Source organism: Rhopalosiphum maidis, chromosome 1 (assembly GCF_003676215.2).
Source record: "Rhopalosiphum maidis isolate BTI-1 chromosome 1, ASM367621v3, whole genome shotgun sequence".
Taxonomy (NCBI): domain Eukaryota; kingdom Metazoa; phylum Arthropoda; class Insecta; order Hemiptera; family Aphididae; genus Rhopalosiphum; species Rhopalosiphum maidis.
Genome location: NC_040877.1, coordinates 75292701 through 75408057, shown reverse-complemented (window position 1 = coordinate 75408057; position 115357 = coordinate 75292701). Strand labels below are relative to the sequence as shown.

The window sequence follows — 115357 nt, the reverse complement described above, 5'->3', positions numbered from 1 at the left end:
CTATACATAACGATACCGTATTCATTATTTTTGTTATATTTTAAAAACATTATTCATGGTGACATATAATTTACTTTTACCTATCACTGTTTATACGTTTAATGATATTTTCAAATATTTTACCAAATAGCAATATTACCAATATTAGAAACACAACATGAAATATACTTGATGATATAGACCGTCTACGCTCAGAATACTTTTTCGTATAAAATTATAACCACTGAATTCTAATTCATAACACCCATTATTGTGACTTTCTCGACACCTACTGACAGGAGAGCAGTACCCACAAGCCAACCTTTTTACTAATTTATTACCATTTAATATTGCATGTAAATTAATTCCTTCAGCCTCTCCTCTATAGATAATCTAAATTTACGATACAAAGGTAGAGGTACTACGTATATTTATTTATCTCTCTATACGTTTTTAGTAATACAATTAAGCTATTTTTGATTACGATAAAATGTTTTATGCAATTATGTAAGATGGAAATTATTAATAAGGAAAAAAAAGATTAAGTTGAAATTAGATAGTGAGTAAATCGAACTTTTTTTTCAGTTATTTATTTATGGACTGGTCAAACTTTTCTCCCCTCTGTTAAAAACTAAAATTACGCCATTGGATTTAAATAAATGATTGCACAATGTACAAAAAATACACCATCATATTATGTATAATAATTATCACATACGTTTTCATTGATCTATGCCCTCAAGAATAATTTTTTTTTTATTAAAGTACTTGACAATATTCTCATTTCCCTCTCCCAAACAACCAAATAGATTAGATATTCACTATTTTTATATTATATTTTCATCGGTTTTCTACGATTTATCAAGACAAGCATTTTAAAGCAAATACACACGCATCGCACACACTAACCACTACTGTTGTTTAAGACAAAAATGGTTTTTATCGTCAGGTGTTCGTTGTGTTTTGTATTCATGTCATTGATTATTTAACAAGTAGATTCTTGAACAGACGTAAGATTTTCATTAGTTACAGTACCCTGTACATTTATTTATATGCTAACAAATCATGCCGTCAGAAACCTATACAGTGGATCAAGATGCCTTCAAAAGTAAATTTAACATCAATAAAATACATCAGGTATGACCACAATTTGCTAGAAGTAATCATTTGAAATAAATATTTATATATTAAATAATAAATAATTTTTTTTAATAGATTATAAAGGCTATACGTTATGAATAAATTACCTTTCATTTAAATACCAGCTAATTCAAATTAACAATAAATTAAATTTATGGCCGTTTTTTTAATTTAGTATTAATGTTGATTAATTCTAAATAATATTATCTAAAAGAATATTAAGAAATTTTAAAATGAAACCAATGATATACATTTTCACCATTATATAATTAAATTAATTATATATTTACTCTTATTCAACGACAATTGATGTTTACACTATTAATGCATAAAATACTATTCAAATATTAGTAAATGTGTTTCTCTCTAAAATATTTAAATGATATATATTATTTTCCGCATGTTATTTGTTTTTTAAGAATAAATTTTTCTCAAGAAACAAAATAAGTATAGGTACTAGGCTAGTTATATCCGGTTAAATAAGAGAATTTATAGATTTAAAAACACTTCACTAGATAAACTAAAGCAACCGATCATATTTTGATTAAATAAAACAGAAAGAAAATAGTATAAATCAATACATTATGTTGAGTCAATGTTAAAATATATTATTTTTCTCATACGATTCTATGTTGACAGTTTGACACTTAGTTATATTTTAAGTATTTGTCAATATTACCTATTTATGTAATAATTAATAATACTTGATAAAACAATTGAATATAGTAAATTTAATTATCAATTAAAATGATGTATTTACTTTCGCTAATCACTTATTACCAAGATAATGATATAATACGTGATTGTATTAACAGTATTTATTTTTTTTTAATATAAAAACTGGTAACAAATTGGATCTTGTCTATACTATGATGAAGAAAAGAAGTGGGTTTAATAGAACTTTTAAAAATAATCGGGAAAACGGAAATATTTACACAAAATTGACACGATTTTGTTTAATGTTGTAATTTTAAAACGAATAACTATAGAGACTTGAATTTTACTAATCATTTTTTATTTTAAACATTTTCTACACATAGTACAATTTTCAAAATATCTTAATCATTTTTGCACTATTTATAGATGCATTTTAAATTGTCTACCTTTTAAAAACAAATTTCAATTTATGTGTGATAAATACATAATATTTTTTTTGTAAGTAAAAACTATTAAAAGTTTTTTACAAGGTTCCTCATAAGTAGTTTTTACCACAATTAAAATCTATCAAAAGTACATAATCAAAACTTTTATTGTGAGAATTCAAACTTCAAGGTACTAAAATTATCATAACATTTTTAATTAAAACTCCAAAGTTTTGACGATTTAATACAATATTTCTAAAATCTTTTTTTTTAAATATATAAAATAGTTTATTATAAAGCCACATTAATGCTTTGAAAACAATCAACGTTTAAATATTCATAACATTTAATATTAAATGGTAAAAAAACTATTTACCCAAATATGCCCTTACAATCTAAAAAATATGCTCTTAAATTAAAAATTTCAAAATATGCAAATCACATATTAAGAATTCTGGTTATTTCATTGACAACATTGTAAGTCTTATTTTGTACTTATTTACCATGTAATAAGATCACCTAAGAAAATATATGCAAATTCACGAATGTCTAGTGATCACTAATTGATTAATGTCGTATTCAGAAAACAACTTGAGCGTTCATAAATTAAATTATCGTTAGTATGAAAACTCAGATCGAGTTATTTAAAACACAATTTAATAATGGACATTAAACATATACATAAATTTGATTAGAAGCAAGTACTGTAGATTAAATTGAAGATTCGTGAATAGGAAGAATAAATAAAGATCGATAATAAAAAGTAATAATTGCACTGCAATGCTATGTATACCTTAAAAAAACTAAAACTAAAAATCATTAAAATAAAAAAAAAGTTGTTATTTTCAATAGATATATCGAAGCAAGGTTATTATGCACCAAAGAATTTGTAATAATGAACAATAATATACCAAAGTATTACATTTTATTTTTAGTAGTTATATTATTTATAAAAAAATATTTTTTAGGTTATATTATACAATTTCATAAAATCACACCACCTTTCATTTGTATTCTTTGTTCATCATATACTTGTAGTAGGAATATGTGTATAAATATATAATGGATAATATATTCTATACATATTTTTTTTATAATTAAATTTTAAACATTTTAAAAATAAATTCATTCAAATATATCATTTAATATTTTAATTTTCCACCTTTATATTCAAGAGGACTATCTGAAATCCGTGATAATAATTTTTAATATTTCAATACACAAATACAATGCAATTTTTGTGTACACTATACACATACATACTAATGTACTATACTAACAGTATTCTTCAGACGTCGCCGTCGTATTTGTTCCATTCAATACAACTTAATTTTAATACATTCTTTTTAAATCTAAATATTTTTAATTATTTTAATATTACCATTAAGTTGGTCGCATTTTAAACAACAAGCCTATGTTTTTATATAAATAATACTGAGACAAACATACGGAGTATGTCAGTATGGAGTAGATAGGTGCAGTTATTAGTAGTTATTTGTATCTAATCAGTAATCAATATTCAGTAATTATTTTTTGTGTTTATTATGTTATAATGTTTTAAAAATTCACTTACTTTTATTTATACAAGTAATTACTTTAAAGTACTTAAAACATTGATAACAGCCACATTTGGGCACGCGAGTAATAATTATTAAAATATTCGATATTTATAATAAAATACCTACTCGAAAAAAAAAATATTTTTGATTTTATTTAATTTAGTCACATATAATAACTGTTAACACTTTTAGACATTTATATGAATAGGTATATTCTTTTTTTGCTACCCTGTGATAATTTAATCTGTACAAAAATACGAAAAAGATGTTCTAAACATAAAATAAGTGACTTAAAAACATTTTGACTGGGGTGAATAGGCTACAGAAATGAAATAAGGTTAAGTGAAAAATTAACAAGGAATAGGTTCGACCATATTTTGTGCGGAGTATATACGCAATGTTCATAATAAACAAACGATCGGTTATAAAATGTGAGTATATTAGTGAAGTGTATATATGCTATGTGCGTGATATGTTACAGAAACACGAATTCAGTGAAGAAATTGAGTTGCCATCAATCATAAACGCATCGATCCACTCAGGATTATCGAACTCCACGCTAAATCTGAATAATAGGTGAGAGTACATTGTATTACAGAGAGACAACCCGATAAATATTCTATATATATCGTAATATGTTTAACTCCTGTTTAACCTACATAACGTTATTATTAACATTCTAATGTATTTTTTCAGATCCACTGTCAAATCAGAATGCAAATCCGTATCGGAAGTCAAGTTTGGCCTCTTGCGTATTGTAAGTTTCAGATTGTCGACTTTTTAATATTTATACCTAGAGTTATTAGTATTACAATATACATAGAGTTTTATATATAGATTATACTATTATACTCGCTTTAAGTCGCATACATTTTCTACGGGGAAATAGCTAAATAAATATGTCCCTAAATTGGAAATTTAAATTTGGTACAAATACCTATTTTAGATGATTGGAAAATTAACATTTTGTAACAGATCCAAGGAAATATAATTGCAACTACAGATATTTCTTTTTGAGTTAAAAGATTTAGTCTAAACCTTTAGTTTTGACAAATAATTTATTAAATACTAAATTTTGATTAAAAATTTAAAAAAATTAAATTTAATATTAAGATAATATTGTAATATCAAAGTAATATTTACATTTAATAATAATATAACACATGTTTTCCAATCCTTTTAACCATATCCAAATTATATTATATAATAAACTATTATAATGTGAATTTAATATAAAAGATTTAAGATTTATTTATTTAAATTAACAGTACATAATTAATAAAATGCAATATAATTAAATTTAAATGTTTATTGGATTATATTCAAAGTTTTAGGTTGTGCTGGAGTTAAGAGTTAAAATAATTATATTAATTGTAAAAATGTATACTTAATATAGGAAAAGGAAGAATAATATAATAGTGAGAAGTATTTTAAAGAGATAAAAAAATAAAAATCGTTTGCACCTAAATAAAAATTATAGTTATAAGTTAGTTATTTTAGTAAAGGTAAATACATTTTTGTTAACTTTTATAATAAATTAAATCGTTGGTATTTATTTTATGTTCAAACAAAAAATACAAAATATAAGGATCAGATTGACTAAAACTAGTAATAATATCAATAATATATTTACCATAAATTCTTGTATTATAAGTGTATTTTATATGAACTAATAAATTAATTGCATTTCTATGTTTAAATATAACAGTTAAATACGAATACACAATAATATGTTAGAAACTTATTATTTAAAACATTATTTTCATTTTACATGTATACAAAGAAGTTTTTGAATAAAGTCTTAAATTATTGAATTCAAATTGTAAAAGATAATAGATATATAGTACGAGTATTCAAATAAATAAATTTATTTATGTATATATAATTCGTAACCCTATTAGAAAGATATCAAACTTACTATTATTTGTCATTGAAAATAATGATAATATTGTTATTGTATACTATTATACTAATTTATAAAGCTGAAGGATGTATTATCGAGTTAAAAAGTTATAGTTCAGTTAATTTTATTTAAGACACATAATGAATTACTATTTATTTAAGATTTAACGGATTACAGTTTATTCTATGGTTTACAGTAACTTATTAATTAATTTTATAGTCATGTTAAGTTCGTTTTTTATATTTGTATACTATATTTTATACAAATTATCGTTATTATAAGATAAAAAGAATAATTTTAGATTATTTTAAATAGAGGATACATTTTATGTGGGTGTTTTTAATTGGGATATTTAAATCAAGGAATATTTTAAGCGTAGGATATATTGAATCCCAGCATGTTTTGGGAAATGTATTATATAAATTATAATGCGTATTATTTGGTTGTAGCTATGCCGTTATTGCCATTAATGTTAGAATGTGACTTCAGGTAAACGTACGAACTCGAATATTAACTTAAAAGTAAAAATACTAAGTTAAGTTTATAATATTGAGTAGGTATGTATAACTGTATAAGTATCATTAAAGTCATGATGTTGAAGAGAGGGAAATTATAAAATGCTTTGATGCAGTCATGCAATACGTGCCAATAACCCTATAATTATCTGCTGTGCTATTGTGGCTTATAATATCTATAACCTATAACGCCGTCTTAACGAATTTAAATATAACAGTATAATTCTGTTTTATGAAAACAAATCTATTTTATAGCTTATAAGTAAATTAAGAACGTGATATATCAATAAATAAAGGTAATTATATCGTCTCAGACAATGTAAGTACTTATGTCATACAGCAATTGAATATAATTTATTACATTTTCATATAATATACTCATAAATTAATACTAAGCTGCAAATACTTTTTCTTACTTTCCATGACATGCACCAATAATACATAAACTATGTACAATGGAATCTCAATAAGTCGAAATTTAAGGGAAATTAATTTTTTCGACTTAATAAGGTTTTCGAGTAACGAGGTTTTAGAAAAAAATGTCTACTTAAAAAGTTTTTAATATATACATATATCATAGTTTTTAATTATAATAAAGTTATAGTATCTATAGTTTTTCTTTCGAGTAATTGAGGTTTTCACAGGAGAATGACATTTATTTTGACTTTAAGGTTTTCGACTTATCCAGATTCTATTGTATATTATAGTATTATTATACATTTATACCGAATCGATGTCATTCAGGTTGATAAATATACGTTTCTAATACTAAAAAAAAAGTAATAAGAAAGTGCATTTATTTTCATGTATAAGTGTTTTTTTCATACTAATTCATTATAAAAACCTGATATTTTATTAAAACCAGTCAGATGAAAGGGTAACTATCTTGATAGGATAACCCTACTAGGCCTATTACTATGTTTTAAACATTTAACCCAAAACCTTGTTTAACACATATTATGCATATATCTTTGATATATACAGCGTGGTAATTTTATTTTGGGTGTGTAAGAGTTTTTTTTTAATTTTGATTAACTTCAAAAGTAAAATTATGTAACATTCAAGATATATATAAGATATATTTGACAAATTTCAAAATACCACCTAAACTTTAAATCCTTATATCTCATAAAATGCTCGTCCTAATTGCGGTTTTATGTATCAAAATATTCTGCTGTATTAATATATTTTGAAATAATGAGTGTTATTTAACAAACGAATTGCTTTGTATATAAAAAAAATTTTTAGGTACGATATTGAATATTAAAAAAACTAATAATTTCAGCTTATTGAATATTAGTTACCTACATAATAATTATTTTATTATATATAATGTTTTATTATAAAGATATGCAACTCATATAACTTTTAAGCCCTACCTATTGCTTTATCAAACAATAATTAGTTAATAATTAGTTAAGCTCATATTATAGTATGATTATACAGTTATGTTTTAATATTGCAGTTCCGATACGCAGATATTTGGGATATGATATTGATGATATTGGGTATCATAATGTCTTTGGCTACTGGTGCTAGCTTACCCATTTTGGCAATGATTTTCGGTGATATGACAAATACATTTATCAGACAAACTAATGCGGTAATATCAATAGATAATCTATATCTTAAATACTTTTAATCAAAATATTGAAATTAATTAATTATTATTGACAAAAATTTCGACTGGAAAAGCCAAAATTTCAATCATTCAAGTAAAGAATAATTCTAGTATCTTGATTTACGCCATTGACCAAATTAATTTAAATTTCGACACTTGCAAGCTAATTAAAATTTTTAAGTCACAGTTTTCTTGTGCTTATTGTTTTGTTATTAAAATATACATCCAGAGTAGCAACGGATATTGGGTATTACAGAATATACATATAGAGAAGAGTTTAAAATTAAAATAGTAGTAATTTTATTTTTATTTTACAGCTAAATCCCATTACAGCAACAACACCGGATTATGGCGTCCTCCGCTCGGCTGTATCAAACGAGTAGGTATATCATATTTATGATAAATTGTTTTCTGTTTGTATATTTTATTTAGCTTCTATACTACATTTTTTTTCGAAGGACAACTACACAGTTTGATTCTATTCCACCACTCACTCCCGAAGAGTTTGATAGTTACATGACGCAATTTGCGCTTTACTATTTATACATTGGTATTGCCGTATTGTTATCTGCATACATACAGGTGTTATAAAACGAAAGACCGTATTTGTACAACTGATTAACATAGAATATTTTATGTGTACATGTTATAGACATGGTGCTGGGAGATGGCATGTGAAAGACAAGTTTACAGACTTCGCAATGTGTTTTTCGCGCAGATTATAAGACAAGACATAACTTGGTTCGATACTAATCAGAGCAGTGATCTTACATCAAAACTATTCGAGTATGATACACCTTTGTTATTGGCAGTTTCTATCTCATATTTACTTTATATAGAATCTACTTGATACTAATATAAATTGGTTTAATTTTTAATTGTATACTTAAACAGTGATTTAGAACGAATTCGAGAAGGTATAAGTAGCAAGTTTAGCATGCTCACGCAGTACGTATCTACATTTATTTCTGGTCTGCTAGTTGGTTTCTATATAAGTCCTAAACTAACAGGGATCGTGCTCCTCGTTGGACCTATAATTATAGGAATCATGAGTTATCTGAGTCTGGTGAGATTATTTGTATATTCACAGTGAAATCACACGCCTTATAGTACGAATACAATATGTAGATTTTACGTATCGGTTGAAATTAATTATTTACAGAATGCGTCCAAAGCTTGTCATAGAGAACAAATAAAATACGCAGAAGCCGGATCGATTGCCGAAGAAATATTTACTTCCATTAGAACAGTAGCTGCGTTCGGATTAGAAAAACAAGGAATCTCACGGTGTGTAAACGTTATATGTATTATATATTATATATATATATATATTGTATTTAATATTCTAATCGAGTTGATGTAACATTGGTTTATATAATATGGTGATATTGTGATATTACGAGTAAAATAGTAAATTCTCACAAAACTGAAATCTATAGTTTTAATTATTGAATAATAATTAAATGTTAATGTTTAAAATATATTCACTATTTTTACGAAGAAGATTAAAGAACATTTTACTTATAGGCATACGGATATTTTTACGAATCAACTTACTATGAAAACTTTTTGGTTATTTTTAGTGAAAAAAAAAACACACGTAGACTCTCTTTAGATTATAAATTTAGATAGGTACACCGTATATATATTTTTAAAATTGAGAGCAACATATACTATTAACGTTTAACAGAAATGAGAATATATTTTTTTTCAACACTTTTTGTTAGTTATTGATATGATTAAAGCTACCATTCTATTAAGCTATTTATGTTATCCAAATTGTAGTTAAATTCCCAAATAAATAAGCTGAAATATATTTTTAATTTTATCAAGCCATAAATAATCCATATAATATATATAGTTGTACAGCCTGTAAGTAATTGCAAAAAATAAATCGGGTTACTCGAAATTTGCTATTGGAAGAGTTATACAATAAATTAATATAATTAAATATTACTTTTATGCTTATCTACAGGTATATTGCAGCGTTAAGAAAAGGACGTAACATTGCAACTAAAAGGTATAGGGTTTTCTCTATAGGACTTGGTACCGTATTCATGTTGATGTACATAGGTTATGGAGTTGCGTTTTACTACGGAGCTAATTTGATTTCAATCGGTGAAGCTACACCTGGCACAGTTTTTACTGTAATTATTGTCAACTATTTTAAGAAACTATATTATTAGCTTATAACGGTATAATATAATGCTAAATAGGTTTTCTTTAGCGTGATGGCAGGATCATTTTCTATTGGTAACTCTCTACCGTATTTAAATTCAGTTAGTACAGCCATCGGGGTGGCAAGAAATTTGTACGGTATTATCGACAGAGTTCCAAAAATTGATTCTTATTCAAAAAACGGATTAAAACCGAGAAAGGTTATCGGTAAAATTGAAGTTCAAAACGTAAATTTTAGATATCCATCGAGACCAGCAGTAAAAGTGAGTCAACATGTGTAAATGAATAAAATGATATTCAACAACTATTTTATTATTATATTTCAGGTACTAAATAATTTAAATTTTACAACCAAACCCGGTCAAACAGTTGCATTAGTAGGTTCAAGTGGTGCTGGTAAAAGTACTATTGTAGGTCTACTTTTACGATTCTATGACCCAGAAGCTGGACAAGTAAATCGTTTTGTCCATCACTTTGATTTACTTTTATTTTATATTGCTATTACATTATTTTCAGATTTATTTAGATTCTATTAAATTAACCGACCTTAATGTTCATTGGCTACGAGATCAAATCGGGGTTGTATCTCAAGAACCTATTCTTTTCGGAGTGTCAATAGCTGATAATATTCGATATGGCCGAGAAGATATAACGAATGATGAACTTATTGAAGCCGCTATTCAAGCTAATGCTCACGATTTTATAAAAGAATTGCCAAACGTAACGAGTCTTAAAGCCATAAACATTATGTCATTCATAAAATACATATTATTTAGGGCTATAACACGTATGTTGGCGATAGAGGTTGTCAACTATCTGGTGGACAAAAGCAACGGATCTCAATAGCAAGGGCATTAGTTAGGGATCCAAAAATACTTTTGTTGGATGAAGCAACGTCAGCGTTAGACTCTCAGAGTGAAGGAATTGTTCAAGATGCATTGGATCGAGTAATGAAAGGTAGAACAACTATTATTGTAGCTCATAGACTCTCAACAATTAAGAATGCGGATGTCATACATGCAATGAAGGTACCTATTTAATCAATTAAAATATGTATATTGTATAAAGAGTATTTTTATTTATTTATTTTTAATTAGAACGGTAAAATTTACGAATCTGGAACACATACTGAATTAATGAATAAAAAAGGTTTGTACTATAAATTAGTGGTGACTCAAACCAATACATGTAACAAGGACAAAGAAGAAATAGTTTTGAGGTTAGTAAATAATATTATATACAAAGCATATAAAATATAACAACTAATTGTTAAATTTAAACACAATTTAAAGAGAGGAAGATAAAACTGATGATTATGAAAATTGTGAAGAAATACTTGAAGATTCTTCAATATGTGTAGATGACAATTTAAAAGAAATTGTAAGAAGGTTATAGTTTAAACTAATGCTTATTTATTAATTTCATATACATATTTCATATCAATAATATACTCATTTCAATCATTAGTAACAATAATAAAAAAATATCATTTTCAATTGTTTAAAGACTGATATTCCCGAGGAGTTGCAGAAACTTAACAAAGTTAGAAAAATGAGCATCATACAATTTCATAATAATTGTGTGGTAATATTATAGATACACTTCATTATTATTTGCTTTTTGTGATGTCGAGATTTATTTACTGAACCATATTCATGCGGGTGTGTTAACGAAGTACATTAATAACATAAATGTATAATGATGTATTTTTTGGTTCTAGGAAAAAAATTCCAAATATTGTATGTGGAAATTAATTAAATTTAACTCACCGGAATGGGCGTTTTTATTATTTGGTTGTATCGGTTGTATCATCAACGGTGGTTTAGTTCCTATTTATGCATATTTTTATGGACAAGTGTTTGAGGTGAGAAAATAACTAAAATTAAAAATTATTATTACAAATTATTTACGATAGGGTTTTAACTTAAATGTCATTTGATATTAGTCTTTAACACTGAAAGGCGAACAATTGAAAAGAGAATCACGATTTTGGTCTTTAATGTTTGTCGTACTTGGAATAATGGCTGGTTTGACCATAGTATGTCAAGTATGTATTCCAAATGATTATATTCCAAACGGTTTAGACGTTTAGTCTATGTAAATGATAAATTGAAAGTCGTGTTTATAGACGTGGCTACTAACATTCGCTTCGGAGAAACTAATGATGCGTCTCCGAGCTATGGCATTCACCAATATACTCAGGCAATCTGTTGGATGGTTCGACAATAAAGACTCGAATCCAGGGTGTTTAACCACGAAATTAGCAAGAGATGCTCCAATAGTGAAAGCGGTCTGCTGATATTTACTTAAATCTAAGTTTTAATTTAATATGAATTATGATTACTATTTTTTTTTGTTTATTTAGGCTGGTGGAATGCGTGCCGGTCAAGTGATGTCATCGGCTGTAACGCTCATCATAGCTGTTTGCATAGCAATAATTTATGGATGGAAACTAGCTATAGTGCTTGGCCTCGCTGTCCCATTGATAATATGCGCCGGATACCAACAACAAATGGGTCTCAGAAAAAACCAACGAAGAGACGCGAAATTTATGGATGAAGCGGGAAGAGTAATAAATAATATACGTTTATATTATAAGAATGCACGAATATTTTATAACTGAGATAAAAAAAAATTTAATTTTTAGATTGCAACCGAAAGTGTACAGAACGTGCGTACAGTGCAATCGTTAGGAATAGAGGAAAAGTTTGTTGAGCTCTATCATAAAAGCTTAAGAATTCCAAACAAGTAAAATTAAACCACAGCCTTCGTGATTATTGTACACTATAAATTGAATTAAATTATTTATTAGAGAAGCAAAAAAACAAGCATACGTATATGCGGCTTTATTTGCTCTGTCACAATCGATTACATATGTACTATATTCAGTCGCTTTCAAGTATGGATCATATTTAGTACTTCAAGGAGAAATGACACCTTCCGCTGTATATAGGTATGTTTGGTAAAACTAAATTTTTATGGATTATAAACAATAGATTAATATAAATACTCTCTAAAGGGTTTTTTTCGCACTGTCATTTTCCGCCCATTCCGTCGGTCATACAATGGCGTTCCTACAAGATTATGCTAAAGCGAAACATTCTGCTTCCCTTATATTTCAACTAATTGAAAAACCAACGGAAATTGATAGTCAATCGAACGATGGGGAAAAACCGGTACTTAAACAATTTTGTATTATTATTTTTCTTTTTAATACAACTACCTACATATAAATATTATGGTATGTTTATTTATGTACAATCGTTTTTTAGGAAATAATAGGTAAAATATCATTTAAAGACGTTAGTTTTTCATATCCGTCTAGAAAAACAAAGAAAGTCCTTAATCACATGGATTTCACGGTGGAACCAGGAAAAACATTAGCATTAGTCGGTGAATCAGGTTGTGGAAAAAGTACAGTTATTTCACTTCTTGAGAGATTTTATAATCCTTCTTTCGGTGTCATCGTGAGTCTTATTATTATCCGTCACGTTATAAATAATACAACTGATTAACAGTAATTACAACTTTTATTAATTTTAACTTTTAGGAAGTAGATGACAAAGACATCCGGACAATAAATATCAAACATTTGCGAAATAACATTGGTCTAGTTACTCAGGAACCCGTGTTGTTTGACTGTACCATCAGAGAAAATATCAGTTATGGTGTATCTTGTAATGACGTACCATTTGATGCAATAGTTGAAGCTGCGAAAAAAGCGAATGCGCATAATTTTATCATGAATTTACCACAAGTATGATAACATAAAATACGTTTGATGAATTTAATGTTTTTATAATTATAGCAAGTATATAACAAAATATGAAATTTGTAGGGTTATGACACAATAACTGGTGAGAGAGGTACACAGCTGTCTGGTGGTCAAAAACAAAGAATTGCTATAGCTAGAGCATTGGTAAGAAATCCTAAAATACTTTTGTTAGATGAAGCGACTTCAGCATTGGACACAGAAAGTGAAAAAGTAAGATATTTTATACGAAAAATATTTCATTAATTATAAATTATAATACAACTAAATGTGTAAAGTTATACACAGTCCCTTCGTTTTATGTGTTTCACCTTCAAACTAGGGTGACACAATATGTAACATTTTTCGTATTGAGTTCCTCACTAGCATTCAGTAATATATATTTTTTTCTTAAAATCTTAAGTTTAAAAATTGAAGTTCAAATATACAGCAGACAACAATATTATGTTGATATTTGTATATGTACAAATAAAATAAAAGCCCCAAGTATTGAAATTACGTATTTGTATTGTTAAATTAGTTATTAAAATAAATATTTATTATCATTTTCATCAATTATAATAATATGTATTATGTTTAATATTATATTAATCAAATATTCTATATATTCTTAAATTAAATTGTATTTGAACGTTTAGTACATAATTTAAAAATAGATAAATTATGTATAGTTGATAATAATTACAATTATTTAAAACAGTGTCTAAACATAGAAATTATGGTGTTTAATTTTTAGATTGTTCAAGAAGCTTTAGATGAAGCTAGGAAAGGTAGGACATGTATTACAATCGCTCATCGTTTGTCAACAATCCAATCAGCAGATGACATTGCTGTAGTTTGGCGAGGGCAAATCACCGAACTTGGTTCTCACGAAGAATTACAAAAATTAAAGGGATGTTACTATGAATTAGTGAAACGGCAACAGTTGTAACAATAAAAAATTGTGCCACGAGATGTACAATATTGCGAAAATACAGAAATCAATTTAAAATTGTTTATGTAAAATTGTCCATACTTTTAAATCATCTCTACACTATAATATTATATATAAAAGACATAACATACTGTCTTATATTATAAACATATTTATTAAACGGCAGACCAAATCATATTATATAAATTATTAACAACTAATAATATATTTTGAATTTTGGAAAACTTGCCTTTTTGTTTTGTTATCTTGTATATTTATACCCGTGTATATAGGTATATTTTTTTAACTGCAAGTCGTTTATTTTATATACCATGTGTCATCATAAAAGTATACTATATCAAAATAATTTATTTCTTGCAAATGTCAATCAGATTTTATAAATAATCCATTAATCCCGTTAAAAATGATTGACACGAAAAACATACTAAATCATGTAACCTTGTCTAACGTGCGTAATAGCTACATAGTTCTATACTGCACATTTTTTTTTGTAATTTTAGCTTTTATTCAAAACTTCTTTAATGATAATTTATAATCGTAAAAATTGAACATTTAACTGATTATTTGATTAAGTAATATAATTTTCAACTTTTAAACAAACTTTTTGAGACCATTTTTAGAATGTGAACAATAAATGAAAATTAAACGATAAATTACGATTTTAGTTATTTTTTTATTTTATTGTAATTTGAAAAATATTGACCGTAAGAACAAAAACACTTTTTGCCATTGCGTATATTATATATTATATAATCATTTTCTTTACGTCACAATTAAATGATCGACACATTTGAACTGATAATTTTAAGATATAAATACTGTGAACCTATTCATACCACTGTACGTCGGTTGATATTATATAAATAACATAATATACGTCTGCACGTCTGCAATGTTTTTGGTAAAAATTAATTCAACCTGTATTACTATAGTTATTAATAGTAGACACGAGACAGTATTATGGTAATATAAATATTTAATGAATTATTAATAGCCTCTGAGATTCATATAACAAGTTACATTCAAAATCCATTATACAGCAAAGCGTGTTTTCTGGTTATTTTTTTTCAATAATATATTATATATTTAGAAAAATAATATTCTTTACTGGAATAACTGAATATATATGAAATTAAATATATGTGTATACGAACATATTTTAATAGACAAATAATAATCTTATTTATGATTTGGGAAGTGTAACTATATTATTATAATATATAATTAAAATAAATAAATTTAAGAAATGTGTATTTAACAATTTATTCTTGATCATGAATTTTATTTATTATATTTTTATTAAATGTGTGTTCTACGTATTCTGTTCAGTGTAATTATTGTTTTAAGTGACATTTTTTTTTAATATTTTCTTAATAAATACAAGAATTGGAGTAGAAAATGAAATATTTAACAATTTTTCAAACATTATAACGTACATTTATATTAATACATTGTATTTACCTGCAATATACTATGTTTGTTGCAACGTTACATTACTCCAACCAATACAATAATTTTGTATATGTGTATATTTACAAAGTTCATTACTCAGATATGAATGAAATATAATTTAATAATTTTGTATAGGTACCTATTTGTGTTTTATTTTTAAGGGAAAATATTTATCAGACAAATATACTCGTATACCATACAGTATATGGTTTTATACATAACTATAGGTAGTGGTTTCCATCATACTGTAGCGTTGCTATAGCTAAAATGTTGGCTTTCGTTTGTCATCGCATTGATCCAACAAATATTTTGGTACATCAAACACGACTCGGTACTTGTTACATTGTAATGCATTTGCATTTAGTGAAGCTATCGTAAACATAATATAGTATTATATTAGTCTTCGTTTTACGTTAAACGATGAGTAAATTCCAGGAAAATATTAAACACTTGATCCCAAAACCAAAAACACCCATCGTCAAACCGCCGATGTACCGCTCAATTTACACGGAGTCTATAAGGAGGGCATATAAGTCAAATAATAATTGTCACAAAACTATGGGCTATGCTGAAGTTGAACTCGATCCACCGTCACAGTTTCTAAAAAAACACACCAGAAAAGAGATGAGACCATTTGTTGGTAAGGCTTATATCAATTGCAATTACTGGTACTATGTTATTTTCATTTATCTGGGTTGGAGTCGTAAATTTAATTCTTTCGTATGTATTTTTGATATTTTGTAGAATTTTAGATGAATAAAAATTAAACAAAATGGATGTTGAGTATTGATATGATAATATGCTACACGTAACACGAATGATTAAAAACAAAAATAAATTAATATTATGATAACAATTTGATAAGGGTAGATTTAACCAAGTACATAACTAGGATTAGTGATAATTTAAAATTTTGAATTCTATTGAGTCACCATTGTTTTGAAATACGGATATACTTGGAATATCGCTTTTCAGTTAGATATATTTAAACTTTTTTGACCAAGTGATTTTCCAGAAATAAATAAAACTAAATGCTGTGCTAGAAAATTGATTCAGCGACCATGCGACGGCGCAGCATCAAATGTTTCCAAAAAACTACCAACAAAAACACGGAAAAACATTAGACAAACAAACATTATTGACGTTATAAGGAGGGTGCCACCGCCGCCAAAGCATCGGGTCCAGGACACTAGGAACGGACACATAATTGTTTTGAACGAAGCCGGTTTAGAGCCCACTTATGTGTCTAAGAAGGTATGTTGTTTTTTGTCTTATAATAATATAGTTACTTATAATATTTTAAATATATATGGTTTTAAATAGACAAATAAAATGTTTGATCTAAACAAGTATTACATTAGAAAAGCTTTAGGAGTGATTGTGACGAGGGGGGAAGGTTTAAATCCTCATAAATATTAAACTAGACCCTACAGTTACATCTATATTTTTTTTTAGGATAAAATACATTTTATCTGTGGAAATAAAAATGTATAAAACATAAATGTTAGTTAATTCAGTATAGCTAAAGCTCATAACTATAGTTTATGAAGTTATACCAGATTCCTTAATTATAATTTTAAATAGAATATAATATATTCTTAGTTAATAAGTTAGGACTTTAAAAAAAAAAAATAAAATCAATCGTTTAACTTTCTTTAACTTGTTTAACTATCAACAAATATTTAAATTTTCAAATACGAGAATACAGAAAGACGAATTTCAGCGTTAAATTCGTTGTATTTAATATTTACTTTTTCGACGAATTTTCAAAAACATTTTTAATTTTTTTCATACTTATACGAATCGAAAAACAAACAAAGGATTGATTATCTAACCGAAAATATTTTTTTATTATAATCAAGAGTAATCATTATGCAAGTGAAATATTTTTTTGATGAATTTTATTCCAGGGATTATAAAAAGAACAAAATAATTAAATAAGTTTCTTATTTATTGAAATAGTTTTTACCAAGCACAGATAAATTTATTCTATAACCACATGTACGTTATACAATTTTTATACTTATCGTCATAGTAGTGAAACAATATTAAAATATCAGATACTAAATATAGTTTGTTTTAAGAATTATGGAAAAATACCATCATATATCGTTAAAATGTACAAGGAAAAAGAAATGGCCCAACTGATGGAGACCGAGCGAAAGCGAGCTGTAAAACCGTCATTGCGCTATTTGCCCGAAGCAGAACGTAACGAATTATTGAATGTAAGGGCTCGACCGATTTATTTTAAATACTTAATTTGTATTTTATTCTTCATCTCTGTTTCTTTCGTTCTTATTGTGTGCGTGTGTGTCTGTATAACAAAGTCGACCGTTTTTGTTGACTTTTATATACATGTTTTTTACTCAGGGACTGAAGACTAATTGGGCTGAACTTCACAAAGAGTTTTTACTGTTGCCAATGCTTACTGACACGGTACCAAAAATGAAAAGGAAAACCATGTTGGAAAAGCAACTGAATAACTTGGAGAAAGACATCGACCTATTAGAGAGAAACCCTTCTATCTATGTATGTCAAGATGTATAGGTCTTTGAAAACTTTCAGAATATTCTGCGAGTCAATTAAAAAACACCACAGACAAATATAATTTTTTATTCTTATAATGTCATAATCTCATAAAAATAGGTAAATATTACATTATAAATTATAATCAACCGAATATTTTTTTTTTCAAATCAATGGTAATAATGATGTTGATAGAATTCTATATTTTTCATTTCTTATAACAATTTCTTCCAAAGTAATATTGATTTTCGATAATCTTAATTTTTTTTAATTAAAACCATTAAGTTAGTTGTATGATTAAGTTACAATCCCTGAGAAGCCGGAACCCATTAAATTAATCACGCATACTATGCGTGATAATACAATTTAAATGTAGTTTATATCTATTGAATTGTATGTGAAATCTATAAAATGAAGATTGTTTAGTTTTTATTTATACTTCAAATTATATAACTTAAGTAGACATTGAAATTACACACGATGATACTTTCATTCCACTCAAAAATAGTATTTTGATTTCAGTTAGTGATTTAAAAATGGTCAAATTGTTGTTAAAAACAATGATAAAAAAATTGTAAAAAATATATTATTTACACTGCTTATAGTTAAAAATATAATCATATTTTTTGATTTAAAAAATGCACAATGAATAAAATTAATAATAATAAATATGAAAAAAATATAATATGCTTATTAGTTGACTAGGTATGAATATATTTTGAATTATTTCTAATACTATTACGAAAGCATCTTTTTATGTGTCATTCTTTTTAATTTTTATGAATTTTTGTCGAGATGTATAGTATTGTAAATTATGTTTATAAGTAAAAGTTATATATTCTCCGTCATCGTCTAATAAAATGTACACATATTATAATTTATATTATATAATAAACTTTTATTTTAATAATGCTAACAACGTCTATACATTATTTTTGCACCTTATGTTCTAATTTAAAAATAATGACTGTAGTACCCCAAAATTTAAACTGAAAATTATTTACTGTGGTGTAGTATGATAGATTACCCTTTCATATTTCAATTGCAATTCATATCCATTGTGAAAATCATAACGTTATAAAAAAATCTTAAATTTTCAATGTACCTAAAAAAAATTAGTGTAACTATAAGTCTCTAAGTAGGTTACTAAGATTATAATATGTTAGTAAATTTCGTTTTAAAAAATATAATAATTTTAATTGTTTAGAAAAAGGATAGGATAAATTTGAACGAAGGTATATAGGGTTAAATTAGTTTAGGTTAGAGCTTTTGATTTTTCAAATATATTTAAATGTATTAAATAATTTATAATTATATTTATAGTACGCAAATTAAATAACTATAGCTTCTTATCTAATTAAAAACTTTTTTTTAAAAATCTTTTATTTATTTAATTAAGTGTTTTAAAATTATTATATTAAAGAGTTTTCAATAGGTTAGTATTGATAGGTTCTGATTAATAAATGATAATTATGTTATTTCTATAATTTACTATTTTAGTGTAAAAATCTATAACAAAGACTTATTAAAAATGTATTGTAATTTTAAGTCTACGATAATCTTTTTAATTTTAAGACAACAAACCACATTGTATAAAACACGAAATTTTTACGGGTGTTTTTTCAAAAGTTCACGGACATTTCTATCTAGTATCTATACTTTTAGTGATGTACAAGTGATTATTATTTATTTCAATTTCTTTCATTTCAGACTTCATAAATTGTATGAAATCTAAACATAATAATAATATCAAAGAATGTCAAGCCGTTAAATGCACTGAATGTGAATTATTTTATATGTAATAGTTAAATAGTAGATACCTAATAATTGTAGACTTTCTAGTTATTTATAGGGGTTAAAATAGGACTTAGACGAATACTATAACTCAAATACTCAATGTTTGTTAGTTATATCATGGGTCATGGCTAAAATATTACATAGTAATAAACTATGACCTAAACTTTTATAGAACATGTATAGTAAGTTGAATGTAGTACATTTTTGTAATTATTAGTTTATTGCCTCAAACTCACTGATCTACATTCGTATGCATCCGACAATCCCAGGTACCTATCCGGTTGATGTATAGACCTATGTATAGACAGTTTTTTCTATGCCACCGTTAGCACTCTGGGTACTAATTTATTTCGTTTATTCACAAAGTGAGTGATCCAATGTATACAATGTAATATGGTTTTATATAGTAAATAAAAGTTATTTTAATCTATATATGGATATGCATGTATAAATATTATAATGTTATAAAAAATGGTAAATGTAATTTTCATCAATAATGCAAAAAGTGTTTAATGTTTTAACCATTAAGTATTAGTATATACTTTTGACTAGTAGATCAGCTTAGTATGGATAAATTCAGAATTGTTACTATCATAGTTCCGGTCATGCCTACTTACCTGCTAGGTATGTATCTAAATTTTCGGTTTCTCAAAGTGTTCCCTACCTGGTGATCTACCACCGATATTAGTTAATAATTTAATAAATTATTTGTACCTAGTCGTTATCTACAATTATTAAATTGTTTGTTTATGATTCTTAACAGATAATGCTGTGCTAGAAGTCGCATGTGACATGCTGAGTGGTTATAAGCCTGGTAAACATCTTTATTAATAAGTAAGTTCGATCAACAGCATAATGCTTCTGTTATTGTGTGGTCCTCAGGTACAGTTTAAAATAAATTATTAATTGTATACGTTTTCTTGGAATTGTTGTTCAATATATGTAAATAAACCACGATCTACTTAACTGTTTAAGTCCATTTTAAACGTGCTTAAATACCAATACTTAAGAATCGCATGGAGGATACTGGTGGTACATCTTTAAGTGATATTGTTAATGGTCATATTGATGCATCAACGTTTCTGTATAGATTTGAATTCTGAATTCTGGTAGTAAGTTCAAGAGCATTGGAACTATTCCAAATTGGTACTCTTATAGTAAAAACAAATTACCTATCCACTAAGAAAAGCCATTTTTCAAGAATCTCAATAATAGTTTTTTGTAAAATCTTATTTTAATTAAAAAAGTAAGTAAGTGGGTACCGCTCTGCTGTAAATAAGTTGTTGAGTAGATCAGTATTATATGGGTGTGTTAAATTTGAATTCAATGATATACCACTGTATACCGCAAAGTCCCCTCTTCGACGGTCGCTAAAGTTCGACGCGTTCCTTAAGACAAAGTTATGTTATATTAACGTTAGAGATCAGGGTTATCTTATTTAAGTCAATTATTCGATTCTTGATATATATAAATATATAGATATATCGCATATTGATAAAATACAAATAAAATACAAATACAAGACAGATAATATATAATAATTTGTAAAGATTATCAGGGTTACCGAACTGGATATGGTGTGGTATATGAGCTAATGGCCGTGCAGTTCGTTACGAATTATTCTCCGTATTTCTGTTCGTGTCACATTCTCCCGTCAAGCACGCATCGGTCATTTTTAAATACCACAGCGCATGCTGGGAAACCTTAAGTCAGCAGTCGGCCCCGCATGCAGTTATTCCTCACACTCAGTATATTAGCCGTGCCCTAACTAAGAATATAGCAACGTACCACATTGCGGACACTTTGTACTATTGTATACAAAAAGTATATATATTGTAAATATAAATTATATACCTAAGTAGTAACTAGTAAGTATACATAATGCCAATTACTAAAATGTAAAAACTAAATAAAAAGTCAATATTACAAAGTTAAAAAATACAGTATATTAACAAGTCAAAATAAGTTTTTTAATTTTTTTTACTACTAGGTATATTATAAAAATTAAATTAAAAATGTGTACAATATAATAAATATAAATAAATAATAATATTGAAAAAATCGTTAAACACTACATGTAATTTTTAATATAGCCAATACAGGTAGGGAATTCAAAAATTCAAAATGTATTATTTTCTTTTTTTTGATGAAAGTTACATAAATTTAATAGTTTATTATTGTCACCAGCGTTGGATTTTTATCTCTTATGAATTCTCAAGGAGAGTTTCGTTTCGAACAGATGCTATAACGACTTGTCTACATTTTATATATGCTTTATGTATATAATAGTAAAAAATGTTCGCGTTCTGCTATCTTTATTTTTACCCGGTGTATAAAATGTCTGCGGTTTGCACTTTTAATGATCGACCGTACAAAGTGACCTAGAACCGGTCATGATATATGCGTGCAATAATACAGGTAAGACATCAGTCCACTTTTTAACCACTGTAACGATTGGTGCTATCAAATCTATTATTACCTCGTGTTGCCCTTCTGCTTGTCTCTGACCTGTAAGCTGATCGTTCTTTTTGATTCCTAAAGCTAAAAATAGTAGTGAAATTACTTTTGCCATTATCAGATATTACTATTTTTGATGGACCATTTGTGAACAAAATTGTGTTGTTGATTTAGCGTCTGCGTTTTTGAACGATTTAACAAGGTAAAAATTTGTTTCTTGATATATATATAGAAATTAATATAAATTTACACTCTTTTAAGCCCAGCATAGGTCCTATATAATCGATATAAATGTCTTGGAAAGAAACACCATATTTTGTGATTTTATTTGATTGTAACGTGCAAACTGGTGACTATTTATCTGGTTTACGCTGTAGCAGATGTACTATATACTTTATGTAGGTACAGTAGGTACACCTAATGGCGCACTAGACATTTTTTGATATGAAATTGTTCAATTACTTCATTAGCTCGTAAGCTCGTTGGTAATGCTATCACCAAATTTTGGCGTACCTTTTATAAACATCTTTACAATACACTAGCCTATCATCTTTGTTGTTAACGTACGATTTTGCCTTCCTAACACATTTTGTTTCTGATGACTCGGTATCTTTAATTGCTTTAGTTAAAGTTTGCAACAAATTGTCATGCGTTTGCTACAAATGAACGTTACGAAAAAGTATATTTGTAAATTAAATAAATTAATTAATACTAAAACCTTATTTACAATGCGAGATATTCTATGTATTTTATTTTTTAATTATAAACTTCAAGAAATTTTTTTTCAAAGTAAATTTAAAAAAAGTTATGACTTTTTAAATAATATATGTATTATTAGTAACCAGAAATGTTATTATCTTTGTATCAATTAATTTCAGCGTCTATATCGATAATACTGTGTTAGAAATTCATGTTTGATTATGCGTATATTATTATATACATACTTACGTGGGTATATTATGTTCAAGAGCTTCAAAATGTCAACACAGCAATAACGCTGAGAAGACGAAAGTTTTTTGTTGAAAGTCTGTTCAAAAGATATAGGTATATCGCATGCACTATTCACAGATACAAGTACTTATAACATAATATATTTATTGTATTTTACTTATATTAATCATACCATTATGACCATGCATGCAATGTGGTATGCAAAAAAGGAAAATATTAAAAACTCATTTGTAATGTTTTATGAACTAATAAAATTTAATACATTTTCAGAGATTCAAGTACAATAAGTACATAGAATTATTATATAAAGTAATGTAATTATATATTAACGGTAACATATATATTATTATGTATCTATGTGTATTTATTATATTATTATCTGTTACAAATTCATAATAATGACTATATAGTTGATGAGATTCACAAACAGAACTATGAAAAAAAAAATAGAAAAAATTCAATATAATGTATTGTATTTTTTTTTTTGTTTTTATTTGTTTTTTTTTAAGTTTTTATTTGACGACTAATCCACGTCAAAAATTAAAATAAAATTTACTCTTTAAAATGCTTACTAACGGATTCAATTCCATTTCTACAGTACATATTTATAGATTTAAGGTATATAGGGTGAGATATATACCGGTAAAATGGCACGCGCGCATTTGTCCAAACAACGGCATAAATGATGTGATGCGGACTCCAGATGATCGTTGTTATACATAATGACATATTATTATGATTGGCTATATTTTTATATTCATAATTATTATTTAATAATATCGTAATGCTATGCAGTGGAATATAGTAACTAATCTAGTAACGGCAATACGCGTTTTCCTTTTATAATACCTAAACTATACATATACTTTAACTATGTCGGCAATGTCTATACGAGTTTTAGTGAGTATATAATAATATATTATTTTTGTTATTGTTATTATTATGACGTATGTAAGTGTATTTGGGAGTGCGTGTGTGTGCGTGCGCGTGCAGAGTCGCCGTCTATTCCAAATTGGTCGTTGGCACCTTGCTGGGGCGTTTCACGAAACTACTAAAAGCACTACGATCGATCTCGTCGAAGTTCTTTTTGATGAACCTGTCGAATCCACTGCGGTCAATCTCGTCGAAGTTCTTTTTGATGAACCGGTCGAATCCACTGCGGTCGATTTCGTCGAAGTTTCTTTTTTGGCCTCCGAAAGATACACCACTGAAAACAACAGATATACAATATAGAGTGGATTGTACATATTTCATACAATCAATTGTGCAGCATAAAGAATTTTGAGTAGGACGGGTAGGTGGGACTATATAATTATTATGAGTGTACAAACAAGATATGTATAGAGTATATGTATATAGGTGGGGGTAAAATACATGTGCAATATTCGTAACCATATCAAACAATTATTAGTGGAACATTTTATGCAAATATGATATGTGATATGATTGTATATGTATAGATATCACATATATATATTATTTATATAGACGTTGTCACTATACAATATTTTTATGTTATCATCATAAAATAAAATATTATTATATTTATAGTATATAAAGATACAAGATAATAGTGTTCTCTGCTCAGAGGCCAGAACCTATGTAAAAATAAAACTAATTAAATATAATTCCTTTACACTCTTCCGTTTGAAAACGTCTCGGTTTCAAATTGTATGAACAAAGAAGAAAAAAACCCAAACAATTAACAAAAAAAGCGAGTTTCCATGCTAAAATTATCGTTCCTAAATCATACCATTTATGTGATTAGGTTTAAGTGTATAAATAATGTACGTCATAATATCGTGAGCGTGAAAAAAACCATAGGATTTTCGTCTGATGCTTAAAAACCACATAGTTATAAATTGTAATAGAAAACCAATCGGGAAAAGCACTGATCGCACAAAAAAATAAATGCAAAATGTTCAAAGAAAAGATATGGTAGCAGATTATAACTTGTCGTTATCGTGTTTTTGCAACAAAACGCTGAGAAATTATTGTCTGTAAACAGAACAACACAATATCTACTATCAATTGACTAATGACTATTGAACAAATAACACTGAATTATCAAACAATATTGCACGATAATATTACAACATGTATGATTCAAATATTATATCTATAAGAAATGCAGATATATTTTTAATCGACGTGTATGTTTTTTTGTTTTATTTATATAATTTTTATTAAAAATCAATAATCGATTATACTATACTATTTACATAGAATATCTATGTCTCGTGATGAACGGATCGTTTTACCTTGACATGAGTCAAAGTGCAGATACTGTAGTAAAAAAAAAATAAAAAGATCCAATTTAGAAAAAGTCAGCGTCTTTTCCTGAGATATTCGTCAAGTTCTTTTACCAGTATGTATTCAAATTGCAGGTATTGTTGTGATTGATTATAAAAATTTATAAATAGCAATAGTATTATGCACTATAATAAGTTTAACTCATACTATGAAGTGTGGAAAAGCTCCCTCTCCCACTATGCAAAGAAAATTATCTGAATCCCAACTCTCATAAAATCACATTTATAAAATACATTACCTGAGAGTGTCAAACCGTTTGTTCTGCCCAAAACCTATGCCATCCAACGAATTAATATGACGGTTTTGCCTTGCGAAGTACTCAGCACGGTTTCTCAACATTTCCAAGTCTCTAAGAAGATTTTCTCCTTCTGGAAAACAAATAAATTATCAATATCATAATAACTAATAAACAAAACAAAAACGTCAACATTCTAGCCTTTTTCTATCTATCTATGCTGACAATTATACATCACATAGGGATTAAGACCATCGGTTGACGTTTACAGTTCCTTTACATACCTACATATAAATATATTTCTATATTATATTTATGTATTATACATATATATTAATCATATTAATAGATGTCAGAAGTGTAGAGTCTAACGATCACCATTATTACTTAATAGTACTTAATATTAAGGACGGCTGAAATTTGACTTCATTACGTAATGCGATACATAAAAGAGAACACATTAAGATGTAAAAGTATAATAGAATATATTATGGGAAAACGATAGGTCATAGTGGATAGGACTGGTGGAGGAGTAGAAAGAGATTAATACAGATGCCAATATAAAGGCATCAGATTAAAAATGTTAAACAATCTTACCTATTGTACGCAGAAATGTAGTATTATAAGTGACTTGTATGTATGTAATATATATAAATGAGGTGGATTACTATTATATAAACATTAAGCATTCCTATATAATATATAAATAATGCAGTTGAACTAAAGCAATATCGATTAGAAGTGTTGAAGTGTACTACACCGTGTACAGTAGTGGTTTTGACAAAACTACTAAATCCTAATTATTATTCAAAACATCTATTAGAAGGTATCAATACAAAATTATAATCATCTTTAGATAAAAATTCAAAACAAAATATTACTTATTCATAATTTAAAAAAATGCTCTAAAATATTAATCATTTTTATACTATGGTTACGAATTTATAGTTTATCACTTTGAAAGAGTTACTCAATAAACCTTTATTAAACGGGAAATTTAAATTATATAAATATATTTTTTAAACGGTTGATTCGGTTGAATTATATAACTATAAATCAAGTTCAAATTTTTCCGCGAAAGAAATAATAATAATAACAATATTTCAGCATATTGTACGAAATAGAAAGCATTAAGTGAGAAACACTGTAATTTTTTAAATAATACAAATAAAAGTTATTTAATTAATTATTTTTTTAACAGTTATCATTGTTAAATAATTATAATTTTTAATTTTATAATATAATTAGCTTTTAGACTTGATTTTTATGATTTAATGATTTTAACATAACCTGTAATTGCTGTAAAAAACCATAATAATAATTAGATTGAAATGCATTTATTTAACTGATTTCTAGCGATCTTCGTGAAGGTACAATACTGTGTAATAATATTAATTATTCCTACGCTATCGCAGCACAGCTATTATATTTTTCTAATGGAATGGTCGTAAATGCAAAAGCTTGTTATTTTAAACATGATACATGCTAATCATCGTGGACAAAAATAAAACCACCGGCGTATTCGTTTCGAGTGTACTATATTATAATATATAATACGTTGTATATAGGTTGGTATAATATATATAGATTATATTGAATAACGTCGAACCTGTGCGAACACAGTTTGGAAGAAATAATGGATAGACGCGCAAATATACGAGAAACTATTTGTAATAATAATCATAAAATCGATTAAAATTCCTGTATATTTTATATACGCCATGAACTCGGATAAAAATATTGAAGAAAACGAAAATAATATAAGAAGGTACGATAATATTCTTCTGTGCATCTATAATAATATAATTAATAATATTATATCATATATTATGCTGGGCCATGCAGGGTATGCATTACTATACTAAAATCAAATTTCCGTCGTCCTAAACACACAATATGAGTGAGCGTGGGCCAAATATTAATAATAATAACAACAATAATATTGTATATATTATGTTATAACTGTTCTATGGTAATATCACAGAATATCACAGTATAATATTATAGATATATATTCAATTATATCAATAATAATATAGTGTTTACTTGTCTGTCGGATTCGCTGCGAGACCTTTGCATGCTGGCCAGATGACGAATCCGAAAAAGCAACACATCGTTGTCGGCGGCCTCCGTCTCGCCGATGTTCAACAATTTTCAGTCATAATATACTCAGTGCAATGTGTATTATGTATTATATCAAGCCGATATACCTAATAATAATAAGAATAATTCATACGCATGCGTCACATGCTACATTAACAGTTTCAATGTCTCGTGCAAATATATATATATATATACAATATACATAGATACGTATGTGCTTTATTACTAAAGTGCATTGCATATTTAATGTATTATAATACTTACCGCAAATAGTGGTTCACCATTACTGCACCGAGTACCTAAATAAGTCTCATAATCATTGTACTATGCGAATTGCGAATTGTAAGCGTCACAACCAAAAGGGGTTAGGGGTGGGGCCCGTATAGAGTGCACGTCATCTTCGGTACATTTTTAATTTGTTCATAGGTTACTCGTATCTATAATACACCTGCTATATTATATTGAATATAATATCGTATAATGTGTATATACTATGTACATTTAGAGGTGTGGGAAATTGTTTTTGAGATTGTACAACAACATACGTAAGTACCTATATCTTATAATATTCTTTTTACCGAAGATTGCCGAAACATCGTGTTTTGAAAAAAAAAAAAGATTAGATATTTTCCGCTTAAATTTATGGACATTGTAAATATATTTTGGACTACATTTATGTTACACCGACTTTGTATTAAAATAATTAATTTATAACTCAAATCATACTATTAATGTATAATGTAATATGATGTATGAATAAAATCTTTGATTTTTTTTAAATACCTATTTTAAGTACCTTTCATGCTATGATTTATGTGAGTTATACACAACGAATTTATAATATAATCAGTATAATGAATTAAAAAAATATATATTTATGATATAGGTTAGCAGGTACCTACGTCATACAGAAAACCAGCAACATTTTTTAAAGTTTATGATTTTCAGTATGCATATAGTATTATATTGAATTTATGACCCTGCGAAATTGATAAGTAGTTAGCGTATGCACAATAGCCGGCCGAGTTGATACAAAATCGATCCTTTATAATTCCCTCCCATATGCTCTAAAATAATTAATTCCAAGAGCACTAACAGTCACTATATTGCTGTAATTTGTACACTAATTATTTACTTGTGCATAAGACACACGATTGTCCCTGTAACTCTATTGGTGTGACACACATTAAATATTAATACCACTGATTACGTGCCATGCATAAACAATTACAGTTACTGGCGAGTGGTGACAGATAGTATAAGTATAATATAATTAGTATATAATAACAATATATTATATATAGAAATAACTTTCAGTTCCCTTCAACCAATTCATTTAGTAATTCATCGAAGTGTCAGGACTAAATTGAGAACGGGCGTAATAACTTTTTTTGCTCCTTTTACCCTACCCTTACATACAATGCCCTCCAACATAGCTTGCTGTATTATTATACTCGACCTCCGCGAGACGTTACAACAGCATTTGGCTTTCACCGTTAAAACTTTTTCCTATCCAAAAAAAAAAAAAAAAATACTCACTATCCGTCTACAGTAGACTCTACACCTTTTTCAACGTCATAATACAATAATAATTAAAGTGAGAGGCATTACACAAAAATATTTATGAAACGGTTTAAACGACATTTGGCATGATACTGAGCAGTAATAATGGACGTTATTGCTAGCAATAAAATTCACCATGGCTGAATTAAAAACGATAACATTTTAGTGTTACTATTTTGCCACGATCACTAAATTTTGTCCTTCCTGAAATTTTAAACTATTATTACATATTGTGTATTATATATATTATGTAGTAAGTACATAGGTACACAATTCAGAATATTATATGAGAGTGTGACAATTGGTTTTTGTAGTTCTGTAACATTTTATAATGATTATATTTTTATTTCGTTATAATAATAATTTTAAATCATCACAAACGTCTACAATTGAGCGATTCATGCAGTTTCGCAAAACTATAACAGAAAATAAACCTTGTGTGAATTTCCAATTTAAAAATTCGAAATCAATATTTCATTTAAAGATGAACGTTATTTTTATTAGATTCCTAAAAAAAGCAATACTGTCGTTGAACACTCAAAAAGGTATGACCCCTAATAAATATATAGTTAAATATCAAATGTATAAGGATCTCACCGAGGCCACCAGAAAAATATTATCTCAACAATGATTAGAATATTTAGTTTGTTTTTTTTTGTGACTAAATAACTCTAAAACAATAAACATTAAACAATACAATATATACGATTTATTACATATTCAAAATGTAACAATATGATTCTTTTAATGGCGTTTTATTAGCAAGGTCGTTCATAACTACGTTCGTGTTTATTTTTGTTATTTCGTAGAAAGATAGAAGTTTGATTAAAATGTATTTTATATATATATATATGAATAATTAAATTTATCGCGAATTTTTTATTCTTATGTAAATACCTAGTAGGTAAATTAAAAAAAAAACAATATTAGCAAGTAGTTATTTTTATAATATTATACTTGATTCATTTCGCTATCTGACTTTAATTTCGTTTATAGATTGTTATAATGAATTTACTGATGAAGCGATGAATAAAAATACCTATGAAAAAAAATTGGGAATTTGCTTGTCTGTTCAAGTGTCATTATCAGTTGTCATTAAGTTGCAAGTCCCTGTTAAATGTAATGGATGTGTTAAATTTGAATTCAATGATTAACCATTGTATTTGTATACACAAAACAATTCATGCGTGGAAATTGTAAGTAAGCTTCTATTATATTATTATTAGTTAAATTCTATTTGTCTTTTTTTAATATATACGTACACACAAAATAGTTTGATTGAATCCTTGCTATTATAGCTTGAAATTGATTTAAATATTTAGAAAACGTTTTTGTGTACTTATCATGAAAAATGATTGTAAAAGAAAAAGAAACAGTGGAATGTTTTACGATTAATGTGTATAGTTTTAAAACCAAATAACTCAAATTGTTCGAATATCACATTTCAATGAAATTTGAACATTGAAGCTCGTGTATGTTTTAAATATTTTTCAAGGAAAACTTACAAGAAACCATATACCAAATTTTTGAGCTTTTGACTTGGTAATAATAATTAAATCAATACATATTTCTTTTGCTCCCTCCAAAATACAAACTAGATCAAATTTTTTACTATGGACCACCCTCGAAGTTGAAAATTTATTTTACCCTAAAAAGTGTTATCAGAGTCACAAATAATAAAAATAAAATAGCGTAAAACAAATATTTAAGTATAAAAAACAAGAATAAACGAATACTTCGTAAAGGCTTATTTAAGATTTTTATTTTTATTTTTATATTTAATATTTTAAATGTGTCTTACATAGACCAATCTTAATAATTGATTAAATTATTATTTTTTCAGGTATAAATTCGATTTGGCGTATAATCGTTTTTGTAATTTTACGAACTTAAACCCTACTTATTTATAATCAATGCTTATACATAACTTACGAATTACAATATTATGATGAAAATTTATAGTTTAATAAAACTGTCAATTTGTTTACATCTACACGACGGTAGTTTTTAATCTTTTATGAATAGTCTTCGATATAAAAGATTACGTGATGGCACTATTAAAACATCTCCCCACAGAGATTCGCGAGAACAGCGCACACGAAAACGTTCAAAAACAAATAAAAATATAATAATGTATAAAATACAGACGGAAAGACGAACGAATGATTTTTCCGGTGGCCTCCTTGTATAATAAATAAATAAATAAACACGTGGATTATTCAATTCGTTTTTTTCAGCACTCAATCACTTTAATATAATATATTTTAATACCAAACATTTCTATCGCATAATAATGTCATTCCATATTTACGATCGGTGCCTACGTGCCCATAATGAGTATAAATAGATTTGGATTATATAGGTTAATATACGCATAGTTAGGAACCAATAATATGTATGTGTGTGTGCGCTCTGAAAAATATTGTTTAATCGCGTGTGCGCGCGAGGACGACAGCGGTTAAAAGGAGGAGGCCTCGGCCGACGAACCGCAGCTCGGACAACTACCGTCATCGGCCTCGTCATCTCTCACGTAGTCGCCGGCTTTCGAGTCGTAGGCGTCGCGGTCGTCGTCGCTGTCGTATTGCGCGTCGTCGGTTTCCGACCACCGGTTTAGCGTCAGCGGAGACTTGGAGGGCTGCTGTTGCGTTTGTCCAGGAGCCGACTGCAGCTGTCCGCGGCGGGACAACGAACCGCCCGTGACCACAGCGGTGAGACCGCCGTTGAACCAATCCGGGTGGCTACGTTTGGCCACCATTACGTGACCGCCGTTCAACCGGTCCAGACTATCCCGTTTGGCCGCCATTACGTGACCGCCGTTCAACCGGTCCAGGCTATCCCGTTTGGCCACCATTACGTGGCCGCCGTTCAACCGGTCCAGACTATCCCGTTTGGCCACCATGACGTGGCCGCTGTTCAACCGGTCCAGGCTACCCCGCTTGGCCACCAAGACGTGACCGCGGTTCAGCCGGTCCAGACTACTCCGTTTGGTCATCATGGCGTGACCGCCGTTCAACCGGTCCAGAGTAACCCCCACCGCAGCAGCTATCATATCACTCGGTATTTTGCATTCGTTGTCGCCGTCGTCGCAAAATTTTTCTGCAAAACCAATGTAGTGACACGGTATATATAGCCACGCGCACTTCGACCACGTGTGACGTGTCTACGCGACCCTCGTGGACATTGCGCCGGTGGGATTGCAGAGCGAGAGTATATTATGCGGATTCCAGAAGACGGAGTCTATGGATCGTTTAAACGGGTTTTCGTTTGATTGTTTTTTTTTTTTTTTGCCTTGTCGAATCGGCATCGCGCAAAGGTCGATAAAAAAAAAAAAAAACGCGATTTTTGCTCGTTAATTGCGGATGTGTCACCCGTTTCTGCACTATACCTAGCTAGCGTAATCATTTTTCTGAACTACTCGAATCACCAAACCACACGGTTATTTACTCGACATTTGTTTTTCTATAACACTAATTGAGTGCACAAGGTGTTAAGATGGATATCATTAGTTAACGGCTCTCGGACGTTAATTCCTAGTTAGGATATTTTATTCACTACCACTTTAATAAGTAAATAATTAAATTGATTTATGATATTTTTTGAAACCATTTGCTAGATCTCTTTAGCGCTTATAAGACAATAATAATAATAAAAAAAAAAAACGCTTCTACCTCCGTAATACCGCAGTATTTGAATATATTTAACTTCAAACGCTAGTATTTACTGGTCAAATCGAAAATAATAAATTAATACGGCCAATTGTCTGGTTTAAGTTAAACATTTTCTTAGTAATGTGTTTTTTAGTTGGTTTTATTCTACGAACAACTTTGAATTCGTTTGTTTAAATATATACTTCGTATCTGAAGTAAAAATCTCTCTCTCTAACCCTCAAAACAGCCTTTCAATAAAATTGTGAGTTATATTCTTTGATTGTAATGCGCAGTACGAATAATCATATTGTCACGCGTCCTGCAGTATACCCTGCAGGGCAACGCGATAACTATACTCTACTGTATAATACGTAGATGTGGACCAAGGAAGTCGGCTGTCACACCATGGGAGGTGATCAGCTCTTACAGCACTCCACTTACCGAGTTCTGTGCATAAATCAAATAGCGAAGTCACCCCGCGGGGGGTCGGCGCCTCGACTGCGTCGAATCGTATGTTTTGGGACGGATAATTATTATGTTGTGTGAGAAAACAACAACGTGCGATGTTAAATTTTTATATAACTTATGACATAATATATATGCAAATCGAAAACATTAAAAAATCGCATAGGTATTATACCGCAATAATTATTATCGTATGACTTTGCGTGTACTATACAGTAACTATATCTATATTTGTGTCAGAAGTTATGTTCAAAATTCATAATGATTATTATAAATAAACAATATGTATACGACGTGTAGGCAATTTGTCTAGCCTTAGCAAATTAGGTCTACTAAAAATTATGATTATTTATTTCGATGTCATAACTCACTACCTACATTAAAACGCGATACATGTGATAGGTAATTAATATCTACCATCCCGCGCTGCACACCATCGATCATTAACGTGCGATAAATGATAATGGATGTAATAATTGTGTATTATTATTATCGTGAATATTTTGCTTCTCAAATGATTACAGTTTTTGCAGACTGTGGAGTGAAATTCCTGGAATTATGTTCAGAAACCGAAAAAATAGGTTCAGCAAAAGATTTCATAAATCTAATTTTCGAAATGACGGTGAGAATTTCGATTTCAAATTGTTCGCTTATAAATATTTTTCATTGTATTTTGTTTACGTCCATAATATATATATATATAAAGTCTTAAGTTTGAAAGTTCTAAAATTATGTAACGTTTACAGTGCGTGTAGGTCTTGCGTTCCACGAACCACACAACTCAAAACTACATATAACCAATATATATATAATTATAATAATTTGAAAAAAATTAGCATGCTATTAAAAAAAAAAAAAATATAAAGTAAGAAAAATATTTCGAACCGATAATAACAACTAATAATAAAGTATTAAAAACAAAATTGCATTTTTTAAAACTAGTTGATTGAAATAATTTATAAACACCAGGCATTTAGAGATGCTAACACCCCAATAGTTTCACTACACTGTGGGTTTGTAGTGGTTGTGTGATTAACCGAGCAAATTCATAACAGAATCCGTCTAATGTAGTACAATACTACGTATACTGTATAGTGTAACATTATACATACACAAAACATACACATCAGCTCGTTACTGACGAGAAGCATATTCTTGTATTTAAAGGCGAACAAACCGCACAAACAGAATATAAATTAGTATATTATATTAAACCAAGCTGGTGCGATTCGTTGGGGTGCGAGAAACCGGAAGTATATATATAAATTATATTTAATAGTATACAGCTAGGTCGGATCGGCGTTTATTAGTTGTTACATCGTCATCGTCGTATAGGCGCTCGCGAAACAATACCGAATAATATATATATATTATTATATATATATTTGTATTACATCCATTACATAGGTATAAATTACGTAGGTACAAACATTATTTGTATAGGATCATACGCTTCTGCGATACAAACGCGCACATACACTATACGTAATGTGTTTAATATTTAAATAGGCGCGTGTGCACTTATAAATACTTATATTTTTGGTCGCGTACTACTGCGGCGTACAGTTCAGAGTGCGTAGTTTAGCGAGTCATGCAAATCGTGCGCAGCCATGTTATAATATACAAGTATATTTTTCAGATAAATGACATGTTATATTATAAATATATAATATAAAATATCGTAACCATAGTAAGCCTGTGTATAGAAAAGTATAGTATTCAGGGGCGGCTTGTTATAAGAATACTATAGAAGCGAGTTCCTGCCTCGAAAATGGAAAAAAAAAAGTTTTAATTTGAACAGGTTTAATCATAATTACTAACAGAAGATTGATCATTCAAGTAAAAAATAATTGTATCTATATCATAAGATTTAAAATTTAACTAAAGAAGAACCTAAAAATATTACATTTGTCTTAGTAAATTTAGCTGGTGGGTGGGTTGTTTTACTTGTTTTGAAACTTGCTTCTTGAGTTTTGAAAACTCAAGCCGCCACTGATAGTATTAATGATTTGAACATGCGTACACGTGGGTTAGTGCGTATGCGTATATATGTATGTGTTGTAAAGTCTTACCGATGAAGCGATCCAAATCCCTCGATGGAGAATTTCGAAGAGGCAAGTAATTGTTGTCTCCGGAAACTCGTTCGATCTAATAAACAATAAAGTGCACACGGCACCGTTAATTATTGTTGCCATTATATACCACCGAATGGTGTGTTTAATGCGTGGACTGTGGAGGTATATTATGTATTATGATATCGTGTTGTTATCTGATAATCGAATAAACGTGATTAAAATGTTGGATAAGCGCGATGTCACCCGCCGCCGTTGGTCGCGTACCTATAATATACTCGCGTGACTCGCCGTCGTATACTAATTAATAATGCGAACAGTCAACAGTACGCATAATTTGTCCGTAAACAAAGATACTCATCGCGATAAAATAGATATAAAATTGTGTTATTGTTTGCTTAACGGTGACCCGAAACGTCGTGCGTGTAATTATATTTTTATGTTTCAATAACGCTACGTGCGCGGAATATCTCGCGACGAGAAAAAAGTGTACTCGGCCGCACGTAATAATATCACGAATTCATGTCCGACTTCCGTTGCTATAATAATATGGTTAGACTAACGTTTGCACTACATAATCTTATAAGTACATGTTCATCAAACGTTATTTTAGATATATAACAATACATTCCGTTGATCATTAACGGTTAATGTGCATCAATTAAATAGATAATTGTATTGGACGTATATCAATTTATCGACCGTTTAACAGATCGAATCATTTATCACGCTGTAGGGCATCCTCGTGCGTATACATGACGATTACAATACGTTTTAGGAACAGCCCTGCTGCCATTTGTCTGCTCGTCTCTACAACGAGTATCTTTCTTATCTCCAACTAGCTGTGTGTACTGTTTTTAAAATTATACAACCAACAATCGACGTGGCCATAGGGTATAATGGTATTGTAATATATTGTGGATCGCATTATGACACAGCTATAGTTCCACAAGCCGATGATTCAAAAAAAAAGTGGAAAAACTATTTATAAACGTCTTTGTAAAAAAAAAAAACAGGGATATCGATCCGTCGTATAGTATAGATTTTGAGTGTACCTCGTCATTAAATATGTCACAGTAATGGATATATGTTAAGTTTTTCCCTATTTATAATTTAAAAAAGTACTTCACACATCGTTGTAAAATCAATACATTCATTGCCCAGAATTTAAAAAGTAGTAGAAATCATTTTCCATATTTTTATTAAACATTTTAAATGAATGTAAAATTTTCAAATTGAAATATTTATGTAATAATGTAAGTAAAGAATGCAACACTGAATGTTTTAATAATTGTATATTTAAGATCGGTTCTACAAGTGAAAAATGTATTCATATTATATGTTTAATAAAAGAAATGATTCATATTATTTTTTCCAATTTATTCATGCGTGATATTTGATCTAAACGTTCATAGTATTTTAATTTATTGTTCAGTTCTTTGAATTTGTTTAGTAAAAATCATTATAAGTTATATTTTTAATATTATTATAAAAAATAGAGCTTTGACTTTGGTTATTCGCTTATACATTTATTTATTCGCATTTTATAGTTTCATTATTTTTGTTTTAGTATTTTATCGCAAGTGCAGTCATCATTGAATTTAAAAATTACAAAATTAAAAATTAAATAAACGATATTTAAGTGGGTACTTAATACATATTATTTTTTCCTTTTATTTACTATCATAGAGTACATATTTTGATGGCATATAAACAAAATAAAGATCGTATATTTTAAGATGCAAATCGTTTTTATTCAAAATACAACTAACTTAGGTTTTTTTATTAAACAAATATTTAATGCCAACATTCATCAAAGAAAATTGAAATATACATTGTATAGATACTCAGAATATATTATAGTTTAAGTTTTTATATTAATTATACTATCCTATTCTGTCTTGAATATTTTACCTTCTGGCATAATATAATTACAATTATAGTGCTACAAAAAATCATAAAGAGTATATTTAATTACACTAAGTATACTTACACAGTCTTCATTTAACATGTTATAAAATTACGTTCTACTTTACCTTCATATTATCTAATTTAAATTTTTCAAATTATTTTTATTAATTTTCTTTTTTTTTTTAACCGCAATATTATAATAGTTTGAAATCTATTTCTAAACGACTCAAATATTTGAAATATTATCATATTATTTTATTGAATTATACTCCCTATATTAATAATTTATACCACAATATTTCTACAGATAGTAATATGTATGAATAAAGTTCAAACATATGAGAAAATCTGAGGGTTTTTAAATTAGCTCATATTTTTAGCATATGCTAAAAAGTCTGTTGATTATATAACATACTCGTATAATATTACTCTGCTAAAATTGTCAAAAACTGCATTTCAACTAAGGTATTTAAATTTAAATTGATGCTATCCAAGAACTGTACAAAGAATTTTTGATTATATATACCTACTATATAGTATATCAAACAAAAAAGTATATAAAAATGCTAAAAATATTTTTTTTTAGATACATTTTGATTGCATAAATCTTTTACGTGTTAACTAAATATCTTATTTTAATAACTACTATAGTACTTAACGAGTAATTTGATAATACCATTTTATTATTACTGAAAATCAATAAATGTAAGTGCATATCCTTGTGTTATGATAGTATTTCAAGACAAATAATCTAAATAACATTGTTTCAAAAAATACAACGTGGTATAGACTTTAAAACTATTTTCATAAACTGTCTCAAAATATTGTAAGGAAGTTTATATTTGTAATTATTAATATATTTAATTAAATATATTTTAGATAATAGAAGTAATTATTTTAAAAATGAGATTCATGAAGTTGGCGGAACCTCTAAAAATGTAAAATTATAAAAATTATCATAAGCAAGCATAATCTAATGCTTGCATAATAATGTATGAGTAAGTGAGAAAAAACATCCAATAGTATCTAACATATTTTATTATTATCAGTATTATCACAATCATACTAGCACATATTGATAAGGTATTTAATTATATATAAGTCCAGGTAAAAACGACTTATTCTGTTATAAGCTTCTAAAAGACAAAGAACCCACGGAAATGTAAATTGAAATAGTATTTCCTTAAAGTTGTAAAAATAATTATTTGCATATAGAATAAAAGTTCAGACTTGTTCAAAGTATTAAAAATTTAGAGTGAATTATAGACGATTATTTTATTTAAGGTAAGAAAGCAATTTTCGTGTTTAATACCAAAAATGCACATTTTTTCAATGAATACAATAAATATAAATTACACTTTTAAACTAACAAGTGAAAAAATTTTTTTAATTATAATATTATCTAAATAAAATGTGAAATAAAATTTTTCTGAAAATTAACTCAAATAATTCGAAACTGTAATGGGTATGACAAGTTCACCAATAAGTCACACTTACCTTGTCAAAACTGTCTGATTTAGTATAAAGTGAATTGTATTTTATGTATAACATTTGAGCACATATAACAGAGGTAATTTTATATAACTTATGAAGTATAGATATTACATTTATTTGTATTTGTTTTAATTTATAGATTATTAATTGTTGTAGGTATTCAAAACGTTTTTGAGCATAGCTAAATTTAATACTGTTAAGATAAATTTATAAACCTATCTAATCTATCTTAAACTTTTTTGTACCGATTATTTCAGAGAAAAAAAAATAATTTCTTGACTTTTATAACTGTTTTATGCTTTAGTGTATTTTATATTATTATATTCAATTTCTGATCGATTCTAATTAATATACATTGCAACACTATTGTGAAAAACTAAAAAAAAAATAATTAGTCAAACTTATTAATTTTTACCTAACTTAACCTAATAGATTTATTATTTATTATCTAAAACTATAATACAATAATACATTTTTATAATTATTATATTATACTATTTAAATTAATGTTAATCATAAGTAAATATTTTAATGTTATTAATTATTGTACACTAACATAAATAAATAAAAAAGTCCAAAATCTAAATGTTTATTTAAAAATCTCGAATAAATCAAACATTTTTAAAATAATATCATATTTTCTAGAATATACAAAACGTCATAAATATTTGATAAAAATTTTAATTATTTACGATTATTCCTTTTTGAATTACTACATATTTTTAATTTTTCTACGGTTATTTTGATAACTTTTGACCCTTCCCCCTACCCAATGTACCAACTTTATCCAATTTATTACCAGAAACCGTCCTGAATGTTAAAGTTTAAAATATTTTTACTCGTGTAGATTACATCAGGGACTAATTTTTTACTGACTGTATAAAAGACAAATACAAACGTTCATAAAAATTGCAAACTCTTGAGTACCTATTGCTGTATTACATTGCATGACAACTGAGTAAATAGTTTTTGAATGGCGCTATGTTATATCAACAACTATCTGTTCGCTCCGCAGCTCGTTCGACTTTTGATTATGGACGGCAAAACTCAATTACTATAATAGTGGGATTGTATATCGTCGTTTGCCATAGTACTGCTTAATATTATAAATGGCTTAATAATATGATATTATAAATACTATATTAATACAATTAAAATATATAACATTACAATATTACATGGATTATAATATGATGTTCATGAATTATATTATATGAATGTTATTATGTGCTTGTTTGTGGTTTATATCAGCGAAAATTTTCTTTTCTTGAGAACGGCACAAATGCCCGGGACGAAAACAAATGTGCGTCTCAATTATGTTCATTTTCTCTGTAGTAATGTATAAAAATATATAATACGAGTGTTTATTTATTGCTTGCAATAGTTACCTATACGCAAGTAGGTGCAGTAATAAAGACGATATCGGAATGAAAACAAACGTTTTTACTCGTCAAACATTTGTTTACCGACTGGATGACCTTTACAATGTATACAATAATAATAATAATATGTTATAGTAGCGTATATATACATTCTCACTGAACACTACATAATTATTGTCCCTCTGGACGTATATATGTATAATATACATTGTACATATACCTATATAATCATCGTGCATTTTATTTTGATAATCGCACCGGTGAGTAATTATTTTCTCCGTCTCAGTCTCGCAATCGAACGTTTTCTCCTCGATAAATTAATGTTTTCTCGGTAAGTGTTATTGTTTATTTTGGACCGTTTCGAGTCGCCTCACACGCTCTAAGCTCCAGAAAAGAGCTATATTGCTGCCACAACGATCGCTCTCGTCGTCCCTACACCCACTACAGGTCGTACAGCTTATCGATAACGCGGTTTCAAACTGTTTTTATCTCTTTACAAAAACATTCGTTTTTCAACGCCATATCTCACTCGTGACGTTTTTAACCTGTCGCCACCGTGTTCCGTATCTACTTTAACAGTCTTTAGACTTTACACCAGCACGTTGAGTATTTCTGTGGAAATCAGATTCAGCCTCGGGGGAATAAATGAATTAATGGATAGCTACAGTATTTAAACGCAGTGATTTTTTCACTCTTCGCGAATTGTCTGGGATAGTAATAATTATAAAATATACGGTATCAGAATTTGTTACTTTGAACCACGCACTACGGGCATCGGAGTTATTTAATTGCATATTCTTAAAATTTCACTATGGTTCCATAGTTTTCATACGAGATGCATTAAAAAAATTATTAACAGAAACACTTTTACATAATATTCAACAGTTTAGTCTTTATCCCAGTTACAGAGCGACGAATACACCACCGAAATAATAATAGTATATATTATGTAAGACTGCCGTATTGCTATCCGTATTTGAATTCAAAATTAGAAATAAACTCCGCTTGCAATGAAATCATACAATATTATAATTAAATATATCTTACTCTTATAGTTTTGTTTATTTTAAAGTGAGTTCCTGTCTAAGGATACAATTCGCATTTTAGTATCTTAATTTATCCGGAACTTCTTAATCAATACACTCAAAAAAAAATATAGTTTTAATTTCTATGATTTCATTTCATTGATTTACTATTTTATTGTTTTCTTAAAATGTATGACAAATTTCATCATTTCAAAGATAATATAATCAATTCAAAGATATTTTCCTTAATTTAACAATAAAAATATACAATTAAATTTTAGCTAATCCATTGATTATATTATTCAGTTTTCTTTAAAATAAAGAAAAAAATATTTTATTTTATGTTCAATTTACTTAGAAACAATGAAAGATATCTTCATTTTTACGTATAATTATGATGTTGTATAAATTAAAAATAGTACTTAATTTGTTAACAAAATAGTTTAAAATCAATAGCTTATTACATTAAATACATTTCAATCGATCTTTACATCAATGTTACTTTTCCTATAATCAATTTTATCGGATATCATAATTCAAGTTTTCTAAAATAGTATTAGTTTTAAGGAAAACATCTTAATGTTAATGGAATATCATTAATATTTCGTTTTTTCTCAATTTAACAACTGTAAAATGGTATTGAATTAATAGCATTTTTCGTTATATTGACGAAAATATATTTTTATAGTTTAAGATAAAAAAAATATCAGTAATTTAGTAGAAAAGTTTTAGCGTCGCTTTATGGCATAGGTATTTTATGTAAGATTGCAGCAAACGCGTACATTATTACTACTGCGCAAACTATTATAGCTTTTATTTGTATAAGAAGTGTCTAACATTAAAACATTTTAAACTAAATCTGTTTAGTAAATTTATTGATTCTATATTCTTTTAGGACTGAAACAAATGGAAAGCAGTTATTTAAATCTTATGTTCTATTTTTAAAAAGAGTACCTAGGCTCTATTATTATAGTACTCTATAATTTCCCCCTCCATTTTTTTTTTATCAAACTATAGTGTTTATACAGTGCTTTAATGTATTTATTGAAATTATATAGAACAGGTATAAGCATTAATATTTAATTCTTTAAATAAATTTTGTATATTGTATATTCTGTATTTTTCTATGCTAAGGGTAATATATAATACATAAAAAACATGAAAATATAAACAGATATTGTTGATAAATAGTAAATAAATTAAAAAGATAGTTAATAAGAATATCCAAGTTTAATTACACATGAATTATACTAATCGCATAGCTAAACAATGTTTAACGTAAAATAAAAAAAGCAGCTCAGAAATAACAGCTTCAATGCTCAAGATTTGGCATCAATTATCTATTCAAACTGTAGTCGATAGGTGTTAGCGTTATGTTTCCAAACATAGGTAGGTAGAATAGTAACAAAAAAGAATCCCGCTCCGGCGGATTTGGGCGACGCCTTGATTAACATGGTGCTCGATTTTTTTGCATTTTAAAAAAAAAATCATTATATTGAAGGAAAATTTACTTTTATATAGTATATTAAATCTTTAGTTCAAAGATATTAAGGTTATAATTTAAAGGTGGTAGTATTAATCTTATTAAAATTAATATTTTTTTTCTATTATATGATTTCTTACTATGAAAGAAATAATTTCTTTAAATTGTTTATAATCATAATTAATTTAATAGAAAATGTATTATTTTTCAAGAATTATCAGCTTCATTAATTTAATGAAATCAATAACCTAAATGTAATGAGTTGACTTCATTGGGTCAAAATCATACCCGTTTTTCATTAATTAAATGAAATTTTTCTCTGAGTGTACGAACTTATAATAAAACAAACTAATTAATCATAACTAATCATCAACCCAATACTTATTTAAACTTGCTTGGAAATAAAAATATTAAAAAATGTACCTAAGAAATTTTATTCTACAATAAGTTCATTCTATAGTATTTGTTTTAAAAAAAATATTTTATTTCGAAAATTATAATTAAAAAAGTCGTCGGATTATTATACGGATGTGTAATACTATTTGAATTTATAATGACAAATTATTACAAACGAAAAACTATTATTGGCAGAGATGAAGTATCAATCTCTTTTATAAGGAAATTTTATAATATTTATTTATATGAGTATTTATTTTTAGAAGGAATTTTTGAACTGATTGTTGTCAAAATTAGATCTTTAAATTTGAATGTCAAAAAAGTAGGCATAGATATTTTTAAAATCTTGTAATTGCTAATTTTTCTAATTATTTTTTAATTATTAGTAATTTTTCTATATATTTAGTACTCAAAAATTGCAAGAATATAGTATTCATGGTATTCATTACCTATTAAATTACAACAAAAAATAGAAACAATTTTGTCAAAAAACCGTTTTGTATTTCCGTTTTTACGTAATTTTTTTTTATTGCGTTTCTACCGATTATCATTAAAAGTACTGGGAATTTTAACTTCTCACTAGATACCAACTAAATAAAATTTACCGGTAACTGGTTATTGGGCAAATTATCGAAGCCACCCTCAAATCTGAAGTATTGTTACTACTTCCAAATTTAATGTCAGATAAAAAAAAAATAAACGCAAAGCACGATTCGAATTTAAAAATTACAACTCTACACGTTGTATAATATTATATTAATATAACACAGACACACAACCAACTGAACCATCGCGATTTTATCAGTTTAACTTCAATACACATCATATTATGTGGTTCGATGCACACGTTGTACATTTATATAGTTGATGATAAAAGTGACTGTGCGTATTGATTAATTTCATATTCTGCCTGGATTACATTAATTCATTTCCATAAAAAACATCTGATGATAATCAACAGTTACGTATAAAATATGACGACCACAATCCCCATTTTTTAAAATTGGATCACAGTGATGAATTACTTATGTTATTCAATCATAACATGGAAAGGTTACGATTATTATTTTTTATTGTTCGATAATTCATCCATTAAAATATTAAATTATTAAAATAATACACAAAAGGTATTTTTATCAAAATATGTAGATTATATAAGTTTTTCAAAATATAGTAAATCGTTGTAAACAGCCTAGAAAAATTTATTTTCGTAGTAATTTCAAGACCATTATATTATATTGAGTAAATAAGATAAATGTTAATTATAAAACAGTATAATATTGCAAGCTTATAAAATATAACATACGTGGCAAAACAAAAAAAAAATTGTAATTATAATTTATTTATTTTGTACGCTGTATTTAAGTTATCTCGGATAGTTATTATGTATTTAGTACTCACTACAATTATTTCTTTTTATCTTTTTCAAGCTACTTAAAGCCACCAATTTTATACTCGTATTATTAAATGTAACTCCTTTAATGTTGCTCTACATAATAGAATTACAAAAATATATTTTTATCTCATATAATCTGACGCTTATTTATCCCGATCAAATCATTTTGCTAGTTATTATCATTATTACATAAGTAACCGAGCTTCACTGCCAAGTATATTCGGCTTTCAGCTCAAAATAATTGAATATTTTTTTCTCAACAGTTTAATTGAATTGAACTTTTTATATGTACGATTTATTTATTTCTACTGTATTAGGTTTCTAGAGCAGTAAAAGATTTATGGTTCAATAATCAAAATAATAAAAATAATAATAATAATTCACCTTTATACGTGGTTTATAAATAGATATATTACATACTTCATATATGTTTATCGTATCATACCTTCATTTACAGTCTACCGCCTATTGAGTACCACGTGTCATCATGGACCACGGTTCACTAAGCACGATGTTCAAGTTGAACGCGTTTCAACATGTAGCTATATTAAAACGATTCATCTCTTTAGAGATCAGCGCGATATTGTTTCGCTGATCGATAAAAGGATTACGAAAAAAAAGTCCGTAATTATTTATTACTTATATCCTATATAGCTATACCTTTAGACTCCTTTTCAAACTTTTAAGACAGTAATATTGTGCATGCGGGTGTAGTGAACAGTAATAACGCTATATAATATGATTATTCTTTAAAATAATTCTATAATAAGTAATTATTATTCTCATCGTTTGCTCTGCCATACTTTTTAAGTATCGCAAATGGATAACTCTTTCTATAATGTAATTACATTAAACATTAAACGCTTTAGAATTCCATGTCGAGAACCGTATGTATAATACGTTATCATAATAACATTATTATTATTATTATCATATATTTTAATCAGACATATAAGGTGGTCGCTGAACGATAAATTACAAAAAAATCCAATATCCTGAAATATGACGACTTTAATGTCAATACACTATAGGTAATTCTCGAAACATTAAGCTAAAATTATAAATTAAATACTTTTAGAGAAAAAAATACTTCTAAAACTTGTTGAATGTTTAATTATTGAAATTCTAAAGCATATTTAATTTACTTCTCGTATAGAAACATTATATTATAATAATATTATATACATATTATATTATATTAAAAAGCACAAAACATACAAACATGTATTTTTAATTTAACATTAAATACTTACAACACAAAATTACATGAATACCACAGATTAAAAATTAATATTAGATGACGAATAATATTTATTTATACGAGAAAATAATCACAGCGTTGCATAAAAGTACAATAAATAGTACAATATATAATAAATTGCTGCTCGTTTATTGACATGAAATGACGTGAATGATCTGAAGTTAGAATTCATTCAAATTGAATTTACATAATATTATAACATATATTAAGATATAAAATATTATCATACATTGTAACATTTTTATTTTCGTTAAATCATTATCATATAAAGTAGAAATGTCCATTTAAAATCGTCAGAAGAAATAACGAAAGTATAAAATGAACTATAATAAATTCATAATTCATATAATAGATTAGAGGATTGAGGAAGTTATTTAAAACATAAAATAATAAAATTTTAAACCGAGAAAATCTTAGAAATCTGAATAATTATTTTCTGATAAATGTAAAATGATTATAACTTTATATTATTATACTAACGTGATTGAATAAAATTATTATCAATCATATATTCCTGTGCATATCTAATTATCTTTTATAAATACCTGAAAATCTAAATTTCTTGTTGATGGCCTAAGCCATGAGAATAATTTCAATTACCCAATTTAATAGGCAATAGCGTATGTTCACTGCATCTATTCCATTTGGACAGTTAACGTAACATCATAAAATTTCTTCAAATCTCGAATTGTCTATACTTTATAAAAGAACACATATAATTCTTATTTTTTTAGTAATTATATTTTTAGGAAAATATCTATTTTTACATAAGTCGAATGTAATGATAATAATGATATGGTCATTTAATATTATGTAATTATTTTTATGTGATTGAAATAATAATAATTATGCTAAATGGTTGTATCTCATGTACCTATTACTTAGAAATCTGATTACCAAATATACACTTATTGTGACTATAATATATTATCTAAGTTAATAAATAGTCAATAAATTATATAGGTAAATGTACCTAACCACATCAGCGTAACTAAGGGGATCTAAGGAATGGCTTAGCCCTCATATAAGCTTTTAATTTTTAGCCTCAGTTAGCCTTCAAGTTATTTTTAACTTTGGTTTTTCTAGGACTCTAGCCCCTGCAGCTATTAAATCCTAGTTACACCCATGCCTAACCACAAAGCTGGGCAAGTTAACGACTTTTTTTAACTGGTTAAGTTAATTGATTTTAAAATTAATAAAGTTAAATTAAGTTAAAAGTTACTCATATTTTTTTTTCGTTTACTCGTTAAATTAAAAGTTGATTTAAAAAAAGCAACTTAACTTAGTTTAAAGTTAAAATTTTCTAATTTTCAAAAATAAAAAAACCAGACACATAATATTATTTATTAGTTTTTTTTTTATACTCATAAAAATTACCTGGGAAATTTAAAATTATACATCAAAGTACCAACTAGCTATCAAAAAAACTTGATTTTTTAAAATAAATCCTAAAATGTTGACTTACTCTTGCATTATTCTTCAGACTAAAATTTATTTAATTTAGATACTTTTTAATAAAATGAACTTGAAGTTAACACGTTAATCTTAGATAAAAGTAACTAACTTAATTAAAATTAACTTAATTCTAACTTTTGATTCGTTAATGTACAGCTTTGCATTAAACATAAATGAATTAAAACAAATTATAGTTTGACATCTATTTAAAATTAAAATTCGCGAGGAACTCTAGGAAGTACACAAATAAGTTAGCTTTTAAACTACTATTTTTTTCTGGAATTCGCAAAATATAACGTATATACATTTTTGAATTTGAATCAAACTTGAAATATTATAAATTTTAAAATAAAAACACGGTATTTATTGAAACTATTCATGTTTAATTTCATTATCATAAAATACTATTTAATATATATATTTTTTTATTGTTAACTATTACATAATTTTTTTTCTTGTGCTTATCATAAATAAAACACTAAAAATAACGATAGTCACTTACTATTCTCCTAAGGCTTTTTAATAAAATACCTAGGATCAACTCGGTAATTACATTTTATGTTTAATTATTTTTTTGTTAATTTTTCTGTGCTTTTCTTCTTCTTTTCAGTTTATAACAACAATCTGAATAACTGTATAGCTAGCTTTCAACAAGCAGTATTTAAATATTTAATTTAAATAGTTGGCAATGTCTTCAGTCTTGTATGTAATAAATAATAATTTATGAAGGATATTAACAAAAATATTTGTAACTTACTCTAAATTATAATATATTATGAGTTTACATCGTCATTGATTAAAATACCGATATAATGGATGTGTACAATTTTTATTAACCCTTATTCAGTAATACATCATTGTATATATAAAAATCTATTCTGATCAGAGACATTGTGTAAGCTTCTATTTTTAAGAATAAATCAGTATGTTCAACTAACCTCTGACAAGACATTATTTACATATTTTGTATTATTATAATATAGTTTATGAAATAATATTGTTATAAACTTATAGGTATATTAATACTGACATACCGTAGAATGACGTGGAAGAATTTAAAGTATGAATAGTGTACAATTTCTATAGATCTTTAGAAAATTCCATCGTGTATAGAAAATTATGATAAAAGTAATAGTAGAATTTTTAAGCTTTCTGCAGTTCATATTTTTAGATTATAACAAAACCATTAAAAACATTATTTTACATTTAAATATTATTCAATTTCATCTAAATTTGAAATTCAAACGCTTATTGTAACTTTTGTAAGAGCAAATTTGGAAGAATACCAAATATTTTTAAATTTTTTTTGTTAATTTGTTATAATATCATAAAATATATTTTATTATTTTCTAACTATTACACGGCGTTTTAGATATGCTATTTATCTACACTATGACTATCGCGCGTATTTATATTATCGGTATCACTACTCCGTTTTAAAAGAAAATACACCAGTTCTGAGTACTTTTAACCCCTTCTACCGGTCACCGACCGGTTTTTGTGGTTTGTTAAAATACTTAAAATTGTTAAAATGAAAAATGTTTGGATGTGCGGAATAGAAACAATTGTTGAACTTGTTGTTATTATTATAAATTTATAAATGTTATCAGATTTTACTTTGCCTTTTTCGAAAGTGTTTACCAGAAACCAATTCCTATGTGTGCCGCCTACCTCAAGACACTTCATTACTTAGTACCTATTTACCACGGAAGTCCATTTATTATTCGCTTTTTCATCAAAACAATTTTCGAAATCAGGTAGCTTTACAAAATAAAATTATAGAAAATAAATAATACTAATAATAATATTATGTACCATCGTCTTTGTATTTATATATTATCATTAATTTAAATTACAATATGTGTATAATATACGTTAACCGAAATTATTATCGTTGTGTTGTGTTGTGTCCGTTGTTTTTATTTTAACTCAATACATGATAGATATAGATAATCATGCTTTTAAAGTTCGGAATTGACCTTGGATATGCGATAGTAATCAATTGATATGACATTTTATGTATAAATGAAAATTATCATCATAATAAATATGATAGTATTAATATAATATAATCACATTTCAAGCAACCGTAAATAATTGATGTAGTACTTTTGGAATGATTATGTATCAATGAGAGACCATATTATACTTCATTGGGTACGAATAGACGAATATAAAAATGTTATTTTATACTTGACAACATTGTTGTAAATAAATAACTAAAAAATTATCTAGTTAACATGAGATAATTACAGCAAAAAATTATCTAGATAAAAATAAAGATAACATAAATTGAATTTATTTAGTTAAACATATAATATAGTAATAAAGATAATTACTTTTTTTTTTTGTTCAAATAATTAATGGCATAATGAGTATACTATTTATGATAACATTTTTTATAACGTACCATTGGTTTTAATTGTAACATGAATTAGGTGTTTATGCTTCATAGCTTAATAGATAGTTAGCTCATGTATACAGGGTGTAACAAGACTGTTTAATAAATATAGTAATATTTTTAATGGAAGATTGTCAAATAGTCTTATTACACCTTATATAATAATATAATACAATAAGAGAGTGAATAAAAAAAAATTGTAATTTATTAATTACATTTTTTTAGAGGTACTAGAATATTAAAATTATCGAAATAAGCATATTTTTTATCCAAGTTGGACACTAGATAAATTATGACATAACTATCTAGATGAGTTTAAAGATGATAAATGTATATACACTTTATCTAGATAATTCCCAAACTTGATTGACAACTATTTCTATTTCAGCAAACATATTAATGATTACAATCTTGGTACCGACACTAAACTTTAATAATCTGGTGCATTTAGTTTTAGAAAACAATATTGATTCGATTTATATGAAATATAATATATAGGAGTATCTATATATTATTACTAAATAATAATAAATTCAAATTAATCTCGTCTCGTGAGTAATATCATCGCTACTATTCATAGGTATAATAAAGTAGTTATAAAAGACGAATCCGATTGGGTTTTCTCATTAATTGATCATTCGAACAATTACCTAATTTATTTTGCGCTTATAAAAGTACTATATTTATAGCAATATTAATATAAGGATAACACATAGAATAAAAGTTTAATTTAAATGATATTCATTATTCTACATTATTATTTATTACTTTTTTTCATTATAATATCTCATTATATAATTATCAATTAAAGTTCCAATGCAATTTGGTTACAAATTGTTTTTATAGCTATATAAAAATTAATTTTATGTGAATAAAAAAGTGTTATGTTTCTAATAAATATTAAATAATTATTACTCTTTTTTTCAAAATATATTTGAATTAGTATATTAGTACATAGTAATTCATGTTCAATGTTAATAAATAACGATGTTAAGCAAGATAAAGTACAATTAATATCGAGATTATGCGTTCAAAATAAAAATAAACACTTGTCATTTGTCACTAGCATGCTATATAATGAAAATTGTTAATACCTTTGTATTTTTTTTTAAATTACAGTAAGGTCATGTTGTTTTTACTCTTTGTGTTATTGTTAAAAGTTTTTTTTTTTTTAGTTTACAACAATAAAATATAAAAAGAGACCAATCTCCCTCTCTCTTTAAATGATAATTTTAATAATCCCAAGTAGTACGTAAATTCGATATTTATGGACAATTGGAAAATTATCGTTTGATTGGCTAGCGATAATTAAGTTACCCATTTCACGACGGTCAATGAAAGGTACTAGGAATAATTTATGTTTATTAAACGACAACCAAGTGAAAATGCTTTTATTTGGATTAACACCTTGGCACATTAATGAAACATCTCGTCCTCATTTTTAAAGCAAATGAAAAGAAGATAGAATAAAATAAAATATATATTATGAAGTTGATGTATTTTTTTTTTTTAAATAAACGGTTATTGTGGGAATATTAAATCAACACATTAGCCATTGAAATTAGTTCTTAATATAGTTATATACTTTTATCAAAATTATTATTTTCACTATAAAATAAGAACCAAAAATTTTAATTAAATTACAGTTTTTTATTTTTATTTTATTTTTTAATAAAATTCACAAGCCTTTAACATTTTTTTTTTTTTAAATTATTATAAAATTAATATTAGCATTTTTATAACTATTATTCCATATTATCAATTGGTAACGGTATTAGAAAAATTAAATTACTTCTCATTTTTTCTATAAACAAAGTATGTAAAGAAGTTTTTTATTTTTATTTAAACTATAATAATTAATACATCGTAAAATAAAATTCGAGTAGCTATTTAAATATCAAATATATTCACTTTCGTCTTGCAAATCATTCAAACCTCACTAACCCTTGCACTTGACTCCAACAATATCCCAAGGCTAAATACAAACTGGTGTACAGATTTATCAGTATAAAAAAGTTAATTAAAAAAAAGTTTATATATCACTTCAGAAGTATTACTGCTGGCCGCCGAGTATCTGTTTAATCTATTCTTTCATGTCTAACTGTCTAAGTAAGTAACTGACTACAATCAAATATGCTATCAAATACAAAATAAAAATGTGTATGGCTTATTGAAGCAGCTACGCGATGCACAAAACGTATTGTTTAACCTAAAAAAGACTATTAATAACGTTACGATTTGTACAAATAAACAGTTTTAATAGGAATGTTTTTTTTTTGCAAATTGTAATATAATTAGTGTTGTTTTCCCGTAAAAGAATATTATACGCGCAACTGCGTAGGTTAGATTTAACTATTTATTAAAGTGTAATCAATTAATTATTTTGTATATAATACTGTAAATACTATAAACTTCAGATCAAAATGCATTGCTTTCAAGATAAATATTATATATAACTCTAAATACGCTTATATGTAATAATATGTAGGTTATGATTGAAAATAATAATCATAATGGTATGATGAATTATTTATTATAAGTTATAGTAAAGTATTGTACTAATATAACATAAAGTATTATTACTAATGAATAGATTCTATGGTTGTTATAAAGATAAAAATGATATATTATAATACTATAAAGGTATGCAGGTAATTGAATAATAGTATTATTGAAATGAATACTTATATCTTGATAGTTTTTGATAATCTTACATTTTTCTAAGTTATCGTTTTAAAATTATTTTAAACAGTTTATAAAAATATAGTAACGTTTTCAAATAACCAACTGTAGGTACTCAGTAGTGTATACAAATTGTTGTTAATGAACTCATTAAGTTTATCATGATAGAAAAGTGTTTTTGTACATTTAAAGTAAAAAAATATGTTCATTCGTTTATTTAGTGAGATGTAGAATTTTTAATTTACATAAAAATTAAAATGCAGCCAGTTTTTGTATTCCTTGGAGATCTTATTTTGATCATTAAATATGTAATACGTAAAGGTATCCAGTATACTATTGATTACATTTTGAACCGCTAAAGACAATTTGATTCTGGCTTCTCTAAAGACGCACATTATGTAAGGACAATTTTCAACCGTGGAATAAATTGCATTTTTTAGTATATTATGAATATCAACTAAATATTCTACTGATTAAACTGTCAATTTAAAAATACTGGAAGTGCTGAAAACTTTAATATTTTATTTCCAAAAAATCTCAACATTTTTGTAATTTAATATTTTTTTTTATATTTATCGCAAATAATATTGTTTATAATGTAATTTTTATTTTATTTTACTTAAATTATTTATTAATACGGATATATATTAGTAAATCATATAAATTTACAAATTATTTATATGGTATATTGATCAATATAACTACAGTTAACTAGTCAATTATGTGTATTATATATTTATAACTTAATTATTTATTATTAACTACCTCCAATATAAATGTATAGATACAAAACCAGTCTTCAGTCAATCGAGTTATTTAATTAATAGAAACCAAGTTATAAAAGCAAATAAAAGCATCATAATTAATTTATTCGTCCATATTAATTTATTGGCAATATAATAAACTGAATGTATTTCATTTTTTTAGCAATAACATACATTAAACATACACAAGTACGTTTATTCTATAGCTGTGAGTTATTCAAGGAGTATATACATTATACAATATTATATGTTTATAAGTATGTATTAGGTTATTTTTGTATAATATTAAGCCTATCATAATACTCAAATATATATATGTAGTATGATTATACAGTTATAATTTAAACATTTTTCTTCTAAATATTTTATCTCAGACCTTTTTTATTACATTACATTTTATTGTCAAAGCGTATGTATCTGCTAAAACATATTCAACAAATATTTTTCATCATTGTAATGTATTTTTTTTTTTACTTATTATGATTTTACTTTTATATTATATATTTTTAAAAATTTAACCTATTGATTTTGTTTGATCTGATATACAGTTTCCCTATTAAATATTTACAATAGTATAATTTTCAAAAAAATTTTTTGTAAAAAGCAAGACAAAGTACTTAAATAGATTATCAATATTATTAAATATCAATAATAATATTATTGTAACTAAAACATTATCAAGTTAATGTATTCTTTGTTTTTACAAGAAACATATTTCTAAAATTCTATATCATGAAAGACTTTTTTACTGGCTTTTCATAAAAAACGTATGTTATAATTTAATGCGTTTTCTCCTTGCCTACATTCATAAATCACAATACACAACCACTTTAAAAATAGGCTAGGTATAAATTATTGTATACATGTTACATATTGTTCACTTTGCTGAATTATCTCTTGTGGCTTTATAGACCATTAGTATAAGAACAAACACATTATTATTATAACTTAGATGCTAAGGTACCTACATATACCAAAATCGAATAGTAGCAATATCTATTACCTAATATTTATTCTATCTATCTATTAAGTATATTTTTGTCATTGTCCTAAAATCATTGATAAAACAATTTATTATCCATCTGAGTAGATGACGTATAGAAGTTTGAAGAAAGCATTACACATTATGAACCGAGCAAGAAATGTATTGATTAAAAGTTTTAATGTTGATGACGATGGTTTTTTTTTTGTGCCTGACGTCGTGTTGAAGAGCATTAAATATACTACAACATTAAGACTTAAGAGCAAATTTTATCTAGTTGGTATTTTTAGGGGGGAAAGGACAAACATATAAAATGTTAAGTTAAAGCACTTTTCTCAAAAAAAAAAAATATAAAAACATGAAATTTTGATAAAAATCAATTTTCTTTTTCATTTTGTAATTCAGAAACCTAAAGGCTTTAATAGACTTAACATAAACTTGAAATTATCATCAAATATCAATGTTAGCACTTTTTCTTATTATTTTAAAATTGGGTTTGTTTGATCTATCTATTTATTGAGATTTGAAATGTACAAAATTCGTACCTATTTATTTTTTCGATATATTATGATATACTGTTAGTCAAAAGCTTGATAATGTAACACAAGGTTTCTTATTTCTTCATAAGTTATTTTATTCTTAAATTACCCAATTTTATTTAAAAATATAAAAATACACGAACATATTTATTTGTTTTAATACTAAAAAAGATAAGTTTTAGATTTAATTTTTACTATAATGTGTAATATTTGTAAATTGAACCAAACACGAAAAGACATGTCAAATTATCCAAATACAACGAAGTAAATGAGAACATATATATGCTTCATAATTCATTATTATAATGTTTAACATTTTTTCTTAACTAATGTAATATTTAATTATTAAAATAATATACATTTATAAAAACTTTGTGACTAAATTGTCAACATTTTTTAGTTAAGAAATTATCCGCTTATTAGGAATCTGGTATTAAATTTTCAAACATTTTTAAACAATCATACATTTTTTATTGACATTTATAAAAAAAAATTGAAAAATTTAAATTGTTTATAAATTATATTATACCATATATATAAATATATATTATAAATACATAGGCAAAATGTTTGTGGTTTATTTGTTTTTGAATTATAACAAAATAAAGAAACAATTTATTCAAAATCAGGTAATTAGTAAAATTTCCTTTTTTCCTTAATATTTTGTTTGTTTTTCCTGATTAAAAGAAATTATTCGGACTTTAATTTCGACCTCTTCAAAGTACAAACTAAATCCAATTTTCTATCAAAAACTAGCCTCAAATTTAAAATTTAAATTATTTTAATAACAATTTATCGTGTACTTATACACAAAAAAACACATCTTTGTAAAATAGTGTACTAAATACATTTTTAAAATATCTAAAAAATGCAATATAGCTAAGTAAGGCCATATTAAAATAATCTGAACATAGAGCTAACTAAACTTCCTAATATACATGTTTAGGCAAGCGAATGCCATGTGTAATTTAAAGAATTAATGTATATATATATATTTTATACTCTATAAAAACTTTAAATAAATGTGAAATATTTTTTATTACCTTAGAGATACTACTATAGGTAATTAAATATAAATTAACTGTCTTTAAATAGTGAAGACATTTTTTTTATATAGATTAGATATGACACGTTAAAAACGCTCTCTTAACGATTTCAGAAATCGACAAGGGAAATCTTTCATTCAAAGCCACCAAAAAGGACAATTTATTTGTTTTCGATGATAAAAAAAACTTTTCTTTTTAAAAATGCTAATTTTTAAGTAGTTAGGGTATACTTCAGCACCAAGATATTCGTTATTCTGTCGAATGTTACTTATATCGGAAATATTACACAAAGCATATTGACGCCGTTGGCTGAGAATTCATTTATTTTAGTAGGTCAGATAGTGAGTATGACTTTTTATTTCGTCGAAATATATGTTCAAACTTTATTTGCCGTCGTGATTTACATGTAAAGCATTCGTAGCAGTCGTATCGCATGTTTTCGACATTACTTTCACGTTGCTTTGCACTCACTTTTTTATATGTGATATTTTTACTTTTATATAAATATATTCAGTTAACTAGTTGCGTTTAAAAACATTTTGAGACCACGAATACACAGAATATATATTATGTATAGGTATTATATACAGAATTGCTGTTGAATACCAAAGATTATTCAGTTTGTTTTGACATCGTTTTAAGTATGGAAACGAATAATAATAAGTTACGCGACCTTTCAATAAAATTAAAATATATACGATTTTAAAACGTTCGTGAAGAGTCTCATTTCCTGATAAATAGTTGTACGATACTCTAATAGAAACAAATTACATGATATTGATATTTTTTAGCGACACATTATTAAAAATTTCATACTCTGTGACAATAAAAAATAAAAATAATGGGGGTAATATTTAATACTTAATTTTAATCGGTAATGTAAAATAAAAAATAAAAAATATAACATAACAATAATAATAAATATCGATAACAGCCAACAGGTATAACTATTATTTTTAATCTGGCCACCTATATTACTGTTATTAGTATTTAGTAGTTGTTTATACGAAATTTACGGGAATTACTTCACTCGATGATAGTGAATGTTCAATAACAACGCCTTCCACATACGCCCGGATGAAAGTAAATATATGTATATCTGTAAATTACTAAATTGTGTAATTATATTATTTTAGAGTCATCTCAATGGTTTGGCCACTATGGCTATCCTTCGCGGGGTTATAAATATAAAGTACATAACCGCAAACGAAGTGTTGGACGAACTAGCAAAAGAAAATAAGAAAATAGATTTAATAATTTCATAAAAATATTATTATTAATACGTTTACAAATGAAGTTCGTATTTACCATAATTAAAAAAAAAATATGATATTACTATATTAAGCATAACCAAAAATTATATTTTTAACGATCAAAATATAGTATATGTTAAAATATCAGAAAAAAACCCTTCCCCCCTCATGACAAAATAATTTTACTTCCACTGTGTACCTTACTAGCATTAAAATAATAACACTAAAAATAATTGAATAACAATTAACAAAATAACATTTTCAAATGATACGTATAATCATATATTATATTAGCTAACATTATTATCATAACGGAATTAAAAATGCTAATAAAATAATAAAAAAAACAATATACCTGCAGTGAGTATCATTGATTATATACATATTGTGTGTACATAATAAAATTGCGATGGTATTACCTACCAATGTCCAATCTATACCTATAACCACTAACCTATATACATGCAGAGGTATTGTAATTTATATACGGGCTATAACAGTTATGATAGAAGGGTTAATTAAGTTGCCGGTGTCATAGGTACTACCTACTTTTAGGTAGTATCATTACTAGAATGTTATTATTTGAATACCCTCTACTGACTAGAAATATATAATTATAATAATTATTAATAAAAGTGTAAACGTTTAACCGTAATTACATTTCTAGGTGTTTATTAATTATACTGTATATATTTAAATAGTAACAGATGTGTATTTAGAAAAAAACTGATATGAAACGTTGAAACTATCATTTCCCAGTGATTTTAAAATTTTAGTTTTGAAACAGTTAATATTACAACCTACGTAACGTGATATGAAGAGAACCCTCGTAAAAGGTATGTAGTACTGACTTGTGTTCGTACTTTCATAGTAAATGATTATTAATGTGGATGCCATCATTGCCATCTATCATAATGCATAACTTTCACTCGTACACATGTCAAAAATGCTCTATTTACCGTACGAAAACGTTTATTTTTGCTAAATGATTATTTTCTGTCCATGGTCTAACATAAGCACAATAAATATCGATTTATCTATTGAATTAGACTTCTGAAAATAGATTAGAATTTTTCATTAATTTTAGTGTAGTATAGGATGATTTTAAATGTTCACCTAAGTTAACTGGTAATATCCATAAAATGTTTTCAAATTTTTTTAAAAAAAAGTCGTTCTCAAATAAATAATTTAGAATTCTAATTATTTTCAGAAATTTTATCGTTTTATTACTTTGATAAATAGTTCGTATGTATTTATGATATGAATATAAGTATCTACATAAAAATAATGACTGTTTGTAATCCTTTTTATTAGTAATTTCAAATTTAATTAAATCTATTTTGCTTTATTTGCAGTCTATGTGTTGATGTATTGATCTATCTACTACTGATCTTTTAAACTTTGATAGGTTAAGTTATACATTATACAAGCATAAAATACCTATCACCAGTACCACCTATGTTGAATCGTTGAATGTATCTATTTTTTTTTTTATTATTATTAATTAATCCGCGGCAACAAAGGCCATTGGATGGTTTTTATTCATTTGTAGCGGGGGGAGGAACGGTAGGTTGAAACACGTTTTTTGTACCGACCGATACGTACACTCAGAGCGTTTCCGCAGTTTTTTTCACTACACCAAGCCACGAATGTATCTTTTATACTGGTGCAAAATAGTGTTATCGATCAACTCGATCGTGTAGGCTTTAGAAAATATCTTGTTGGCTACTAATGAATGGAAAATTGTTGGCTAACTATATTTTCTAAATAAATATATGAGCATTGGCTATTTATAGTATCGTGTTGATTACTATTACTTTTTTTTACATTTATTATTTGTTAAAAAGAACGTATTTGTTCTAGGTGGATATCTAGGGGGCGTAGCTCAGATGGTAGAGCGCTCGCTTAGCATGCGAGAGGTACCGGGATCGATGCCCGGCGCCTCCAGAGAAAATTTTGCACTTTTTTTTTCATTTTATAACTACTATTTAATTTCTTATTATTTTTCCACTCACCGATCTTTTATCAAATCCCACGGTAATTTTTAGTTATTTTATTTTTAGATACTATGGCAATTTATTATGAAGCATTGTAAACTAGTCGAATGTTTCAATAATCAATGAAATTATGAATAAACAATATTAGTTATAAATTATATTTAAACATCTTTGGTGCAAAATTATCTACCTAATTTTGAAATCCATATTAATATATTATAATAGGTAATTCCACAATATTATGGCATCGATAATATTTCAGTTCTGGTATAAAGGGAGTATTTAAATTACACAGTGTAAAATTACCTAAGCAATAGTGCAATATATAAACAGTATTTACTTGCTTGTGTTTCCAACATTGTCCTTTACAGCCATATCATATAATTCGTAGAAGTTGGGTTATATATAATGGGCCTGCTCCGAATTCTCAATATTTTAGATAGTAGGTACTTGATATACTGGTAGTAAATATATGTTATGACTTATTTTCAATTACAATTTGAATTGCTGATAGTGTAATTAATCAAAAATAATAAATTTATGGTTCAATAATAGTATAAATAAATTATACAAACATTTACTACAATTTGAAACGTCATCCCTAATACCTGTAATACCATTAAACATAATAACAATGCAAATCATACTTCTATGATATGATACGTTTGGATGACCACAGTTTGCACTATCAGAATTGTTATTGTGTTACTACATAAAAAAAATGAGGTCAGTATATTCTACCCTCGACTCCATCTGAACAGGCTTAAGTGTACTAACAATAATTGTCTATTTCAATCGTTTACAATATTATTTCAAATTTTCAATGCTCAATTAAGTTAGTTTAAATATTCGACTATTCACAACCATATGCTATAGATATTTAAATTGTTTTATACAAAAATACCATTTTAATCAGACCAATTTTTATTTGTTTCTATCTGTCATATTTTAACATAATCGGGAAAACCTAAAACCCGTTTTATTATTTTGTTGTAATTAAAAAATACATACCTATTTTTACCAAGTAGGTATCAATTGATATTTTTTTTTTCAGTTAAAAAGCTTGAAAATGTAATGCAAGATTTATTATAAATTATAATATTTATCATTAAATTTGAAATTTACATGTCTATTACAGTAACCTACTCATCAATTATACATAGTATATGAGCGACTTCACCGGTTTTTATATTATTTCAAAATTTAATAGATATATTGTGTACTACAGTTCCCAACCACTGCCAAAAATTATGGAATTGTCGAAAAACTAACACTTTTAATCCATCATTTTTTATTCTCGTCCATCATTTTTTATCTCGTATATAATTTAGTAAAGTATTTCCCAATGTGAATCGCTTTAAACAATTAAATGGATAGCGATGTAATGTTAAGTTTTTAATTATTTAATAATGCGTCAGATTTTCTCATATAATATTATGTAGTATTATCTTGAAGACTATATTTTTGTACTACATTCCCCGTCCAGTGTCCACTGTTAAAAATGATCAAATTGTCGAAAAACCCGCAATTTTAATCCATCATATTTTTTTTATATTATATATAACTTTGTATGGCATTACTCAATGTGAATCGCTCTAAACAATTAAACGGATGGTGATGTAATGTTAAGTTTTTGATTATTAAATAACGCGTCAGATTTTCTCATAGAATAACACGAAGTATTATCCCGAAGAATGGGTAATTTTATTGTCATAACTCATGTCTAATATACATTATATATTACCTTATACAGCAATATATACTGCAAGTATAGTTGACTTATTTATATTTAAGTCTTTGCAGTGGTGAATTAGTTTCACTATATAATAATTCAAACATTTAGTATATAAACAGCAGAATGATGCTATTGATAAAATATTTGCAATCAAGAAAAAAAATTTTTGTTTTATTCATTTCGAAATCATTGTTCAATTGTTGAGCAAGAGATGTTTTACTTCATAATGAAAGTAATTCAAACTTTGGAAACATGTAGAGAAATAAATGAAAATGTAACATTTTCCAATAAGATATAATGCATTTCAGAATATATAAATACTCAAACTCAAGTTTTATAAAAATGATTCAATAGAAACATTCGATATTAATTTTAAATTTAACAATAGGGCGATTATTCCAACTAGGTACAATAAAATATGTTTTTGAAAATAAAAATGTAACTGAAATGTGAAAGCATTAGAATTTTAAGAAAAATATTATCGCTGATAATATGGTATTATGAATCGAACAAATATAGATACCTATACATATATTATACTATAATATGTAAATAAATCATGATTAATGAGATCAGATAACATAATTTATTCATAAACACCAAACGCATTGAATTTAAACTAGCAAACCTGCATGGTAATAATTTAATATGTTTGTCAACATAATTATACTGTATGCAATTAAAATTTAAAAAAAAACTTTATTAGTTATTATATGCAAAATAATCCTTTTGATATATGTTGTTAATTTGTTCTCTAACACATAATATTGTAAATCGTATCAAATGAAAATTTTCACTTTTGTAGTAAAGACAATCAGTATTGTAATTTGTAATATAATTAATTGGTAATATTTAAAATACATAAAAACAGAATATTTTACTTATCATTAAGATAATACTACACACTACATACCCGCATATTGTGTTGTGTCCGTTTTACACATGTAATACATATAAGCTGTTTTACGCGGTATAGAAACCACTCGGGCTGTAGTAATAGTTAATACTCCAAATTGATATGTAATATAGCTAAGAACATTCTCTATAAAATATAGCTTTTATTTTTTTAATCACTTATACGAAAAAATGTTTTATTATTTCAAAATCCATTAATTTTTAACTTGAATAACTTTTTTTTTTTTAATAACGATATCTAAAAAATAAAAACGATATTTCACAGTCAAAGTTATCTTTTTTATGCGGTGAAAATTTCGTTTCTTAGTCATTACTAGCTTTTTCAGTTCCTTTCTTCGCAAAACAGTTTTTGTTGTTTTACATTTGTTGGACGGTGACAAAACATGCGGGTTGTAGCAGTAAGATTCATTAAACAATTAACTATTAAGCTAAACAAATAATCAAAAATATCTATAATAACATATTTACTAAATTATATCTCTATCAGCAGTCCATTGGTCACACGGTAATAATAGAAATTGTCCATGACGTTTACGTACATTTAAAAAAGCTCTACAAATAAAAATCCCCATTATAGTACCTCAATCTCTATTAGTCTGTATTTCTATCCACATCGTTTGTCATGCACATTAATTAAAAATAATCACACGAATATATATTTACTCGCAATAAATTTATTTACATATACATAGTTATTTTCTTCTCTTACAAATCACTCTTTATGAATATAAATTCATTCATTATAATTAAAATAAAATAATAAGCATACTCTTCCTTCACATCTGCCATCCAACGCCCGGAAACATACTTCAACGCCATTTAGTAAAAAACATATAATTACCTCTTTAGAACAAAACTATTAAGCTCTCATTCATCTTATTAGTGATTTGTTCTATTCTATGTTACTGTTTATGCCACTGTTTTGTATTTATTTGGTACACTTCCTTATACACTTTTTTAATATATTATAATATATAGATCAACTTCAACCCTTAGCTTCTTCTTTTTTTAATTTGTATATATTTTTATTTCTTATTCCTATTACAATAGGTATATAATTTAAAATCATTGTACTCATTATAAAAACATCATAAACATATTTTATTTTGAATTAAATTTAATAAACAAATAAACTTTTTCTTAAAATTTTAAAACATATACGCGTGTCGTGTAAAAATTACATAATTATTAAATAGTTTTGTATATACATTATACATTTAAAGTGTATGAAAATATTCTAAAATAATTAAATTTATGTATTAAGTATATTTTACTGTTAAATAGTTATAATAACCAATATTCATAAATAGTAAAAATTTTCTTATATTACTTATGTAGGTATGTAGATGTGTATAAAAAATTAATAAATACTAGTTGTGAAACTTCTAAATATTTTAAATGATCAATAATATATATTTTATGAAATTTAAAAATCAATTTACGAAAAAAGCTGCTTTTTAAATACCATCTAAAAAAATGACCACTCTTTTAACATAACAGTCTATTTCATAAAAAATTCAATTTTAATTTCACTTAAACATTTTGTTATTATTTTTGTCAAAGAGACATCAAAAGCGAAATATTTTTTAGATAATTGAACATCAAAGGTACTTTATACAAATTACTAAATTCATGATAAAATGTACCAGTAAATATGGCATTATAAATTTTAGAGTTAGAATACATTTAAATAACTATGTATAAAATTACAAATGAAAAATAAAAAGTTTAAAATAAGTCAAATTTTTAACTATTTACTTATTAAAACGCACAATAAAATAAATATTAAGTTCGGTAAGAAAGCATTTTAAGAATATTTAACGAGAATATAACTTGATCCGACAACGCTGAATTGTTTGGTTTCATAATGAAACTTTCATTAAATATACTAAAAAAAACTCAACAATTTTTATTTAAAATATTCATTAATTGTTTGACAATACAATTAACTGGCTTATTGTTGTGTATATAATTATATAACGGGTGATACTGTCGTGAACATTTCCCAACCAACTATGACTCCTAAACGTGTCTTTAAAAAAATGTTGTTTTTAATAAATTGCGGAGATGCTTCAGTTTCAATATGTATACCTACCTATGTAACATTGTTATCCAGGTACAATACACGCAGAGTATCGATTGGAAAATAAACAAACGAACAAATATTTAAGAATATAATATGTACGCGACCGTGTGTTTCGCATTATATAGGTATCAAGCAAGGTACCTACGTAAAATATGACACTTGTTAGTCGAAATAGATGTGTCTGTAATATATTATTACAATACTTTTACCGAGAAACGATAACATAGTGCAATATATAATACATAATATTATTGTTTGAAATAAGTCTTCGGTGAGAGCTAACTGTTACGCGCATATATTATAATTGAATTGTGAATTTCAAAATGGGCTCATATATGATTAAAAAAATGTTTCAGAAAATACAAATATCTGATTTTCTTATGAAATATTCGACCTATTATAGCATTTTTTTTCTATTGTGTAACGTTATATTTATGTAAAATAATATTCTTGAAGAAAAATTCGATTTAGAAAATGATCGATTAAGTTTTCTGAGATGAGTCCCATTCGAAATTGATCTAAGGATGTTGGTGATTTTAATATATATTAAGCCAGGTTTGGGTTCTTCTTGCTCATAAAATATCAGTTTATATGTGAAAGAGCATGGATAAAAGAAGCAAAATAAATTTTTGTATATTAATATATATATATTTTCCTGTACTGACACAAAATAATTATTATTCGTCCGTCGTGGCACAAAAACAAATTGGCTAAGGACCTTTGTGTAAATTTAGTATTGTATAACTTTCCCTGCGTGATGTAGAGCTGTGGTTCCTGAATTTATATGTAATATGCACGTCAAAATGCGGTGACGATAACGATCACGGAAGTAACACGGAAAAGCTTTTTTCAAGTATTTACCTGAATCTACATATTATGTCGCAGTATAAAATCATCTGTTTTACAAATAATAGTAGGCGATGATGTATAATATCGACGATGGCGGTTATTACAGAATACGTTCGTAAATGTGTATCGTTATGATAAAAGTATTTAATTAAACACGATCCGATCGAAATCAAATTTGCAAACGACGAATGGTGTTTATTTAACACTCCTACGAGATTTTATGCAGCGCTTTTGATTAAAATGATAAAATGCTACACATTAGAATATTTTAGTATAATAGTATCGCATTTTTCGCCCGTACGTCTTGATGTTGCTGTACGTCGAGCATGCGCTATTCTCTCCGTAAAGTACAACTTAACTGTAACTTAAATAATTATTTTTTTACACGAACCCTTTGTTTTCCTTCAAATATTTGATATTATTAATGTGCAATACATACTCTACGTACACCCATTAAGACATTACTAAAGTATTAGAATACGGTATTTCGCTTAAGCATTACAATGACACGACTAAGATATTATCGTGCTCACAAAATACATTCTGGCAAACACTAGAAGTGACGGAAAATGACGCCCGTGTTCACGTTTATACCTACTCACATCGCCGACCGTCACGTACAAAACGCCCATCCATCGTATCAAAATCGCATTCTATTTCTCGGGAAATGTCTTGTAAAGTCATACCGCCATATGTATAAACGTGCGTTACTGGTGACCTGCGCAAGGAATTATTTTTTAATGCATTACGTAATCGATAGAAGTATCATGTATATAGACATCATCAGAATAATACGTTCAAAGGAAACATTATATTATTTTTATTAAAAACTTTAAATGTTATGTCCTCCATTTTATTGGATATAAATTCAACATGAATTACGACAAACATTCTTATTAATTTTCGAAACAGTATCTGAACATAATTTAATATGCCCTATTATCTGTATAATATGAAAAATTGAGTATTATAGTTTTGGTCTCGAAACTGTATAAAATCCAAGTAAGAAATTATCATTATATTATTATTATCAATTTTGTTTCGTTGACTTATAGTCGTAGAAAAATATAAGTAGTACGATTTCAAATCCATCTGAATGTGTAAAACAAAATTCGTGATTTATATTATATTGTACATATTAATATTATAATTGACATATCGTCGTAACACCGTTTAAACGAATTAATTTCAACACTAAAAAGATAACCCGTGTGAGAAGGTATTATAATGATATTGTGTCTCCGACAACTACTTTCGCATATTAATATCAGTCTTACACTATAGTATAAGTCTTATAATACTATAGTTTAATAATTAACCACAATTTGGAAATTAACATTAATACTTAATAATTTACCACGCGTATTGACGCGTGTAGTGGTGACAAAGCGGTTTTTATACGTTGTTATACGAAAATATAATTTTTATTAATGCGTAGGTAACCGTAGTTGATATAAAAAATATTTTTATGTGCACGTCTAAAACGGTTTACATTCATATATTATAATGGATACATATATATATTTATTACTAGTAGAATATAGATTTTATCTGTTTTTTTTTTTAAATTTTTATGGGAGTGCTTCGCTACTGAATTATTAAACATTCTATTAATTTTTATGCTGAACTATTATGAAAACCCCGAGAAATATTATTTTCGTCGTTTATGTATTACGATATTATTAATTCATGAATTTGGAAACAAAAATAAAATTAAATTGCACAATGCATATAATGACCAGACCTTCAAGCAATTTCTTGAACTAGAATGAAACATACGTAGCTACATTCAGGATAATATTGGATGATATTATGTACATTTTAGATTTTAAACGGAGCTAAAAATGTTTTGGTTTAGTAATGAAGTATGGAATGTTTTTTTAAATTTTTTACATGTTTTCATGTAATTTCTTTTAGCAAATTTTAGTTTAGTAGATTCAATTTTATTTTGTAGGGGAGACAGGAAGGTGTGGAAAGAAAATCAAAAGTAGAATATTCCACGTATTTTTCTTAACAATTGGCAAAAACTAAAAGAAACAGCTCAAATATAAATTGATTTCGTGTACATAACCGATCCATTGATCCGTTAATAATAATAATAAAATTTATAATATTCTTGAAAGTCGGAATAATATAACAGCAATAAAGTTCTTTATTAAATTCCAATAAGAACTTAAAACAAAATTAGACCTAAACGCGTATTATATTTATAAACTAATAGTTTTATAGTCATCCTATTAAGAAAATGTAATAACAAATTGTTTAATACTAAAAAAATATGTATATAATATAATACATATTTAAATATAACAATATTTTTTAAATCAAAATTTACAATTTACATCAAACAAAATAAAATTAATTTTAGTAATTAGGTATAATTTAAAGGTTGTAGAACTTACGAACTTATTAATATTGTATTATTACCGCTTGTAAAGGTTACAATAGATTTTATTAGAAAATTTAAAAAAATGTAAATACAGGTTAAATATTATATTATTATATAAATATAGGGTAGTTATCAGGTATGGTGTTTAAGAGGGGGTCATAGGGGCCATGTTTATAATTATTTATATTTTTTATATTTACCTATACATTTTAATATTGGATATACACGTTTTTCACTCTATATAAGCCTAAGCAGATAAATAGTTAAATGTAGAACTTTTGGACCAAATGTATGTTGCTCCCTTTCTCAAGAAGATGAAGCAAATTCGTAAGTGATAGTTATATGTACTAAGTCGCATATTGTATACATTAATTTATTTTATGTTACTTTTTCTCGCGATTTATCCACCGTTGGTTTATATACTTACTTTGACTCCATTAATGGACACATGCCAGTTTAAATTGTCTTATTCTACGACAACCATTAATGATGAAGTTGTTATCATAATAAATCCGATTATTTTAAAGAGGTACCAGGTGTTGATCACAGCTTGGAAAGGATTTAAAATTTTGTCAAAATACATGTTCATCATCGTTCATAATGTTTTATATTTTTTAAGGAAAACTACGTGAAAGACATTTTGTTAAAACGTTTACATAATTGAACTAACACCTTGTTTTTGTTATCACCCATAAATTAAATTAATCTCGGTGTTGTTTCGTTATTTTTTTTTTTTTATGTTTTATTCCCCTTTTTGTCAGCTCCAGGTGATATTTGAAAAAATATTTACACAATAAGCAAATGCCGTGTACTAATCTCTCAATATTTATTTTTGCATTTTTATAAATGTTATCTACTGACTACTGCTTTTTACCTAGTACTAAAAAAATGCCAATGATATTGATGTATATATATATCTTTATTCATAAATATTCAACGAAATTGTATTCATAAATATAAAGAATGATTAAATGATTAACAATAGCTGGAAAAAGCGATTAAATTGTAAGCATATAATTATTTATATGCTTTTAAGTTTATAGCTATAGTTGTATGTCGTGGCGAATTAGGAATTTTTATTATTTTTAAACATCAACAAGTTCAGGTGAGCTTAAATAAATAAAAAATAGAGTTTTGTTATATTAAGTAATAATGAAAACAATTTTTATTTTTTTTATAAAATATACTTTCATTTTTTTATCTCTCTTAAAACAAATTTTAAGTATTAAGTATATTTACAATTATTATGGTATATGATGATAATATACATTTAATAATTTGTTATTTTTTTTTTTCATTTGAGGTAAATAATTACTGATGGAATGATATTTAAAAAAAATATATAAATTCTACTCCGTATATATGGCTTTATGGCCATATGGGTATATTATAATAATGTTATATACTTATAATACTTATTTAAGATGTTTTGTGAACATTTCAAGTATCTATAGTAATTTTTTTTTTAAATCATAACAAAAAACAAAAATCGAGTTTGTCAAAATCGGTGTTAAGGATTTATATTTATTTTCCTAATTATTTTGAAATGTATTGTGAATTTTCTACTTTTGACACCTTAAACTAATTTTATTTTATTACCAGAAACCATTATCAAGTCTCAATATTAAATATTAAGCATATATTTTCTAATATGAAAAGTGTTTTTGGATTAAAAAAACAAACAAATTATTATAAGCCAATACATTTATTGCTTCACTTGGAATCTAAAATCTAGTAAAAAAACTATATTTAAAAAAAGTACAGCCAGTAATATTAGCGATAAATAGTCTGTTTTACATTTTTTTTATTATCAATTGTTATATATTGTGTCTTATAATCTTTTAATTTCCGTTGATTGTTAATATAGAAATTATTCTAAAGAATAGCACGACACATACTCATTAAAAGAAAAATACTTTTATTTGTGTGCGTATTGTTATGCACTTAACTATATTTAGGGTGTTAAGTGTAGTAATACTTATGACATTTTTGAAAATGTTTAGAAACATTTCAGGGGTGGACTGCTGTAGTTACTTCAACAGCCCTTAAAAATACGCCCCCAATATATATCAACATAAAACGAACAATAATAAAAAAAAATGCTGAATCTTTCAGAATTTCGTAGAACTGATAAAGAATTAAATACGAATCAGATAACTTTTCGTATTTGCTCAAAGTAAGTAAAGATACTAACCTCGAGATTTCGGTGTCTTAATAAAACGACTTTTGATGTTTTGCCAAAAGACAATTTGTTCAATACCTTAAAATATACTTACTTCAGTTGGTTGAACATGATTTACCTTTCAAAATCATATACATATTATTTTATAGTAAGTTTAACACAAATTTTCTCTTTATAACCAAATTAATTAGATTTTTTTACACGAAATGTAGCTAATCCAGGAAAAACTTATTATTTTGAAGTGTTTTAAGTGATTCTCTTTATCTTTATTAATATAAATATGTTTGTGTTATAAAATGTATTTTAAAACCAATCTAATTTACAATTAAAAATTATTTCTTCAAATTATATACTACCATTTAATTTATTTTTTCATCTTGAAGACTCTTGATAAACAATTTAATCAAATTTAATATGATGTAACATTATAAGAATACATATTTACGATACAGTAATATTATATATCTCTTAAATAGGTATATTACTTAATAAATATTTCTTTATGAATTATGTTGCTCAAAAATCAAAGCTCATAATTTATATTATATTTTAATTTTAATTATTCATAGGAAATACTGAATTAATTCAATTTAAGTATTAAACTATAAAAATAAATAAAAAAAAGTGTACTTATTAGATCTGTGTTTTCTGTCGAGCGGTAAAACATTTCATTAGATCAGTATACTTAATTATTTATCATAATTGAGTGTGATGTGATAATTATTAATTATAGATTTTGAAGTTTTTGTGTACAACTAATTTTAGGATGAATAACTCGTGATAACTGAGATAAATTAATTTTCAATATTGAGTTTTGGAAACAAAATTAAAAAAATACATACATGTTTTTTTTTCTGCGTAATGTTCATTAAATTTTCATTTTTTACACCAAAAACTTTAAGAATGTAAAAACTTTGTTTTTATAAATCTATCAAAATGATTACTCGTTGTTTAAATAATACAAATTATTTATTTACATTTTATTTTCTTTCTTATTCTAGACTATTCTTTCTTTAGATATTTCAAAAATATAAATCATCCTACTGATATTTAGAATATTCTATTTAAAAGAAAACTTCTATAATATCAAAACAATAATTTAAAATATAAATAAACTTGCTTTTTATATGTATATTTACTATAATTTGGCGTAAAACACAGAGTAAAACTACGAGTAATTGTAAAAGACAAAATGGTCAAAAAAGTTTTTAAGTTTGTTAGGTTCTCCATATAAATTATATCCAGAAAAATAGAACGATATTTCAAATTATTTAAGTTAATTTAAGATTACTAAGTTGCCTATAATAAGCCCACTGAAACATTGATGTCTGTTTCATTGATTAACATCTAAAATCAAATTAACTTCTAATTTATTCAATTATTACCTATTTTGGGATATGAACTTCGAAATTCAATGAATTATTAAGCTAAGTTAAATTTATACTGGTAACGTGGTAAAGCGTATTTATTTATTCTTTATTCTTCCAGAAAGCGATTTTAATAATTTTTTAGGTTGAATTTACAACTGTCCGTAAGCCAAAAATCGTTGAAATTTATCAGGTATAAAATGTATTATCTAGGACCTAGGTCAAACATGTTTACCACATTGTTAAACGGAATCTATTCAACGCATTGGCTGTTGAAAACTCGCAAGATTCATGCAAGACATTTTTGACATCTTGAAATAATGAGGTATTATATATATATAGGTATCACATATTATTATACGTAAGTGTATGTTGACATTAAATTAACGAAATGTCGATGTCTTTCACGTGTCTAGAAAATATTTAACGTGAACATGTTATTACATATTTTATAATCATTTATTTATCGATGATACTTAAAATCAATCAAACGTTAATGATATCTTTGAAACTCAATAAATGCGTATAAACTACAAGTATCAATAGTATTATGTACCTTACTGTCCCTATTTAAATTTTAATACAAATTAATCAAAAATCGTTTATTTTAGCACACTTTTAATTAGTGACAAACTGCAGACATCGGATAATATTATACTTGTATTATAATTTACAATTTATTTGAAAGATTCTAGACTAAAACCTAATAAATATGTATCAAAAATGAGGATACTATAATATTACAATATAAAACCCAAAATGATTTATTTTTAAGTAAGTATAAATATAATAAAAGATTATTTCGAATTAGATTTAAAGATAATTAGGAGCTCGATTGCTCGAAGCAAAATCCGAAATCATTAGTAGCCGTTTTATTAATATTCACAATACGAACTTATTGAATACGAAACAAACGAATCTAAGTGCATTTTACACTGCTATTTCGTAATTTCATAGCTAACATAACTTAATTATTATATAAATAATTATATGTGCGTAGTGTATGAATCGAAATTAATATATTAATATTTGTCTTTAACCTTTATGAGAACTTATATAATATATTTAATGAAGTTAATAAGAATTCAAAACTTATTTATCAATAAAATAAAAACTGATAATTTGATACTGGAATTCGTGCTCTTGAGGCTAACTGGCAACAGATTAGATTTAAACATTAAGCGTGATAAACCAATAATGTAAAAACAAATATGGAAAAGTAGGTATTTTTCTGCTGTATAGTAGGTGTCAAGTGGCTAAATGTAGTGAATGTGTCGAATTTGAATTCAATGATATTGTGTACGAAAAACGATTCTGAACGGAAACAATCTGTCTGCTTTACATCACTAAGTATGCATTTCATGATATGCTTTCTGATAATTTTGTTTTAGTATAATAGTCATACATAAAACATTGTGTGATAATAAAATAATTGTCGTCGTTATTCATTGTTTAAATGTGTAATTATATCCTAGTCTAAACTTCAAATGTTTATAAAAATTATTATATTTATACATTCTTTTAGATTATTGATTTTAGTGTTGACTACTTACAAGGAATCTTGTATCAAAATTTAAAAACTATTAGAGTTCTTTAAATTTGGAAACTCGGAGACAAAAATACTTAGGACCCTACGTAAATATGGCCTGTCTTAATAACTATATCTTGTATAGTATACCTATACAAATATCGTTTGTTTATGTTGTTAACCTTTATTTTTAGTTTAATTTTAATTTTTAAATTTAAATTATTACTTATTGTAAAAACAAATTTAAAAGTTTTCATAAAAAACTATAAATAGTTACCCTATATATAAAACTTATCAAATAGGTATAATCACATTGCTTCTAATGGTGTGACATTTTTCTTTTTAGAACATTTTAAAAGTTCAACGAGGTATGAGTGGCTTTTAGAATTATTTAAAAATTTCTTTCATTCTAATTCTTTTTTATAATAAATGATTTTAATAACTAAAGAAAAATTAAAAACTAAATAAAGTATAAGCGCCGAGTGGTGGTATATTATACAGGAGTTTGTGTAAAGACTAAAGATTTTTTTTTTAAGCGTTTATATAAAAACATTCAATACAAAAATTAAGTACTTTATAAAAGTGTAGAATAGTAATTTAATCTAAATACCTACGCAGAAAACATAATAGGATAGATATTATAATAGTGAGATATTAAAATCACTATTGTATCAACCGATAGTTTTGCGTGTATATACTATTTTGTAGACAAACAAATTATTAGAAAAAAATATCTATGAATTATTCTTATACATTTGATATTCAAGTCAAATTTAAATAACTATTTCAAATATTATGAGACAAATTTTGTATTAAATATATATACATTCATTTTATTGACTAGATATTTTTGTTCCATTTTTTTCATTTAAAAAAAAATAACTAAATACCTAATATTTATATTAATTTATATTTACTACTCAACATACAGTAGTATTAAAACAATAAATTAAAAATATCAATGGAATAGCAATTTTGCGTTTCGGATTGATACTATCTAAAACCGAGTTAGTAGTATTATAATTAGGATCTAGATCATAATAAATTCAAAAAAAATTTTAAAATATGTATATAAATTAATATTTTTTAATATAAATTTAGTTTTATATTCGTATAAAGTAATAAATTAATTTCTTAATCGTTCGATTACCTCAAACTTGAGACAGTCAATTTGAATTGAAAATATATAATCCAACTTTAAGTAAAACTTAAATTATTTTATTTAATGTATATGAGATATGTAAATTTTATGCAATCATTATGTAACGGTTATAAGTTTTTACACAAGTATGTGGAAAAAAAATTAACTGCGCATAATGCGTGACATCGGGATAATATTAATTAATCAGAGTTATTCTAAGTTAAGTACCAAAGAATGATGTTGACGACTTTAATGCGTCGCGACAGACATCGCACGGAAACCCTCGGGAATTCTTTAACGCAAATAACGTGCATTTCCACAAAACCGATCACCGTTTGCGTACTTATTTAATAGTATGCGGTACCATCGCGGTAAAGAGTTTACAAAAAAAATAAAAAAATAAAAAAATAAATAAAATAAATACAATTTATCATACATCATATTTTTAAGTTTATTTTAAGTATGACAATATTCGAACAGCGTGTCATCCGCAGTCCTATACCTCGTCACCGTTTTGCCGGACGATAAACATATTATATACATTATTACTGAATTAATACTAAAGCATACTATTATCTTATAATATAACGGTGATAATATAATATTACAGTGTATAGTTATAATATGTGCATATTTCTTACCGAAGTCGGGTAGGCCAATATGGTGTGTAAGCAAAGCGCTAAGGCGATGATGGCGACGGCCAGAGTGCTGCAGCGGGCCATCTCGTCGTCGAGGACTGTTTGGGGACGTCGGATGAAAATCGAATAATATACGTGTGTATATTATGGTGTAATGGTATAATAGTTATACCGGAAGTGTTTTGCGGGCGCACGGCAGATGATTGAATAATCAACAGATGATTTGGACGCCGTGCGTGTCGTTGTCCGTCGTCGGATCACGGCGAGTATCTATATATTATATAGGTACACCGCGAGTGCCGTAGTACGTGTGAATTCGGTCGAGAGCCTATAAATCGGAATTTTTTTTTAATAAATGTATACGGTCTTTCGACTATAATGCAATATTGAATCTCGCGAAAACGAACCACGTCTATTGTGTAATATTTTAATTTACCGCCTATATATATATATATATAATGCGTATATTATATATAATATGCAGTTGGATGTGCAGTATAATATATTATATTATATCATGCGACGATGGTCGGAGACTTGTGTTCCGGGTGAAAAGACAGCAGTTGGACACAATCGTACCGTCGTCGACGTCGGCCGGATAAGTGAGGTGTCCCGAAATGCCGGCGCCCATATATATACCGGACGTACGCGCGTACTCGCGCACAGCGGCGACTCCGCCTACGTCGCGGGCGCACCAACCCTTGGCGCGGCGGTGGTGGCGTTCGCGACGAAGGCGACGACCCGCGCCGTGTGACGACTATTAGTTTTGATATCATATATATTATCATTATTATTATTATTATTATATGATGTACCTTGGTATGTGGTAGTATACCAATGTGTATAAAAGTATATTATGTACATCACTCAATACGTACTGCTGCGCTGCGTTGCGAGGGACGAAATAATGATTACGTGACAAATACATATATTATTATAATAATAAGAGAGACTGATGCAGCTGTCAACGAACATAATATTATCATAATAATTCGCATCGTAACAGCATGCAGTACAATGGGTGTATTAAAACCGCTGGTGTGGGGGTTAACGTGAAGAGCTTTTTTCGTGCAACCACTACAAAACGTGTGCAATGCGGTTGAGATTCCCGTGAAACTAACGGCGTAAAAAAGCTGGAAATCTTTTCGAATGGTGCTATTGTATTGTATGCGCCTAATATAGACAATAGTCGGCAAATTTTGTTGACGAAACATTTTAATAGTTACAAAAAAAAAGAATTGTTGTTTATCGTCTCGATGTGCCTACATAAGACAATCAAAATATAATTTTAAATATTTGTACTTTTGTACTTTAAGTTAACGGGATACTAATAAATGTATTTAAGAAAATAGTTTTTCGAGTTGGTAATCGCGGAATCCCTTGTCCCCCTCTCACTCGTGAAAATTGATCTATTATTGTAATTAATTATGTGTGTATTACACATTTGGTATTTCGTCCAATTCACGCATTTTGCACAGGTGATATTTTATTTTCACGTCACATACACTGCAGTGCTTAAAATATTTATAACATACAGTTTTCGTTTTAAAAGGTTTATGAAAAATATTGCACTTCTTACATTCTTGGTATGACTCAAAGATTATAGGTTTTAATGTTTTATGTTTATAAATAAAATCATTTTAAGACAACATACATATATTTTTATTTTATACAATTCGATTGTAAATAAACTACAATATGCTGTAAGCTACTTAACTTAATTAAATTCATAAAAACTTTTCCAAGTTTTCTTTAAGGAAAATAAAACTTAAAAACACGTGTTAGATATGTTATGCATATCCAGAAAAAATTAATATATACAATATATTATACATTAAAATATTCAATATTCATTCAACATATATTTCAAATTCAAAACGGCTTTCAATTTATTGCAATAATTGTTGTGCCTAGTTAAATCATATTATTTTTAGAATAATAGTAAAATTAATTCTAGTAATATAAATACATAAAAGTATTTACATAATTATGGCAGCTTTTTCTTTATTGAGCTTTTATACAAATATTTATTACAATGCTACAGTGATAATAAAAAATGTGTATAATCAAAACATTATGATAGCAATGGTATAGTAAATTTAAATTCAAAACATAAAAATAAATAAAATCTTTAATCGAATGAATGATATTTAAAAAAAATTCTCAACATTTGCTATCTGATAACAACAAATTTGAACTGCGATGGCCATTATTGTTGCAGTCTATAGACCACAATAAATCAACCATAAGTGATACATACGAATTGCGCTTTTATAGAACGTATCATAATTTATATATATTCATTGATAATAACAAACATAATATGTATACGTATATATATATATATATATGTTGATATTTATCAACACAGTTTACATATCTGTTTTTCCGTATCTTCACAATTTTTTTTTGTTTATTGTCATTGATGTGTTTCTAATACTTTTTGACACATCAACAACCATTTGAGTAAATTTGTACACACACATACGTGGGTAGTTAAACGCCAAGCTATAAGTCCTTTTGACGCGATGGAGTTTTTACCGTGCAGGGTTATCGCATTTATATTATCATTATACACCGTTGTTTTGTAACCTATTATTAGTATTATTATACTTCCGCTGGCGCCTCATACAGTCATACACATACGTCTGTAGCCAAGGGATTAACTCGTTCGCGGCTTATATACAATACAACTGTCTTCCGCATCCGGTCTAAACGGAAACATCATGAATCCACTGCGCGTTATACATATTATATTTGCATATTACTATAGACCATCATGGATATATTATTATAGAGAGTGTATTGAGTATTTAATCTAGGTATGAAATAAAATTTTATAATATAATAAAGCCATTATAGTCATTACTATTTTATTATTATTATTATTATTATTATTATTACTTTTATGATTATCTATACTACTTAACACATTTAAAATTAATGTATAAATTGTCTGACAACATGTATTCAAAGTAGATACCTATATGGAAACAGTTTTTGTCTATCGTGGTTAAACTTTATACATATAGACTATATAAGCATGCTTGTCCCCTTTTACTTCTTCAATGCAGTTGTTCAAAATCTGATTTTTGAAACTTTGAAATATCCTATTACAACATTTTAGTATATAATCTATCAATATTTATTTATTTATAAATATTCGATACAAAGTTTTATTTTATACCTACTTTTGTTAAACCATTTTTAAAGACTATTATCATTTTAATAATTTAAAGAAAAAATAGAGTGGACATCATTTTAAAAACAGAAATATGCATTACCATAGGATTGCTACCTTGAGCAATAAAACAAATTAAAAAAATTATAAACATGATATTTAAGAATATTAAAATTAATAATAAAAATTTAAAAAACAGAATTTGAATTAATTTGTTATTAAATTAAAAGAAGTAGTGATCATGTATGGCAAATCAATAAATCACCCTTTACCCTGTACAATAGTGTAAAAAGAATTTGATGAAATCTCGCAACGATGAATTACACAAATGCGAGAAAGGACATGACGTTTACAAGTGGTACTCCACGAAAGTTAATTATTGAGATCTATTATTACGACCAGAAGACGTCATATTCAACAAAAGCAATATCTAATAACAGAAATAGGTTTATTTTTAAAAAATATATTTGAATTATCATTATTAAATAAAGAAGATGTTGAAAATTGCTTTGTTGATGTTATTATACCCATAATAATACCGGAAAATGAAAAATGTAATATATTTATGAATTATTTAACAGGAAATTCTCTTGCAAGACTTCTATGTGGTGGGCAAAAACTACAAGTAGTTCTAAAAAAAAGGCAAATACATGTAAAAATTTCAATTCCAAGTACAAGCCTACGCATCATCTAGATAATAGATATTATCTAAAACAATTCGAATTAAAACGATCACACATACAACAAAAAAACAAAAAACAAATACATTTAAGAAAATTGCATTCATCGTATAATATAAACAAATTTTGGACTATTAAAACATCAAAACCACCCGAATTAAAATATGAGTAAAATGTGTAAGTACAAAAAAAATTATGAAAATAAATACATCCATCCAAATAGATAGATATGGCACCTTGGATAAATTAACTATAAATAACATATTCGAGCTACGTCAAAATAATGATTTTTTTTTCATTTTATATGCACTTAGCTGATACCTTATAAATTATAATTATAAATAATATACGCACGCTATTGTTTATGTAAATAAAGTGATAATTGCGATACCAAAATAAAGATCTGTCAAACTATTAAGTTTTAAATCCTCTGTAAAACACAGTTAATTTACTAACATACATTTTAATATAGGTAAGAAACGTAAGAGAGTGTTTGACTATATTTTCATACACAATTTACATGAGTTTGCAGTGGTCCTGCCGCAGCTATTCATTTGATGACATATGGTAATGAATTACTCCTAAGTACCTATTAGACACAATTAGTTGTTAATAATTATTATAATGGGTTCAAGTACTTAGTATTAATTTGCCATATCATCATACTCATATTTTCATCGCCTTTTAGTAGTTAATTTTAAGCTTATTTTTATTTTTATTTTGTCATAAAATATATCAACAACCAATAAAATTAGTTTAAAAAATATTTTTATATATATAAATATAAATATAGAATTTTATTTGACATCAATTATACATTTGATAGATTATTATATACAAATAATAGTTTTAACAAAATTTTTTTAAATAAAATCTATGGGATTATTGTAATTGAGTATTTTTCAAAATTTAAATTTCAGGATATGCTGGAAGAGTATATTTATTTAAATCCTTGAAATAATCATGTTGCAGTGCATCTCTGGCACTAATGCGTTTACTTGGATCATAAACTAACATATTCTATAAAAGAAAAAACAAAAATAATTTAAATTTAAATCTAAATACTTTTATGTAATTAATTACTTGAAGTAAATCCAACCCTTCATTATTTATGTTTTTGACAGATTTCTTTAAAATATTTTCACTCCATTTTGGGAATAAAGGTTGATAGTCCTTAAATTCTGAAACACCTGGCCATGTTTTTTCATTCGGTGTAGTCAAAATCCTAAAATAAACAATACAATACTATCATTTAAAATAAAATATACACTTACAATTAAAATTAAAATAAAAACTTAAGTTACTTAAGTAGATAATTGTGTAGTTAAAATCTAAGAAATTAAAACTAAATATTTAAGTTTTGTATTTCAATTTGCCAAGCTAAAAAGCCTGACAGAATATAAAAAGCTTTAAAATGAATAATGCTAATTTTTTTTCTTAAATAGGTTTTTAGTTTTTGAGCAGAACGATGAATACATTGATTTTATTATGCTGAGTAGGATGATTTTAACTTTAACTTTTTTATGTTTGTTGTCACCTTTTAGGAAAGTAAAAATGCTTTGATTTTTAACTTTGAGGACAATTTTAAGTAAAAAATTTGATCTAGTTAATTCCTAATTTAGATGAGGATTGAGGAATCAAAAGTAAAAAAACCTCTATATTTTTCAGAATAGTTATGGTAATTACATGAAACCAGATAAAATCGATTTCAATTTTTCCCTACTATATCTCAAAAATAAGTTATTGTTTCATATTAACACATATCAGATATCAGATATGAAATAATTTTCAAAATTTTTTTGATCTTTTTGAATTTTTATTTGGTATGTAAAATATTTAAATATAAATAATAAAAATAAAATATATATAATATATATAATACAATTTTAATTTTTCAATAAAAAAAAAAGGTTGATAATTTAATTTAAGATTCCTCGTAAGTTTTTCATATACTATTAAAGAAAATATTGAGAATACAATTTTTTTACAAACATTCAAAGCTTAAATGTACACGAAACTGGCCAAAATCACAACAATTTAAAAATTATTTTGTACTTACATAAAATGTTAAATTTTTATAGTTATGGTTTGAAAATGTAATAGAAGGTTTTTCGTAACTATTTCTTGTCAAAACCAAAACATTTAAAAAATATATCTGCACATTTTTTTTTTGTTTATGTTTTAAGTTAAAATTTAAATAAAATTAAATATTTAACAGAAAAATAAAAATTTTAGTTAATTCATTGTAATTTAGTAATATTAATAGTGAGATTTGAAACTTTTACGTATATCACTAATTCTATGTACAGAATGCTATTTTTAAAGTACCTAATTAGATTCATTTTAATCTATTTTAAGCCTATTTATATCACAAACATTCTCATACCGTTCTACGGTAAGTCGGTATTAACTCAAAAGTTTATAACAATAATATATGATATAAATATGAGTATTATACATCATTATAATTAAATATTAACAAAATAATAAGTGCAATATTTTCGGTGAAAATTAATTAATTTTAACATATTACTAGAAATATAATAAATTAGGTACTACAATAGCAATATAAAATATAAATATATCGTAGAATTTAAAAGATCGAAATTAAGTTTAAAGTTTAAACATATACACTTAAAGTTTTTATTTTTAATCTCTATACCACCATATGGCCACGGAACACATTTTGTGCTTATTTAGTTTATCATAACCTAACCAGGAAAAATATGTGACTGCATAAAAATCCGCGTTCTCAATACTTGTACATTATATTATTATAGTAAATAATAATTATTATTATTATTATTATTATTATTATAAACAGAAAATATTTTGCTATTTTTATATATACCCAAACACAATAACGTACTTATCGGCGATATGACATATACTTTTAATAATATTCAAAAAATACACGTGAATAAAAGATTTATCATAAAATAATATAAAAACTTTTAAAAACCAGTAATTAATATATATATATATAATATATATATTATATATTAATATATAACTCTGTAATAAATAGGTAATCTTAATTTAATACAATAAAATTAATTGTGCTTACCTGAAAATATGAAAAAGTTGATCAATTTCTGAATCTCCTCGAAATAAAGGTTTTCCGCAAGACATTTCTGCAAATATACATCCTATGGACCACATATCAATTGGACAGCCATAACGTTGAGTGTTTAATAACACTTCAGGAGCCCGGTACCACAATGTTACTACCTAATAAAGAAATTTAAAACATACTATAAGAACATGATATAATTAACAATCAAAAAGTGTTAAATAAATACTTCATGAGTATAGACTCGAATCGGCAAATCAAATGTACGACTCAAACCAAAATCAGCAACCTTTAATATATTATTTTTAATATCAACTAATATGTTTGGCGGTTTTAAGTCTCTATGCAATATTCGCCTTGCATGACAATGATGTATGGCAACTAACAACTATAATCAGTGTACAGTAGATCAGTAGGATTTTTAGATTAGGTTAGACATGTCTCAAAATTTACCTGACAAGTTAAAGATCTAGTAGTAGTCTTATCTAAGTGTTTTTTCCGTCCTGAAGTAATTAGTTTTTTTAAGTCCATGGGTAGAAATTCGAATACTAAATATAACCGTGTGTCATCCATAAATATTTCCCTTAAACTTAATAGACTTGAATCATTGAAAATGTGCACGTAAAAAGTATAATTTAATTAAAATTACTTCACAATATTAGGATGATTAAGCTCCTTTAGTATACTTATTTCTCGGATAGCTGTTGCTGGTATACCTCCGTCTTGAATTTCCATACGTATCTTTTTTACTGCAAAAATTTCTTTTGAACAACGTTCCATACATTTGTATACTACTCCATAACTCCCTTCACCGATATTTTCTAATTTATCATAAGCATCCATAGTATCGGTTCTAAAAAAATAATAAATCAAATTAAACCTAATATATTATATTACAACGAGGCTGTTTGCCCCTCATCAATATTTCTACTGGTATACATATTATTAGTAAACTGAATTCATTGTCGAGACTGATAAGTCTCTATACGTTCCTCGATACTTCAGTTACCTCTGCACCACACTGCCAACCAATTAAACTCGATACGTGCCTATTTTTGTCAACGACCGCCCGATGTACCTACACATTAGCACAATACTCATTATCTCTCTTCGTGAATTATTTAGTATTATATTATTATAAATATTGGTTTGTAATTATTATTATAATATATTTTAGTTAATTGTATTAAATTCACCTAGCAGCGTGAGTCGAGTATTAATGTTATCCTTGAGTGTATTTGCATCTACTATTTGTATTACAAATATATGCGTCGTAATTCTACGATATCACACTTAACGGTTTGTTCTTTTATTACAACATTTTGAAGTTTAAGCCGTACAGCAAACTTTTTTTTAGTATTTACTAAGTATACTATTTATGTTATTTTTTACTAGAAATTTTCAAAATATTTAAATTAATTCTAAACTATTACCAATACGTATTACTAATATGGTATAAATAAATTACTATAATATCTAGTATGAACATAATAGTTATTAAATTATATGATCAATGGCGTATTCAGGGGGGCCACGAGGGGTCCATGACGTCGGCCGTGTTTACTATTTTTTGTTTTAAAGATTTATATTTATTTGTATACGTGAACGCATAATACAATATGTCTTATAAAATTTTAGACATTGTTTGCCCCCCCCCCCTAAAAAAATTCTGGATACGCCACTGTATATGATAAACTCTACTTACTAATATAAGCTCATTTTCGCTCAGAATTGTTCTACGTACTTATAAGTGATGATTTATTATTAAATTCAAATTCAACACTATTATAGAGATCAACTCGATAAGATTACTCGAATTTTACTATACTGCGGAGCGGTTACCTACTTATCCACTTTTTAAAATTACTTTTAACCGGAATTTCAGTTTCTATATACATCCATTATTATTACCTGTTTGTATCTTTATTATAGAGTTTTTTTTTTTTTAGTAATATCTTATTTAGATACTCTTCCAAAAACCAAACTAATCAGTCTTTCATAATCAACTGTTATTTCATTTACAACACTACTTTTATTAAATTAAATTCATCGGCAGATGTGGTAATAAAGATATACGCATAAAGAGTGAATAATCTAACGTATATCCCACGTTATAGTTCATAAATCATAATACTTTTTTGTACTATGTATAAATATTAAATATATTCAAAAAATATTATATTTTTTTGGATGTACTTATAATATATTTACCTAGTCATTTTAATTTTTCAAATTTTTATTAAAATTGGAATTTTATATGTGACAAAACATCGATACCTATCCATTACTCATTATAGATGCCCATTCATTATTAGCTAATAGTATTATTGTATTAATATATTATTTCATGATCTTTAAATTTGCATTATCCATGTATAATGTATATGTAACATTTTGTAACATTTTTAAAATAAAAAATTACAGTAAGATTAAAATATACAAGTTTATTCATAAGTGTTAAATTACCACAATATCAGTGTACTTTATAGACTCTTCACTTCACGCACTTACAAATACATTCAGTTTATAAAAGTAATGAATGGCGATTGAGAATGCCAATTCGTTTTGTTAACAAACTTGTATGAAAACTGAATTCGTTCTATAATTCAAAACCTACAGCGTATATTGTATTTTCCAATCATAAATTCATACATTAAACACAATATAGTTTTCAATATAAATACTGGAATAAATATGTACATAATAATATAAAGTCAAAGTGTATAATGTGGTATTGAATATAATGACCAAACATTTTGTAAAATTACAAATACGTTTTAAGCAACATAATGTTATCAATTCAAACAGAAATATCCTCAGCAAATAAAAATAATTGATATTCTGTCATCAATTTCGTATACATTATTTAGTGTTGTATTGTTGTATTAATATCATGTGTTAAATTTCATATTATAAAAAAAAATAATTAGTTAATATATAAAAAATAACAAAATATAATTAATTTTTAAAAACATCTTTGGTATTGTAGAAAATATCTATACATTAAATAAAATAACTACCTAGTCAATTCATATACAAGTGCCAATTATTTATTACTTTGCTTAAAATTGTACTATATTGATATTTTATAGAATGACTAAACAATAAATAAAATTACTGAATTTTACACTATGACTGTAAGGATTATCTATAAACAATTCATATTTATTTCCTTACCTTTCTTAGCTTCTACTTTTTAAAAATCTTAAAGTGTATTATATTATTTTTTTTTTAATAATTAAGTTAAGTAATCAAAATAAATGCGAAACTTGTTTTTATAATATAACCCTCAACTGTACCAAGTATAACAACGAACGAAGCATCTTAAACAACCCCTCCATCATTGAAGAAGCACTTGGACAAACCTTTGAAATTTAAGCACTTTGAATATTGATGCAATCTTCAATTTTTTCAACACCATCAAACTACCCAACTTATAATAAAACAATCTTTAAATGTCACTTTTCACCATGTATATAATAATAATATTATAAATAAGTACTTATTTCTAAGTATTTCTAAGCTACCAAACTACTCTTAATCTTACAATGTTAACCTTACAGGCTAATGACCTTCGTTGTCGAAGCCTTTATTCTTAAAAAAAAAAAAAAAAAAATATGACACAAAATATATAATATATTTTACTAATTATTATTGTAAAACGATTTAAATGCATTCATTTTTAAAATGAATGATGAATTAACAAGACAATTATAATATCCTAGTACAATTAAATAATTAAATTGTTGAATCTACACAAGAAAATAATAAAACAGAATTACTTAATGATGCGTAGTATACTGCGTAATTATTATAATATAGTAAATAAAACAAATAATAATTTGAAATTAATTTAACGTTCAAATTAATCATGAAAAATATTGCTTATTGAATATATGCATACATATAAGAAATATTTAAAAAAAAAACTGTTTTAGAATGCTTTTTTTTAATTTTTTACAACTTTTTATTACCTCTTGTACAATAAAATAATATGAACTGTATAAATAATATAAAACCTTAACCTATAAAGAAATTGAGTATTATAATTTCAACTATATAATTGATAATACATCTTATTTTATGTATATTACAATACTGCATGGCTAATCGATTCACCAATTCTAAATATTCTTCAATTTATTCGTATTTTTTTGTATAACTTTCTGTTTAATAAACAATTTTAATCAGATGTGACATTTTTACTAATATTTGTAATTTAATATTTCAAGCATTATGCGTCATACACTACTCTACTTTATTATAGGTACTTATAATTAAGTTGAATTATAATTTATCAACATATAAGAAAGAATACCGAATCGTACTCATTTATATTATATTTTTTACAATAACTAAATATTCTTTTTTAAATTATGTTGTATAAATAATATAATATATTGTATACAGCGCTGTTTAGTCTTTAGTGAAACAATAATTACTATCGTGGACTTTTGTTCTAACTGTTCTTGTACAGGGGCAAATGTCCGGGAGGGTTTGGTACGTTTACTGAATTATACATATGCATAACAATTACTTTAAAATTAAAATGCAACAAAACTTTTAGCATATTATAGTGTTATATAATAACTTAAAATGTATTATTCATCAAAGTAAATAATAAGTCTTTATACTATAACTATAATAATGACTATAAATGCAACTTTCAAAACACGAAAACTATTTTTGTCATATTCCGCGTGAGATGAGTATAGAAAAGAAACTACAATAATATTTCTACCATTGTACCGTTGTATCTTATTATTTAAAGAACAAAAACTTTTAAAGTTTTAACTAAATTATTATAATAATTACACTTATTGCTATAGTTATATTTAAATCTTATTTTTAATATTTTTTTTTTAAGATTTTTAGTAGTTTTGAGTTTTATTGCTTTAAATATTTTGTACTAGCCACTAAGTACTGCTATTTGCATAGATAAATTATGCACTCAGAGTTAATTAAATATATAATTTTATTTAATACTTTATTAAAGTTAGTCCGTAAATTACACAAAATAATTCCTTATTGATTATCGATATACTTTACAAAACAGTATTTAATTAAGTTTACTTTACTGCAGAAAATAGAATATAATCAATTATATTATGCAACTTGGCAACGAATTCCTAAATTCCTTTATACTTGAAACTACTAATATTTAATATAAAAGTTCAAATAAGCACAATTTATCATAATCATTTATCTCAATAGTAAACACTTTGCAAAAGTTATTTTATTAACATATTTAATACATTATTTTTTTTTTTTTTTGGGATTAATCATGTTGAATTTATTAAAAAATGTTTGATTTCTGTAGTTGTGTTATACAATGTAACAAAAAAATGTAAAAACAATTTTCTTGTCATATCCATATAAAAAGATAAAAATTACATTAAAAATTAAAAATTCAATAAACATAAATTCGTTGTACCAACCAATATACTCCATTATGTAAGATCTCTTATACTTCATAAAACATTTCAAAAAATGTATTTTACTCCTGTAATTATAGTTCATCAGAAAAATGCATTGGCCTATATGGCCAAATATTTATATTTTTATAATATGTATTAACATACGATCAATAAAATCATATGTACAAATTACAATATATACTTTATCACCAGGAAATTGTTCATTAATTTGAATATTTTCTTATTAAAAAATTTAAGTTTATAGTTTAATAACAAATTAAAGACCTGTATTTTTTACTATAATGTGGTTACCAATAATCCCAAACTGTCCATAATAAAATATTTGTTTAGTTTCTATCAAATACCTATACTAAAAAAATAATCGGTAAAAATTGTTTATATAATTATAGATATGTAAAAATATTTTATCACTGTTTTTGTTCAAAAATAAACTCACATAGTTACATCACCAACATACATCCAATTCATCATAGTATTTATGCCCTATGGTTATTATTTTGTTTTAATAATCAATCAAAATAATAATAATAATTTAAAATATTCCATTGCCTCATTTAATTCATAAAATTTTATCTTTTTGTTATGATCGTGATTCATTTGTTTACCCGATATTATTTCCATAGTAATTAACTCGATAGTGTTTATGTATACATTACAGTTATACGTTTATAATTTAGATAGCCCTTATACAAATCGTTTGAAGTTTCAATTTCAAAAAATAAATATTTATGACATAATTTGGACGGTATTTCAATTTAAAGAATTTATTCGTTTCAAAATTATGTGTTTCTTTGATTTGCCATTTTTTAGAGTGTAGAAGAAATGCACCGAAAAAGTTTCATATTGCACTTCGATAGATTGGTTGAATAAAATGAACAAAGATATGATACTTTAAAATATTGATTTTTAAAATTCACAATAGTTGATAATAAAAGCATAGAAACTAGCAAAATAATAGTAGACTAAAAATTAATGTGATTGTACTGATTGTGGCTAACAAAACCATAAGCAATATTGAGTTAACTGAACACTGTTCAGAATCTTTGTTAAAATTAAATATGCTTCATCATTACGTTTAAATTTTACAATTAAAAAAAATATAAACGAATAATAAACGAAGCTACATTAGTATCATACAGGCCAATATAAACCATAAACTCGCATTACGAGTATCTATGTCATCTGATATTTAATACTTCATATCAAACTCTGTATAATTAAATTTTTTTTTTTAATTTTCCTCATTTACATAGATTCAATTATTTTAAATTCACGTGTACGAGAAACTTTTAGCCACTAGATTTATGGATTACCCTACTTTATTGTACGTGTAAAATTGTATAACAACAGCTAAGTTTTAAGGATACTCAGCATTAATTTAGAGAAGCTTAACATCAACACTACATACGTAAGGCCAGTTTTTGAATTAATTCATTAAAAAATCATTTCATAGACTATTTTTAAGTAATTATTCCGTGGTCATATATATTGTCAAAATACTATAAGCTTTCTAAAACTTCAGTTGTTTCAACAATATTTAAACAAGGTAATTTTTATAAAAGAAAAAATAATCTTTGCTGCCTTGAATAAATTATTGAAATATTTCTAATTTTTACGTAAGAAAATTATTCTTAAAACAATCATGAAAATTATTTTTTTAAATAAAATATAATTCAAACGAAAATTCATAAAAATTAATCATTAAATTCAAGTTTTGATTGATATGACATTTATAGAATAATTATAATTTAAAAATCAGATAGATGTGTATTGTTGTTTATTGTATAATTTATATATTATGATATATACTTTATCGGTCTATAAATATTTTTAGTTTATAAAATATAAGGATTTAATATAATTTTATTAAAAAATCGAACAAAGTAAAATCTATAGTATTTGGTTCTACCTAGTTTGATAATTATCGTTTGAAAAGTATTGGCATAATAGTATTAAGAAGTTTTATTTTCTATTTTTTAATAAGTTAAAAAACTTATAATTTAATATATTTGTGAGAATTTAAATAAGTGAATTATTCAATTAAGCTTTATTATTCTACAATGTTTTGTTCAGTTAATTTCAAATTTTATAGCATTTTATTATGAAAACATTGAACATTTTTAAAAATAATTAAGTATACATTTTAGACGATACCTAAGGTATTTTATTAAAATACATTAGATTAATTTACCTAGTTATAACGTATAATCAACTACAAGGTTAAAACAATTTTTTAAAAACTTAATTAGTAAGTTTTATTACATTTGCAGACAACCATGTACAGATCACTTTCCACGATAACTGATTACTTTGATGTTGACAAGGTCCTTGAATTTTTTCAACATCTAAAAACATAAAAATATTTGATGTGATAAAATATAAAATCTGAATTATAACAATATAACATTAATTATAGTTAAGATTTAATTGAATAGATGTTTAAGTAAATGTTTGCTTGCTATATATACCTATTTCTAATATAGCAACTATAAATTATAATTTTTATAACTTGTTTTGTTTAGATATTTAAGAGTAAATTAATTATGCTTTTAAATTTTTTTGAATACCTAATATCAAATTTAATCTAATAGAGTGAACTATGAATACATATATTTTAACAATAAATAAAATATATATCTATACCTTCTTTAAATTCTCTATTTTACAAATACTCTCTATATTATACAATATATACTTTCCAAGTTTTTTTTTTTTTTGTTTACGATTCTTCGTAAATATTTTAAAATTGAAGACGACAGTCAATAGACGCATTTCTACAGGTTAGATTTATACAAGTGTCTGCGAGTTGTTTATTTTTATACTTATTTCTCAGTACCAAAAACCAAACGTCCAAATTAATAAAGATTGAAAATGAAGTCTTATGAATTATTTATTATTTTTTAAACGTAACATAAAAATAGTACCTTTAGTAAGTATTAGTTAATAAATTATTGATGATTTTATATTTAACTATGATACGCACCTACTTTAGTTTCGTTCAGTGTTCAATTCAACTTTAGGGCTGATTATATACAAATGCGTCTTAAATATTTAAAAAAAAAATACGATTACTTACATTCGTTAAATATATACCTATTATACCTTACATATACTATGTACATATCAATTATTAATAATATATTACTTACAAAATCAACATTCAAGTTTTTGTTTATTTTATTTGTAAAATTATCAGCGAAATAAGGCTTTAAGTAAATTCGAATATTGACGATTTACAAAATTATTAATATTATCAACATAACAAAAGTAAAACGGACAAAATCTATTTTACCTAAGAAATATAATTTACTATTGTATACTATATAAATAAGTTACTATTATATTTTATAAGATTATATTTTTATAGATTATTTATTTGTCTTTTTAATTTAACATTATGAAGCTTTTATCCGTTGTTGGCATTAATAACTCACATACCAAAAATAATATAAACGTCATTATACACAGTCGTAAACAACTGTAGCAGTTTCATTTCACTAGGTATTTCACTACATATTATATTGTAAAGAATATAATCTTATATCTATCTATATAATATTTTACTTACTTTTAATAATAACCTTTGACAGCGTTGTGTTCTAACAGTTTTGTTTAGGTAAAGTATAGCTGTGTCTTTCAAGGTAATATACCAAATACGTGATTTTCCTCCGAAACTCATTTATTTACTCGATTTACTCTAATATACACGTATATATTAGTATATTTAGTATTTTGTAGTAATCATTGATTGTATTCAAATCCTAAAATTAACGTCTTTCCAGCTCAAATATAAACAACCCGGGTAAATAACAGTAAACAATACAGCTTATCAATAGTGCTCGATCGCTATTAGTTCACTATTAATTAGTTTTCATGGCTAAATACTAAATATTTCAACGCATCATAATTGTATTTCGTATTACACAATCATCGTAAAACGTTTAATTTTACTATCGCACGATTGGCACGAAAATAGGTATACCATCACAAACAACTCGTTTAATTCCAGAACTAGACTATATATTGTCCTACAGACATAAATCATATCAACAAAATACTATTTAGGTCCATCAGCTGAGCACCCTGAAAATGAAATATTGTTGTGCATTTTTTTTTTCTAATATAGTAACCGATTTGTAATAATTTGTGGACACAAAATTAGAATTTATAATCTCAACTTAAGACTTAACCCCCAAATAAATATTTCCCTATAACAAGATAAGCCAACTGACCACTATGAATTCAAAATGTCAACTTCAACGCAAACTAGAAAAATAGTAAGCGATTCGTCAATTTTAATACAGTTTTTACTCAACTATCAAATTCTAAATTCACTTTCTTGATAATGAATAAAATTACATTTATCATCTTTACTCAATAAATACCTACTTAATTACCTAGGTCATAATTAAATAATAAACAAAACCTAAGCATCAGAAAAGAAAATAAAGTAAAGTAAAATTATATTTTTTTAATTATAAATACATGATGTTTTACTAAAGTATTTATATTACTTTATAATATTCATATCAAGTTTATTATTGTATTGTATAAAATAATTAGTACATCTATATCTAAATCATTCAATATTTTCTGCGCTATGTTAATAAGTTGTAAATATTATACAATATTATTATATTGTTTTTATATTACGAAAAAGCTCATGAAATGGAACAAAAAAGTTAATTTTTGGATAAATATTTAATTTGAAAACAGCCATGCATGGATCAATTTATTTTAAGAATATAATAATATCCCATATACTTAATTGGCTTAAATGTTTTATGGGTCGTTAATACATGAATGCTACTTTATCATTACATATTAGCCAAATTTAAGAACTGAAAAATAAATATGTGCCTACTTAATATTGTTATTGTATATTAACGATAAACAATAAACAAATATGAAATGTGATAAATGTAGTAACATTGTGTAGTTATGTTATTTTTATCAATTATTTTATAATAATTCAAACTATAATAGAACCCTGATGAAGTGATGCAGTGATGAGTGGATTTTTGATATATTTAACAATTAATTTTTTTTTTATGTTGACTAGTTTGCGTACTGTGTCTTATATAACATGGTTTAAAAGTAAATAATTAAAACAATAGCAAGATAAAAATATAAAATCTCCCTATATTTAATGTAAAAGGCTATAATAAGGAAAAAAATATTAAAATCTTTATATAAAATAAATAAAAATTCTACGTTAACATTTCGGTTTCAATTTTTCCTGAAAATATAATCCTTAGTGTTATCATAGCATTCCCAAATTTAATTTGACCTCAAATAATTTGACAAAAAACTAGAAAATTGGGTTATTGTATATTTTTTTACAGGAACCGCTAAATATTATAGTACTTTGTAATTTAAAATCAACATCATGAGAACTTTAATAGAGTATTTATTCATTAAGTTTCCGTCTAACTTTATATACGTGATTCTGTTTCATATTATGTACTTCTGACATATTATTGAAACTAGTTGATTTCGTAGGTCTGTAAACAATATGCATGTTATTTAGTTGGTATATGAAACAAATGGAAAAACATTTAGCATTAAAATTGTTTCTACAAAAATTAGTATAATATTACATACAAACATACATACGTATATTTATTAAATGGCTTCGATAATAGTAATTTAGTTTCATAAATTGAATATACATCAACTAATATATATATCAACTAATAGATTAATATTTAATTAATTATATACCTTTAGATAATAAAAAAAAGTTTCACAATTATATGATTAATTGTTTTTAGTGTTATTTCTCTTTAATAGTAACAAATCATAGCCACATATAAATTTGTTAAAGGCATAAAAAAGATGTCTATTTCTTGTTATAAATCAATTTTTTCATCGATCACAGATAAGAAAAAAAACAGCTCCTTCACAATTTCTTTCCGGATTAAAACATAAATTATTTTTACAGCGATAAAACCATTTAAATGAAGGCAGTTCTTCAATCAATTTTTGACACGTCGAAGCTGCTGTGCCGTTTGTATCAAATAAAGTATAATATTTTCAATCAACTCTTAAATACAAATTTATCAATTTTATTTATTGTGTTGTATAAAAATGTATAGTAGTTAAGTAGTGTCTACCTTCTGCCGCAGCAACAGTTAATACAGATAATAACAAGTCGGCGGTACATTTATATTACTTAATAAATCTTAATCATGACCTGTTACGAATAAAGGGTTATTATTGAAGCTGGAAACGCTATTTCATATATAAGTCCTCTTTAATTTAATTTAATACTCTCAAATCTTGGTTGCTTTTCCAAAAACGATTTTGACAAACAAGAAATTGGTTTCAATCCTAGTATTTTCCATTTTTTAACTGTAGTTACTTCTTTGTGTAATTCTATTGTATTATTACATAGAAAACTTGTTTTGAGCTCTCCATATTCCTCTTCACTATATGTGTCTACGAGTATAGTAACACACAAAACTACATCGCTTTCAATTACATCATTTTTAATCAAAGTGTCATCATAAATTATTGTTGATGCATATTTTTTTGACTATAAAATAAGATGATCATTCCAATAATATAATTAACTAATCTTTTAATAAAATTATAAACTCTAATTGGTATGTCATTCTTGAATATTCTATATTTTTTAGATTATTAAAATTACTCTCAGTCCAACTACTTAATGTGCTTTTTTACTCATCACCAAATATTTTGGTCAAAATACTAGACAAGCAAAGGAATAGGTTCATAGAATTTATTACTAAATTAACTATTTCAGGAATATATTGTGCGTTATTAAATTATTCTTCGATACCAATAATTTGAGTCTCAAATTTTCTGATCAAAATAGACTTTGTCCAATTATAATATCATATTAGTCTCTAATAAATCTTTTCCAAAATAATTTAACCAATAAACTTAATTAAAACCATAAATGGATGGATACCAAACCCTCATCAGGAATTTTTTTAAAGCAGAAAAATATAGCAATGATTGAATCATAGTCTCAGCGAGTAACTTATTTATGTAAAAATAAATATTCGTAATTGCGTGTATATTAATAAAATACCTGCTTAAGTTCTTAGTTAATTTCAAATCTTAAATTATGTTATGTAAGTATATTAATTATATAAAATAATGAAATATAACAAAAAAAATATTATAAAACAATATATTTGTCACAAAATTCAATTTTATATCATGTTTATATTTTATCAAACACACGCTATAGACAAGAAGGAGGAATGACTTACAACATTTTCTTATATAATGCGCACGTTATATTTGTATCGTCAATAACTTGAAAATTACAAAACAACTAGGTATTATGAAATTAATCACGATTTTGCTGAACACCTCTTAAAGGAAAATATTATTAAGGAATTTATATTGTAAAAACCCAAAACCAAGGAATACTTCTAAAACATTTGTGTTATTGCGAATACTCATCCTAAATATCTTAAATATTCAGTTATATAGTAAATTGTCGACACGTAAAATAATTCGTAAAAAAGCTCGTGCATGGCGAGGGAAAATTATATACCTAGACAATGAACTCTGTTGTGCCTTATGCGCATATGTAATATTTATTTATATAATATAGATAAATAGATATTTTTCAAAACGTACCTAATGTGGCTTGTGACAATTTATTCACAAAGATATATCATAAAACATATTGCAGACGTAAGATAGATACTATTGTAAACCTGCTGACGTATTGTCCATCGCGTGCCACGGTCGGATCATGTGGGCGTGCAAATACAAGATAAAACCGTACTTACCACATATACGGGCTAACGGTCTTCGGAAAATATTTTTCAATCCTATTTATTTTTTTTCAATGCAATATGATGGCTTGTGGTTATGTTGCAGCGCAAACTTCTACAGGTACTTATTATTTACGGCGTGCATAGTAATCACTCTAATTATAATACACAAATACCTACGAATTATATTGCATACACATAACCCACATGACTGCAAATTATTTTTTATTCATTTCTTTGTTCTGTGTTCGATATTATTATTAGAATTTGTGTCGCGGCCCGTTATCAAAAACGCCGGAAAATTTTGACTGGTTAGTATTTTTTTTTTTTTTTTTACTCCGTTACTGCTACCAATATTTATTTTATCGTTGTCAAATACTATTATTTCGATTACAAAAACTATTATTCCGAGTAATCGCCTATCGGGATAATGTCCCTCTCTTATAGATTTGCGTTTTATTTAAATTCGTCAGACAATCCAATTTACACGCAAATACGACATCGTTATTATTATTATTATTATTATTATTATTATGGAATTGCATGTATTTAATAAAATCTGTTGTTTTTTCAACGTTAACATATTTTTTAAATCTTCTAATAATAATTTGAATATCGCATAATAAAATCATATTTATTTTAACGTTAACACATCAATAAACAATATGAATTACTATACTTATATTAATTAATAATATTATTACAAACTAAGCATTTATAGTAATAATAGGACGTTATCTCTAATTATATGTCTGTTAAAACAATAGTCATTATAAAAATTAATGTTTATACAAAACATAAAATTAAAATAATACAAACTGGAAAACTCATTTCACTGTATAGTCGGTTTTGAAATGTACTTTTATTATTGAGTAAATCAATGTTATAGATAAGTAAAATGTCATTTAAATTAAAATTATAAGGTTAGCCGTTAGGTATAAGATTAGAATATCAAAAACGATTCTGAGCAGAGACGATATGTAGTATGTCGGCTCATATTTATATAATACTATTATTTATTTATGATATTTTAAAATAAATTAGTTTAGTTAATAACTAACCAAAGTGTAAACAGTTTCAAACTCTATGGTTAATATCTTTTTAAATTACAATAAGATAACTTAAATCGTTAAATAAAAACATCGTTATTTTTGGTTTAAATACAAACATGTCAAAATATCAACTACAAGCGCATATAAAAAAATTGTGGCTATTTGTGTTTATGTGAATTACTATTCAAAAAACGTATAGAAGAATATTGTACACATTTCCGAACTTTGTTAGAGAAAACAACATTTTGATCAACATTTATATCAAAAACAATAATTAAAAAAGTTTAAAATTGCAATTGTGCATGGGCCTACAAATATATTATATAATATATTACTTAAAATAGTCTAAATATTTTTAAATATAATTTTGTGTAAAAAAATGATTATATAATATTTACATTTACTGTGAAATAATTCCACATATAATTATTACAATAGTGCTATTAGAGTAAATATCTTTTGAATTACTCAACTACAAGTAGTAACAACAAAATAACTATAATTTTTAATTTTCATTTAAATATCCATTTTGATGAAAGTCAAAATTATACTTAAAATGTAGGTACATAAAAAAACTATATTTATGTATTTTCAATGTTGTATTGTAAACTTTTTCAAGATTTGTGATCGTTTATCAATAATTTTATCAATATAAATAAACAAAAATTAAAAAGTCAAATATTTCAAATACCTGCAGTAAATAACTTAAAAAGAACCAAAATGTATTTTAAAAAAAAAACCACAATCTTATTGTTAAACCATTTCACTCATACAACACCATTCAAACTCCTTGATATCAGTGACTATATTTTGAAAACAAAATAATATCGTTTTAGAATTAATATATAATTTTCTTCTTAAATCAAAAATATAGAAACTATTGTAAAAAATGTTCTTTTATAGAAACATAAAAGTACCCAATAATATAATTTTATTTACAAAATAAATTTATGACATAAATAAAATATTACAACAGATAATTTTTGACGGTTTTCTATGTATTTGAATTTATTTTAATAAAGGTAAAATTGATTTAATAGTGTATTTAAAACACTTATACGCCAAATGTTAATTATAATATTTTTGTCTTTTATAAACCTTATTTCGGAGGTCTGGATACTGGATGTACTTACTATGCTTAACATCTTAACCGAAATTATTTTTATTTCTTTAAACATTTCAATAATACATAATATATAAATGAGATTTGAGTTTAATACCCATCATAATATTTAATCTAATATTTAATCTTCACTTTGAAGTAAAGAGAATTACTATTACAGATATTTAAACTCATTTTCAAATTCAAATTAGTTTTAAATACAATAACGTATTTTAATCACATTTAGACACTCCAAGTAAACATTAATTTAAAATTCTGATTTACTACTTTTCTCGTAAGTTGTTTATTAATGTATAAAGTAGGCGTACCTCTTTATGTAATTTAACGGAATGTAATATGTACCTTCTGCAAACAAAAAATACAAACACCTTTTAACTGGTAATAATTACAACACTTTAAAAGATTATAGGTTTAATTTAGTTTCGGCTATAATGTTATCCCCTAAAAATAGATACTTTTAAAACTATTTCAGAATTTAGATTAAAATCAAATCAAGATGTAGGTAAAGATAATTTATTGACATGGCACTCGTTTTTTTTATTTCTTTTTTTAGAAAAAGCATTTAATATTTATTTATGTATATTATATTATGATCAAAATCTATATCTTATACTTTTATGTAATAAAAAATGATTTGATTAGATAATTTTCTGTCAAAGGTGAATTCTGGCTAATATTGCATTTACTACAAATCTACGATAGAATAGCAGACCAAAGCAATATCGTATACACCGATCAATTATACATATATAAAAAAAAACAAAAATACAATACTAACACTTTATTTAAAAAAAAGTACTAATGATAATTGATCGTTATTAATCGTGTATACCGATGTTAAGTATTCTAGAATCTAGTGTCTAGGAGACGTATCTAAACTCAACACCATGTCACCATCTATTTAGTATTTTCTTGGAAAATTCAACATTTTATAGTTTTATACGATGAAATCTCAAAAAATTCAGATCACCCATTGTATGATGGCTTATATTATACGCATAAATATCATTTCAGATACTGCGTAAAATCCAAGTCTGACATAGACTACTATTGTTTCAACTGTCAAACAATCGAAATGTTGTTCATATTTCTAAACTAGATATGACTATTTTCTTTTAAAAACTCATATCTCGATTAAAAATTAAAATACCAAAAAAAGCAAACGCATAAGTACAGATAATATTCTTACCTTTAACTTTGATAATAAATGTAAAATAAGTCAATATTAACTATAATATTAAAGCTAATAACACAAAATTCGTTCTTCTAAACGCAATTTTGTTATGTTACATGTTTGTAAGACGGAGACAACACATGCGTGTGAAACTTCTTCTTAATGTAAGATATAATATCTGCAATGCTTTGGCAAAAATTAATTCAACTTATCGCATTATTTACATACAAAATAATTTACCTAAAGTTATATAAGTAAGTTATAAAATATCCTTATAAATTGAAGATAATACGCCATCTCGAAATCATTTTTCGTATTCAATGACGAAATACACACTATAAAGATTAATCAACAGAACGATTTCTTCGGTTTTATTTTATTAAGCCAATCACGTTGAGCATATTGTATAATCCATTATGTACCTCCACCTCGCATAACTTGTGTTGGTACTTACGTTTAAAACTTACTATAAAGCAGAGCGTGCTACTCAGTTTTTTTTAGGTTTAAATTGAATAACTTCTAAACAGTTTACGTTTATCAAGTGCGTATATCAACCAAAAGACTAAGTGCTGAACTGCTGATTACGATGTTTTTAACATTCTCCCCGTATAAACAATCGAATCATCTTATAAAATATTTATTAAATTGGATTTCTAAAAAATATGTAGGAACGTTTTTAATATTTACCGTCTATACGTAAAATGAGTATTACAATAAAACTGGGTTTGAATTTTCACCTTTTATAGTTGTACTTTATTGTATACTTGTATTTAGTATTTAGTATTTATATTCACTATTATTTTTATCAGCCTCCCACGAGACTATTTTATGTGCCTGACTTAACATGTTATTTTGAATAATAATTATAGTCACAATATAAAAATAAATCTTAAGATATTGACAAGGCGTCATAAATATATAATGTGTCGACACAAACCGTTATTATAATAAATATATATTTATAAATTCGGTTTTATATTCTAATAAAAATGATTAAATCTGAATAAACAGATTAAATATACAAGTTGTTTTTAATAGTGCGTAAAAATAAAGTTAAAGTATATTTTGTCTCTGTTTAACAAAATAGAAATGTGTATTCATACATAATAATTATATTATATTATATATATATTATGAAACTCATAAGAATTTATTTATAATAATTTGATACTTCATTGATATTTATGAATGTAAATTATACAAAGATGTAAAAATATATAATCATATATATTTTTTTGATTCTCAGCGCTTTAATATTTTATGATAAATAGTTCTGATTGGTAATTCAGTTATATTATAATTAATTTTTCAATTTAGATATTAAAGTTCGTAAAAGTGTTTTTTTATCTATAGACTGTAATCTGTACATGTATTAATTCAAGCCCATCGATATTTCTTCCATTGGCATTTAACCTATCGATATTTATTTTTTTGATTTTCTTCATTCTGTACTATACACATTTCTTATGCTCATTATGCGGTATCACATATTCACTGTTAGATATAAGTTTAATAATCAATTTTTTTTACTTAACAATTAATATATTATATGTGTAATGATTGTAATGTAATTGTAATATACCTATATGGCTATATAATTATATAATAATATAAACGTTATTATATACGTAACGACTGAATTTAACAAAATATTGTTTATAGTCTGCACTCATCACTTGGATCAAATCGTAGACAAAATATTACAGATTTAAATAATTTTCTAAGAAAAATCCCAAAAATTATCCACAAAAAAAATTATAAGTAACTCTAATCAGTGTAATCTTCCATACATACAATCAAAACAATACTGTAAATTACAATTGTGTTATGTAACACTAATGACCCTTAATAGCTGAAGTTAGTTCTCAAATAATAAAAAAAAATTCACCCAAACGCCGTTTTATACTTCTATATTCTTCTTTATACTTCTACTTGTAAACATGTTATTGACAAATCAAAATAATTTTTAAGTACATAAACGAATTGTACGTGATATCTATACGACTATACTCAATCATTATAGAACGTCAATGTATACATACAATATTGCAGTGTAATCGAAGTTTAGAATAGTAATAACTAATAATTAATAATTTTGTCCATTAAATTCAAAACGTGAATTTTAGCGCCGTCACACATAAAATATATACATTATTATATTATACCTTACAATATGTATTAACATTTTACTCGTTTAAAAAAATTCTTTCAGATTTTATATTAGATGCTATACGACTATTTTTTTAACAGCTTAATAATTGATAGATTTAATTAAAATAAAAGTTTAAAAATAAAATATTTATTTAAGTCCAATTACAATTGATAAACAAAATATATAATACCTACTATCAGTACTATCACTGAATTATATTAAATTTTTTGTTCCAAAAAAAAAAAAAAATATATTGTGTAAGGGTAACTAAACACTTCATCACATAACTTATTGTTGTATGACAACATTTTTAAATGGTGATGACAGATGAGAGCGAATTACTGAATTTAGGTCTATCCGTTTTTGTGTTACTAAAACCAATTATGACCGCCGGACATTAATGTTAATGAAAAAAATTAATAATTTATAAGATTTCGTAATTATCAATTATCATATAGTGCACGTTAATTTTTTTTATCAAGGGTCATTAATATTTATTCGTTGAGTCTAATAATCAATCATAAGTTTCTGTGTCACATAATCGTTTGGCAAATGTCATGAATATATAAAGGATTACAAAAATTAAATGTTTAATCCTATCGAAAAAATATAATTATTTCGAAAAAAAAATCATATTAAGGATTAATACATTGTTTCATATAAAATCGCAGTTGCAACGAAAATGTTAATCTATGTTGTCAGACACAGCGATAAATTAACATTTTTTTTAACTTCATCTTCCCTAAATCTAAATTATATTCAGTATTTTAGTAAGAGCTGAAATTATTAACTAGAATAACACACTTAATGATAATTAATATAAATATTATTATTAAAAAGACTATTACGTATAACATATCAAAATAACATAATATTATGTGTCATGTGAGTATATGACACATAGGTGTTTTAAGTCAATGCATACAGATACAATTTCATTTAACAATATCATTAACAAAATACATAAATTCGTATATTAATAAAAACTAATTGTTTTTAATAATTTGTCTACATAGAAAAAGTATTGAGTATAAACTTAGTACTCGCACACATTTTACTCATTCAACTGTGAAATTAAAGAAATAATAGGTATATTGATGTTATATTTTAGAGATTTAAACTATCAACATTTAAACTTTAAATTCTTATAAATAATGTTAATTACCATATTTTTCATTTTTTTTTTTGTATAAACAAAAGTTATGAACAATCTTAAATATTCAATAATTAAGTTGTTTGACCGTAAAAATATATATTAACATAAATCAACAAAAAAACTAAAAAAAAATACAAACAAGTCTATAATTAAGTTAAGAAAACCCAAAATAAATTTAAGTTTAAATTTTATTATTTCTAAAAAATACTTATATAAATATTTGGCAAAGCTGTCAAGTGTTTTCGGTAATTCGTATTATTACAACAAATGGATTATGACCAAACCTTTAAATTGTTGCATACATTTTTCCCGATTTTCCCGTAACATTTTTTTTTTACTCAATTATTTTGAAAAGTACTTAGAATTATTTACTTTTGATCTAAAAATTACAAACTAAGTCAAATTTACTATTTTTTCATGTCTTAATAGTTTGCCTTTTAAAATTTAAAATTATAATTAAATAAAAAAAATATAGTCAATTTTCTATCAGAAATCATCCTCAAAGATAAATATTAAAGTATTTTTACCACTCCAAAAGGTGATGAATTATGATGCACACAAAAATAATTTTTTTAACACATCATTGTAAAGTTAATTAAAAGTATACATTAATTACTCCACTCGGAACTAAAATCTGCTCAGAAGTTATTAATAAATTAATTAATTTTGTTCTGAATGATTGTATAATATATTTATAAGTCATGCCTCCCAAAATATAAAAGATAATATTTAAGAATAATAAACACGTTATATTACTTCGTCAATTCATAATAATGGCCATTAAAAGCGTTTTAAAAAGTATATTTATCTAGTAAAATGTTTATAAAAAAAAGTACTCTAAACAAAAAAATCATTTAATTTCGATTATAACTAATGGTAGTTACCTAAAGTTGCCAAATTCTATTGAAGTTTCATGAGCAACAAGTTTTTTAAAGTGAAACTTTACACTTTATATTTGTGTTGTTTCCTTCTCACTATACCGTATCAAAAGTTACAATACACTAATAAATATCGTGTACTGGTGTACTTGAAAGCACGACAAAACTTTTGCTTGATTATATATATTATTTTATGGACGTTTTGCTTATAATACCTATGAATTCAAAACTATCATTATGAAATATTAAAAAGATGGCATAACGTTTTGTTGGTTTATTTTAAAAGTTTAAGACCCTGCAGCAGTTTGATGGAATTCTATTGCTAGGTATTATATGAGTTGGTGATAATCGATGACCGAATTAAGACGGAAAATAAACCAGAACAGTTTTAGAAGTATTAATTTATTAAAAAATAATATAATATTACTTATATTATTGAGTATACCTATTCAAAATTTTATAAAGTGAGTACAAAAATCCTTTGCAAACGTTTCGATTAGAACTCAATTAAGTATAATATATATAACACAAAACATATAAATAATACAGCAGTTTGTTGTAGAGATGATAACATAAGAAATATTTCTCAAATAGTTTACTGATTAGTGATTATGATAAAAATTAAATGATTATTTTGGTGGTTTCAAAAATTAAATATTTATTCATAGTAGATAATAGTATATTATAGTATTATATAAGTACACATAAATAAAATTGGAACAGATTCAGTACCATCGTTTGAGCTTTAATAAGGGGTAAGGCAACATTTTTAACCACTCATAAACTATCTTATTTTGATATATTTATCGCAATACTACAATTGGCATCTCAAATGAATTTGGTATGTATAAGGCGAAATAGCTTAATTTATTTGCGAAAAATATGTCGGTGTAGCTAAATAAATATAACGCCTACACAGTGGCACCTTATAATCATGACTGCTATAAGGTAACTACTAATTAGAAAAAGTGAAACATATTAAAAATATTATTAGAAGTTTTTGACAAAACACGAATACATTTAAGTGCGGTTATATTATTTCTCAGAATTTGTATTGTGTCAGACGATACCTACTAGTGTTGGAGTGGAAAAATTATAATTTTAAACATACATTTATTTAAGAATATGATATAATTGCTGTTTTATATATTTTATATTACATAAAAACATCAAACATACAAATCTTTACAAACGTGTATTCACTACAAAAATTATAATTTTAGTTTGACAGTTTGACAGAAGAATATAAATAATACAATACAGTACACACTTTTCTCTTAAATTTAAATAACAAGCATACACGTGTCAATATGTCATACACTAACACCATACTTGCATACAAACATTAAGTTATCTTTTAATATAAGCAACCACCACGGCACCACCTACGCTTCTATATATTTGAATTATTAAATATACATTTTTACTGTGACAATAATTTTTCAGTACATAGTATAATATTTCCTAAATATTATAAAACTAAACATGTTTACATCGGACCACTTATGAAACCAGACAGATTCAAATTTCCATATTATGTATCTCCTCCTTACAAATGATGCCACTGAACAGATTTCCACGTACATTTTAACATGTTAGGTACTAGAATAATGAAAACCTTACCAATAATGTTTTATTAAAATAATCGTGAATGACTTACAGGAATTCAAAAAGCATCATCATATTTCCATAATTAATGTAGATATACAATAATATATACTATATACATAATACTTACTAACCACACAGGTATATCGAATCGATTATATAATCAATATCATGAGTATATTATCTGTAAACAGCTTTTTATAGATATTTTTTTTTATCTGCTTTATTAAATACTAAATAGTATTTCTTATTTGTTATTACAACTAACATGGATATATATATATATATATATATATTTAATATTTATGTACAAATATTGAGATATCCATTACAACGATAATATTGTTCAGGTTAACGGATCATCGAATAACACACTTATCCTGTTATCTTATCTTCAAATGATTATGAATATATTTATATATAAATAGTCGTAGATAATACTAGAGATTAATTTAATGTTTAATATTCTGTGTTAAGAAGATGCCAGCGTAGTATTAGTTATTTCTCTCTAACCCACGCGCAACATCGCAAATCCAAATTTTACGTTCACAAAAATGACTATAACCATATTAATTTCTCAAATTAAAGTGAAATAACCTATTATAGAATTTAAAGCTAAGAACATTATCGAGGGAATCTCATAAGCTTTTATTATATTTTTATTTTAAAGCGAGTTATGAATTTTTTAAGATGTATAAACAATTTACAATTTTAAAATACTTATAACTTGCTTTAAAATAAAAATATAATAAAAGCTTATTAGATTCCCTCGATAATGTTCTTAGCTTTAAATTCTATAATAGGTTATTTCACTCTAATATGACAAATTAATATGGTTATAGTCATTTTTGTGAACTTAAAATTTGCTATGTTGCGCGTGGGTTAGAGAGAAATAACTAATACTACGCTGGCATTCTCTTAATATCTTAATTCTTAAAACGTTCAAACTAAAGAAAAATGCTTTTGAATTGTAAATTAAAAATACAAGACTTTCAAAATTTGTCACAAAATATATATATATATAACTCCTAAACGATGCAGCCAGTTTTGTAAAGCTACTAAATTATTACTCGTATAATATTACAAAACTTTCCATCTTTAAGAATAAATTTCTGGAAGTTATTATACATTGAAAAGGAAAAGATGTACGATTCGGCCAACAACCTCTAGTAGTCTAGTCTAAAAATTAGTTAAAGTCACTATGTCTGAAAATTCACTCTGGCATACTAAAATATGTCTGTGATATTTTAAACTAATAATAAAATATATTTCCCCCGACCTCGTGGAAAATGTCACTGAATAGCAAATAGTGACTATACTCTAGTGCTAACATTGCCTGTTACATAGTCAAGATTACAGTCATCACATACACGATACGCATAATGTATTTTTTTATATTGTATAAATTATATATATCTTTTACTCTTTTGAATAATGATGATAAAAAAGTTTGCAATGAAAGACGATTATTGCGTATTGTTTTGCATGCGAGTAAAAGAAAGAACGTGAAAAGATATAATATATTATTATAATATTATAGGTACCTAAACAGTTAAAATAAATATTCATACTATTTTTCTAATTAAATTGTATAATACTTTTCAAATATGCTGGATCTTCAACCACATTTTATTTGTTATTTATTGTAATAGATATATGCAAAATTAAATACTGGAATGTACAAATACCTTACATAGAATTTATAACTCTTTTAGAAATATTCAAGTGTTTCTTATATTCAATGAAACTGTTCTGTCTAGTAAAAAGTCAAACACGTGAACTGCTATGAAATTTCAATGTTTTGACATCTAACAGTTGTATGCCGGTACAATTACACAACTTCTATCAAAAATGTGCTGCCAGTGCACTAGGTACTGCACTAGGTAACAAGTTTCTTAATGTTATACATTATTATATTGTGTATGAATACAATAAATAAATATAAATATTAATAAATATTAATAATAATATTAATATATATTAATATTAATACAAACATTTAAATATATTAAACAAAATTGTATTTCTATTTTCAGATACATAAGTACAAAATAGTTGAAATCATAAATTTATAAAATAAAACAACACAGTTTTTAATATTATATAAATATATAATACTAATAACTCATAACTACATTTTTTAGAAATATCCTATATGATCTACAACACTTATTTATTTATTGTAAAACTAAAAAACTGATTAACCTATAAAAAAATAAAATAATTTTTTTACACCTACTTAAAATTTTAGAAAAAAATGTAATTTTACAATCTATATACTTAATTTTTTTAATGATTATAATTTCTATTATTAGTACTACCCAAAGTGGTCAACAAAAATGTTTCATTTCATTCTAGCCTCTTCGCGGTGAAAATCCTAAATACTCCACAGATTAGAATCAATTTCTCTTATTAAGATAATAAACTGAATAGTTGTTTAAATATTCTACTAATGACTAATGATCAATTATAATGTTTATGGTTGTTTTAATATTATAAAATATATATAAACCTATGTATTTCTGTACAAATATGAAATTCAAATATTTATATAAAAAAAAAATTATATCACATATTTTTTTAGATTTTCTAGTTAAAGTATGAACTACCTCCTATATGAAGTATTACATTCTCTAACCTTAGTTAAAAAATTGACCATTCTAAAAATGTTCAACTATAAATTGAATTTTAAAATTATACAATTTTAATTTCAACTTCTTACAAAAAATTTTTTTATAGAATGATTAAACAATGATATAAATAAATATTTTCAAAAATGTTATTACTTGTTGATATAATGAATGTTCATTGTTAGAAGTTTTACTCTTAATATATAATATTAAAAAATCTGTTACTCAAAATGCACATTATATAATCAGTGATATAATATCAGTCATACAAAAATATTATTATTGGTTTTTTATATTGTGAGTAAAGCGATATGTTTATTAATGGAACTGAAAAATTTGATTTTGAAAAAATAACGCTAATACGTTTTTATTTTATATTTTTATCAAAAAAAACCATTTGGAAACTTAGCATAAATACTTCTCCGGTTCGATACAAACATTATTATTGTACATTTATAGATTCCAATTAATACAAAGATTACAACAATAATATAGTGAGAACGGCATTAAAAGGTAAATAATGTATTATATTATCGGATTCCTGTCTCTTTGTTGTTTTATATATAATACCAACGAAAGCATTGCGTCTTTAAAATACCTAGGTACAGTCACCAAGTCAGTTTTCCAAATCAAGATTCATCTCTTGCTAGAGAGGATGAACGATATGCCAATCGTTGTTCGTTCAAACTTAATGTACCGTAAGATTCTGTATCCTGCCGAGTATACTTACCTATCTATTTATATTACGGGTGTACATACCGTATATAATACCTATATGTGTGGGAAAACGTATATACATATATTATTATGCAAATGCATTAAGAGAATATTAATCAAACTAATTACTTGTATATACAACCTGCGACGTTTTTCACACTCATTGCACTGTAATATTGGGCATTCATTTAAAAAATGGTAGTTATTATCTTGTTCGGTGAATCCTATTTGTTTTATAGTCTATATTATATTAAACATAATATCGTTATATGTATAATATTGTACCAACATTTTTACTTTGGTGTATCAATTTATTGTAAAAAACAATTCTTTTTCATCGAAAAATATATCTGTTAATGCCTATTACTTCAGTTCGTCATCATTCAATCTACATTACACAATAACGACTGCATATAAAATATATTATATACATGTATATATAGTATATACCCTAAAGTCATACCTATCCAATACAAAGTACCTAAAATCAGAGTAAATAGTAATACTGAAGTGTTTATGTCTATAGTACTGCATAGTACATAGTTATATTAGAGAATAGTATGATTGTAGTAACTAGTAGTATACTAGTATATACTCGTATACCTATATATTATATAATATCCCTAAATAGTATTAGATTCCATTAAATATATTTTCATTAAGGACACATTTGAGTCAAATACAACTCATATACACAAACGATTACAATTCACGAGGAATTGCATCAGTTCATTTCCGGCTTCTTCTATACAAGACATCATTGAGACGACGAATGTAGAGAAGACAAGTTATTTGAAAACTCACTCGTGTAATTAATAATACACAATTTTAAGGTCAAAACTCGTTAAAAGTAAGCTCAATAGAACTGCACAATAGGAAACTTAGTATTATTTTCGTTGTTGTTAACGAACGCCGTTTTTACTTTTGTTTATGATAACATTGATAACTAATAGTATTATATAATAATAAATTAATAAATCAAAATGTATAAAATTATGTTTTTCGTTTTTGATAACAATATTTCGTAAAATTGTGTACAGATATATCCATAGAGGATTGTTAATTGTTTTATGTTTATGGTTGTCTCAGACAGTCAGATCTCACTACTTCAGTGTTATAACTTATCACTTATGAATTTATGACCACAACTAACCGATATGAAATATAATAATAATTATATTATATTTTTACCGTTGATTAGAATAGATTACCTATCAAAGCATATTTAACATATAAATTAGGTGGCATGGGTGACCATCTAGTGAAAAATTAGTGCCACCTTGTGGTTAATGAATGTGTCTTGTACCCCATAGCCCATGCCCCAAGTTCCGGGGCACATAATTATTATTATTATTTTCTTATGGTTTATAGTTCCACCTAGAAAAAAATTCTTAAAATAAGCTCAGCTACCTATTCTATAATCAATGATTTTTATTAATAATACTTCCAGACATTTAAAATAATTTTAAGAAACAATATTTAAAAATGAATGGTTTAATAACCATTATACCTATTATAAGCCAATTGTTAAGTTAAATAAGTTAATAATAATAAAAATAAATCATAGATATCGAATAGTATTCTATGTGAGTACCTACAAATTACAATAGACATTTCAATAATAATCGCTTTACGCTTGCGTCCTCGATGTTCATTATATGTGAATACTGAATATTCTTTCCAACAAATTTTGAACACACCTTTGTTTGATTTAATAATTTCTTTATTTTCAAAAAAAAAATGTCTGTAATGTATCACATCGAAATCGAGATCAAGATGTAACTGACGTTTAACGTTTTATACAAATATGCAAACTATTGGTTATATAGTAATTAGTAAGTTTATTTCCATAAATCATAATCTTATCGTATCATCCAAAGTCATAATTTAAATGTTGGTTTATCGCAGCCCATAGGTATCATTGTATTAACAAATATAACTTACATATTATTACTTATTTAATATAGGTATTAACATAAAATTCGAATTTATATATAAAATATTATTTAAAAATAATTTTATTTATGGCTGCAATTATTTTAATAACTTTTAACCAAAATTAACGTTTTTACCATGTTGTATTTTACCAGTCGTTTTTTTTTCGTGTCATTTTTTACCGATTACCAAGTAGCCATAAATAAATGCCCCATAAAAAAAAAATTTCACCCAGTATCGCCCCTCTCTCAATAAAACTATCTGGCGCCGCCACTATTCTTTTTCAAGAAGAACCAACCTAAATATAGTCAAGCACTTATCCAAGGGATAGTCCATGATCCATGGGGTGTGGACCCTTCAAAATTTTTAAAAATTAAAAATAAAAGGTTTTGCATATTAATCTAGTAAAAAAATAAAAATTGTAGTACCTACTCACTATAAATGAGCTTCTGAACCAAATTTAATTTTATAACTTTTGTCCCTGCCCTGAAAATTACCCTATGAGGCGTCCTTGCACGGTAGTGCCACTTCATTGTCTGAATTACACTTTTTGAATTGATAATAAACAATAGTCATGGGCCATGGCCTATATTATAAAATAAGTACCACCTCCAATAAATTAAGTACCAATGTCCAATACACATCAGTAAGTCAGTAAGTCACGTTTGAGAAATATCGTAAATCAGCAATGGAAAGATAACGAATAATGGTTGTTAGTCCATGAACTTTGTTATCGCAAGAAGACGACACGGTGATAATATACACGACGTCGTGCATACTGCTCACTGATTGGGATGCAAGAGGAGTTGGACGTGCCGGCGGACATGACGAATTGACAGTATTGTAGGTATCTATTATTTTTCAAATAGCAATTAACTACGTTTTTAAGCGACCGTACTCGAAAATCGAAATGTTTAATTCCATATTGAAACAGTGTACGCTCTCGTGTACAAAACAGATCACTGTACCATTTCAATTCAGGTAATTCAGCGTTATCTTTAGGCATAATGATGACACCAAGCAATTATTCATAAATTATTGGTGATGCACTAATATTACATTATTATTTTTTTTTTCAGATCTTTGTCTTTTAACACAGCCTCTCTTAAAGACAACAAAGAATTGGAAAATAACACTAATGAGGGATGGCTAAAAAAGTTGCTAGTTCGACGAATAGAACCAACTAAAGAGCAACACTCACGCATGTTATCTGACAAAGAAGTAATATATGAATTACAAACGCACAATGTACGTCCCGATTCCACTGATAATTATATGAAAAACTAGTAAGGAATAATTATCAAGTATAAAATGTTTTCTTGATTGATAAGTATCTAACAATTTATCTTTTTTTTATTATTTCAGTGAACAGGTGGTCCAATTGTGTCAGAAAATACCCAATTTAAAGTATGAACTGATTGGTTCTTGGTCTGTACGTGTAGGTGATCTAGACCAATATGTACATTTATGGAAGCATCAAGGTGGTTATGCAGAAATTGATAAAACCAATAATATTCTAATACAAAATCAAGTAAATTTTTTCTTTTGAAATTTAATTTGATTAAATTTTTAAAATGTATTTATGGTAAAATTAATTAAGGAATATGCAAAATTACGCAATCAATGTGGTCAGTTTTTGCGTTCAAGGCATCTACAGTACTTGTTAGCTTTCAGCTTTTGGCCTTCTATTGAATTAAAATCTGGTTCCAATATATATGAGATTCGTAGTTATAGTTTGAAACCAGGTACAATGATTGAGTGGGTAATAATTGGGCACGAGCAATCAATCACCCGGCGTTCAAATGACGAGCCATTTGCAGGCTTCTTCTCTCAAGTGGGTCGTCTTTACAATGTTCATCATTTTTGGTGTGAGTATTTTTGCTAAAAATAATAGATGAAATAAAATTAATTATTCAAATTGTTTAGGTTATAAAAATTTAGAAGTGCGTACACAAACTAGAGAAGCTGCTTGGATGTCCCCTGGATGGGATGAATGTGTTGCATACACAGTTCCACTAATTAAAGAAATGCAATCTAAAATATTACATCCTACACCATTTTCCCCAACTCAGTAATGTGTTATTTTTTTAAAATATGTTATTCTGAATTTTTTTTGTTTTGATATCCTTACTATATTTCTTTTCTATTCATGTTATTGGATCATAATTTTAATTCCAATAAAATAATTTTTATTTATTAATATTTTTTTTTTCTTTTTCCTATTTTATACAATAGTATCAATTTTAGACATTGTTTCCTTATTATAATATCAAAACAACATAATCATTAAACCATAGAGTAATAATATTAAATACATTAATATTATATTGTTGCTAAGATAATTTTCATTATCTGATAATATGTATTTAATATAATTATAGTAAAATACATTAACCTAATTAATAGTACCCTCGATGGTTTAATAACAATAAATGATGTACAACAATATTATATGGTAATGAACAAGTTCAAACCCAAAACAATTCATCATTTTATTTAGTCTATTTCAAGACACTAAATTATTTTAGTTTTATTAATTACCTACAGCAATGATGAGCAACTGAAAATTACTAGAGGGCCTATTTTTAAAAAGTGAAAATTTAGCGGGCCAGAGTATAGAGAGCAAAAATAAAGTTCATTAAAAATATGCATTTTAATTTAGCATAGAGTATAGACAATTGACTTTGAAATTGTATGATGTAAATTGAAAATGTAGCGTGGGCCACAGTTGCCCACACCTGACCTACAAGATACGGTTGAACAATAATATAGTTATAAATTTTCCATCATCAGCTTAATTCTTTTGAATGACAAAAGAGAATTTCATCTGAGGACATAACCAAAAAATGTGTAGATTCTCAATCATAATAAATTAATAACTAAGGCCCGGATTTATATGTATTTGTATGTTTTTTTTCAAATATCTATACAGTAGCTAGATAAGCTATAAGTTTGAATTATGATCAATAGATCTGAAATACAAAGTTTTATTTTGCAAATTTTTGCATATTTTGCCATTTTGTGACACACAGCATGTTTCTGTTATATTAAAAATTTTCTTTGTATATAGACAATTTTTAAATGCCTAATAGATAATACTTTGATAATATAAATTAAATAATGTATTTATAGTTGTATTTACAGTCAATACAATTTACTTTTTGGTATGTATTTTATTTTATTTATCCACATACCTATCGAATTTATAAAAAAGAAATATTTTCGTTATTTCTTTTTAAGATTAAAGTTATAATATTTGACATCACCATTGAAAATTTATCATAATATAAAACCAATTTTATGTAAAAGTAAAAAATAATGTTTTTAGTTATTAAAAGTAATTAAATTAAAATTTTTTTTAGTTTTAAGATATATTTCTACAGAATGAGGACGTTAATGCATATTTTAAAGTTTTTAGAGCATATAAATCTGGGCCCTAATAATAACTTATTTATCTCTGTACACAAACTGCACTTCTTTATAGCTGTTGGTGTTCAAGGCTATACTGAAAGCTGCCCTCTTTCTTATTTCATCTACTATATTGGGTTTTTGATAAAATTCCTGAATCTCCACATTATTTCTGACTCTATTCGCCTGCATACTCTTACAAGAGTTAAAATTTGACCTTGGAATCTTTTTTCAAATACCAATAAGTTTTCTAGTATACCTTAACAAGCATCTAAATTTTGCATCCATACATCCAGTGGCGCCGATTACGTACTTAAGGTGGTGCATTTGAACCACCTAAAATTGAGGGTGGGTGGGTACTTAACCAAAATAGTTAATACTACTACTATAGAAAATATAAAATAGGTACACCTACTAAATCTACTTAATATATTCTTAAGTTTTTGAATAATGAATTTTTAGTGGCTGGAATTTTCTGAGAATTGAGTTCAATTTCTCTACCTTTTAAACTGAACTTAGCGCCACTTCATACATCACTACTGACCAAATAAGAGTTATCTTACCTCTTAGGCTTTTATATAAGCATGTTTACTTTAACACCGTATTGGAAACAAAATATCATCTATTGCCCTCCTATTCTTTGTAAACTTTATATGCATCAACTTCCAAATGAAAGTATAAGTCCCCCTAGTAAACCGCCCAATGAGCTATCATGACTATCATGTACTCAGTGGTCTTTTCCACATTTATTTCTAGCCCCGTTACTTTTGCTGCCTTTAGTAATCCTAAGATTGTTCATTATGTTCAATGAGCACTTCTTATTTATTCTTCTTCTTGAAGTTCCTATCCGTTTCGGATGTTGGAAACAGGCACGGCGCCAGGGCGGCAAGGTGGGGCTCTAGCCCCCCAGAAAACAGTTCGCCCCCACTGAAAATATGTATGATATAATAGAGTCATAAACATTATCAATTGAGGAATAAATTGAATATATTACTATAAATTATAATAATAGAATTGATGAAGTTTGAACAAACATCTTTGGTCTTTTTTTGTGGATTAACCTACTGTATTGTCTAATAAGGAAAACATTTACTACAATTTCAATAAAATATGTTTTGAAATTTGTAAGATAAGAAAAAATCTTTATTTATTTATTATTTCTTCTATTGAGTACTAATAACTGGATGAAAATAAACAAAGGTATCCCAAACCATTGCATTAAAGTTGAGTCAAAAAATTCATCTGTTCATTACTAAATACAATTTATATTTATGAAATGTAAGTAAAAGAAACATAATCATTCATTCAGAAAAGTTTGTAATATTTAAGTAATAAAGAAATTATCATTTTTGTACATCATTATTAATATAGTTGTTGAAGGTCTGTGATTATAAACATTTTCTTACATAAGGTATAATAAATGTTTGACATTATTCTTAAAATATTTTTAACTATTTAAAAGTTGTGTACTTAATATTATCTGTTTAGAGCATAAAATATAAAAACCTAGCTTTAAACAGTGGATCGCTATATTTAGTGAAAAATAAAATAAAATCAGCATTAATATATTTTATTGTTACTTGAACTTATATTATGTGCTTAAACTGCTGATAACGAGTTAAATACTGATACCTTTATATTTATATATGCGTACAGCTTACATATTGCATTACTTTTGTACAGTAATATTTCATACTCATTGCCTACACAAGCTGAATTTAAAACATTTTTTACTGTTTTTATGTTTTACCTCATCATCATTTTTTTTAGGACTTTTGGCTAATTGAGTTTTAGTTTATGAAGTCATTCAACGGTATAATATTATACTACATAGTGAACATAAATAATCATATTATTGTAGTAAATCAATTTATTTTATTTTTAAATAATCAATAAAAGCAACTACGATATGAATAATAACATCAAAATAAGGAAAAATTCATCTAGTACACAATATTTATAATTATTCTTTATAATTTTTTTTTCAATTATTTATGTCTATAAAAGTTAAATGTGAATATGTGGTAACTGCTCATGAGCAATACATTGATAAATAGTTCTTATAAATAACAGCACTTACCAACCATGATTAATTTTGTATGATGTATAAATGTGAGCACTCAGTTTTTCTTTTATCTCTGATCTAGCGTAAAATAACAATTTTTTTCAACAGAACTAATCTTGTAGGTCAGAAAAATAACAAATAAGTACCAATATCATAATTTTTGATATTTACATAGAATTCAAATCAACAATGATAATATAATAATATAATAAGTATTAAATATAAATTGTTAATTTTTTTATACTTCAACTTAATTTTCAATATTTAAAAACAAACAAAATTCAAAGTATTATTTTTTTTCTAAATTGATATAAGATTGAATCAATGTGAGCCATGAGGTATAGTTTCCTTCCTTGTTTTTAGATATTTTAAATAATTTTTTTTAGATTTGTCTATATAACATATTGTAAGCTAAGTAATTATAAATATTATGATCAAAATCATAATTTATTTCAGTATTACATTTTGGCATTTCAATATTTAATAACAAAATTACAATAATTGAATAATTGTTTGGAAGATAAAAACTGTACAACGAGGAATAATATAAACAATAATAATTTCCAATAAAGAGAAATAATTAAACTGTTATAGTAATCAAATTATCACAGTCATGAACTACTTAAATGCATAAAAATAAATAAAAACTAACATTATTCTATGGTTATAACTTATAAGTCAAGTTAATCAGCAGAAATTGTAGTAAAAGTGGTTTACCCTAGTATATCTAGAACATTTCATATACAGTTTTCTGAACCAAATGTAC

The 115357-nt window shown here is 25.8% G+C and overlaps 5 protein-coding genes and 1 non-coding gene across 11 annotated transcripts; 4 read left to right on the top strand and 2 right to left on the bottom strand.

The window, feature by feature from the left end:
• The first annotated feature begins 853 nt into the window (after positions 1-853).
• On the top strand, positions 854-14863 carry LOC113555839 (multidrug resistance protein 1A-like). Of its 2 annotated transcripts, XM_026960402.2 has the most exons (28): positions 1045-1116; positions 4242-4336; positions 4457-4517; positions 7644-7781; positions 8117-8178; positions 8258-8381; positions 8452-8585; positions 8694-8865; positions 8962-9086; positions 9775-9946; positions 10016-10240; positions 10304-10429; positions 10494-10697; positions 10754-11005; positions 11075-11196; positions 11270-11357; positions 11484-11561; positions 11698-11841; positions 11923-12024; positions 12106-12267; positions 12343-12546; positions 12625-12725; positions 12790-12930; positions 12997-13153; positions 13250-13444; positions 13528-13734; positions 13816-13962; positions 14486-14863. In XM_026960402.2, the coding sequence occupies exons 1-28, from the start codon at positions 1045-1047 to the stop codon at positions 14678-14680; spliced, it is 4005 nt and encodes a 1334-aa protein (XP_026816203.1). In that variant the 3' UTR covers positions 14681-14863. The 2 variants fall into 2 exon arrangements, with proteins under 2 accessions (XP_026816204.1, XP_026816203.1); XM_026960403.2 differs by lacking the exon at positions 11484-11561 and having other exon boundaries at positions 854-1116.
• Positions 14864-16508: 1645 nt separating this feature from the next.
• On the top strand, positions 16509-18745 carry LOC113558651 (enkurin-like). Its single transcript, XM_026964144.1, has 4 exons — positions 16509-16775; positions 17151-17389; positions 18220-18360; positions 18506-18745. Exons 1-4 carry the CDS (start codon positions 16556-16558, stop codon positions 18680-18682), a joined length of 777 nt encoding a protein of 258 aa, XP_026819945.1. The 5' UTR covers positions 16509-16555; the 3' UTR covers positions 18683-18745.
• A 5464-nt stretch (positions 18746-24209) lies between these two features.
• Positions 24210-75150, bottom strand: LOC113558777 (orcokinin peptides type A-like). Of its 3 annotated transcripts, XM_026964314.1 has the most exons (5): positions 74969-75150; positions 74565-74889; positions 36265-36340; positions 26418-26547; positions 24210-25073 (listed from the first exon to the last, which is right to left on the bottom strand). In XM_026964314.1, the coding sequence occupies exons 2-5, from the start codon at positions 74643-74645 to the stop codon at positions 24869-24871; spliced, it is 492 nt and encodes a 163-aa protein (XP_026820115.1). In that variant the 5' UTR covers positions 74646-74889; positions 74969-75150; the 3' UTR covers positions 24210-24868. The 3 variants fall into 3 exon arrangements, with proteins under 3 accessions (XP_026820115.1, XP_026820113.1, XP_026820114.1); XM_026964312.1 differs by lacking the exons at positions 24210-25073; positions 26418-26547 and adding an exon at positions 32323-33176; XM_026964313.1 differs by lacking the exons at positions 24210-25073; positions 26418-26547 and adding an exon at positions 32323-33176 and having other exon boundaries at positions 74998-75150.
• Positions 59609-59681, top strand: Trnaa-agc. Its single transcript has one exon. It is a non-coding gene; the product is annotated as a tRNA-Ala (tRNA).
• A 4150-nt stretch (positions 75151-79300) lies between the features above and the next one.
• On the bottom strand, positions 79301-82533 carry LOC113557418 (cyclin-dependent kinase 1-A-like). 3 transcript variants are annotated; one of them, XM_026962924.1, is made up of 7 exons: positions 82435-82533; positions 82145-82348; positions 81949-82093; positions 81725-81883; positions 81490-81653; positions 79506-79647; positions 79301-79442 (listed from the first exon to the last, which is right to left on the bottom strand). In XM_026962924.1, the coding sequence occupies exons 2-7, from the start codon at positions 82336-82338 to the stop codon at positions 79332-79334; spliced, it is 915 nt and encodes a 304-aa protein (XP_026818725.1). In that variant the 5' UTR covers positions 82339-82348; positions 82435-82533; the 3' UTR covers positions 79301-79331. The 3 variants fall into 3 exon arrangements, with proteins under 3 accessions (XP_026818725.1, XP_026818726.1, XP_026818727.1); XM_026962925.1 differs by lacking the exon at positions 82435-82533 and having other exon boundaries at positions 82182-82317; XM_026962926.1 differs by lacking the exon at positions 82435-82533 and having other exon boundaries at positions 79332-79442; positions 81949-82084; positions 82145-82383.
• Positions 82534-109885: 27352 nt separating this feature from the next.
• Positions 109886-111193, top strand: LOC113557377 (protein NipSnap-like). Its single transcript, XM_026962859.2, is given in 7 exon segments — positions 109886-110099; positions 110198-110404; positions 110484-110649; positions 110719-110878; positions 110881-110909; positions 110911-110986; positions 111045-111193. Coding segments are annotated over 7 exon segments (858 nt in total). The 5' UTR covers positions 109886-110028.
• The last annotated feature ends 4164 nt before the right edge of the window (positions 111194-115357 follow it).

Coding starts and splice junctions, on each gene's coding strand:
- LOC113555839 (XM_026960402.2), top strand. CDS start 1,045: ATGCCGTCAGAAACCTATACAGTGGATCAAGATGCCTTCAAAAGTAAA. Junction 7,782..8,116: donor TTATCAGACAAACTAATGCG/GTAATATCAATA, acceptor TTTATTTTACAG/CTAAATCCCATTACAGCAAC. Junction 9,087..9,774: donor GAAAAACAAGGAATCTCACG/GTGTGTAAACGT, acceptor GCTTATCTACAG/GTATATTGCAGCGTTAAGAA.
- LOC113558651 (XM_026964144.1), top strand. CDS start 16,556: ATGAGTAAATTCCAGGAAAATATTAAACACTTGATCCCAAAACCAAAA. Junction 16,776..17,150: donor AGAGATGAGACCATTTGTTG/GTAAGGCTTATA, acceptor GTGATTTTCCAG/AAATAAATAAAACTAAATGC. Junction 17,390..18,219: donor CCACTTATGTGTCTAAGAAG/GTATGTTGTTTT, acceptor GTTTGTTTTAAG/AATTATGGAAAAATACCATC.
- LOC113558777 (XM_026964312.1), bottom strand. CDS start 74,645: ATGGCCCGCTGCAGCACTCTGGCCGTCGCCATCATCGCCTTAGCGCTT. Junction 36,341..74,564: donor TATTGGCCTACCCGACTTCG/GTAAGAAATATG, acceptor ATTGTTTATTAG/ATCGAACGAGTTTCCGGAGA. Junction 33,177..36,264: donor GGATTTGGATCGCTTCATCG/GTAAGACTTTAC, acceptor TTGGTTTTGCAG/AAAAATTTTGCGACGACGGC.
- LOC113557418 (XM_026962924.1), bottom strand. CDS start 82,338: ATGGATGCTTATGATAAATTAGAAAATATCGGTGAAGGGAGTTATGGA. Junction 79,648..81,489: donor CAACTTTTTCATATTTTCAG/GTAAGCACAATT, acceptor TGTTTATTTTAG/GATTTTGACTACACCGAATG. Junction 79,443..79,505: donor AAGGGTTGGATTTACTTCAA/GTAATTAATTAC, acceptor TTTCTTTTATAG/AATATGTTAGTTTATGATCC.